Below are 144,179 nucleotides of genomic sequence, written 5' to 3'. Positions count from 1 at the left end.
TTAAAAAATAATCCCGTCCACACATAAAGGCAGAAATGAAGGAAAACGCTGCTATGAACATGCCAAAGCAGCAGGTGGCGCTAGATTCCTAACCGTGCCTAAATGTTGGCCAATCAGAAGTCTAGAAGCCTCGGTGGGAAAAAGTAAACAAAGCTGGGGCATAGAAGCAGAACCGAGTCGTATGTGTGGACGGACAGTAACTGTGTGTATATGTAAGCATTTAAACACTGCAGAGAGTAGAATTAACAGTAACAGTATTGTAGAAATTCATTTCACCGAAACAATAACGTGGCGCACAGTGTGACGCATGCACCAGTTTATTGTATTTCCAGACTTGCTTTCGGCACAATTTACAGTGCACGCTACTCTGTTTTTTGTCAGACTTGAAATAGCCGAAATACCTTCACACTACGGAACTTCTATGGCTCTTCCGTTTGACAATCTCTCCGGCATTGGAACCATCATCTGTTTTCTCTTCGGTCACGCTCGGTTGATTTTTCTAGTCGGCACACTCATTTCCTCCATTACCCGCTGGCTCCATTACCTGCTGGCTGCTTCCCAAACAAACACACGTGCGGCTTGGCACTTGTGCTGTACGTAACAAGTCACGCGACGTGACGCTGCAGCTGTGATTGGTTCGGCTCTGCGCTACTTAATTTGGATTGGCTGACTTTTTTTTTTTTTTTTTTTTTGAGGACAAGAGCGGCGAGGTCTATCGCGATAGCTTAATTTCTCTATCGAGTAAAAGTTATATCGCGATACATATCGTTATCGTTCTATCGCCCAGCTCTAGATTTTAGACAAGCTTTTTATATGATATTCATTATTTAAGGGCTTAAATGTATACGGCAGAATCGGACCCAATAAATCAAAAGCAGACCCCGTAAACTCAACAACGAGCATATTATTAAACTCAGAGCCGGGTGAGTTTATTGGCACGGAGCGTTCAATAGCACCATACTGGAGAAGAAAATCTTCAACCTCCTCAACCACATATGCGGGGACGCCACTGACCAACACCGCGTTTGGTATTTTAACTAGAGATGGACCGATCCGATATTACGTATCGGTATCGGTCCGATACTGACCTAAATTACTGGATCGGATATCGGAGAAAAATAAAAAATGTAATCCGATCCATTAAATATCACGAAAGCACCTCACAAAACTTGCAACACGGCGTAACTCACCTCAGAACGTTAGCAGTCGGAGCAGTATGCATCACGTGATAGAGCAGCTGTGGCATGCCGGACCTGTCGGTGGTCTGGATAGCATGTGGAGCTTCGCTAGCAACCTGGCATTTCATCTCCGACAAAGTTATCCCCGAGAGAAGTAAAGCAAGTGTGTAAGTCCATCTCTGAATGTTTGTAAAGCATTCCCACGTTAAGCTTAACAAGCGACTGCCTCTCGCTCTCCGGCTGCTACTTCAATCGTGAAACTGCTTAAATGATCAGCTGATCGGCTTTTCTGTCGCGAGTCCGTCTCTCTTGTTTGTTTTTGGCCCACTTTGCACCAGAAAGAGGAAACCAGCGGCTGAACAACAGCAGCACGTTTAAGCTTGATAAGCTGTTGTTAGAATTTATTTAATATTACTTTCTACACCAGGATCTTTTTCTACGTAGCTGACGCTGGTAACTGTGCAGGGGCGGATCTAGCAAAGTTTAGCCAGGGGGGCCGATAGGGCATGAACAGGGAAAAGGGGGCACAAAGACATACTTTTCTTTCTTATTCTCATTTAAAATGTCGAGCTTTTAATAAATAATTATCTGACACCCAAAGTTTTAATTTGATGTAAAATGAATAGAAGTCAATTACTGTATATAGTGACTATTAAGTCTAATATATATACCCTAGTAAGCTATAGTACTTTTTACTTTGGGAAGGTACCATCTGTGCAGTCTGCAATTTTGTTGAAGAAAGATGTTGAATCTATTTAATATTTCTTGAAAAATAATTGATTTCTGTGCATTTTTTTTCACACTGCATCAAATTAAGGTTGATTACGTCGATTAAGCATCATGAGGTGGAGTGTGAGGGGTGGTTCCCTATTTTTTATTTATTTCTTTTTGTTGTTGCTGGGAGTTGGAACCCTATTAGTTAGGTTGCTTAATATTTACGCTAAGTACTCTTTAAAATACCAGAATAGGGAGGATGGTGTAGGTCTAAGTTTATTAGATTGATCAGTATTGCTGAACTATGAAATATTTTTTTTGTATACAGGTATAACAGAATAGCTTTAGTGTAGTTGTTGTTTTAAACTTGAGTATGAACTTGCAGACTTGCAAAATGCAGCAAGATATTTTAAAAAACAGTTTTGTTGATTAAAAAACACTATATCGGATTCATATCGGTATCGGCAGATATCCAAATTTATGATATCGGTATCGGTATCGGACATAAAAAAGTGGTATCGTGCCATCTCTAATTTTAACACCTAATGACTCCAACAAGTCCATGTTCATAGTAATATGGTGAGATAGTGAGACTGAATGTACACAACAATATTATACTTGACACAACCTCCTGGCTGGCTCGCCACTAATTTGTCTTATGTAGCAAGTACATAAGCTAAAATAATTTAAGTTGGTTATGAATAGTTGGGCTAATTCAGAAGATATCAGATTCGGCTCTAGGAGGTGAGTAAAGTACAATAAACGTACAACCACAGATATTGTGATTACAAATGTTATTTATAGTGAAAACAAAGTGCAACTACCAAACACCAATATTTACAAAATCTGCAGACAAGGAAAAAATAAAACAATTCAAGCTTGTAAAATATCCGCTGCACGGCAGTGCAGGAACCTCGTCCAACCTCTGGCAACAATGTCCATAAAGTTTATTTCATGAGTGATATAAGTCCAACGCGTATGACAGTCTAGACAGGTTGAAATTTGAAGTAGGATGATCAGCACTAAGATTCCAAAACTGAAATCTCAGAAGTGAGATTTAGGGGACTAAACCAAGAGGGGAGAGTGTAGGCCGCAGCAGCCTCCTACCAGACCGCAGGAAGTTGTAGCTGGGGTTCTGGCTCGTTGGGCCTAGCTCGCCATCCAAAGTAGTGGTGTCGCTGTGGTCTCTCCAGGGCACCACTAGCCTGCACTATAATCACAAAACCACTATTAGCAAAATTCATCTAAACTTCCCAAGCTAGCTTTAGTTCCAGTGTACACATAAAATCCATGAGAAAATACAACAAATACATATCCAACCATTGTAATGAATTAAAACAAATGACAATCTCAAATAACAAAACTACAGCCACATAAAGTGAGAGCAGTAGTAATACAGTAAGCCTCAGCCATCCCATCAGCTAATAGCACTGGCATACTGTTACAGGTTACAAATACAAACAAACATTCAGACTCACTCACCATTCACTACGTGCGATGTCACATACGAGCCCCACGCATCTACCCACGGCGGTATCAAAATACTGTTGAACGCAATCCACAATTAATTCAAAACAAGTCAAGATAGTAAACAGCGAAAAGCGCTCGCCCTACGTACCTGTTGCTTCCATCCGCTAACGCCTCTCCCCCGCGTCTTTTCGAGACGACAACCCGGAAGGCATATATCGGTGCCTCGCGAATGTGATTGGTCACAACAGGCATGTGCAGACACGCGCCATGACGCGTCGCGATGCCTTCACGGGCACGCTCCCAATTGGAATTTAAAATTTCGGCTTAGTTATAGATGCAGCTCTTTTTATGTGGGTTACACCTGTGTGTGTTCACCTGTCCTAGAATGAGGAGTTATTACTGCTTCCACCTCATCACCGATGATGCTGATGGGCCTGGTCGCAGAGAGATGATGTTTCTAATTTTAGAGATGTTGTGCAAATGGAAGAAAGCAGTCCTACATATTTGTTTAATATGTGCATTGAAGGACATGTCCTGGTCAAAAATGACTCCAAGGTTCCTCACAGTGTTACTGGAGGCCGAGGTAATGCCATCCAGGGTAAGAAGCTGGTTAGATACCATATTCTATCTAAGATTTTCAGGGCCGAGTACAATAACCTCAGTTTGATCTGAATTAAGAAGCAGAAAGTTAGCGGCCATTCAGGTCTTTATGTCTGTAAGACATGATACTGTGCCTTCTAATAAAACAGAATTGGTCCCAGCATGGAACCCTGTGGAACTCCATAATTCACCTTATTCTGTGTAGAGGATTTAGACTAGGTAATACAAAACTCAAGACTAACTAATACAGAGCTTTAACTTAAATATTTCTTAAACCCAAATGAATGAATAAAGAGGCCAGTACAAAAACTCAAGACACTAGGGCAAAGACCCACAGTTATGACACAGATTTAGCAAACACAGAAAAATCAGATTGCCAGTCACTTGTATTCTAATTTATTCATTCCAGTTGTTTACACAGGTATATTTTTGTTTGAGTGTCTGAATATTGTGTCACAGTTATCAGGGAAAACCATGTGGAATTATTAAAGGACCCAAGATGCAGGCACTACTGATGTGAGGGAGCTTTATTTATGGAGCGTGAACATACAACAAAGGCGAGGGTGGCAAAAACAGAACTGAGAAAACCTAAACTGGGAAAACGAAGCAAAAACAAACCTGAAACAGAGATCCAGGGAGACACAGAAAAAGATGCAGAACAACGCAGGGACATACACAGATGAATCAGCAATGCACACAAGAAAACACAGGGCTTAAATACAATCAGGGAATGGTAGACAGGAGGGAGACACGGCTGGAATTAATTGGACATAACGAGACAAGCGGAAGCAAAACTAGAAACACTGACAAGAGACACCGACCTTCAAAATAAAACAGGAAAAACACACGTAAACTTAACACAGACTGGGGAGACAGAACATAGGAACATGAAACGTGGAACACGAGAGTACAAAGGACACAAAACGCAAGGGATAACCATAAAAAACAACCCACATAAACAAAACCACAGAATAATAATAAACTTAAACATAAACACTCTAGACCATGACATATTGATGTATTGACCCCTTAAGATTTTGCTCATATTCCACTTTTTCCAACACAATACCATTATTGAATACTTGGCCAACATAATCTCAACATGAAGCCAGGTGGTGTGAGTGATAACAGTAGGTTACGAAGGCTGGAAAACAACAACAACAAATGTCTAAAGCACCATAAAAACCTAATGGATGTAAGCAAAACTCCATTTATTCTTTAAGTATATATGAATAATGATTGTTGCAGCTTTAGTGTCAAAGAACCTGGTTTATAACACTATGACTTAATTTCATGCTACAAGTGGGGATTTCAAAATATTAGTACAGTTGTAAGGCAGCAGGCAGCCACTCGACTATTGTAACAGTTTTCATTTCTTTTTGTTACAGCTAGAGCAGGGCGATATGACCAAAAATATTTATCACGATATACATTTGAAGATTTGCGATAGCGATATATCTGACGATATAATTGATGTGAGACAAAATACTTTACAACTCCACAACTTTATTAGTGCAAAAAAACCAAAAAAACCAACGTATTTTCACTTAAACAAACAGCTGTATTTTATGTGCATTAAAGTTATATAAAATTTAACAGTGCAAATGCAAATTCCTTGCTGACAGTTTACCCAAAAGGCATTTCCAGTGGAAATTGGCCGACATATCCTCAGCATAACCATGTATAATATCCACAAAACTTAAAAAGAGGTTATACACACACAATACAGTAATATTATGTTGAAGCACAGTACGTATCACTCCGCCAGGCTCCAGCCTACAATAGCTGTAATGCTCCGACAATCCATCAAGCGGTGCGGCTTCGTAGCTTAGCAAAGTCGTAGTAAAACATTTGATAGATTTTCGAGCGCCGTGTACGACATAAAATCGTTTCGAGGTCAGTAAACACAACCAGAATTCAAACATAAGGCACACGGGATTATAAGGGGCACTGTCGATTTTCAGAAAAATCAAAGGATTGATTTTAAGTGTGCCGCATTTTCCAAAAAAAAAGGTAATAACGCTAGCATGCTCTACCAAAAATAGTGCTTTGTTGTGTATCTGACGGACGAAAGCCAAACCAGTTCCACACCACTGAAGTTGCAGCAATTTTAAAAACCAATTCTGGTTCATCCGTTTCATTCAACAATCCGCTTTCACCCTTCTCATTCTCCGTCGCCGCCATGCTTTTTCCGCCATGTGCGTATGAAAACACAGGCACTGCGCATGTGCGTTTTAGCCATATTCTATCGCGATATTTCATTTTCCTATCGTTGCCCAATATTATACCGGTATTACCGTGAAAGGTATGATATGGCCCAGCCCTAGTTACAGCAGTTTTCTGACATTCTTCAACTGAGTTACAAGAGCTGATAAAGGCAAATAAACGAGGGCACAGGAGATCTGTATGACATGTCACTGAAGCAATATCTAGAGAAACACAGGCTGCTCTATAACAAGGCGTGTTAGCTGATGCTTGCCTTCATAGCACTGGTTGGGTTTGTGCTGATGTTGCAGACACAGGAGTTATTCCACATGGAGGGCTATTAGATTAAAAAATGGTTGTTTAAGCATGTTGACTCTAGAGGAAGAGGGTTAGAGAAGAAGGCACATTAGGCTGTCCAAGGTTAGATCTAGGGCATGATGGGAGTTCATTCAATACACTGTGTTCAAGATTTAGTAAGTGGAGCATAATAGCATGTGAGCACAATCCCCATATAGAGCTGATACATGTGGTTACCAAGATTGGGCTGTTTTCTAAACACAGGAACAGTCAGTTCATTTCAATGTAATGTCCAATAGACCAAGAGCTGCACAGTTTAGAGCAAGATCACAAACTAAGAGATGATATTCTGCTATAGATAATTTACTAGCAGGACAGACATAGTTAAATGTTAAATGTAGACATAAAGTGCAGTGTGGCAGACAGTCATTATAATGGACCAAGGCTTCCGTAACTGACTATTCATAAGCCTGGTTGCCTAAAACAAAAGCTTAAAGATGTCGTTTGTGTTAGCTTTGTAAAATATTTCCAAATTTCAAGGCAAGAAATGGACTGAACAAAACAAATGAGCCATTTATTGAGGCTGAAGAAAACATGCAAAACAAAAGAGCAAAAGAGAACTAAGACCAAACTAAACAATAACCCAGACTGGGAAAACTAAAACTGACCAAAACTAACTAACACTAAAACTGAACACAGAACATGAAAACCTGGATTCATGGATCCATCATAAGCAGACATCCTGACAATGAACAAAGGGAAATTCACACAATATATACACAGAGGGGTGACGAGGGATATGGAAACACAGAGGGAACACTCTCGGGGAACACTCTCGGAACAGATATAACGATATGGGGGAAGCAAAACTAAACACACCGAACACAGGATGAGAGACTGTCAAAATAAAACAGAAAACAGTGAAATGCAGACTAAGACACACGGCTTGACACAGGTCAGAGGAAAGAAACAGACAGACAGAACAGAGAGAGGGTGAGAGAGCGAGGGACACCGAGAGGGCAAGAGACGTGAGGGGCTGGGGAGAACACACATGGATGCACATGACACACAGGGGACACAAGGAATAAAACACAAGGAGGGGAACATGGGAACGGAAAAAAAGGAGACGAAACACACGGACATGACTAACACCTGGAGAACGAGGAAGCAAGAGACATGGAGGGAAACCAAACTCAGACATGACTGAGGAAACATACACAGAGGACATGACAGACTCTCACAGGGGACACAGGGATGAGACAGACAAGAAAACATGAACCAGATATTACAAATAAACTAAACTGTAGAAAGCTAAACCAGTACAACTCAAAGAATCACAAACATACAATAAACTCAAAATGCTGGGTCCAATGACCCATGACCATGACACACTACTCGGGCACGCAAAATTAAACGTTGCAGTTCTGGGATTCAGGAGTGTGGGTTTAAGGATCAAACTGGAAATGTCATGCAAGAGCAGAGTGTTGTTGTTCGATTCCTCACTAGCAACGCAGTAAAAATATTGCATGGTGCATTCATAAATTCCCTTTGGAATTTAGTAGCTCTCCTGTTATATCTCCGTTTCATTAGGTGTTCATCATGTGTTTGTAAAGTTGCCACAACATGAGTTTACGGTTCAGCCAACACAAATCAATACAGAGTAGTTCCGGAGAAGAGCTGCTGACGGTGTGATCTTTAACAGGAGTGTTTCCCAGTGGAGGGGTAGAGCTCACTTTCAAGGGAATTGAACAAAATCATATTTTTCTGAATTTAATGAAAGAAAATAAAAATAAACATAATCCACAACATTCTGCTATTTATTTAAGCAGATCAGAACTTGAGAATTCAGATAACATCATGAAATGTTAATTTACTGGAAGGCTGCACTTTCTATGAGAATTTGAAGGGTACCTCAGATCTAAATCATGGATGGGAAGTTCATCTTATTGTGTCTTCTTTCTCTTATCTCCCTCCGTATGTCACTTCCTGTCTTTGTGTACTGCTGGGACAAACAGATCCCTGTTTGACTGGTTGCCTCTCTCAGCACCTCCCTGTTGAATAAAACATGTGCACCTCATGCTGCTGCTCTATGCTGCTTGCAAATTTATTCTCCCTTCTTTTTCTTAGCAGATGTATCTCAGTTCATTTGCTGTCTCCTCTCTCCTCCTGCTCCTCCTCCTCAGTGAGTTTCCCTTCCCCTTGTTTCTCTCTCTTTTCTACTCCCTGCTTCTTCCCTCCTCCATCTAATAACGCTTGCTTTCCCAGGTAATCGGCATTGAACCAAGCAATTCCCCCTCTCATGCTCGAACTGTGAGTGGTTGACTGCGCTGAGCACGCTCCCAAAGCGCTCTAGGCAACACCTCCCCCCATCCTTTCAGTCTGTACAGTACAGGCAGAAGAAGCAGAAGAAGTGTGCAAGAGCACGCTGTTGTCTTTGCTGCTACCCACCACATTAGCATATAGAGACAGGAGGGATGAGCTTTCATAAAGAGAAAAAGCGAGGAGAGAGGAAACACTGTACAACAAAGGCAGAATAGAAATTGGGGAGGGTAAGTAAGTTGCCCCCAAAGTGTTTTCTGTCACACCTCAAATGACAGCCCCCATGGGGTGAGGCATGTCCGCAGCAGTAGCAACCCTCCAGATGGCATCAGGATGAAACCAGCCCGTCTGTCCCGGGTTTAGCAACACATGGAGCTTGGCCTCTTTTGGGATTACATCAATGGACGAATCCAGCAATATTCGCAACCTGTGCCCAGAGAAAGGTAAGATACGCAAACAGTCCCAGATTCATACTTTCTTTGCATGCACCAGCTTTGAAGAAGTAATCTTCCAGGATGAAGAGCGCCTCGTGCATGAGGGGTTAAAGAGAAGGAGGCGTGACAGAGAGTTTCTCCTCACATTTAACCCACTGACTCATCCTGCTCACTTCTGGTGAAAACACAACATGTGACTTCAGCATGTGTCTGGTTTTGTCAGACATATCACCTTCTTGACTTTGTCACTCTAAACACCTGGCCTTATAAATACTCGTTTCTTTCTCAGCTTGATTGGATGAGGCTGTGAAATCGAATGCTTTCCCTTTTTGTGAGGTTTAGGAACCTTTGAGATCCTCGCTCGAACCTGAGTGAGGATGAGGGCAGACAGAGAGATGAGGGAGGAGATGCGAGCAGATGAAATCCTTTATCTTTGACAACTCCTCATTACTGCTTCCCGCCTCCTCCTTCCCCTTTTCTCCTTTCTCTCCTCTTCTCCTGCTCTTGCTAGCATTCCCTTAAGCCCCAGTAACCATAGAACAACTCATTAGTGTTGGATCACCTTGGCTCTCAGAAGCAGGGCAACCTAAAGACCAACCAAACACTATAATGAGAATTTCACAAAGCCATGAGGTGCAGCTATAATCCCTACCCCACATCTCCATGCTGGGGTGTGCAGGCATGTAGCAGGGACAGCTCGACCCTGATCTGGCCTGGTCCACTACTTTGTACGACTACAATTAACACCTACAGTTTCTTTTTTTGAAAGAACATCTATGGTTCATCTATGGTTGCTTTTCAAAGGGTTTTTAATAATTCACAACTTTGTGTTCGTATTATTTAATTCTTTATGCTTGTTTCTGATTCAGTCGTCCCTATTTATCCTGGCTTGGCACCGACGTTAGGAGTATACTGACCAGTTTTTGAAAGCCTGAATGTGAATTTCAGGATCAACTTTTACTGGTATTTCTGGAAGGTAAAAGCACATAGGAAGCACAGCAGTTGTTGTGGCTTACCACTTTATGTTAAAGATGGAGTCACTGAGTGCTGAGCAGAAAAGCCACAAATCTCCTGTGGTATCAGCATCAGCACAGAAACACTTTTTGTGCTGATGGCATAGGGTTTCATAGCTCCTATAGGTATAATGTGCGGTTGCCCAGGGCGGCATCGTGGTGGGGGGCGGCATCACGGGCATCGGCAAAAAATTTTTTTTTACTCGTACTCATGCTGCCCCGACATCATGCCAGCGCATATTGGGAATGGCATAGGCACCAATCGGTTTTCTATTGCCCATTTGCTGGCAGTAAGGGCGCCCTTCGTTGGCGAGGTGCGCCTGCTGCTTGCGGCACAGGGAGGAGAGGGCGGGGCGGCGGGGGATTCTCTGGCTGGCTGGACCAGCGTCTAACAACCAACTCGCAAAATAAAACAAAATAAAAATAAACCAACAAACATGAAAACACCAGACATGATGATACAGACTTATAATTTGCACCGATGTTTTTTTGAAATTCTATATGCGAAAAGTGAGCACGAGAGCCTTCGGTGCGCCTGCTCGCTGCTGAAGTAAACTTTATTGTCATCTCCGCTACCGTCCAGTATATAGAGAGACGAGACGACAAGGCTCCAGTTACAGCAGTGCAAGGAAACAATAAATATAAGAAGAGTAAGAAAATAAATATACACTTTAGGACTCGTGGCAAAGGGATCAATAACAATTTAAAATTTATAATTTACAGTTTGATGATTTAAAGTCTCACACACAACCCGTCGAAAGGGGAGGGGGGGGGGGGGCTGCTTCCAAATAGAGCATTTCATTCAAAATGTTGTAAATCCAAGTTATGTATTCATGATCTGAATCCTGGGTTGTGCGAAATCCCAGAAATAAACCCTAGACAAAGTGAATCTGTGAACTAAGGTGTAGGTCTATTAGGTTATGTTGTGGTGATCCTCGAGTTGGTGGATTTGTGTTCATACTGTAGTGCAAAATTAAAACCAATGGAAGATGGACAAGAAAAGTTCAAAGCCATCAGGTGCTGAGTTTAGAAAAAAGAGAAAAGAAGAGGAGGAGAAACGAGCAAAAGATACAGGTAAGCAGATGTGTTATTGGATAATGGCAGCTCATCCTGAAACAATCAGAATCAGAATACTTTATTAATCCCTAAGGAAATTATGTGGGGTACAGTTGCTCCAAGAAGAAATAGTAAAAATAGTAACAGTAACAGACTAAACTCCAAACATACATTATGTTACAGATTTGACACATTTAAGAAATAGCACTAATATATACAGATAACTAAATTATAAATATCAAGGATTAACAGAGGGGATCATAAATAAATATTCAATAAATTGACAAGAAACAGGCATCTCTGAAAACGTTAGAGCACTTGTGCAAATATGTGATGTCTTGATAAATCGAGCAGATATTTGAAGTTTACGCAGCTACATTATTGTCACGGCTGGCGGAGGGAGCCGTGTGGTGTGGAGGAAAAGGAGGACCCAAGATGCAGCAAACTGATGATACGAGTGATGTTTTATTTACAAAGGTGGCGGTGACAAAAACAGGCAACGAGGTATGAGTACTTTACAAACGGAAACCTAAACTGGGAGAAACTAAATAGCAAACCTGAGACCGTACAAAGGGGGTGCGGGGCAGAGGGACGCAGAGACAGGACACCATGGAACGCAGATGAATGCAGAGATACGCAGAAATACACGGATGAGTGCAGACGAGCCGACGAGGAGCACAGGCAGACACCAACTATAAATACACACACCAGGTAATGAGGAAATGGCACACAGGAGGGGACACAGCTGGAACTTAATGGGCATAACGAGACACAGACCTACAAAGTAAAACAGGAAATCTAGAACCCGAACCGGACACAAGGGGGGAGGACACAGAATAACTAGAACAGAGGGAAATAGTCACAAAACACAAAACGCTGGGTCAACGACCCAGGACCATGACAATTATGGCATGAAAATATCTTAAAAGTTTATTTTGTGACCCAGAAAGACCAAATATTTCAAACTCCGCCACTCTGTGTTCCTCCGCCACTGCCTCGTTTGAGTTTTGGACAAATGGATTCTGGGATATTGCATTTCGTCATTACGAGCTGATTGGAGACCAAAACAGCCAATCAGATTTTTTTGCATCCAAGTCTGTGATTGGCTGGTTGTGTGGCACGAATATAATGGTGTACAGAAAGAGTTGAGCGCGCACAGGCAGAAATGTTGAGAGCGCGAGCAACACATTGCGAGCGAGCGCAAATGCAAAAACTGAGCGAGAGGGGCTGCTATTAGATAAGATAAGATAAGATAACCTTTATTAGTCCCACACGTGGGAAATTTGTTTTGTCACAGCAGGAAGTGGACAGTGCAAAAGTTATGAGGCAAAAATTAGAATACAATAAGAATAAATACAGTACACAACTGTACAGAATAGAATAAAATACTATATACAGTAGAATAAAATAAAATAAATATACAATAAGATAAAAATAGAATACAAATACAAATACTATATACAACTGAGTAAAAATACAACGATGACAGAAGGATTATTGCACTTAGTATTATTGCATATGTATGGATGTGTGTGCTTGATCAGTTAAAGTCTTTATTATGGAGTCTGACAGCAGTGGGGAGGAAAGACCTGCGAAATCTCTCCGTCCCACACCGTGGGTGCCGCAGTCTCTACATACACACACTCCCTATTGTGTGTGTATGTATGGATAATAGCAAACACTGAAATACATTTTTTGCACGCAGCAATGAATTTTGTCCACTCAAATTTAGCTTTTCTTCGCTCAAAATAAAATTCTCCTCAAAAAGCAACACTTGCACCTGCAATTTTCTTTTACGTGCGCTCAGAAAAGTGGCATAAAAATAACGCCATATTTAGTGCGTTTTCTCTTTTTAAATAACCAACTGTGTTTTTTACACTTCAGTCACTCATGTCAAAGTTTATCTCAGGACCCGTCCACTCCACTCGTCACTGATATTACTGAATATCTCTGACGCCATAACAGGAAGCTGTAGAGGATGTTTCAAGATCACAGTGCCATTTATACACTGTGTTCTAGAAATAAAGATAATAAAAATAAAGACACGTAATAAACTATTTGTCAGTGGGTGGCTGTTCCCTCAGGCATAAATGCAATTCTATATTCTATGAATGATAATGACTCTTTGGGATTGTGCTGTGTGGATTTAAAATACCTGACACTGTAAATGAAATCGATTTCTGAGCATGTGGAAAAGGAAGTATGCAAACTTCTTATTATTCAGATCTTCCTGCATAATATTCTGAATGATGACTCAGTATTGGTAGTTAGATGTGAACTCTATTCATTATTATTAATATGTGACTCTGGTGATTCAATTCAATTTTATTTATATAGCGCTAAATCACAACAACAGTCGCCTCAAGGAGCTTTATATTGCACAGTAGATCATGCAATAATACAACAGAGAAAAACCCAACAATCATATGACCCCCTATGAGCAAGCACTTTGACGACAGCGGGAAGGAAAAACTCCCTTTTAACAGGAAGAAACCTCTGGCAGAACTAGGCTCAGGGAGGGGCGGGGCCATCTGCTGCCACCGGTTGGGGTGAGAAGTGATCTTATGTTGGTTATTGTCCTGGTTATTACTCAAGACATAGTTGTGATAGCCACTTGCACAAATGATCAGGTTAGGGCTTTTTGTTTGTTTGTTTGTTTGTGTGTGTGTTTAAAAAATGATTAATACCTTGGTTTACTTGCGTAAAACCAAGGCATGTAATGCACAACATTTCTGCTAGGCCATCGCCAATTTGCATAAAAAATGTTTGGAACCAAAAACCGACTGAAGTCCGAAACAACGTTTGAACAAAAATATCTCAAAGATATTTTTAAAGATAAAAGCCTGACGTTTTCACCAATGACTTTCAACAATAAGGGTGTAATCAAATTGAATCATCATCTCAGACAAATACATCAAACAGTGTCTGAGTATTGGTTAGTTTAAACATGAAAAAACTCCAGCACTTCTGCAAGGTCTCTGATTTGAGCACACAATAATGAAAAACTTCAAAATGAAAACCCAATTAGCAACAATTTCTGTAGTTGAATTATTCTTGTGCATCTCAGACACCAAAAACAAGTTTTGAAACCTAAGCTGATAAGAAATCTGTTTGTTTGTTTGATTTTTAATTAATCAATGTAATTTCTGAACAATGACAATTAAATGAAATACAACGAAATACTTGTTGTGTCTCTGACAGTTGCTGCTTCCTAACCCTCATTAGGCTCTTTGACCTAAGGTTGGCTGCTAGCACTGGCATCAATAAGGGTGTAATATGGACGTATTTATTTTCCAGTGGTCATCATAATTTAATGTTTTTGCATTTATTTATATCATGGAATACATGAACAATTTAATGCATGGGAAAATATGATTATATGATAATATCTGAAAGTATAAAGTACCGGTTTTGAACCCAGCTGCTGCTTTTCTTTATACCATGTGACCTTTAGTCTGATTTGGCTGAATAGAATAAACACATTGTGGTTTAGGAGGAAGTTAAGGTCACTTACTAACTGGAATGTTGGACTTTGGATCCCTGTATACTCCAGTCTGCGTGCCAAAGAGCCTCAGGCAAGATGCTAATCCCAAGTTGCTCTCCAATGCATGCACTAGAGTATGGATGACTGTTAGATAGAAAGCACAGAAAATGTGCTCGTATGAATGGGGGTGAATGAGGTTGAAAGCACATTGAGTGCTACATAAGTACCTCTCTGTCATACCCAAATACAGTGCGCTGTAAAATTTGGGGGACAAATATGCAGATCTTGGAGTTTTGCTTCAACACACCACCACAGTGAACTGTAAATCCAACAATATGTGATTGAAACTGAGACTTTAGCTTTATTTCAAGAGATTTTAGAAACATTTTTCAATAGTTTCATTAGAAAAGCACAGTATGAACCCACAGGCATCACCAAATACTGTGTTTCTCCCAGAGGTCGGAAGTAACAAAGTACAAATACTTCATTAGTATACTTAACTTTTTTTTCAGGTATCTGCACGTTACTTGAGTACTTATTTTTAGGACAACTTTTTACTTTTACTCCCTCCATTTTTACACAATTATTTACATAAATGTAGTACTTTCTACTTTCTGGTTACTTTTGGTTTAAGACATTTATTATTTTGCGTCACTTCCGATCTTCAAACCACAATTTGAATCTGAACAGAGGGAACCATACTACGACTGATGGTGTGACGCAGACGATGCAGAGACGAAAGATGCAAAGCACAAGCAGGAGTATGGCATAAGACATGTCTGTCACAGTGAATAGTACAGTACTCCTGGAGAATGCAGTGTGAGTACACAGATAATACAGTAACTGCTGACATTCAAGAAATCCCCATTTGCTGTAAGAGGAGTCATTTTTTTATTGTTATGAGTTATCTTATGTTCTCCTTTCATAGGTTTGCAGTGTTTGTAATACTCAGAGTGTCTTCAAAGCATGTTAGCAAGGTTAAGCTAAGGCTAACCCTGTAATGAAACTGAAAAAAAAAATTACAATGGTAATTATATTATAGCAATTTAAAAGTAAAATACTATTTTTTATGTTAAAACTACCAATAGTTTTAAAGTTGTTACGTTTAATCAAAATGGTTTGTCCAGTAATTTGAATGTTGGCAAACGTCACAAACAGGAGGCATTTATTCTGCAGTGAAACACCAATAACAGTTTTCATAGCACAGAAGACCCCACGGGGCCTTTATGGCCTCCTGACAGTGTTTTTAGCTTTCTCTTAAATATGGGTAAAAACCCCTGTAGGATGAAACACTTTCCACATCAGGCATTATAACTGATATACAGCTAGGAAATATTTGTCATACAATTCATTATTTCATTCAAACATTAATTGCAGGTTTTTGTTACCAAACACAAAAGTGAGTTCTTTTGTCTAAAAATCCCCCACAACCACTGAGAGAAGGGCAGATGAGGCCAAATGAGACAAGGTGGAATTCTTTTTCCTGGCTGTGGAGATGATTATAAGAATCGTGAAAGACCAACGAGGAGGAAGCAGTGAAAATAACCGTATATGTACCTACAGATTTATTTTCAAAGTTACAGCAATAAAAGATGGTCATATATATTAATATATCTTAAGGGCAAATTTTGATCTTTATTATTTATGAGTAATTAATGTCCTGTGTGCCAAAAGTGCATTATAATACAGTTTTAATAATTGTGAATATATTTGTTACTTATAAACAGGAAATGACATCTAGAGTAGTTTTGTCGTGGTGTGTGGATGGAGCGGACTCGAACACAGATCTCCTTTTGCAATGAGACAGTGAATTTATTTAGTGTGAAATAATAACAGTTCAGTGTGAAATCCTGCGGCCGTGGCTCCCCGTAGTCAATTCACCCGGCTCGCGATGGCAAAAAAGGCGACACTCCGTGTGTTAATTCCCCACTCGTGATTCAGCTCCAGTGTTCTCCTCTCCACCTCCTGGTACGAAAGACAAAAAGTGAGAAGCAAAAAAAAGAGTGAGAAGCAATCTGAAAGGGCATTTGAAAGAGCACACGATCTAAACACTAACGAGCTTAGTCTAATGATCCAGAGCTGACTGAAGCCTGGTCACAGCGTTAAATACATCGGGGTCTGACGGCGTATAATTCACGGCAGCTGGTGAGTGTTGATTAATCGCCGGTGTGCAGAAACTCCGAACGGAGCTACTTCCGGGTCGGCAGACCCGCCTCCTGGGAAGCCGCGCTTCCCAGGAGTTCCCAGTTTGTTATTTTGGCTCCATCAAAATAACAAACATAAACGAGCAGGTCGCCCAGCAGGGCTGGTCAGACCATGACAGTATCCCCCCCTTAACGGGAGCCTCCCAGTGACCTACCAAACTTGTCTTGTCTTGTCAAACTTTCACCATGCCATCATCAAGAATCACAAACCGCGGCACCCAAGAGCGCTCTCCCGGACCATACCCTTCCCAATCCACCAAAAATTGAAAGTCCCTACAGGGACGCCTTGTATCCATAATATGTGTTATGGAATAAGCTGGTGCGCCGTCGATAATCCGGGGAGATGGTGGGGCCCTGGAGGGTGGGCATAATGGGCTGGTCTGGACCGGTTTCACCTGAGACACATGAAACACATTGTGAATACGCATATTGCGAGGGAGGGTTAAATGCACAGTCACAGGATTAAGGACTTCTTGCACAGGAAACGGACCGACGAATCTAGGAGCTAGCTTCTTAGACTCAGTCCGCAGCGGGATGTATTTAGAGGAGAGACATACCTGCTGCCCGACATGGTAAACGGGAGCCGGAACGCGACGACGGTCTGTCAGCTTCTTATTCTGCTCCACTGTCCTGAGCAATGCTGCCCTGGTAGTCTGCCATGCCTGCCGGCAACGCCGCATGTGATGTTGCTGATGTCACTGATGGAACTGCCAACTCACCCTCAGTGATGGAAAGGAGCGGGGGTTGGTATTCCAAGGACGCCTCGAAGGGAGACACCCCCGTGGCCGTCGAGGTGCTAGCGTTGTGGGCATACTCCACCCAGGCCAACTGCTTGCTCCAGAACTGGTTGGAGGAGGCAACGCACCGCAACATGGCTTCCAGCTTTTGGTTGGCCCTTTCTGCCAGGCCATTAGTCTGAGGGTGAAAACCAGACGACAAACTGACTCGGGCCCCCAGCTCAGAACAAAATTCCCTCCACACCTGGGAGGTGAACTGGGGACCCCGATCAGAGACAACATCTTGAGGAATGCCATGTAGCCGGAACACATGTTGTGTGAGCAGCTGAGCCGTCTCCAAGGCAGAGGGAAGTTTGGGCAAGGCCACAAAATGCGCTGCCTTGGAGAAGTGGTCAATGATGGTGAGTATGGTAGTATTACCTGCTGACGGCGGCAGTCCAGTGACGAAATCAATGTGCGACCATGGGCGTTTAGAGACGGGGAGCGGTCGCAGGTGGCCCGACGGTGGGGAGCTTGGCACCTTGTTTTGAGCACAAATAGGGCAGGTTGCCACATATTCCCGGACGTTCTTGGCGAGGGAGGGCCACCAAAACAGACGCTGGAGGAAGCTAAGGGTGCGATATACACCTGGATGGCAGGAGAACTTTGCCGTATGTGCCTAATGGATCACCTTGCCCCGAACGGCCGCAGGGACATACTGTCGGCCAGCCGGGCCTGACCCAGGGTCAGGATTCTGCTGCAGGGCGTTTCTGATCAGCCTCTCAATCTCCCAGGTGACTGCCCCGACGGTACAGGAAGCAGGAAGGATGGGTTTGTCCTTGTTCTCTACATCCTTCACCGATGAAAATTGATGTGAGAGGGCATCGGGTTACGTGTTGCGTGAGCCTGGCCTGTAAGTGATCACAAGGTTGAAACGGGTGAAAAACAAGGCCCACCTGGCTTGTCTGGCGTTGAGGCATTTAGCCACTTGAAGGTAGGCCAGGTTCTTGTGATCTGTCCAAACGAGAAGTGGGTGCTCGCTCCCCTCCAGCCAGTGACGCCACTCCTCAAGGGCCAGTTTGATAGCAAACAGCTCTCGATCCCCCACATCATAGTTTCGCTCGGCCTGAGACAGACGACGTGAGAAGAAGGCACACGGATGTAATTTACCTTCCAATCGCTGTGAGAGGACCGCCCCCACACCAGAGTCCGAGGCATCCACCTCCACCACGAATGGTTGAGTAAGGTCCGCCTGGATGAGAACAGGCGCAGAAGAAAACAGGCGTTTCAGCTGGTCGAAGGCCTGCTGCGCCGCCGGTGACCACGGGAACTGCTGTTTGGGAGAGGTGAGGTGAGTTAAAGGGGACACCACTTTACTGAAATTGCGGATAAACCGTCGGTAAAAGTTAGCAAACCCCAGGAACTTCTGGACCGCTTTGCCGTTCCGGCCACTCCACCACCGCCTTAACCTTTGCAGGATCCGCCCTCAGCTGCTCCTGTTCCACAATAAAGCCCAAAAAAGAGACAGGCTGCACATGGAACTCACATTTTTCTCCCTTCAAACAGTCAATTCTCTAGTAGCCGCTACAGCACCAGAGGATGTCGTCTAGATAGACAAAACCAAAGTGGTTAATGAAGTCCCGAAGGACATCATTCACCATGGCCTGGAACACAGCTGGAACGTTGATGAGGCCAAATGGCATAACGAGATACTCAAAATGCCCCAGGTGAGTGTTGAATGCTGTCTTCCACTCATCCACACGACTTTAAACATTGCTCGTGGCATTTAACACTCCATCCTGTCACGCAGCCAGTCAATCTGGGGGTTGTGCTGCTGTAGCCATGGATAACCTAATACCAGAGGAGTTTCAGGGGCTTTGAATAAAAGCAGACCGATCTTCTCAACATGGTTGCCGGAGAGTATCAATTGGATCTCCTGAGTACGGTGTGTCACTTCGGCTAGTAATTTCCCATTCAAGGCTGAAACTCTTGAAGGTTCCCGTAGTGCAATTAATGGGATCTCTAACTCCCTAGCAAGTGCAATCGCCGGTGTGCAGAAACTCCGAACTGAGCTACAACAGGACCGGCGGACCCGCCTCCGGGGAAGCGCGGCTCCATCAAAATAAAAACAAACATAAACAATCAGGTCGCCCAGCAGGGCTGGTCAGACCATGACAGGTTTTCTTTTAGAGTCAGACAGTTTTGGCAGTAGCTGCCCAGTTATGGGTTAGATCATGTCTGACATTTTCTGTTCTTATTCATTTCTTTCATATTTTTTCAAACAGGCTCACACCTGCTGAGCGTTCCATTCTGCAGACTATGTAGAGACCATTGAGCCCATTTATGAAAGCAGCTGTCCTTTAGGGAGAGGCCAGTGTGTAGGACAGGATGGCTAAAACTGTTTAAGACCAGCACCTTTGCATTTCCTCCACAGTAATGTATGTACTTTTGTGACCTCTGGTTTTGTCTCTTGTGTTGCTCCAGCACACCTGTTTGTGGTTCTTTCTGCATTCAGTTTTGTAAAAACAGACTCTTTTGGCTTGAGATCAGTTAACTGACATGTCTGTGGAAGAATATCCTATTTCCTGAGATGCTCTTGAAGTATGCTTTGGGTCATTATCCATTTGCACTGTGAAGCACAGTGTGAGCAGTTTTGGCTGATAGACTGTAGTCCTGAACATGTCAGAATTCATCCAGTTGCTTCTATCAGCTGTCACAACAAACAGTAGTGGGCCCGCTCTACTGTGGGCTCTATGTTAGACAGATTATGTGGCATGCTTTGAATCATGAGCCATTCTTTTTGATACAACATTTCATCTATCTAAAGATGTTATTCAGTTTTATTTCAGGTATTTTATATGTTTTCTCCCTAGTCTGACCTTCCTGGTCCTGAGTGTACTCAGTGATTTGCACCTTGTAAACTATGCATTTTTAATCTATTTCTAGAATGCAGAATCAAAATACAGTGGTCCCTCGCGATAACGCGGATCACCTTTTGTGGCCTTTGCATGCTTTTTCTTTCTTTTCTTTTTTTTTTTTACAGCACATTGTGTTCTGCGTTCTGATTGGCTGTAAACCATTGTCTTTTTTTTTTTTTCTTTCTTTCCCCTGTCCCATTTGGCTCTTTTGCCATCAGAATTATTGTCTTAAGGCGAAGAAAGATGCCCAATGGATTTGCTTTACCAAATGGACCATCCCAGCCTTGCCATAACGGTCTATTTGATTCACCTTTTATTGTTTATTTTATTTTATTTTCACTTGCTAAATACGGAACAGACTTGACTGGAGAAAAGAAAAGGGAGAAAGAAAGAGGGAAAGAAAAACAGTGTGGAAGAGGGATGGGGATAAAGGGCAAAAAACAAAAACCAACAAAATAAGCAGACAAAAAATACATATATCAATCACCTGGATCACCTGTTGAGAAAGAAAAAAGAGAAAACAAGCAGAAGAAGAAAAAAAAGAGCAACATAATAAACAACATCACGATGATCTATGGGAATATAACAGTAAATACTAAATATTAAACATTATTGTGCAGCACATAAGATCGACAGCGCACAGTGTGCTTTGAGGTGTAGTTTGTGTGTGTGAGCACCCGTGTGTACACCTGTGAGCATAAGCGCGCTTCTATTTAAAAGGTTCCTTCATGTAATGATCTGCTAGAGGTGGGGAGCCACAGCCCCGTCCTCCAGGGCATGAAGCAGGTATGGAGGAGATCAAAACTCCAGACATCCAGAGGCCCTCAGAACACAAGAGACCAAGGAAGACCAACAGAGGGGCAGCCACGCCACTATCCCAGAAAGAGCTGAGGAGAGCCCCAGATGAGGGGTCACTCAGCAGCCGCGGAGCAGAAGCCAGGGTGGGTTGCAGTGACGTGCCCGTGAGCTCCGCCGGCAGCCAGCTGTGCCAGAGTGACCAAGCCCCAGGCCAAGAGGCTGAGGGCAGCCCACCCCGAGCGAGCCCCAGGCTCCAGGCCCCGACAAGCAGCCACGAAGGAGTGAGCCGGTGTGTACCTGGACGCCCATCCCCAGACACAAAGAACCACCAACTCACCGATGTCTGAGAGCGTCTGCCACCGGCAGGGGAAGTGGTGGGGGGAGATAGGCCTCCATACCTTGGAGGGCCTGAGATGTCCCAGGAGATGTGGCGTCTGATACCCAACCTGACATATAGACACAGACATACAGGCACACACAGATACAAACATCCATTCCCACCCTCATGCTCTCATATGCAATTACTCAACACTCACCCATTGTGGAGACAGACATAAAGAGACACTGTACACACAATCACACTCCCCAAGCGTACTCTATACCCCAGGTCTAGGTACCCTTGCCCCTGGAGGGGGAAACTGCACCCAGACCCAGGTAGTGTTACCCTTTTCCCTGGGCCAACAGGGAAAAGGGCAACTCAGTCATGAAGTGGCAGGTCTGGAATGATACACTTCTCCTGATGGACAAGTCTGGGTTTAGCAGTTGCCAGTATGTGTCTAACTGCAAGTGTAACTGCAAGTGTACACTCTACCCAAGTGTAAAGGTTGGTGGAGGGGGGTTTATGGTGTGGAGCTGTGCTTCAGGAGTTGGCCCCTCTGTTCCAGTGACAGGAACCCTTCATTCTTCAGCATTCCAAGACATTTTAGACAGTTTCATGCTCCCAGCTTTGTGGGAACAGTTTGTGGATAGCCCTTTTCTGTTCAGACATAACTGTGGACCAGTGCACAAACCAAGGTCCGTAAAGACATGGATGTCAACTTGACTGGCCCCTTGAACCAGATAGAACAGCTTTGGGCTGAATAAGAGCAGAACTGCAACCCAGGCCTTTTCCCCATATACATCTCCTTTTTAATCAGATTTTAGGAAATGTTTGAATTTCAAAGATAAACTGAAATCCGTAAAACAGTCACATGCAATGAAATTGCATTTTATGAAATTAAGAGAGAGACCTTTTCCTGTTTGTTACAGCTGTAAAGTGGGCCTGAATGCATTCATTGAGCAGTGTGTATGTTCACTCAAGCTTCAACAACCTCCTGCTCTGTCCTGTTGATTTGCCATCAACCAGAATGAAGTTGGCTTGCAATCACATCCATTACACAAATGCAGCTTGTGGATTTGGCAACACCACTAGCACATGTAAATTCAAAGTGCACAGAAAAGGTGCAGAGTTTAGTAAGTATCTTAAGTATAAGATACTTATATTTAGTTGCCAGTCCAATTAGAAAGCAAGAGGATCTAAGTATAAACACTATATCCTCACAGGACAGCCAAGGCCAATCTAGATCTAGGGTAACATATAGATGTGTGACAAATTATATAACAAATATCAACTCTAGACCCTTCAGCATGGGAATGTGGTAGTTAGTTTTGCTTTTTTCATTCATTTTCACTGCTTTTCAATATAAAACTCATCTGGCTATGGGACTGGTCTCTTCCAAAATTAACACCCTTTGAATATTGTGGACTGATGTGCACAGCATTGTCATCATCAGAACACCAAATGAGGGAATATCTATGGCAAGTGTGAGGTTCCACTCCTCCAGCAGGATCAGTGTCAGGGAGCACCGAGACTGTCAACACGTCACACAAGACAAACTGGGTTAGGAAGGGCCTGCTGCTGCTGAGATGCAGAAAACGGTGTCTGTGTTAGCAGTTAATGTTTTTTACATGCTGTGTGACTGTAGCTCAGCAGGTAGATCTGTTATCTACTAAGGTCGGTGGTGCAATCGTTAGCTACTCCAGTCTTCATGGGCAAGATACCGACCCTAAGTTACACTCTGATAAAGCCATCAGAGTGTAATTCAACTTTGTGTTATATGAATATAATAATAAAATAATACGGGAATAAGATTAGAATACATAAATGAGAATATACATACATATGTGCATAATACTGCAAGCTAACCTGTTTATCCAGCACAAAGCTACGGAGTGTTTTCATGACTGATTAACAAAGTTAGTCTACGTCAGTTTGCAGGAGACTTCACAATGTGAAAATGTATAATTTATATAGAACATTTAAACATTATAATTTAATACAATACTTGAGATGTAATCAAAACACCTTCAATAGAGATCGACTATGTGAATGAAAATGATAACATTACATGTAATTTTTAAATTTGAAGTTTATTAAGTACTACTACCTTTAATATGAGCTCTGTTCTTCCTCTCCTCTGGTCTTGGGCACATACTCGACAGGCAGACATATATTCACGGTCCCTCAGTCCTATTCACAGACCGGGGGATCATGGCATGTACGCATTTGGAGTCCTGTGCACATTCTGGTGTGTGAATTAGCACGTGATCTGAGAGTGAGAATAATATTTTAAGGGATTAGTGAATCCATACATTTAGAATCAATGTATAACAAGTTTTTAACTTAGTGTTAACTTGGCATCTGACAGTGATTATTGAGTTTATTTAGTTACTGTTCCATCAGCTCTGTATGTAGAAGCCACTGGCTAAACTGAAAGAATGAGCCCTAAAGGCTTTGATAGTGACAGTTGGGCTTTATTTGGTAGCACTTTACAACCATTTCACACTGTTAAGCATTAGTTAAGTATTAGTAAGGTTTTGTAACTCAGTAACCCTCCAACAGATATGCATAGTTATATATGCATACACACACATATACACATACAAACATACACATACATATACACTTACAGTGTGTAAATACGGGTAAGAACATCAGACCAAAGACCCCCAGTAATATTGTATTTTAATAATATATGTCATGTTTTAACATGTAACATAATATTACACAATATCACAGAAGCTCTTCATTTGCATGTCAGAATGTTTTAATCTAATCTAAGTTGTCAGGCAAATACTAGTAAAAACTTAAGGTTATGTATATAACCCCGGTTCTCTGAGTAGCATGAGTGAGTGTCTCACTATGGGGAACGCCTCCTGCGTGACCTCATCAGAAGCTCAAATACCATTACGCCAGCCCTTACAGGCTGGCTAGGTGACGCCCATGTCAGGAGGGGCCAGTGCCTCCCTATATAATAGGCTGACATAGCGTCAGATGTCATTCAAAACAAGCCCACCTCTTCCTCGCTTCCATAGCAAGGAGGGCGGTCTGGTGAGACACTCACTCATGCTACTCAGAGAACCGGGGTTATATACATAACCTTAAGTTCTCTTTCATAGCATTCGTTTCGTGTCTCACTATGGGAGAAATACTGACTCCCGGATTGCCAGACATGCCTGTTAAGAAGACAACTGTCCCCAACAGCACTTCACAGGGGAGAGGCCCCCACCCGGGAAGAACCTGCACGGAGGACTGAACGCGCTAGGTTAGGTGCTGTCACATCTAACCTGTAAAACCTAGCAAATGTATGAGGTGAAGTCTAGCATGCAGCTGCACACACCTCCTGAATAGAAACTCCCCTAAAGAGAGCCCATGAGGTCGCCAGACCTCTAGTGGAATGTGCACGTAAGCCAGCAGGGGGCTGAAGGCCCCTGCTAGTATAGGCCAGGGCAATTGCTCCTACAATCCAATGGGAGAGGCGCTGTTTAGACACAGGCTTTTCCATATGTGGTTTAGCCCAGGACACGAACAGCTGGTCACTTTGTCTGACACTCTGGGTTCGGTCCATGTAAATGCGCAGAGCACGGACTGGACATAAGGTATGCAGCCGCTGTTGCTCCTCTGAGGAGAAAGGCGGTGGGCAAAAGGCCGGCAGTTCTATTGGTGAACATGTGCCGACAACCTTCGGGACAAAGGCAGGGTGAGCCGCATACTGACCCTCGTATTATCCGAGGAGAACTGAATGCATGACTGATGCACTGAGAGAGCGTGGATCTTTCCCACACGTTTAGCAGAAGCTAAAGCAATTAATAGAGCCGTCTTCAAGGACAGAAATTTTAACCCAACCTGTTCCAGGGGTTCAAATTGGCAACAGGAGAGCGCAGCCAACACTGTGGGAAGGTCCCACGATGGAGCCAACAGCCTAGACGTAGGCAATTTACGCCGTGCACCCTTCATGAAACGGCATATTAAGGGATGCTGGCCAACAGTCTTTCCCTCAAAACCAATATGGCAGGCTGAAATTGCTGCCAAATACACCTTGATGGTGGAGAAGGCTTTACCCCTATTAATCAGGGCCTGAAGAAGTGACAGAATCACAGCCACAGAGCACTGAAAAGGGATGGCCTGTGATTCTAAGCACCAGCTTTCAAACACACGCCACTTGTGCTCATATAGCGTCCTAGTAGACGATGCCCCAGAACACTGAATAGTGTCGATAACACTATGAGGGAGCCCCACCGTGTTCAGGTTAAACCACCCACGGGCCAAGCCCATAGAGCTAGCCTCTCTGGGTGGGGGTGGAATATTCCCCCCTGTGTCTGAGACAGGAGGTCTCTGCGTAGTGGTAACGGCCAAGCACAGCTGCTGAAAAATCACCGCCAGCCAGTGCTTCCCTGGCCAGTGCGGGGCTATCAGGATCATATAGTGACTTCTCCCCCTCACTCTGGCCAGAGTTGGAGAAATGAGGGCCACTGGGAAAAGCATAGAGGAGGGTTCTCGGCCACTCGTGAGCTAGGGCATCCACCCCGAGTGGAGCTCTCTGATCGTGCAGCGAGTAAAACAGGGGACACTGAGCATTCTCCCTGGATGCATAAACGTCCACGGTCGCCTGACCGAATCGCAGCCAGATCTGCTTCACCACCTCTGGGTGAAGCTTCCAGTCCCCATACAGTGGGTTGCCCCTGGAGAGAAGATCTGCTCCAAAGTTCAAGACCCCCGGCACGTGAGCTGCTCTCAGTGACAGCAGGTGGACACTGCTCCAGACTATCAGTCTGTGTGCCAGTGTGTGTAACTTGGGGGGACCCCAGACCCTGCTGTCTGTTGATGTAGGCCACAACAGTGGAATTGTCCAACCTCACTAAAACATGATGACCTCACAGCCAAGGGAGAAAGTGTTTTAGCGACAGGTGAACCACCAGCAGTTCCAGACAGTTTATGTGGGTGGAGCGCGTGTGAGGGCCCCATTCCCCATTCACTGTCCTGCCCTCGTGGGTGGCCCCCCCTCACCCGGAGGGAGTCTGGGCTGAGCCCTATGAAAGTAATGCATTGAGTTGGCGTCAATGTGCTCTTTTTCCATGAGCGGGGCCACTGCTGCCTCGGTGCACGTCACACCCTCGGGCTCAGTGAGAGACCAAAAGGCAGGGCTACACACTCTTATGCTATCCCCTGGAAAGCAAATCTTAGATACTTTCGGCGTGGGGGATATATGGGGATGTGGAAATAAGCATCCCTCAGGTCGATCGATGTGAACGAGACGCCTGCTTGTACAAACCGTAGCAGCGAGGCATGCATCAACATCCTGAACTTGTATGTCCTTCAATGCCGGTTCAGGGCACGGAGATCCAGAATGGCTCTCATCCCCCTCCTCCCTTTCTTTGGCACAAGGAAATACCTTGAATAAAATCCGCTGTGCATTTCCTTGGGAGGGACAACTCCTATAGCTCTTTTGTCTCTCAAGGTGGAAATTTCCTCCAAGAGAAAACTGACGCCCAGAGCATGAGAGTAAATGATTTCTTTGAAATGTGGTGGAGCGACATTGAATTGCAGCCTGTAGCCCTATTCCAGTGTCTTCAACACCCATGTTAACTGAGCACAGGTGGCCCAGCTCTTCATGCGAAGAGACAGAGGGCTCACTGGCCACTCCACCGAAGATGGCGTTTTGGCGCCCCCTTGTGGTCGCAGCGCGAACCATACGCCATTTCGGTGTCCCGTCACCTCTGTCACAGGCGAGCGAGGTGACGGGCTCATCTGCGTCATCACAGCCGTGGAAACGCGAGTCTCCACGGGCTGCGTTATGGCAGACGTTGCTCTTGTTTTTCAACTTTTTTTATTTTTTTTTTAATGTGTTTTGCAACACTCGACAGCGCCCTCGGCAAACTGCCTGGATGCGCGTGTCGGGGCTTTTTAATACAGAATGCACGAAATAAGTGCTAGTGAAACAATACTGTGAACTTTGGCTCTCTTTCCCTCTGGCGGGTCCGGTGACAGGAACGCCGGCCCGAGTTAAGCACTCTGTGTTGAACTCGCTCTGGAACGGAGCTGGGAGGCGGCAGGGCGGCCCATGAAGGGGGGAAACTGGGTTCGCTCCCGCCTAGAGGAGAGGCTGTCAGGCCGGCCGCTTCTTCCTCCTCACGATCGCGGCAGCGGGGGGAGGAGGAGGGGCCGCTTGAGGTCTGGCCTGGGGAGATTGCTTCCGAGTCCATGGATTCTTAGGGGCCCCGGCAGCCTCGGGGGCTGCCTGCGTCTTAGGCACTTTGGGAATCCTGAAAGCGGGGACCGGGCGAGACGCTGCCTGCGCGAATGACTGGCGCGGCGCTGCTGGGGTGGCGTGCTGGGCCCTCCTCGGCAGGCAGAGTTTCAGAGCCTCATCATCTCTCTTTTTCTCCTCACATCTCTTCTGCATGGATGTAACAGCCGCACCGAAGAGACCTTGAGGGACGACAGGGGTGTCGAGGAGTTCCTCTTTCTCCTTGGTCGTCAGGTTGGTGAGCCCGAGCCAGCGTGCTCGCTCCTGAAGAACCATGAGGCCCATGGCTCTCCCAGTAGCCTGTATGGCTACCTTGTGGAGGCGGAGGACGTGGTCAGTTATAACGCAGATTTCTTCCCACACTGTGGTATCTGTGTTAGCTGTCATGTCCTCTTCTAGCTCAGCTTGGTAAGCCATTAGCATAGAGGAGGCGTTGTGGGCTCTTACTGACAGAGCCGCTGCCTTGTAGCACTTATCTGTAAGGCTAGACTGGAAGCGGTCTGCTTTGGAGGGGAGAGACGGGGCCGATGAGGACAGAGACGTCTTCGGGTGAAGATGGCTCGCTACCAACGGCTCCACTTGTGGCATCTGGCGGAGGCCGACAGACTCCATCCCCTCACAATCCAACAGGGAGCTCCCCGCGATGGGGTGTTTCTCGCTGTAAGGTTTTGCTTTCCACGTCACCGCTATCTCATCGAGTAGCTCGGGAAAAACAGGCAACACATGCTTCCCCGTATTTTTTGCCTTCGGCAATTTCTTACCGTCAAAACGAGACTTTACAACCTCTATTTGTATGGCGGGCCACGGGATGTTGAGCCTAGCGGCTGCGCGCTTGCACATGTCCTGCATGTCGAGATCCAGGGGAGACGGCGGTGTCGGTTTTTCAACCTCGCCGGTAGCCGAGGGCTTTGCAGCCCAGCTGATGCTAGCCAAGGAGGTGGAATCTTCCTCCTCGCCGTCGTCAGACAGCAGGAGGTCCGAGTCCGCCGACTCATCTCCGTCCTCGTTAGCATCTCCTCCCCAGGTGACTCCAGCATCGGGGAAAAACACACGATCTCCGTGTGCTTCCAGCGACGGGAAAGCGGTCGCGATGGGCCGAGGGTCTGCCTCTGCCCAGCTCGGCCCTGGCGTTGCGGCCAAATCATCGGCCATCTCAATTTCTCCTTGCGCCGCAGCAGCCTCACACAGCAAAGGGTCGCCACCCGACAGGTTAGCCTGGCGAGCTAACCTGCGGCGGAGTAGTTTGCGTGGGAAAGCCGCGCAGTGGATACAGTCTTGTGCGGGTGTCAAGGCAGCCTGAGCATGAGATAAACCCAGGCATGCCGCACACACGGGGTGTGTATCCCAGGCAGAAATCTTCTTGCCGCAAGGACAAAGTTTTGCAACTTCGTTGGCCGTCGTAGCCATGGTTAGCTAGAGGGCCGCGCACGTTAGCGAGACTGACACTGAGTGCGGAGAATATTGCTATTCCTCGCTAACGTGGGGTGAAAAGTGTTGCTACTTTTCTACAGGTATTGCTACCTAATGTGTAAAACTGCTAGCGTCGAAGGGTATCGCTACCTGATGGTGAAGCTAGGGTACCTTTATTAGCAAAGTGTTGCTACTTCGCTTTCGGGAAATATTGCTACTTCCCTGGGTGAAAGTATTGCTACTTGGCACCAGCACTAGCTACAGAACAGTATTGCTACTGCTTGTATGCTAGTGGACAACTGAAAAGCTGGGAACAAAGCGCCTGGCGACCGAGTTGTTCACTCGAATCTGTGGACAGTTTAGCTTTAGCACCCAATAGCACAGTTGTCTACAGGCTTCTGTGAGAAGCGAGAAGAGGTTTTTGAATGACATCTGACGCTATGTCAGCCTATTATATAGGGAGGCACTGGCCCCTCCTGACATGGGCGTCACCTAGGCGTAATGGTATTTGAGCTTCTGATGAGGTCACGCAGGAGGCGTTCCCCATAGTGAGACACGAAACGAATGCTATGAAAGAGAACCACAGCGTAGGTTCTGTCTGCTCACACGCTGGTCGGCTGTGGTTTCTTTTAAAACTGCAGGAGCACATCTGCAGATTTCAGTGTCATCACATTATACATCACTGTGTTTGGGGCTTTAACTGTGAAACACATGCATATTCTGCACACTGAACCCTCCCCTGCAATAAAAAGTAATAATGATGCTAAAGTGCACAAGGGCATTACAAACCATGCAAAGTGACGCTGGTCTTAATATGTCGTGTGCTCCTGCAGCTGTTGATGTAATATCCTGTTCCTGTTATTTATAGCTGCCAAGAGGGAGTTCAGTACTCTGTTTCACACTCTCTCTATCACACACACACACACACACACACACACACACACACTTATTCTCAGAGAACAACAAACTTCAGCTACAAGCTTTCTCTTTTAAAGGTACGTCTAATCTGAACAATGTCACATTTCTCAGGCAGACTTTCATCTTGCATTGACATCTCAGTAAACTGTCATTACCTGCTTCCACCCTTATATCTTGAGCTTTCTAGAGAAATCCTCATACCAGTTGTCAGGATTTCTGTCTGCAGTGTTATCATTATTAAAAAGTGAAAAAACATCTTATCCTTATCAACATCTCTACAAGATCATCAGACAGCAAACGGTTTCAAACCAGGTGATCTGACACTGTGAAAACTGAAGGTTTAGACTGTCAGAAGAATGAGACGACCTCATTAGAAACTTTCATGTTAAATTCAATTCAGTTTGATTTATACAGCGCCAAACACAACAACAGTTGCCTCAAGGTGCAAATGAACTATTGTTAAAAATGACTTTTCCACTGGGATATGAATAATTATAACTCATCCTTCTGGGTCTGAAATTGTATGATTATCCCTATATCTCCTAACACTTACCGAGGTTTCCTCCTGGAAAAAAAGTGGAATTACACATCTTTGTCACGTCATCCAAAGTAAACAGTAGTCATTGTGGTTGTTCATGGTGGGTCAGTGGTCGTGGATATTGCCATTATTGTTGGCATTATTGTGGTTATTGGTGATGATGCTGATGTTGCTTTGACTGTTGTCCTCGTTTTTATAGTTCTCTCATGGATTGCATTGATCATGACTGAATGGAACACCCTCACACTCACACTTGTATTGTTTTTCCTACCGGCTCTGTCTCCTGTGCACATTTCCTAATAAATGTGCAGACATGAAAGTTTCTTTTTTTTAAAGAAACTTTCAAGTAGATATAGAATAAATTTATTAGGGTTTGAGCACTAAAACTCCCAGAGCCATTTTGTATCTACTCTGTTTATTTTTTCGTCACATGAATTTCCTTTTGTGTGTGTGTGTGACTGCGTAATGTGTAATGTTTGTGACAGCGTTTCAGTAATGTGTGTGAGAGCGTTTCTGTATTGTGCGTGAGAGCGTTTAAGCAGTGTGTGTGACAGCGTTTCAGTATTGTGTATGAGAGCGTTTCAATTGTGTGTGTGAGACCGTTTCAGTATTGTGTGTGTGAGAGCGTTTCAGTAATGTGTGTAAAAGCGTTTCAGTAATGTGTGTGAGAGCGTTTCCGTAATGTATGTGTGAGAGTGTTTCAGAAATATGTGTGAGAGCGTTTCAGTAATGTGTGTAACTGCATTTCAGTAATTTGTGTTAGAGCGTTTCAGTAATGTGTGTGACAGTGTTTCAGTAATGTGTGTAACTGCATTTCAGTAATTTGTGTTAGAGCGTTTCAGTAATGTGTGTGAGAGCATTTCAGTAATGTGTGTGAGACCGTTTCAGTAGTGTGTGTGAGAGCGTTTCACGTTTAAAATCACTGTCCATTTTAAAACCCAGGTCGGTAACAACAGGTTTAAAATAGACTTCCAAATCTACAGAGGAGAAGTCAGAGGGACCACTGGGTCCAAACACCAACACCTCTGTTTTATTTTTATTAAAATGTAAAATGTTTAGAGCCAACCAGGCTTTAATGTCATGTAGACATGTCAAGATAGGGTTTATGGAGATATCATCCTTCTGCTTTAGTGGCAAAAAAATTTGGCAGTCATTGGCATAACAATGAAAAGAGATCCCATGTCTTCTAAGGATGGAACCCAGAGGCAATAAATACAGTAAAAACAGCAGTGGCCCTAAAACTGAGCCCTGTGGGACGCCGCATGACAGAGAAACAGAAGATGATTCGGAACCGAGAAGGCTGACAGAGACAGTTCTCTTGGCCAAATAAGACCTAAGCCAATTAAGTGCAGTGCCACCAATACCCACAGGATCATTTAATCGAGAAATTAGAATATTGTGGTCTACTGTGTCAAAGGCAGCAGCTAGGTCAAGCAAGACCAGAACAACATGGTTACCAGAATCACATGCCAGAAGGATGTCATTAAAAACCCTTAATAATCCTGATTCTGTGCTATAAAGGGTTTAAAAACCTGACTGAAAAACCTCAAGGATGCCATTATCATCTAGAAAATCTTTCAGTTGACTAAAAACAATTTTCTCTAAAACCTTGGAAAGTAAAGGCAGCTTATAATTGGCTAAAACTGTGTGATCAAGGCCAGGTTTATTAAGCAATGGCTGCACTACTGCATGTTTGAAATTTGCAGGAACCACACTAGAAGACACACTGCTGTTAATAATGTCAAGGACATACTGTCCTATACTAGGAAAAATTTCTTTAAAGAATTCTGGAGGGAAAGGATCCTGTGGGGAACCTGCGGGCCTTATACGGCAAACCACATCCTCTAAAGTGGAGAGTGTCACAAAATCAAACTGAGTAAAAACGGCAGTGCAAGGGACAGAGACAGAGGGGTCAGAGTCAGGAGCTGACACCTGCAGTTAATCCTTTTCCCACCTCCATTCTGCTCGATGATATTCCCTCTTAACAGCACCAGTGCTCTCATTAAACCAAGGCTCGGGTTTAGCCTTGGGCTGCCTGGTTTTTAAAGGAGCTACATAGACTATGATTGTTTGACAGCAAGTATAAAACCAGGAATTAGGCTCTTCTGTGTCAGAGGAGACGAAGTCAGAAGGGCCACCGAGCTGATTAAAAGCAACAGAAAATTGTGCGGCAGTGGAGGGATTAATAACCCGACAGCGCCGAGCAGAATTGCCAGATTTAACTGCAGTATGTTTAAAAACAACGTTGAATAACACAGGCATATGATCTGAAAGTGCACACTCACAAATCTCCAGGTTAGTGACAGGCAGATCATATGACAGGACAACCCATATGGAAAAGATATATATAAATCTTATAAAGTTTGTATCTGTCTTGTGTGAAACTTGTATGAAAAGCATACAAGAGTGAAAACAGATATAAGAGCCCTTGGAAATGTATATAAATGAAACTTGTATGTTTTGGATACTTACTAAAACAATATATGAAAGTGGCCACTTTCATGAGTAAATCATATAAGCCTTATATGATTCACTAGATGAAGTAAGCCAAATCTTATGCAAGTCTTTTAAGTTTTTCTATTTTTTTTCGATATGGGAAGATCCAGAGTGTGTCCGTGCTCATGTATTGTGTGTGAGAGCGTTTCAATAATAATGTCCCTTACAGTACATCATAGACAGGCACCAAGCAAATGGTGGACACCAGAGGTGAGGGGAACCATTAGAGCAGGGCGATATGACTAAAAATATTTATCACGATATACATTTGAAAATTTGCGATAACGATATAACTGATGATATAATTGACACTAGACAAAATACTTTACAACATCACAATTTTATTAGTGCAAACAAAAAAACATCTATGTATTTTCACTTAAACAAACAGCTGTATTTTATGTGCATTAAAGTTATATAAAATTTAACAGTGCAAATGCAAATTCCTTGCTGACAGTTTACCCAAAAGGCATTTCCAGTGGAAATTGGCCGATATAGCCTCAGCATAACCATGTATAATATCCACAAAACTTAAAAAGAGGTTATACACACACACAATGGTAATATTATGTTGAAGCACAGTACGTATCACTCCGCGAGGCTCCTGCCTACGGTAGCTGTAATGCTCCGACAATCCATCTAGCGGTGCGGGTTCGTAGCTTAGCAAAGTCGTACTAAAACATTTGACAGATTTTCGAGCGCTGTGTACATAAAATCGTTTCGAGGTCAGTAAACACAACCAGAGTTCATACATAAGGCACACGGGATTATAAGGGGCACTGTCGACTTTCAGAAAAATCAAAGGATTGATTTTAAGTGTGCCGCATTTTCCAAAAAACACGGTAATAACGACAGCCCGCTAGCATGCTCTACCAAAAATAGTGCTTTGTTGTGTATCTGACGGACGAAAGCCAAACCAGTTCCACACTGAAGTTGCAGCAATTTTACAAGCCAATTCTGGTTCATCAGAATCAGAATACTTTATTCATCCCGAGGGAAATTAGGGTTACAGCGAGCAGCACGCTAATGGCGCATGCGCACTTACAAAGGAACCTTCTGACCAACTTTACACAAACATCACATTGGGCAGACATGTCAGAAAGGTAGGCTGATAGGAAAAAACAACGAAAATACACTACATGAGGTAAGAGGAGGAGAAAAAAAACTCCACTCAGACTGAGCTCCTAGTGGGAGAACAGTTTGATAACAGAAAAAACACCTCAGCACAAAAGCACATGACTATCAATACACCATAGAAACACAAGACAAGCAACAGGGGCGGGTAAAGGGTGAGAGAGAGCCGGTGTAGACAGCGCATCCGGTCCTGCAGCATCTGTGCTGGTCCAGTTGACTGCTATCTTCCCCGGTAGGGCACAAGCATCGAAGGCGTTGGAAAGGGAGGGGGGATGAGTGAGTGCTTATCAGTGTAAGTGTATGTGTGTGCGTGTCCATAGTTTAGCTGAGACAGTGTCCTTCGGCCTATCAGGCTAAGTAAACAGTCCTCCAGCCAATCCAGGTGTCCTTGCATGGGATGGGAAGAATAGCCGTAACACAGTCATTATCAGGGAGTGATTGTTTGGCTCCAGCCTTGGGCCTGCAGCTGGCGCCGTGATGGGGATCCGCAATGTTTATGTTGGTTTTGTTCATTTCCATGCGAGCAGCCCAGGAGAATTTTTCAGGCTGCTCTTTAACACTCCGACACTGGCCTCTCGATCTCCCGTTGGAGAGCCGCGAGCCTCCCCATGATGGTATCAAACTTCTGTTCCATGGTGTTATCGTTCTTTTGATTCCGAGACCTCACAACTGCAGTGATCCGTTCCGCGATGTTTTCCAACTGTCGCTCAAGGGTCTCATTTTGAGCAGGCCTCTCTCTGATGTTTCCCCTCATACGCTCAATGGTGTTGTTTTGAGCCTTCACAGCAGCTGCAAGCGTCTCCAAGGTGTTGACCATATTACGTTCGTTGTGAGAGGTTGCGCCTCGTTCCATTTCAATTCCAGCGGGCAGCCTTGGGGGGGGTTTGAACAGCCGGTTCCGCTCTCTTATTTCTCCGATAAACCAGGGCTAAGCCAACTCCGATCAGCATGAACCCTGTTATCATGGTTCCGAATAGGTAGATATCTTCAGCGTCCTCGATCAACAGTCCCGCCAGGCACATGATCCTCCAGTTCTGCCACCCGTCCATCGTGTATCCGGCAGGGAAAGTCCCTCCAGGGCACTCAGGCTCTCCCGAGCCCAGATTCTCGTTGAGAAAAGGGTGTCAATAGCATTCAGAGACCAGTTGATCATCCGTTTCATTCAACGATCCACGTTCGCCCTTCACATTCTCCGTTGCCGTCATGCTTTTTCCGCCATGTGCGTATGAAAACAAAGGCACTGCGCATGCGCGTTTTACCCATATTCTATCGCGATATTTCATTTTCCTATCATTGCCCAACATTATACCGATATTACTGTGAACGGTAGGATATTCTGGGAAGATGGCGGAGTGAGCGGTTCAACTTGAGTGGGCTCCGGGGCTTTTCCTGAAAAGAACCTCCTTTATGTCTTGACCGCAATCAAGTAAACCGGAATTAGAAGCAGACTAGTTATACTTCATCTCTAAAACTCAAAAACGTCCTCCCTGTGTTTCTCTCCGTCATTCTCGGCCACCTTCTCCGAAGCGGCGAAATGGCTAACATTAACAAAGATCATGGCTACCACCTAGCGGCTCTTCGACAGGCGTGCGACGAAGAAGATATTGAATGGATGGATCAGCAGCACGACTTATCACAAGACAGACCGCAAGCTGATCGACACCACACACCGGTTAAAAGTCCTGTTAAGATCTCCCAATTCTTTGAATCTTTGGGCTGAAGGAAGGACAATACTCGGTGTATAAATGCTCAATCAACAATCATTTATTTCCATACAATGAGCATAAACCATCCGGATGGGGAGACATGCATGCAGAGGGTCACAGCAAATCTCAAAATGGTGACTGGTTACTCAGCTTCTTATAGCCTCTAGTGGCCCCCACCTAGTCGTAAGAGCCTAAACATTCACATTCTTTCTCTGTTATGGCGCCTAAGTTATGACCTCGGCTCCCTGTCTTTCTGCTCTCTGTAAAGGTGGGGGTATGGAATGTGGTCTGTTTCTTCTATTATCGGCACAAGGTCCTCTACACACAACATTCTCTTCATGATTTAGCAGTCTGAAATGTCAAGAAACAGTGTAACACATTCACAGTAGATCAAGGGTACAGGGTAATGTACACCTGTCTAACAAATCCAAAAATGGTCACATTCTTTTAACCCAAAAATATAATGGAAACTAAGCTACATACACAGCACACAATCTAGACGAAAGGATATTATATGACCTACAGCAGTTACCATAATTCAACTATTTTAACTACAAATATAAGATAACATATGATAACAGAATAATCTCACAGTCCAAATCCTAAGAAAATGAAGGCTAACGAATCACAGACGCAAAACGAAGTTTCAAACACAGTTCTCCTCAACGCTATCCAAAAACTGGTATGTAAATTCGACACCCAAAGTGAACATTTAAAGAATTATGAATTCCAGCTGCAAGAAAACACAGACGCTGTAAGAAAAGTAAAGGAGTCTGTGGATGCTAATACGGAAGCTATTAAATCTGTGGTGGAAGATGTGAAACGTATTAAAACGCAGATGGCGACGCTGAAAAAAGAGAACGAGGCTCTTCGGGAAATGTGTCTGGAGCATGCTAGATACAAACGGAGATGGTCTTTGCTGCTAACTGGCGTTCCTGAAAAGGAGGGGGAAAGCATGAGAGAAGAAATAATCAGAATTCTGACCAAGATCATTTCTGCGAACGCCGAGCAGCTATACAACACAGTGGATACAGTGCACCGGCTGGGTCAGAAGGGACGAGTTGGTGACAAACCCAGGCTGATTGTCATACAGTTTGCCATGAGAACTGTTCGAGACCTAGTGTGGAAGATGTCCAAGGAGGCGCAGTTCTGCAAGGAGAAGAAGATTCGGTTTAGAGAGGACTTTTGTAAGGAAGACAGACAAAGCCCGCAAACGTCTGTGGCCGAGGGTGGAGGAGGCAAGGAGCAGAGGGCTCAAAGCTTTCCTGAAGGACGGATATGCTGTCATCGATGGTCGTCAAATCAAAGAATGAAAGAACTTTATAACGACCTAGATAAGAAGGTATAACTGTTCAACTAAATTTAAGCCGGTAACTTGCTCAATGGTCCTTAACTTTCACTGGGTTTATTAGTTAATAGGAGGTAAAACGTTCCATTGCCCTACTCTAGTTATTACAGCACTTTCAAGCTATATTCAATGGTTCTTTCAATATTTTCTTTAAATGTTCGAGGTTTAAGAAGTAACATAAAGCGTAAAGCGATTTTTCTTTTTTGTAAGGAACAGCCTAACACAAATTGTTTTTTATTTCAAGAGACACACAGTAGTAAAGATGATCATATATTTTGGAGAAAGCAGTGGGGAAGCGGTGATATTTATTTATCTCATGGTACCTCTCATTCAGCAGGAGTGGCTATTTTTCTACATCGTTTTAATGGAAGAGTTATTGATCATAAAGGTGATGAGGAAGGTCATTGGTTAATGGTTAACATAGAGTTGGATGATACTAAGTACATTTTAGTAAATGTTTATGGGTTCAACAATAGAGCTAAAAACCGGAAATTAATTTCTGATTTGAAAAAAATGATAGAAAAATGGAAGATCATTTATTCAATTGAAAAAGTCGTTGTTGCAGGTGACTTTAATATGGTACCAGATGAAAAACTGGATAGATTTCCAACTAAATATAACTCTTCTCATTTTAACCAAATAATAATGGATTTCTCCTGCACCCTCAACCTAATCGATATCTGGCGTAACTTAAACCCAGAAAAACTGCATTACACCTGGAGTAATTCTGAGCGCTCTCAATGCTCAAGACTGGATTATTGCTTAATAACTGGTAGTCTCTTCCCCCTATCATCCAACTGTAAGATTCTTCACTCCCCTGTTACTGACCATTGTGCCATAACACTTTCAATCTCCCCGGATAATAGATTATCAGAACCGAAGAATTCTCACTCGAAGTTTAACAGTAACCTCTTAAGAAGCTCATCTTTTTGTATAAAAATTAAATTCTTAATAGGAGAGGTAAAAGCAATGGAGGATTTTTCTTCTACTAGTAAATGGGAATGGTTGCCAGTGAAGAAGGAAAATTAATGGCTAATAAAAGGAGACAGAAACAGGCTGAAATCACCGCAAAAATAAGTTCATTGTGCAATTTATCACATCTGACAGAGGAAAACTCTATAGAACTAAACCAGTTGCAGTACAAACTAGATGAACTTTATACAGACAAAGCAAAAGGTGCCTTCATTCGTTCAAGGGCTAAATAGATTGAGGAGGGGGAAAATAATTCTTCTTATTTCTTTAACCTGGAGAAAACTAGACAAACAAAAAAAAACTATAATGAAGTTACAAATTAATAATACCCTGACTGAAGACCAACAGACTCTAAACAACTATATTACCGAGTTCTTTTCAGCCCTCTACACTACAAATTATTCCAGTTCGGAGACTTATTCTTTTTTTAGCTCTATCCATGGAAAAATTCCTCAAATTGACACACACTTTAAAAATCTCAATGAGTCTGAAATCACTTTAACTGAATTGGATACTGCTGTTTCCCAAATGGCGAGTGGTAAATCACCAGGTCCCGACGGAATCACGATTGAATTTTACAGATATTTCTGGAGTGACATTAAAGATCTATTACTAGAGGTGTTTAATGAATGTGTAAATAATCAGATGCTATCTCCAACTGAAACGAGGAATAATTTCTTTACTTCCTAAACCAAACAAGGACTCTATTCTTTTAGATAACTGGAGACCTATCACACTTCTTTGCTGTGATTACAAATTGTTAGCTCATGTCTATGCCAACAGATTAAAAACAGGAATAACTCAAATAATAGATGAGACACAGTCAGCCTTTATAAAAGGACGTCATATCCATCATCATACCCGTTTAGTATTAGATATGTTGGATTACAATCATTTAATTCCTCATGATAGCCTTATTTTATTTCTTGATTTCTTTAAAGCTTTTGATTCTTTGGAGCATAATTTTTTATTTAAAGCTCTGGAGGCTGTGGATTTTGGTCCCAGATTTGTTAGTGTAGTGAAAATGTTGTACAGAGATATGACAAGTAGTATTGCACTCAATCAAGGGTTTTCTAATAGTTTTAAAATTAATCGTGGCATTCGGCAGGGATGCCCTATTAGCCCGTTATTGTTTATTGTTGCAGCAGAAATGCTTGCCATTTATATCAAACTCTCTTCAGATCTGGAAGGCATAAACATTCTTGATAAAGAATTTAAAATTAGTCAATTTGCTGATGACACTGCCTTATTTCTGAGGAATGTAAATATGGTCTCTACTGCAATTAATAAAATTCTTTCATTCTCAAAAGCATCCGGCTTAACACTAAACCTTAAAAAATGTGAAATCTTAGCTGTACACAGCTGTAATCACAGTACTATTAACAATATTCCAGTAAAGAGGAGGTAAAATACCTTGGTTTAATAATCAGTAAAAATACTAATGATCGAGAGAATAATAACATAACTCCTAGATTAAATGTAGTTAAAAAAATATTTAATCATTGGTTAACACGTGATTTATCCATATTAGGTCGTATCTTACTGTCTAAAGCAAGACTCATATACCCCTGTTATTCAATTTTTACATCTCCTAAAATGGTTAAGCTGTCCAATTCTATTATATTCAGCTTTATCAGGAAGAATAAAACACATTATATATGCAAATCACAATTAGTTAAAGACTATGAAAATGGGGGCTTGAAAGCTTTAGACTTTGAATCCATTATTGCTGCATTCAGGCTCAGATGGATAAAAGACTGCATTTCCTATCCTCAATCTATGTGGTACCATATTCCAAACAAACTCTTTAATAAGGTCGGGGGGTTAGATTTTCTGCTCAGATGTGATTATGAAATATCTAAGATTCCTCTTAAGTTGTCTAGTTTCTATAAGCAAGCTTTGAATTTTGGGAAACTAATTTTCACCCACAATTTTTCACCTCACAATTCTGTGTTGTGGAATAATAGGGTTATAGTCATCAATAAGAAGTCCTTATTTAAATCAGACTGGTATGATAGCGGTGTATGTTTTGTTGTTGATCTGCTTGATAAAAATGGAAACTTGCTATCTTATGAAGAATTTATTGATAAGTATAAAATAGACATTTCATTTAATAATTATAATAAGATTTGTAAAGCACTACCCACACCGTTGTTAAATCTTATCGTAAATACTTTAAAGTATTCACTAATAAGAACATGCTTACCTTCACTGACGATAGGTAATACCTCAATAAAGGACAAACAATTTAATAATAAGTTAATCTCTAATACCTTTAAGCAAATGGTATTCTGCAACTACAATGTCAATGTCAGACATGACCTTGATAGCATGCTGAAAGAAAAGTCATTTTCTTTTTACCTAAAATACCCACTTGCGCCTAAAATGAAAGAAACACACTTCAGAATCATATCCGGCATTTATCCAGTTGGAGAACTCCTGTATAAAAGGTTTAATTTTGAGGCCGACTCTTGTGCTTTCTGTTCTTCCGATCCAGAAACACTAGAGCATCTATTTTTTACTTGTCAGTATGTTAATGCTTTTTGGTTTGAAATACACTGTTGGGTTTCACTCAGAATTTCCAATATACCTTCCTTCACATCTAAGGATATTCTTTACTTTATGGACAATCTGGATTCTGAAATCTCAGATGTTGTCAATTTTGTAATAGTACTATGTAAGTTTTTTATTCATTTATGTAAGTGGAAGAATGCCTCTCCTATGTTTACTGTCTCCTTGAATTACTTTTGTCAATATTTTAAGTGACTTAAGCTTATTTCAAATATGAACAAAAAAAACTGCTGTACTATACTGTAAAATCACAAAATACTTGCTATTCTAATTTTCCTTCCTATGTCAAAAGGTCTATGTTCCTTATTACTCGACCCTAGAAACTTTTATTTTCTCCCTGTAAAGTTATGATGACTTGCTGCACCATCTTTATAATGTAAATTGTTACAATTCTGGTCTGTTTCCTTGACTTGTTTTGTATATGAAAATTTCTTTCAATTAAAAAAAAAAAAAAAAAAAGTGAACGGTAGGGTATGGCCCAGCCCTTGGAGCCATCAAGCTGAAGAAGGTTTCCTCTACAGCTTGGTTATCCTATGGATGGGCACCAGCAGGCCAAGCAACAAGTACATGAAACAGCAGCTGATGCAAAATCTTGGATGGTATTTTTTTCAGTTTTTCTGTCCCATAGTACAGGTTTAGTGCTGCTGGAGGTTTTTAGCACCACAGTCAGTGAACTCCACACCTAGTGCACAGGCTCACACACAGCAAACATATTTCTGTGAGGTGATAGTATTTAAATGACAAACTACTGATTTTCCACTCCCCCACTCTGCCCACAGGGAGCTTTCCCACTGCTTGTCATCAATCATCAGACTCAGAGGGCCACTAATGTGTCCGCTGCAATAGACAAGAGTCTGCACCCTCTCAGAGTCTCTAAAATCAGATTCTAGCACGATTAAACAACACAGTCGAAGGAGACGTTTCACCTGGTAAAATTAGTCACCTGGGTTTTGTCCTACTTTTCTCTGGACTACCTATAAAACATCAACATTACATCTAGTTGACTTATTTTTTAAGGTCTAATACCAGCACAAAGTGGTGTTTTTAGAGAGAAACACTTTAGAAAACTAAACTGAAAGCTGGAAATGTACTTTTCACTATTCATCAGAGACTTTCTGCATCTGACAGATTAGAAAATATATCCACAACTCAGAATTCCAAAGAGGAATACCATCCTTTACACTAATAATTCCATTAAAGTGATGTCAGTGTGTCAAGGTGTGATATATGAAATCAAACATCCCTTTAGTAAAATGAAAGGATTAGACTAATAAACGTTTGTAAAACTGGGACAAGAGTGTGTATTTTGTATTTTTTTTAAATAGGAAATACTCTAAACACATGCTTTAACATTTAATATTCACATTGTACACAAATGTTGTGTTATAGAGTTTATATTTCCGATATTCTAAAGTGTGCCTCAATGCGACATGCGCATACACGTGCAGGACCCGGCTGCAAAATGACATCCGGCATAATGTTGTTCTGCGATTTGACCATCTGTGGATATGAATACGACAAATTATTAAGCCGCTTTCGTCGCATCTTCTTTCTGTTTTTAAGGCTTTCATAATATTGAAAGTGAAAAAGACCGGCAAGCCCGGAAGTGGACGGTCTCTTTTTAGTCTTATTTAATAATATCCAAAAGCTGTTATGCCACAAATTGCGTCCTTCCACCATTCGGCATGTCTTTGGTATCTCAGGGATGAGTTCCCTAAGTTTCATGTTTATGCCACTCGGGCCAACGTGCGCAAACGAGTATATTATAAACCCAATTTGCTGTCTGAAAACAGTGTTTCAAAATGTCTGCCTGGCAGAATCGTCAAGGCCAAACGCCGAGGTCATGGTGAGTGATCGACCGTTATTTGTACTCCAGTTTTCTTAATCTGCTCAGACTACATACCACACTCCATCACTAATTATGTAAATTTTTATGTCTGTTGTTATTAGTAAATTACTCACTTGGCAGGATTGTATTATATGTTAATAATAATAAGACATCAGGGCAGGTTTTGAGTTCTTGGGTAACATTTTGCCATGTAGTAGTAATAATAATATTAATATGTGTATGGAATGAAGTTAACGGTGTTCAAAGAAGGGTTGGTTGTAGAAGCTCCGCCTGTATTTGTTCGTTAGGTCAGCTAACTAGGTCAGCGATCAGGCTAGGCTGTTGCCAAAGAGTGTTTTCTAACTTCAAGTCGACCCAGAGTTTTCCAATCTGGTTTTGAACTTGTTCACTTGAAAGAGGCGATGTTGAAAACATCAGACCAATTTCAAACATGGACAAATATACTGGCATATTGGAAAGATGGGACAAGATTAAACCCCCAGTACAGACTAAAAGCGCTGACAGATTTCTGTCATTTATTCCAGCAGCTTTTCTTTATCGTGTAGAAAAACTGAGACATGTATTGAGCTGAAGATATCGCACGGATTAAATATGCAGTTTACATCTTTACACTTACAGGGGAATTTTCCTGGTCCATATGTAGGACACCGTGTAAAATGAGTTTGACATCTGTTGTACTAGTTTCTTGTACTCAAATGGCTTCCAGCAAGTCTCAATCTACTAGAGGACATTTGGGATGAGAATAAGAGATTTGCATGGTTGATGTGCAGCTGACAAATTTGAAGCAATGACATGATGACAAATCTTAGATGTTTCCTGCACCTTGGTAAAACTATGCTGCAAAAAATTTAGAGTTCTGAAAGTTCTGAAGGCAATAGGGGGGTCCATCCTGGTACCAAGTTGTACCTAATAAAGTGGCTGGTCAGTGCATATCTTGTGTCATAATGACGAGGCTTGTTATCAACGTGGGCTCAGTGCAGAGAGATATTGAGCTAAGACTGTGCAAACAGTGACAATCCCATGTCTCAACAGTCTGAGACCAAACAGTGGGGTTTATCAGAGATGGAGTGGCCACCTGTTTGTTTAGCTAAATAGAACATAGGATTTCATGCTGGAAATTTTCAATTCAATTCAACTCAATTTTATTTACACAGCACCAAATCACAACAACAGTCGCCTCAAGGCGCTTTATATTGTAAGGTAGACCCTACAATAATACATACAGAGAAAACCCAACAATCATATGACCCCCTATGAGCAAGCACTTTGGCGACAGTGGGAAGGAAAAACTCCCTTTTAACAGGAAGAAACCTCTGGCAGAATCAGGCTCAGGGAGGCGGGGCCATCTGCTGTGGCCTCAGCTCATTCTGCCTTTAAATTCCTAAAATACACAAACACATTTGTACAGTCATTTCGCATGTAAATCAACTGGGTCCAGTTCTCTTGAATGGTGAATGGGAACACGTGATATCTGCATGTTACCTGATACCTGGTGCCTTTTAGAGAGCAGAGCTGTTATGGCATCACCATGTGTAGCATTTCCTGTGCTTGTGGGCATCCTTATTTTTTCATGTGGTATAAGGCGTGTGCTGCCACCATCACCTCCATAAGAGTTGCAGCTGTGGTACATGTGCTGCCTACATTACCTGTGGTACCAGAAAAAGAGGAAAAGTCAAACTGCATCATACGTTTAGTTTTTATGCAATCTGAACATAGAAATAAAAATTCCAAATATTATCAATGTAATCTTGGTTGTAGTTTCATATGGTTTTGTCATTTTTCTACATTAAGCTGTTCTGTCTTCAGTATCTGGTATCTGTTTGTCAAGCTCAGGGATTTCAATCCAAGCCTCTGACATTATTTTGACTCAGTATGCTCACACTGCTGCATCACACAGTCACGAGCCTGGAATTTGACCTGTTTTATGATGAATTTATTAATCTGGTGCAAGATAATGGTAAACTCCTCATATGTACCGATATCTGAGCCCCAGTAAGACGGCAGCTAGGTGCTTTGATTTAGCTGGGACTATGCGATATCTGCAGATGGGTGGGGGTACCTGACACCTCTCTTTCAGAAGAAATGTCCATTGACACGACTCATATTAAACAGACTTTTTAATTGGTTTTGGAACATTTTTATTATGACCTTGTTAAGCCTTGCTGACTTTTCTCACTCTCTTCCTGTTGGTTGTTGCATTTCAGTTCACACATTTAGCAAATCTCCTGGACTGGGATTACAGCTTGCTAGGGATTTAGGATTTCTGCCTGCCCAACACATGTTGCACAGTTACCTTTGTGAGTTGTGCTTTCATGTCTGTTCTGCTGTCCATTGCTGCATTCTCTCTGTCTTTCATGAGAAGCCAGCCGTTTTGGCTGAGTGTATCCTGGGGACTAAGGAAACAACGACACGGCACCAAAGCTGCATCTTTTTGCTCTGAAATGGAACAATATTGAGATGGTTTTGAGATGAGCAGGTTTGCTGATGCAATAACATTTGAAGATTATTGATAAACTGTTTTAAGTGTTCAGAGAGTGATTTTTTTTTTTTTTTTTTTTTTACGTGTGCTTTTTTCTTTGCATCTGTTTTGAAGCTAAACATGAAAGCAGCCCCTGATATTACTGATAATAATCCTTTTGTTCTTGTGGTTAGTGGAGTTGGATGGTTTACCCGTAAAGAACGTTCACTTTAAAGAAGTTGTGACTTCTTTTTTTTGCAAACTTAATTGACCCAAAGATTATCCACATTGATTCAGATTAACTGTCTGTGGGAACATTTCTGCAACTTCGAGGCAGCATCAAAACCAATCTCTGTTATAAGTGAGCAAATCCGAGATGAACAGCATCTTCAGCGTCAGCCCGCTGTCTTCAGCCCTCGTGTGTACCACCGCTGCTGCAGCGACTGGGGACAAGCCTGGACTTTTGGCTAAAGGGGCTTTTATCACAGAAGAGGACAAAAACAAAGATGTTGTTCCCAATAACAGCCAGCAGCAGGTCTTTCTGACACATGTGGTGGAGGAATTCTTCTGGATAGGCAGCAGCATTGTGGCCTTTTCCAAGTGGAGACTGGGCTACATGGGTAAGCTTAATCACATGTATGTTGCACAGAGGTAGTGTTTCCACAGCTGAGTGGGTTGGGTCTGTTTTAATGAACCCAGGCTGATTCTTTTATTGTGGGAAAGTTCAGAGTCAAACTTTGGTGTGGACCAATGACCAGGCTGAAGAAGAGCTTCATCTACAGAATATGTTGTGGAAGCAAACAAGACCAATCACAGAACTGTAGGATTTGGTTAGTGGGTTTGGCAATTCAAAAGCTAAATTAACCACTCTCTCCTACAGTCGTCCTTCATATTCTCATAACCAGTGACCAGTAATGTGCTGTTTATTAACTGCTATAAAATGCATCTTAAACTTTGTACCAACAGGAAGTTTAAACTGTAGAGTGGAAATAACCCCAACTCTAACAACAGATGATGCTGCAGCAACATTCTTTATAAGAAAACTGGTTCCCAATATTTAACATGTAGGTGCTGTTCAAACGAGATCCCTTTGCTAATTATAGGTTTACTGTAGTCTCTAATTCACTGACACAGTGACTTTGTCAGTCTTCATTATGTCTGTTGCCTCAGTTGGCCCATCTACAGATGGTTCGCTCTGGGCTTAACCCAGTGACCTGACTGAGGAGAATAGCCAAGTCCATCTCCTCGGCCCACATTGTGACTGTTGCAGCAGGTCAGTGGCCACATTCAGGTCATCCTGCCACGTCACTGAGATCCAGGCCTCAACTTTACTTCCATTGCCACCTGTTGTCTGGTTACTGATTTAACTCACAAGGACCACTAATGCCTGTTCAGTTCAGTTTTATTTATATAGCAGCAAACTGCAACAACAGTGGCCTCAAGCTGCTTTATATTATAAGATAAAGACAAAACCCCCAACAAGCATATGACCCCCTATGAGCAACCACTTGGTGACAATTGGAAGGAAAAACTCCCTTTTAACAGGAAGAAACCTCCGGCAGAACCAGGCTCAGGGAGGGGCGGGGCCATCTGCTGCGACTGGTTGGGGATGAGGCAAGGATGGCAGGACAGCAAACACGCTGTGGAAGAGAGACAGAGATTAACAGCACCTCCATGGCTGTTGTGTGGTTTTACTGATGCACATATTGGAATGCCACCCGAGTTTCTTCTGTATCCCACTGTTCAGGCTGCAGGACAGCAGGGACAAGCAGGTCCCCTCTCCAGATTAAGTCCATGTTGGTCAAACTCCCGACTGGACAGCCATTTGTTTTTGCTTCTCATAAGCTAAAATATAATTAAAGTAAAATGCCTGCAAAAAGATGCAGTTTTTAACAATTGTATGTTTAATTAACAATATATGTGAACATTACATAAAGATAAAAACTTAATAAAGATAATAAAATTAAACCAAAAATAATGGCTGATCTACACGATCTCACCGGGTGTCACCATAACGTAAAACAATATAAAATGTGGACCAAGGAAGGAAGGAAAAAAAGCTGCTGTGTTTGCTTTTTCTATTTATTCTTCATAATGGTAACATTTGTGCATTTAACGTTTTAATAATCTTCAGCTGAGATTGCTGTTTTTTTTTTTTTGTTTTTTTTTTAAGGTAATCAGGTAAAACGATTATTGTGCTGCATCTCAGTGATGCTCTTTTTCTTTTCACCATTATAGCTGGATAAAGAAAAGTTCTCTTCTTAGGACTTCTGTAGTGTCATTAATCATACATTCAGAGTCTGAGCCTGTTTCTTTTTTTTTTCTTTTTTTTTTTTTTTTATCCATTTGAAATTCCAGCACTTTAAGTGTGAGGTTGTAACCATGGCAACAAGCCCAGACACCCAGTGGTGTCGACTGTACAGCTTTTCTGTGTGACTCATGCTCTAGTTTTGTGTCTAAAAGCTGTTGTTCATGTTTAGGATGCGATTGTCGTGGTTCTGAGCAGGATCAGGCAGCTCTGTAAACATGTCGTTACTGTTAGAGCAGTTACATGTTGAGCTGTAGTTGAGGGCAGATCAGTAACACCACCTGGTTGGAGTGAGAAAACAACAGAGCGGAGCATAAAGGGCATTTTTAATAATGATGGTGTTTTTGATCAGCTGATAATGGGATTGATAACGTGCCAGGATCAGTGGCAGGATCATTTTCTCAAATTCTAATGGACCATTGTCCATCTGCATACAGAATGATAGACGAGTGGGGTTGAGTTTTTCAACTGCACGAAGAAAACCTCGATTTCTACTGGTGTGAAAGCACTGAGCTCTTTGTGGTATTTTGAGTTTTAATGCATAAAAACAACCAACAAGAACAGCTGTGTACCTTCATGTAGGCACAGTTTCCCTGTCATCTGATCTGTGGACTTACTGGAGCTTAGACTCCAATTGTGAACTGTTCAAACTAAGCCAACAGACTGATGCTGTGTTGATTACAGCAGCTTGTGTTACCCGGGCTCAGTCAGCCTCCCACAGGCTGTGTTACCAACAGACAGATGTATTCCTTCATCTCTGTCCTGTGAGGTCTCTGTTATTATTTTCTTACATGATTTGAGGATTTATTGGTGTCATGCTACATTTGTACATTATTTAAATGCATGATTCAAACTGGTTGATTCATGATTTTACTAGCAGGCTGTAGCCACAGGCTACAGTGTTGAAAAGTAACATTTAATTTGGAAACCTGTAACTTTCCAAGCTATGCTACTTGTCTGTGAGCACTCTTTAGCTAACTACACCAGGAAGAAATTTCAAATACTAAACTTCCCAAGGGATTTTCCAACATTGGCCAGCTACAGGATGTCAGCAAACATATTGTTCTTTTAGCTGACCTGCAGGGGAGGGTGAGCAGAGCATGCTTTCCTTTGCTGCGCCCTCATATGTGATTTAATTGTGTTTAAGCCAACCATAAAGCTGAGTGTGTTCCATCTTGAAATGGGTCTCTTTGAAAACAGTTTGATTAGATGTGTTGAAATGAAACATGCTCACAAAATGGACAGTCTGCTTGCTCTTCACCTTATAGACATCCTGACAGTTTCCCTCTAAAATCAGTGAAGAGCTGACTGTAGAACTCTCGATGTATGCAGCGATGACTGCTAGAGTGGATTTATTTCAGACTTGACAAAGGGTTGAAGATGAGGCTTTCGATGGGTTTCAAGGCATTGTTTTCAGCAGTGTGACAGTCTGCCGTGAGAGTCTGGATGCTGTGACAACAGATCATTTCATGGATAACTGCCCTCTGTTTGGCTAGAAGAGTGAAGATCCCCAGCTCTGTTACAACTACTAGGCACTAAGAAATTTGTACTGGAGTTTGGCTGCCTTTAGTCACTTATACCCAATTTATGCTTGGTCGATGCAGCCCACAACTGCTGTGATTGGCAGGTTCAGCACCTGGATTTTATATTTCTCTACCAGCTGCCATTGCATATGAAACTTCATGACACGGCCACACGACAATTAACATGTAATGCATGTTATGTCCTAAGCTCTCCAAAGGTTCTCTACAGAAGTCTAAGATGGGCATTATAAGAATGGACTAAAATATGACCTACCTTATATGATTTTATCCTGCTGTGATGCCTCAAGCTCATGAAAGCACAGTGCACACATTCAGGCCAACTCAGAGCCATAAAACATTATTTTAAAATTTCAACAACATGCAAAATGTGTACACTTTCTTTGAGTAGTTAACGTTGTCCTGAAACACTATATGCACATGCTTTGATTTGCTGTAACATTTCTTTAATTCATGCATTCATCCCAAATCTGTGACGTCTGCTCAATATGTTGCAATATGTCATAGGGGGAAAGAAAAAACACATCACAGCATACTGCTGCAGCATACCAGCGGGCTTACACACAGCACACATAGCACACAACTGTGCTAGTGTTACTGTAAGTACTACTGTAAGGGTTTTATGTAGCTCTGCCATGTGGAGTACAGTAAAAATCTCACAGCTTGATTATGTTACGGGAGCAATTTGCTAGCTTGATATGGCTCGAGTCAGGTGGGGGTTTTTTGGGTTTTTTTTTTTTGTTTTTTTTGAACAATTGAAAATGTTTTACACTTGACACTTAGACTTATTGACAACACAGAGCATTAGAATGACTTGACTGTTACTGTAAAACAGACATTCAAAATTTGTATCTAAATTGTAACAAAAATCTTTCATCAGAAAAACAGAAATCAATGCTGTTTCTGGTGTACGGTGTGAAAAATGTGTGAGTGGTGCAGCTCAATAGGCATGCTGTGATGAAGCATTGGTCTGTGGACATTGTTGTGGCTTCACTATTGATTCTTCAAAAAAATAAAACTTGTGTTCGCTTAAAGCCAAGAGGCCGCTCACTTCTTCTCTGCCACACAAGATTATCCAGTGCATTAGTTTCCATGATCACAGCGGGTCGTCTGTATGTCCACAGCTCCGTTTCTGCTGTACAAACACTATCTGCATATTTTTGGTGAGAATTTATAGCACGAACACTTTTAAGGACAGATTCCCACTTTCTTAATAAAAACAGTTTGCCTGCCTCACATTACCTTCAATCAGCATTACTAATGCAACAGGCATGTTAGGTGTCCTAACATGGTGTGGATGTGTGAATGCGGATGTGGCCTAGTTTCCTGCATGCTGCTGTGAAAACAGTGGATGCTACAGAAAAATGAAACTGATGTGGTCAGGCGGGGTGTAACCACGGCACAGGGACATGTGGTTCCCACACCATCTAGTGTGGCTCTACTGTGATTACCACACCATTCACTTGCTTTGGAGGGAGCAATTGCTTTGCTTTACAATTCTGATGGATTTTGATGAACTACACATATATATATTCATGTGCACATACATACTTCTTGAATGAAAACATGCACTGTATGTACATTTCTGTTTCATGCTTTCCTGTGAATTTCAGTGCACATTCCAGCAGTTTCCCTTTTGACAATATTCCGTGTTTTCGTCTGTCTGTTTTGTTTTGTGTTTTCTTGCCTGCAGTGGAGAAATGCATGAGCTCCATGCAGATGGGGACCCAGATGTTGAAGCTCCGCGGCAGCTCCAAGGGACTCGTGCGGTTCTTCTATTTGGACGAACACAAGTCCTGCATCCGCTGGAGGCCGTCACGCAAGAATGAAAAGGCCAAGAGTGAGTGTTGTCTTCTTAAAGGCACAGTAAGAAAGCTGTGTGTCGCTACTCTGGGACTTTAAATATACACTGATCAAGCGTAACATTATGATCACTGACAGGTAAGGTGAATAACACTGATCATCTTTTCATCACGGCACCAGCAAGAAACTGAATAAATTATCAAAGTTCATGTTAGAAGCAGGAAAAATGGGGAGGCATAAGGATTTGGATGAGTTTGGCACAAGCTAAATAGTGATGGCTAGATGACAGGGTGTGAACATCTCTGAAGCTGTTGTGGGGTATTCACATTCTGCCATTGTCAGTATCAAAAATGGTCCAATAGAGCAACCATAGTTGACAGAGTCATGGGTGGCCAAGGCTCACTGCTGGTTCTGATAGAAAGCTGTCAGAATACACAGTCCATCGTGGTTTGCACGTGGGGTTGCATAGCTGCGGACAGGAAACGCCTGCAATGGGCATGTGATTATCAGGACTTGACTTAACGTCATGTGTGTATTACCTGGGAACACATGGGACCAGGAAGTATTACAGTAAAGAGGGCGTACATCGTGATGCTTTGGGCAATGTTCTGCTGGGGAACCTTGGGTTGTGCCGTCCACGTTCTCAGAATGGTTTGAGGAGAACAACGAGAAGTTCAAGGTGCTGACTTGGCCTTCAAATCAAATTCCATCATCTCAGTCCAGCTGAGCATCTGTAGGATGTCCTGAACAATCTGTGGAGGGCCCACAAAGGTATGTTTGAGCACACCTTTAGGGGTGTAGTGACAGCAAACTATGGACCAACATAATATTGGCAGGTGGCCTTAATGTTGTGCCTGAAGCTACCGGAACCATATTTTTAGTGAGAGGTGAGGCTTTATTGAAATTTCAGAGCTATTTCTACATGTTGTCCTTGCAAAGATATCTCAGCTCGATCGTCCTGAGTGTGAGCTACATCTTCAGTGAAGGATACAACATAAGGCCGGGCAATACGGACAAAGAATTATATTCTGAAAGATCATATATTTATAGTCTGAGTGGCAGCGTACAGTCTTTTATACAATACCAGCACTTTGACCAAATGTAACTTTAAGCAAATATGTTAAAAGAATATATGAGAAGATTTATTCCTGCATGTCATTCTGAAAGCTGAACACAGACCGGCTTAGTAGTAGCAACAATACTGCTAGCACAATAGACACAAACTAAGTTGAAAGAAGAAATAAGAACTGATTTCAGGTGGATAACAAAAGAGACCTAAGGATAAGCAGATCAATGTAACTGGAGGAGGCCCAAATTAGCAGCAATACCAGAGTTTATAGAAAATACAGAAAAGTGGATGTCAACAGCACAATCAATGAGTATTAAGTATAAAAAAGTGAATAAGATTCATAATATTATTTCTTAGCTAAGTCTGAAGTAAACAAGGAGGAAGATATTACATGCTAAACAGCTGAAAGCTAAAACAGAGTAGCTTGTCATTGCAGAATCCAGTGCAAGGATAAAGTGTTTGAAGAGTATAAAGCATTCAAATGGCCTCAGATTGAGTCAGCAGCTTGTAAAGCATTGACTACTTATGCTTGAGAAGTGCACAGTCCCCTCAGTAAAGCTTCTATATAAGTTACATGAAAAGTGGAGAATGACAGCCTTTGAGACTGAAGACTAAGGAGGAGGATGGGCAAGCTTTGCAAAGCTGGTCGAACAGCATAATGGATCGGCCCATTAAAAAAGCTTTGCCTGTTAATAAGAAGCCAGTTATGGACTATTGTTCCATATGTTTCTTTTAATTTTTGGCACAATAGTATTATCATGTGCTTCTGAGACCTTTTGGTAATTGTTTTGCTTCCTCCATGACCAGTTGGGGTCAGAAAGGTACGAGTCACAATAGTAATATATGAGGTTACCTTTTATACATGCTCAGCATCTCAGATCTGCTTCAGTTTAACTGCTCAGCTAGAAACAGCAGATCATCTCCAAAGATCTTTGACAGATTCATGGTTAAGTGCACATTGTTCCCCTGTTTACCTTTCACTGTTTCAGGCTTTAAAGGTCTTATAGGTTTAACTCTTGCTCCAATAAATTTCCCCAATGGCCTGAAACACTTCCAATCCAAAAGAAAACAACAACGACAAAAAAGATTTGAGTGTTTTAGAAAAGAATCAAAGGGGATTTTCAGCAGTAGCTCTCAGTAGAAATGAGGTCTCATAGCAGCTTAGGGACTCGGTTCCCTGTTGCTCTGCCTGCTCCATCCCTGGATTTAATGAGCTTCTTAAGTCAACTTAATTATTCATCAGCTTTAATCTGCCCGCAGTGTCCTACACACAAAATAACACACATGCTCCCTTGAAAGTTAAAAACAATTAGAGCTTTATTTATTTATTAGGTTTTTTTTTGGAGGGGGTTGTGGTGGTGGGAGAACATCCTTTCTAAAAAAAAAAAAAAAAAAAAAAAAAACGTTTTCAAATTAAATTAGGCAGTTTTTCATTGATTCAGCTCGGGTGCAGAGCTCTGCTCTGTGCAGGGCTCGCAAAATCGCTAGCCCGACGTCCCGGGGCTAGCGATTTTTCCAGTGGGCTACCAAAATCTAACTCAGCCCTGCCCGTCAGGCTATCATAGGAAGGAAAATATGTCTATGCTTTTGCATTCTTTCGCCAATGTAGCTGAGTAATTATGTCATTGGCATCGATGAGCCACTGTCAATATGTGACATATTGAAATTGCGTTTGAATTTGCGCTTGTTTTTTTGCTTTCACTTTCATTTTGCAATCGCGTGAATGGTTTGTAGAGAGCAGCAGCACTGATTGGTGAGTGACGAATAATTGCGCACCATTTCCTCTGACTTCGTCTTATCACTCATTAGCTTACTGTTCAAACGCGACAAGTGAAATCTCTCGCAGCAAGCTTAAACATGTGAGAGGTTGAGTGCGCAAAGAATCGCTGACCGTTATGTGTGTGCGTGTGTAAAAGCAGCAGGATTTACGCTGGTATTTTAGTTCTGCTCAGCCAAATAAGACAGGTCAGGGTGAAGAAGTGACAGCCAAAGAAAAGCTTACCACAAAACGGAAAAGTTATGACAAATCAGACTATGAGGCAAAAAGAAAGTGCAGCTTTTTTGGTTTCATGGACAAAAGAATTTCTGTGGCTGGAATATGACAAGCTAAATAACATGATGTTCTGCCAGGTGTGTTGTGAGTTTCATTTGATTTCTGAGTCGACAAGCGCCTTTGTTACTGGGACTAGTAGTTTTAAGAAAGACCGCATCAGAACCCATGAGAAATGCAAGAAATGCATTATTGCCCAGTCTGCAGTATCTTTCCAGGAACAAACAGCAATTGCAAAAAACATACTAAAAATAAACCAAGCACAACAAGAACTCCTGAAAAAGCTGTTTAGAACAGTGTGCTATATTGCAAAAAGTGAACTACCATTGGCAAAATTTAGCAGTCTTTGCAAACTTCAAAAAGCAAATTTTTTTTACACAGTTCTTACAAGTTCATAGAAATTTCTGTTCAATTTGAACCAAGTATTTGAGTTGATGATTGTAATTTGTATACAGTTGTTGTGATTTTTATTTGAACAATTTTTTTGATGAATTTTTGTTTCCATTACAATATTATACTTTGATGTATAATATTGTAATGGAAACAAAACATTAAAAAATTGCTTTGTTTTTTATTCGGGCTCCTTAAATTTATTGTGGGCTACCAAAAACTGAAGAATGCCTGCCCGACGGGCTACCAGAGATTTTGAAATTTTGCGAGCCTTGCTGTGGTCTACAGCAGTGACTTGCCCACAGACACACCCACTGGTTCAGTGTCACATGCTGAAGCCAATCAGCAGACTGTTAGGCTAACAGGAGTAGCAGCAACATGTAAAGTACCACTAACTTTAAGCATCTTCTGTAACTGATTATGGGGATGTGTCATGCTGTATCATACCGTCCTTGTATTCATTTTTACTGAAAAATCAGTCGATTACATGGTGTCAGCGTGTCATTAGCCCAAACATGGCTCAGAGCAAGAGCCACCTGTCAGCCTGTGATGACCAGAGCTACAAGAGATCGGGCCTCCACCAAAGCACAATACTGCTTAAAATATGCCAGGAAGCTGTTCCTGCTGAGAGTAAAAACACCAGACTTGTTTCAACACTAGTGGCATAAACAATTACAAGTGCAGCCACTCAACACTCAGCTGAGGATTGCTGCACTCCATATTACAGGAAGTGCAAATGCTTCATAGAAGTTACTGATGTGGCTGCATGGCAGAAGAGATGGGTTGAAGTAAGTGGTAAAAAAAAGCCCCACCCCACGTAGAAAAGTTTTATTTATGTGAGGATACTGTGCAGGCTCCTAACAACGTACGAGGTTAACTTGCTGTTATTTATAAACTAAACATTTAAGCAGTCGTGTTGTACTTCACATTTCCAAGGTAAACACTACTAAGGCTACATTTCTGCTTACATTTCCTATACTTACTTTATACTGTGTCACTAAAGTTGCACAATAGTGGACAAAGAAGATGTCATTAGCCCCAATGGATGTTCCCAGCAAAGACGTTTCTCTTGCAAAAAGTGAACAAGCCACACAAATTCAGTGTCTGAGTGGCAAAAACATGAGAATATGCTTACAATTAAGTTAGCAGTTAACCTCAGAACAAACCAGAATTAAGAAAACAAAGAAATGCAGCAGACAAAATTACAGGAGAAGAGAAAATAAGTGGTTCCTTCCATCAGGAAACTGAAGTCATGTGATGCTCTGATGCTCCTATTTCTGCATCAGAGCATCTACTACAGATTGTTGTTGTTTTACGAAGCAGCAGTGTGACGACCTGAGGACAGAGATTCTGTCTGTGATGTGGTCAGAACTAAGCATCATTTGTTTAAAACTTGAATGTTATCAGTAATTAAGTGCCTGTTCTATCAGAGAGCGCAGGCACTTAACTGAACTTTATTTGTTTTGGAGTTTAAACCAATCCTGAGCTGTTAAAATGCTGAACTGTAGGTGAAATACAGCCTGCTGTACAAGCGTATAAATGGAAAAGTTGTGACTTGTCCGGTCCTTGGAGGAGGAGGACAACTGACGTTATCATCGCCATCATCAGCAACAGACAGTGATTCCAGACGTTCTCCTAATGCTCAACACTCTGAACACAGTTTACGCTTGTGCATAATTTATAAAATTATAGCAATAAGAAGAACTTGAATTTATTATAGTAACTCCCCCTGCGAGGTATGCAAAGAACACTAACAACCAGATGGCAGCATACACAACCCAGCAAGAGTAAGGCTCAAAATAAAGTTAGAAAAACGATACACAAGAACAAATGACTCAACAGCCAGAGTACATCAAATTATTATTATTATTATGAATATTATTATTATACCTCATGGTCTGTTTACTCCCATACTGTGTTAAAGTTACCTTATACCGCTAACTCACCGACTTGTTGTGTCCTCCAACAGTTTCCATCGACTCCATCCGGGAGGTGTGTGAGGGTAAGCAGTCTGAGATCTTCCAGCGCTATGCAGAGGGCAGCTTTGACCCAAACTGTTGCTTCAGCCTCTACTATGGAGAACACATGGAGTCCCTGGACCTGGTGTCCACGACTGGTGAGGAGGCACGCACTTGGATCACAGGCCTCAAGTACCTGGTGGCTGGGATCAGTGATGAGGACAGCCTTGCTAAGAGGCAGCGCACCCGTGACCAATATCCTTTTCATTGTACTGTTTACTTTCAGCCTCTTCACCTGTATCGTGTAACTGCATATGTTACATACTATAGAATTTCAAAACATTAATAGAGGGCAATTTAAAGCATTGACAGGCTGAACTGACCCATTGCACTGACGTTACACTGCTCTGGTTATAAACGATAAATGTGCTGAACTGTTGTGGTGACTTTCCTTAACCAGAGTGTCACCACATGGCTAAAGCAGACCTTCACAGAGGCTGATAAGAATGGCGATGGCAGCTTAAGCATCAGCGAAGTTCTCCAGCTCCTGCACAAACTCAATGTCAACCTGCCCCGACAGAAGGTCAAACAGATGTTCAAGGTACAGAGCAAATTAACCTGAGTGACCTCCAGACTCAGGAGGACCGTACGGGACACAAAGGCATGTGTGGGCACATGGTTTAGTGAGGTGTTTAAAGACCAATAGCACTTTGATTTATCGTAGCACTGTGAATGGAAAACGTGTCTTCTGTCAGCAGCTGCTGAAATCAATCTTTCTCACAGTCAGAGCTACAGTCGTCATGTGCTAACCCTGTGGCTGGGCCTCACCTCCCTCAGTCACTGAACTGGACTCATGGAAAGAAATCTTTACACAAATCTTTACGCAAAATTGCAAAAGCAATTTTAAAAATGTGTACAGCCAAACAATAAATACTGATCGTGTACGTACGATTTATTAGTTCAGCTCATAAATCTGATCATTTTACCTTCTGAAAACTGTACAAATGTGTAAAACTACATGCAGCTCTCTCTCGGTCACTTACAAAACCTTAAATATGTGTGGACGAATCGCCTGATACGCACAGTGTCCACCATCTGTTTTGAGACAAATTTAATGCTGCCATCTTCTCACCGATCCACAAATGTAAGATACATTCAATTTCCAGTGTAAAACTGGGACATCTGAGCTTCCACTGCATCTTAGTTTGGAGTTCTACATCTTGGTTTACGCCTGTGGATCATATATAACTCTTTTGAGGCACTTCTCCAAATCTCTTTGTGCTGCTGGTTCCTGTTGGAGCATTTTAATGCAAGTAACTGACAAATAATATGGCTTCCTATGTGGCCCAAGATATCTGTGCTCCATTACTGCTGAGTATTAAGTAATAATGAGCAGGTATGTATGGCAGGGAGTGACATCATATTGACATCTATGGACACTAATTGCGGTGACTATGACTGTTATAAACCATCTGATACTGCAATGTGTTCTTTCTTTGCATTTGCACAGTCATCAGACAGATAGTGTTTTTTGGTCAAAGATGTTGTTAACACTGCTAAGAAAGTTTGGAAACTCTACATTTCATTGTTTTAAATGGTCACCTGTTTACAATTACCCTGAACCTATCAAGCCCAGCACTGGTGTAGTGGAGCTACTACTACACCAGATCTGTCCTGTGAGTGACGGTCTGTAAAACCCATCTGAGCTTTGGCCTGTGTTTTGTCACAATTTAAAATACAGAGACTCATAGTTCTGCCTGTGGGGAAAATTCAAGTAAAAAATTCTAAATGGACTGTTTATTCCCCACCTATGCTTTCTGGCATTCACATGTCTAATGCATCGGGGAACAACCTGCATATATTTGGATATTTGGCATGCAGACTGGAGAGGCCAGGGGTCGAACCACCAACCTTGCGATTAGCAGTTGACCTGCTCTACCTCCTGAGCTACAGCCACCCCGAGGGCAGGGTCAAGGTGCAGCTCACAGCTTGAAATTGCTAACAAGCACCACCATCATCTTCTGCTGCACTCATGCCTGCTTTCGCGTCTTCTGATGCAAAAATATTCCACTTGTATCCATATCCAACCTCGATCTCCCTGCACTGGCCAGCTTTATAGGATTAGGTAAATTATTCAATGCATTGGATATGAGGCTGAGAGCTAGGGGGGAGATTATGCTTTTAAATTAAAATGTCCACATTTGATATTATTTGGTACAAATTAATTCCCATGTATAAAGTGAACGGTTGTAGTATTCCTTTAAAGAAACCTCACTCCAGAGGCTGTTGGTTAATTTACTTACAGCAATGCAACAGCATCTACAAGTGGATGTGATCCATGACTTACTAAGCTTGCTAGTGCAAAGGCTAATGCAGCTTGTAAAATGTGTAAAATATGATCCACTGTCAATCCAGGTCAAGAAAGGTGTTACTAGGTCACATGAGACAGCAGTGTGTGAGTGAGCAGGGAACAGACTGTGACTAATATAGATGTTGGCTAAAGGATTAGTGTGCTGAAGGTTGATTTGGCCCTTTTAGCCGGATTCCTGTCACTAAGTCAAACGATCTATTGACAGTCAGCCATATGGTGCTGCTGGGACACAGATGGCCTCTGGCGTATTGCAGGTGTGTTCTGACACTGATGAGGATTTGTGTGTTAATGATCTCTAAACTCATTCTTTGGTTTAATCTACTTACAATGAAGATAAATAATAGTGTCCTTACCTCTTTCTCAGTGTGTAGCGATACTACATATGATCACATTCCACACGTTAGTGAATATACTTTACCACACCAAGAATGAACAGTAAAAGGCACACAGAGAGAACAGATAAAGCAGTGCAGTCATGTAAATGAGGGTAGACCAGTGCACCACAGACTTCATCATCAAATCTAACCATAAATAACTAAACATTTCCATGGATGTATTAGTAGTATTGTATCAGACAACATTACTTTTCTCTACTTGGGAAACTAGCAAGTGAATTTTCAGTAAAACTTGTTAGAGGGAAAAAGTTGCAGTGAACCACTGTGGAACAGGGCAGGTGGGTGTGCATCCAATTAACTTTTTCCATACGAACACCATGGATGCCCGGGTTACAAATGAATAAGCTCTTGTCCTTAAAGACAGCGTTTATTTACCCAGTGGGGCAATTTTTTCACTACTTTTGATTTTACCTTTAAAAACTATTTAGCTTGCCTTATTTGATATCATTCTTTTCACCACATCCTCACATGTCTAAATTTATAGTTACATATACATACTGTAGAGAACTGATCTAAACCACATAAAAAACAAAAAACCTGAGTAGGAAATGGTTAGATTTTTCTTTTACTGTAAAAACCACAAAGATGTTTATTGAATCATCTTCATAACTTGAAATGCAACTGTAATTTGTAAATTAAAAAACTTCTGCATAAAGTAAGCCAATACCGCAAGTCTTTTTTTTTTTTTCTTTTTTTTTTTTTTTGGACAACCATTTAAAAATATTCCTACCGCTAAAATTACAGAACAATTAAGATGCGACGCAATTTATTTGTGCCACTCTAAAAATAGTTTCTGTCCACCACAAGACAGAGGAACACATCGCAGGGCTGAAACCTGCCGGCCTCACATCTCAAAACTCGTTATCACTTGCTCTCTCACCATTGTCACTCCTAAAACGTTCTTCTCTTCAAGCATTCAGCTTGGTCTGCTGATCTGCTGTGTCCAAAGTCCCACTAGGTAACCAAGCCCAGTAGGACTCCTCCTTCAGTTTGATGGCTCCCTTCTCCCTTCACCTTTTTGGGCTCCTTGTAGCAGCCTCAACAATAGAGGTGCAGAATGTGGTCCATTTGGACTTAATGTCCCCAGCCATTTCAGAATGCTGTTGATGTTTTGCTGGAGGTGGGAGTCGAAGATCTCACGGACCTGGTAAGACAATACCAGCACATTCTCTGTGCTGGTAATAAATGCATGAACTAGTTTTTCAGCATCACTCTGAGACAGGATATTTCTAATTTTAGAGATGTTGCACAAATGGAAGAAAGCAGTCTTACATATTTGTTTAATATGTGAAGGACATGTCCTGGTCAAAATGACTCCAAGGTTCCTCACAGTGTTACTGGAGGCCAAGGTAATGCCATCCAGAGTAAGTTGTTTTTGTTTTTTCTGGATAGCATTACCTACGATTTTTCGGGCTGGGTTTTATCTGAATTTCAAAGCAGAAAATTAGAGGTCATCCAGGCCTTTGTCTTTAAAAACATTCCCACAGTTTAACTAATTGGTTTGTTTTATCCGGTTTCATGGATCAATAACATGAAAACTAACTGTACAGCCAGATATGAGGTTGTGCTGAAAAAAATGATGCCAAAGAAGGTAAACTGTTTTTAAAACCGAAAAATAAATGTGAAGTTAAATTAGTGAAAAACTGCCAAATTCATCCTGGACCCCAAAGGATTAATGGCACCGGAAAAATCCAAAAACATCATTCTCATAAAGCCCTGATGTGTCTTTTGTCCTGTCTTCTTCTTTTCACCCCAACCAGTTGTGGCAGATAGCTGCTCCTCCCCGAGCCTGGTTCTGCTGGACGTTTCTCGCTGTTTAAAGGGGGAATCTTCTCGTTCCTGCTGTCACCAAGTGATTGCCAGAGGGTTTTCTCTGTATTGCTGTAGGGTCTTAACCTTACAATATAACGGGCAGTGAGCAGTTGTGATTTGACGCTATATAAATAAAATTGAACACACATGGTTTATGTAGCTGAGCCACAGTCAGCAAGCCTGAAAAATACAAGATTCATTGACAACCATACAAAAAGCTGCTGCAACAGGCGTCCCTCGTATGGTACCATCTGATCTAGCCTTGTTGTGTATTTGTTCCAGGAAATGGAGACCTGTATACATTTGTAGTGACAAAGCAGAGCTACATCGTTATTGACACAGGTTGGATGTAACAGCTGGAGGTGTTATTGTACTAAATAAAATGTAAAGAAGCACGGCTCTTCAGCAGGGGATTTGCTCACTGATTAATCACAGTGGAGTCTTGCACATGTGCATGTGGGGTGCAAGCTTTGTAGGAACAAGAAGCGGCTGGACTGATTGGTGAATTAGTGGATATTAGCTGTCGAGTATATTGGTTCATAAATAAGAAATGGGAGTCAGTAAGGCTAGAATGATGATGATGCCTTTAAGCTGCATTTCCCTTACGTGCTGTTTTCACTGTTTACAAAGAACAACACAAATATTATTTAATTTACTGCATCACACGTGACAGACTTACTTTAAATGCTGGACCTAAATTCATTTATTAGACAGATTTTATATAATCCCATAAATTAACTTGTTACAGCAGTACAACAGACTGAAGGAAAGGTGAATTAGAATAAAACCCTACGTGGCCCTGTGTGGGAAAAGTGATTGCCCTTAGTTATAACATAAATGAACTGTGTTGTGTCACATCTTTGGAAAGCCACACCCAGGCCTGGTTACTGTCACACTTGCTCTCAGTTACCCAAATAGGGCTTGCCTGATCAAGTGGAATATTCAGGAACAAGTGAGAAACTAATTGAGGTTATAAAGCTGTGGGACTCCAGCAAACCACAGTCGTAATATTTCTTTTTAATATTTAAATGTGTGTCATGATCTGAAACATTCAAGTGTGACAAACATATAAAAAAATAGGAAATCAGGAAACATGCAAAGACTTTTTCACACCACTGTATCCTAAAAAAATTCAATTTCAACATAATTCAGTTTTGTTTTATATCATCTACAGCAGCGGTCCCCAACCTTTTTTTCGCCACGGACCGGTTTAAGCCCGACAATATTTTCATGGACCGGCCTTTAAGGTGTCGCGGATAAATACAACAAAATAAAACTAGTACCGGTACCGAAAAAAAGAAAATTTATTCATAAAACACGTGAAAAGACCCAGGAAAACCGAGTAAACGACAACAAAATAACGCTGGAAACCGATAAAAACCCTGAAAACCATACATTTCACACCTGAGCCTCAACTCTCGCGGCCCGGTACCAAACGACTCACGAACCGGTACCGGTCCGAGGCCCGGGGGTTGGGGACCGCTGATCTATAGCGCCTTTGGGTCAGGGAAGGTGTTATTTTTAAAATAATAATAATAATAATAATGATAGTAATATTATTATCATTATTACAGGTTTTAATAATTGTATCATCGGTGGTGAGTTGGATCATTTGGAGATTAAAGATGCAGAGCTGGCTTGGCAGAGGCCCCAGTCCATAAGATGTTTAGCTCCCACTGCCAGCACAACTTGGATGGGACTCTAACGGAGGCTCGGTACATTGAGTCTGAACATATTATTTGGATAAAAGTCTTGAATTTACATCACTTAAGATATTTGGTACAAACTGATTTGAAAAATGTGGCAGCAACAACCCAGGCCTTGAGGCCCGGTGTCCTGCAGGTTTTAGATCTCACCCTTGGTCTACACACCTGAATCAAAGTATTAGTTCATTACCAGGCCTCTGGAGAACTTCAAGACACGTTGAAGAGGTCATTTAGCCATTTAAATCAGCTGTGTTGGCTCAAGGACACATCTAAAACCTGCAGGACACTGGTCCTCGAGGCCTGGAGTTGCCCACCCCTGCCATAGAAGCATGTGTATAAGTCTCTAATGTTGTGAGCCCAGTGTGCATGAAGCTGCTCTGCAGACAAAAGACAAAATCAGCTGTAAATATCACAATAATCAATTCTGATCTTTTATTATTATCTAGTAGGCAAACAAGGAAACTCTGTAGTCCTGCTTGAAGCACTATAAAGAGTATTAAGTATTGCAGTATTACAGTATTAAGACAGTTTTCTAACACTGGAAATTTGTCTCGTACCTGATGTGTAGGAGGCAGACACAGATGACACCCAGGGAACTCTGGGCTTTGAGGAGTTTTGTTCCTTCTACAAGATGATGTCGACCCGCAGGGATCTGTACCTCCTCATGCTTAGCTACAGCAACCACAAGGACCATCTCAACACTGATGACCTGGCCCGCTTCCTGGAGACTGAGCAAAAGGTACAAACTGGTTCTAATGGGACTCAAAGTTACTTTGCTTATTGAAGCGGCTCTTTTTTTTAATTTGTTTTGTTTTGTTTTAAATTATTTCTCGTGGTGTTCTTTACTGTGAAAACCCACAATGCTACTGATCTGCAGACTTAGAAAATAGAGTTGCACCAGTCAGTTTACTGCTGATCAGAGCCAAACTAAGATGTTGCTGATTGTGCTTTAAATCCCATATCCTGCACTACAGCAGGTGGGCACATCTCTGTGAGTCTAGCTACAAATTATCACCTCAAACGTCTACACACAATACACATTAATGACAAAGTGAGAAAAGTTTGCTTGAAATTATTGAAGATGTATTAAAATAAAAAGCAACAGTAAAGTGTGTACATAAGTATTCACAGCCTTTGCCATAACAGTCAAGACTGAGCTCAGGTTCATCCTGTTTCCACTGATCATCAGTCGGATGTTTCTAGAACGTGATTGGAGTCCAGCTGTAGTAATTTCAGTTAATCGAACACGATTTGGAAAAGGCCCACACCTCAAACCTGATGGAGCTGTTTTTCTTAGCTTTGACGTTATGGGTTGTTGTGCATAGAATTTCCGTCGATGCAGACTCCAAACGTAAAGGTCCCGGCCAGATGGTGGAGTCGAATTCAAGACTTCCTTGCTGTGAGGCAACATTGCTTACCACTGTTACACCATGTACAACAGGAGTCTTGTACTTCAGTCCTCGAGAGCCGCTGTCCTGAAACTTTTCCATGTGTCCCTGTTGCAACACACCTACAATTAGTATGTCATTAGCAAGACTCTAGAACTTGACTGCATGCTGAGGAGGCAATTCAGCCATTTGATTCATGTTACAGCAGCTCATGAGGGAATGAATGTTAGGGGTTGAACCAAGTTCTATAGTTCCAGTTCTATACTCTTGCTAATGAGCTACTAATTGTATTCAGGTGTGTGCAACAGGGACACATGGAAAGGTTTCAGGACAGCAGCCCTCGAGGACTGGAGTTTGAGACCCCTGATCTAACAACATGGAGTCAGTTATCTTTCAGTGCAGCTGCCTGATAGTCTGAGAGAGTTATTTTTTATTTTTTTTATTTTATTACACATCAACTTGAGCCAGCTGTGACCTGATTTGGGGCTATATAGATAACATTTGATTGGAGTGGAATAAACTGAAATGAAAGTAAGTACATTCTGCATTTGTTCTAACTCTTTTTCTGTTGACATTTTTATTTTTATATGAAATGACATAAAAAAGCTGAACACAGCAATACCACAGCTTGTGTTTCTGAGCTGTGATTACAGGACAACATACAGAGGAAAACAGAATTATTAGTCCCTCTATGAACATATATACACACAAAAATGCTTGATGTCCTGTTTAATGTAAGATTTTTCTTTACTTGTTGTTGTTTCCAATTTCCAATTTTTCAGTTCAACTTTGTCTTATTTTTGGACTTTTGTTTAAAGACACCTTTAACAAGCTAACAGTGTCAAGACATTGTAAAAATGTCAGGTCGAAATCTGATTGACCAATGAGGACAGGTGCCAAACAGCTGATTCCTGAAGCCAAGATGAAAATAAAAACGTGCAGCCAGATCACCAATTGGATCAAAGAGGTATTTGTGACATGAATTTTTTACATTTTATAGATGGCCAAGGTGAGTAAAGACCACTGCCTGGACATCATCCGCAAATTTGAGCCGTGCTCTGAGAACCAAAAGCACGATGTTTTGGGAATTGATGGTAAGTTCCTCTTGAATTTTTGAATACTCTTAGTTTTCTTCTAGTAAATGGCTTCCCTGTTGCATTATACTGCTTTTTGAAGTGCAATCTTATAGTGAAGAACCAGGCTGTGGTTGATGTGTTAAAGACTTTCATCTTCAGATTCTAGCAGCTTCTTTTCATTCAGTGCTTACATCGCTTCTGGTTTTAGGCAGTGATGGGAATAATGGCGTTACAAGTAACGGCATTACTTTTTTCAGTAACGAGTAATCTAACTAATTACTATTTCTATCGTTACAATGCCTGTTACGTCCCCACGAAGGGGTCTAGGGGTGTGAGTGTGGGGACCAGTAACAAATGGGTCTAGAAATAGAATGAAAAGGAAAACAGACAGAGGTGTTCTATAATAATATCGTTTTATTACAAACAATATGGCTTTATTACAAATAACCTTAACTTAAAGAGCCGGCAACACCGGCTTTAACAAATAAGGGAGGCACTTCCCACACTTCTTCCTTAACTCCTCACCAAGGGGAGACACTTCTGGGGCCCACAAGCCCGCCTACTCACTACTCGCAAGGAGGCTGTCTGTCCAAAACCTAGCGGAAAAACGTGTAGAGCCACAGAGGGAAAAAACCACCTCACTCACAGTTCATCCCCAGCTTATATAACCTCAGAGGCAGTGATGGAAATAACGCCGTTACTTGTAACGCCCCTTGTAACGCCGTTCCTTTTTTCAGTAACGAGTAATCTAACTATTACTATTTCTATCGTTACAATGCCGTTACCATTACTAACAAGAAAATGCGGTGCGGTCGCGTTACTATTTTTTAACAAGCAGACATCGAAGCTGTCTTCAGCTTACCGCATCTTATATCAGTTGCACGGAAGTAGCTGTCTATGTAAGTAATCTGGGCACTACAGCTTTAAGTAGCTGCGCGCGCTCCCGCGGGCGGTAATCACTTTCTGGCCGACGATCACTTTTTGACACAACACCTGGAGCTAAGGGGGCAAAACAATCGCATGGGTGCTGCTGTTTGACTGAGGAACAATAAAGTAGTCGTGGTAAGCCAATCACACGACCATTTCAAGATGACAAAGCAACAAGGTGATATATACCAGTTTTTAAGTTGTGTTGATAGGCTACGTAAAACCAGAGTCATGATAAACAATATACGTGTGTTTTTCCTCAATAGTTTCATCACGTTTACTGTCTAAGGACAGCGCTAGCAAGCACTCTCTGCTTATGACCAAAAAATTAAAAAAACAAACCAAAAAACAGCCCTTTCGTGTTGGTGGAAAAATGCCCCATGTTGACCAATCAAAAATGATATGGTAACATGACATTTGGTTGTTGGTAGAGAGAGAGAGAGAGAGAGAGACACCCTACAGTACTGCATTCAATATTTCAACGAAGGTCACTCATATAGTCCAGCGAGCACTGTCAGGGTAATACATGTAACGAAGCGCTGTGAGGAGTTAGTTTCTAGACGTTTGTTGACATCCCGTGTTTAGGTGCTGCTTCTTCTTCTGCCGCTAATTTAAAGGCCACCTGCTGGGCTGGAGTGGTAAATGGTAAATGGACTGATTCTTATATAGCGCTTTTCTACTCATCTGAGCACTCAAAGCGCTTTACACAACTTGTGCATTCACATTCACATTCACCCATTCGCACAAGCACATCTTTCTAAGACCCACACATTCATACTCCGATGGATGCATCGGAGAGCAATTTGGGGTTAGTACTAGGGGAAGCCAGGAATCGAAACACCAACCTTCCGATCAGTAGATGACCTGCTCTACCACCTGAGCTACAGTCCCCCATGTGGACGATGACGGTTTTAAGGCCTGGATATTTTCTTAAGAAAATCCCCGTGACATTTAAAAATCTGAACATCATTGTCTCACCCATACTCTTTTGTAAAATCTCTTCAAACATTAACTGAACACTACCTCTCTGAAAACTTTGTTTGCAAAACTTGTGCATAAGATTTAAAAAATTGACAATTTATATTTGCATTTAAAGTTATGAAATATGATTCATTAAACATGTTTGGTTGTTACAGTAAAAAATAACTTTCTACTCGGATTTTATGTTTTTTATTATTATTAATAATAATAATAATGGATTGCATTTATATAGCGCTTTTTCAGGACCCCTCAAAGGAACCCCCTTTTTTTTTTTCTTAGATCAATTGTGTTAATACAGTATGTCAAAATGAAAACATAACTGTAAATTCAGACACGTGAGGTTGTGCTGAAAAGAATGATACCAAACAAGCCAAAATAAATAGTTTTTAAGGTGAAATGTAGAGAGAAAATCAAAAGTAGTTAAAAATGGCCAATTATACCCTGGACCCCAGAGGGTTAAACTATTTTTTTTTTTTTAAAGTAACGCAATAGTTACTTTTCAAGTAATTAATTACTTTTAGAATCTTGTAACTTAGTTACTAACTCGGTTACTAACTCAGTTACTTTTTTGAAGAAGTAACTAGTAACTATTAGAGATGGACCGATCCGATATTACGTATCGGTATCGGTCCGATACTGACCTAAATTACTGGATCGGATATCGGAGAAAAATAAAAAAATGTAATCCGATCCATTAAATATCACGAAAGCACCTCACAAAACTTGCAACACGCCGTAACTCACCTCAGAACGTTAGCACGTCGGAGCAGTATGCATCACGTGATAGAGCGGCTGTGGCATGTAGGACCTGTCGGTGGTCTGGATAGCATTTGGAGCTTCGCTAGCAACCCGGCATTTCATCTCCAACAAAGTTATCCCGAGAGAAGTAAAGCAAGTGTGTAAGTCCATCTCTGAATGTTTGTAAAGCATTCCTGCGTTAAGCTTAACAAGCGACTGCCTCTCCTGCTGCTACTTCAATCATGAAACTGCTTAACGATCAGCTGATCGGCTTTTCTGTCGCGAGTCCATCTCTCTTGTTTGCTTTTGGCCCACTTTGCACCAGAAAGAGGAAACCAGCGGCTGAACAACAGCAGCACGTTTAAGCTTGATCAGCTGTTGTTAGAATTTATTTAATATTACTTTCTACACCAGGATCTTTTTCTACGTAGCTGACGCTGGTAACTGTGCAGGGGCGGATCTAGCAAAGTTTAGCCAGGGGGGCCGATAGGGCATTAACAGGGAAAAGGGGGCACAAAGACATACTTTTCTTTCTTATTCTCATTTAAAATGTCTAGCTTTTAATAAATAATTATCTGACACCCAAAGTTTTAATTTGATGTAAAATGAATAGAAGTCAATTACTGTATATAGTAACTATTAAGTCTAATATATATACCCTAGTAAGCTATAGTACTTTTTCCTTTGGGAAGGTACCATCTGTACAGTCTGCAATTTTGTTGAAGAAAGATGTTGAATCTATTTAATATTTCTTGAAAAATAATTGATTTCTGTGCATTTTTTTTCACACTTCATCAAATTAAGGTTGATTACGTCGATTAAGCATCATGAGGTGGAGCGTGAGGGGTGGTTCCCTATTTTTTATTTATTTATTTTTGTTGTTGCTGGGAGTTGGAACCCTATTAGTTATGTTGCTTAATATTTATGCTAAGTACTCTTTAAAATACCAGAATAGGGAGGATGGTGTAGGTTTAAGTTTATTAGATTGATCAGTATTGCTGAACTATGAAATATTTTTTTTTGCATAGGGGTATAACAGAATAGCTTTAGTGTAGTTGTTGTTTTAAACTTGAGTATGAACTTATACAAAATGCAGCAAGATATTTAAAAAACAGTTTTGTTGATTAAAAAACACTATATCGGATTCATATCGGTATCGGCAGATATCCAAATTTATGATATCGGTATCGGACATAAAAAAGTGGTATCGTGCCATCTCTAGTAACTATAATTACTTTTTCAAAGTAACTTGCCCAACACTGCTCAGAGGTGATTGTTAACTGGGCCCTGGTGGCAAACGAGGCTAATCAAAAACAGCTGTGTCCTGAGGAGAGAGAAGCGTGAGAGAGACAGAGGGGGTAGGAGTGGCAAGAGAGGAGGAGGTGGAGAGAGCGGGCAAACACCCTACCCACACACTCCCAAAGCCTCACAGGATGTAACATTCCCCCCTTATATTCAAGCTCTACCAAAACAACAAAAACACTTCATTGTGAGCTGCATGAGAGTGCATCAGCTACGATATTGTCAGTGGTGTGTGGTTGCACATCCGGTTCAGAAAAACGAGGGGATTGTGATCTGTGAACACGGTCACCGGCGAAGAGCTAAAGCTTCCTTCCTAGGGGCTACAACTAGGTTGTGCCAAGCCGTTTTCTACTAGGTACTCAACTTCCTTTTTCATCACCTCATGTTTGGCGACGGGGCAGCGGTATGCATGCTGCTTGATTGGGGCTGCGTCGCCAACGTCAATGTCATGCTCACAAACATTGGTGCGGGAGGGCACATCACTAAAGAGAGACTGATAGGAGTGCAACAAGTCAAGTACATCCCTACACTGAGACGGAGGAAGATGAGACAGGTGGGTCTCGTCCTTGGCTAAAAAAAAAAAAGAATTTGACAACCGCCCACATTGCTGTCCCTCGGAAAGGGTACCCAGATCATCAACGCCCTTGACTTCTACACTTAGCAGGGAAGCAGGGACTGAACCAGGGACAGCGATCCCAGCGGTGTCTGCCTGTTCTGTCATGCTGGTTTCTGTGGTGCGGTATGGTTTCAGCATGTTAACATGGCATAGGCGAGTCTTCCTCCTGCGTTCTGAGGTGTTGAGAAAAATAGTTGGTGTCAGACACTTTCTTCACTATTACATAGGGGCCTGATAAATGAGCCATGAGGGCAGAATTAGGCGCGCGCAGCAACACAAGCAACAGGCTGAAATTGTCTTTCCACTGCCTTCTGATCAAACCGTCTCTTCATATTGGCCTGGGATACACAGAGAGCCTCTTTTGCTAACAAAGCAGCCCATTGCCACCTGTCCTTGCATGTTTTCACAAACTCCACCACATTAGTTTTAGGCATGCAACCGCTGAGAAAACTCTCCTTCAGCACTTTTAGTGGACCCCACACATCATGGCCAAACAACAGGGTAGCTGGGCTGAACCCTAAAGACTCCTGCTTCACATCACGTATAGCGAACAATACAAAAGTGACACCTTCATCACAGCTTTTTGGTTACACATTATGGTTAAATGGTAAATAAATGATAAATGGCCTGTATTTGTATAGTGCTTTACTAGTCCCTAAGGACCCCAAAATGCTTTACACATTCAGTCATCCACCCATTCACACACTGGTGATGGCAAGCTACATTGTAGCCACAGCCGCCCTGGGGCACACTGACAGAGGCGAGGCTGCCGGACACTGGTGCCACTGGGCCCTCTGACCACCACCAGTAAGCAACGGGTGAAGTGTCTTGCCCAAGGACACAACGTCCGAGACTGTCAGAGCCAGGCTCGAACCGACAACCTTCCGATTACAAGACAAACTGCCAACTCTTGAGCCATGATTGCCCAACAAGAACTGATTCCCTGCCCGCGTCTTTGGTAAGGGGCCAACACAGTCTACCTGGACATGCTCAAATGGTTCACCGACAGCAGGGATAAGACGTTGAGGGGCGGGGGGCACCACCTTCTTCGGTTTACCCACAAGCTGGCAAATGTGACAGGTGTTACAAAACTGCACTACATTTGCTTTCATTGCCGGCCAAAAGAAATGCTGCAGTATACGGTCATATGTTTTAGTGACACCCAAATGACCTGACCATGGTCTAACTGTAGCACATGCTGCCGCAGACTTGTCGGAACCGCTATCTGCCACACTGTACTCCAGTCTTCTCCAGGCCTTTGGGTCCATTTGCGCATCAATAAACCTTCCCAAATGAAAAATGTCTGCTTCTTGATCCCCTCACCCCCATCATCCTGAGCTGCACTTGACTAATGAAGGGTCCTCTTTACTAGCCTCCACAAGTGCTTCCCAAGTGAGCAGAAAAGGAGCTTCAGACTCAGGAGCTGGCTCAACCACACTTTGAGCCGACTCTAAGGCTCCATTATCTCTTTCATCAGTACAGGGCATCACATCCTTCTCTAGAATAGAGGCAATCACTGATCCTGACAAATCAACCCCCCCACCTTGTTGCTGGGCACGAGAACAAGTAAGAACATTCACAGGGAACACATCTGGGTGCTGCTGGCTCAGGGCATCTAAAACAGGCTCTACAACAGGATTGTTGGTCACCTCAGGGGTAGGATAAACTTTCCCACCCGCTATGTCATTTACCATTATAAAATCCAGCCCATTAATTGGAAAACCAGGCTGCACAGCCACTGAAAAAAACCCGCCAGCTCACTTTGTACCCAAATACAATGAAGGGGAGCAGGCACAAAACTCATCCCAACACCTCTTACGATGATGCTAGCATCACAGTCAGACTTCTCATCAAATTCAAGCACACTAGCTAGTATGAGGGACTGTGAGCCACCAGTATCACGCAGAATGAGCACTTCACGCTCGTCCCCGGGCTTACCAGACAGCGAAACTGTCCCCTTAAAAATGAAAGGCTTAAAACATTTATCTGGGGTGTCAGGGGAGGGGGGCCTACTGACAGGAGGCATGGTTTTAATCAGCCCCACGTGAAGTTGAGACTGATTGTTTCCGTTTATAAGCTTCACAATCTGCGATCAAGTGGCCAGACTTAAAACAGAAAAAACACTTTCGGTCTGCCTTGGGACGAGACACAAGTACCTCACTCTTCGGGTACTGCACAGCTGGCACCTCGCTAGCCTTCACTGGGGCATCGCATCGGTCATACCTACTGACACTAGTTTTATGGACAAGCACGAACTCATCAGCCAGCGTTGCATCCTCCTTTGGCGAGGAAACCTTATGTTCATTAATATATATTGCAATGCGCTCAGCAATGCAGTTCTTAAATTCCTCTATGAGCATTAGTTCACATATCGAAGCCAGGTCAGTAGCTTTGCAGGCCACACACCACCGATCGAAAAGGACACTTTTTTCCCTGGCAAAATCCAGATAGGACTGACCCTGTCCCCTTTTCAACCTCCAGAAACACTGCCTATAAGCTTCTGGGACCAGCTCATAAGCCAGCAGGATAGCCCTTTTCAGCTTGTCATAGTCCAGGCTGTCCTCAGCTGACAACGAGGAACAAACTTCATGAGCCTTACCTGCCAGCCTACATTGTAGCAAAATGGCCCACGAATCCCTTGGCCAGTGCAAGGCTGTGGCTATTCGCTGAAATGACTCGAAGTAACTGTCAACCTCAGTGTCGCGGAACACCGGAACCAGACGACTGTTTTTCCCCACGTCAAACGGTGCGTCTGCCTGCCGAATGGAGGCAGTCGCAGGAAGGGAAGCCTGCTGGAGTACCAAATGTCGCAACTTGACAGTTGTCTCCGCCTCCACCTTTTTCAATTCAACCTCCCTGGCTCTGGCAAGCCCTGCCTCTAAACGCTTAAGTTCCAACTCCTTCTTCAGCTGGACCTCCCTCTCCTGATCCTTCCTTTCCAACTGGACAAATCCCCACCCAGGATTACTCCAAAAACAAAAAAGGCAAAATAAAAAATGAGTGCCTGAAGAAGGAGCTTATGCTCAGCTACACACACTCCCCTATGCTAACTGGAGAGAGCGTAGCAGATACAATACAACTAATCAAACGACTGGCAAACAACACACCAAAACTTATTAAACTTACTAATCGCTGTACCTTCCATTCATATCCTGGACGAGCCCCCACATTGTTACGTCCCCACGAAGAGGTCTAGCTGTTACCATTACTAACAAGAAAATGCGATGCGGTCGCGTTACTATTTTTCAACAAATAGACGGTTGAAGCTGTGTTTAGTTTACCGCACCTTATATCAGTTGGACGGAAGTAGCTGTAAGTAATCTGGGCGCTACAGCTTTAAGCAGCTGCGCGCGCGCTCCCGCGGACAGCAATCACTTTCTGAGCAGAGTGAAGCTGACCCCTCACCCACTTGAAACGTAAAGGCAAATAGGCGGAGCGGTTAGTGCTACGTTTGTGCAAATTTGTGCAGGTAAAATTATCGTTTGTGCTGCTATGGTTTTTCAGATATTAAACTTTATTTTATAGGTCATTCAAAGGTCACCATCCCCCCAGACTGCTCCAAAGCAGACCAAAGTGGTCTACTTTTTTAGTGCTACGTTTGTGCAGATTTGTGCAAGTAAAATTATTGTTTGTGCTGCCACGGTTTCTGAAATATTAAGTTATATTTTTGGCTGATGACGTCACCATCCCCCCAGACTCTTCCAAATCGGACCAAAATGGTCTCCTTTTGTAGTGCTACGTTTGTGCAGATTTGTGCAAGTAAAATTAGCGTTTGTGCTGCTACGGTTCCTTGAGATATTAAACTTTATTTTATAGGTCACTCTCAAAGGTCATCATCCCTCAAGACTGCCTCGAAAAGGACCAAAATGGTCTACTTTTTTAGTGCTACGTTTGTGCTGATTTGTGCAGGTAAAATTATCATTTGTGCTGCCACGGTTTCTGAGATGTGCTGTTATGGTATGAAAATGTTTTTTTCAAATGACTTTTCGCTTTGTATGTTCACTTGTTCAATAAATTTCTGTTAAAATAAACTTTTCTTAATGTATTTAATCAGCTAAATTTGTAGAATGTAGTTTTTTTTTATTTTTTTTTTTACTTCAATTTCTTTACTTCAATCACTTTTCATTCCTAAAACTATGATGCAAATGCTTGAGGATTTATTGTTTTTAGAGTGGATTAAAAAAAACCTATATTTGGCAGAAAAAAGTATTATTTGGCATGACTATTTCTGAAGGATTCTTACAACAGCGTGTTAAATCTGATTTCTGAACAAGGTAAGCTTACATTTAAAGGTTTTAGTTACGGAGTTAATACATGATATGGCTGGATCAAAGTGATTTTTTTTCAATGTTAAACATTTTCAAAAATACAGCAATTACAAATGTGCAAATCCAAGAAAACTTTTAAAAAAGAAATTATGTTTCTAAAGCACTTTAAAAACATCTGGTACACTGGACCTAAGTGCTGTACAGTACATGTTAATGGGTTAAACACTCAGACTCAAGTCAATAAAACTCACAAATTAAATAGCTCCATCTTAAAAACAAGAATTCGACAAAATATGAAAGTGTAGATTCGTGGAGAACTTGGGGGAGGGGTTTCTCCTTGCTTAATATATAGGTCAGAAGTCATCTTTTGCTCCATCCTAAACATAGTGTGGGGTTTTTTTTGTGGTTTTTTTAAAATTTATTTAGATGGTTCGAAAGCCATCTGTAGACAAGGTTTCCATTTTTCCAATTCTTTGCAATTCAAAAGAGGCCATAGTCCAAAATGGCAAAATAGCCACTCCAGCTGCCCCAGTCTGGAAAGAGCTGAGTCAGCAGCTAGAAAACAAGATGTCAGCAAAGGCCCTGTACACTTTTGTGAAGCTAAATAGACACATCTGGTCAGCTTTGGAAATCACTGATCAGGAAAGTAATCTGGAAAGTAATAGTGAAGGAGAGTTAGATTCACGTTGCATTTCTCCTGGACAAGAAAACTGTCAAGCTTTTGAACTTGAAGTACCTTTTGAGGACTGGGTTAAATTTATTCCTGAAAAGGTTAAATACAATGACAAGTTTTCTCCTTCTCAAAAAAGGGAATACACAATTTTGAAGCCTGGCACTTGGACTCATATCATCAATGACCTTGTATGGAAGAAAATCTAAAATACATGTACACTTGTGTTCCGAAGAGCAAAGGTCCATCCAGCTGTCACCAATAATTATCTGGACATTAGAGGCAACTGTAAGGAGTGTCATGGCCAGTTAGAAATGTCATGTGACAGACAGCCAGCAATTAATAGTCCAATGGTTTCATGAGAAATACAGATCTCTCCCTGCACACTGGCCACTCCAAGCGGTTCATGTCTGGAAACCTGCGTGAACAGATCGCTAAAGAGCTGTGTGAGGGCAGAATGGAACCAGCTGTATGGAGTTCAGCGAAGGCAGCAGATTTGATGGCTGTTGGAGATCCTGAGCCAAGCCACCTTCCAAATTTGGCCACTCTGCGAAAGGTCAAACAAGAGAGAAAAGACTTGGAATTAGGAGATAAGGACCCCATTGCATCTCTGCAATTATTAAAATATAGTGTTCCTCACAGTGGTAGCATCCGAGATATTGGACTGGACAGGTTTTTCTGTAACTACTAGAGTCAAACTCAGATCCATGTGTACAAGACATTGTCAAAAAAATCTCCCCCAACTGTGTGTTTTGATGCAACCGGTTTAGTTGTGAAAAAACTGCTGAGACCAAATGGCAAATCTGGCCTTATCTTCCTTTATCAAGGTATCCTGACAGAAAACAATTGCCCCGGTGTCCCAGTGGTGCAAATGCTATCAGAGAAACATGATGTTTTTTTTGGGGTTTTTTTGGTTTTTTTTGCCTGTCCCGTTTGGCTCTTTTGCCATCAGAATTGTTGTCTAAAGGCAAAGAAAGATGCCCAACGGATTTACTTTACCAAATTGACCATCCCAGCCTTGCCGTAATGGTCCATTTGATTCACCTTTTATTGTTTGTTTTATTTTCACTTACTGAATACGGGACAGACTTGACTGGGGGAAAGAAGGGGAGAAAGAAAGAGGGAAAGAGAAACAGCTGAGAAGAGGGACGGGGGAGAAGGGCAAAAAACAAAAACCAACAGAATGAGCAGAAAAAAAAAAGAAATAAAAAATGCATATATCAATCACCTGGATCACCTGCTGAGAAAGAAAAAAGGAAACATGAAGAGAAACATGATGTTAATGCCATCGCAAACTGGTTGACAGAATGGATTCATGTAGGTGTACCTGTACCAAAGGAAGCTGTGAGTGACTTTCGTCTGGCAATTCTGGGAGCTCTGGTCAAGGTTTTCACTCCTCATCCTGATCTGAAGTCCTACCTTAATGAATGCTTTCATGTCCTTCTTGGAACCCAGTCTGCCAAACTCCTCCCTTGTTTTATCAGGGTTGATGTTGCGCCCTGAAAGCCCAAATTGCTCAAGACTCCATCATCATTCCAGATGAACAGACCGAGGAAAGTGAGAGAGTGGATTCGGTGGATGAGATCCAGACTGACCTACGACAATGGGTAACAGAAATATGTGAGGAGAGCAGGTCACTTGCTGCAGCAAACGGAGATAGAGATAATATTCACTTTCTCCTTGAGATTATTCCTCATATAATAAGAGTGGCAAGTTACTTGCCACTCTGGACAGGAATAATGGTCCCTCTCTTCCAAAGCACCAGCATCACAGCAAGGTCAGCCACTGTTGAAGCTGAGTTCAAAAAGATAAAACATGGCCTTTTCAGACATGAAAACTTGCCTGTTCGAGTCGATCGCTTTATTGCTCGTCATCTTTCCTTCATCAAGGGAAATATGCGGATTTGTTCTGCAAAAGAAAAGACCAAAGATGAGGCAACAGTGGGATCACTGGAAGTCACAGATGCCAATTCTGGATCCATGACAACTCACAGTGCAGAAGACAAAATAAAAAATGGATGCTCACCTGTTTGTGGGATCTGATGCTGCCACAAACATTCCTCCAGCTGATGAAGATGCAGCTGAGAACTGGAGGGGCCTAGCTGTTCCACCCAAAAAAAGGAAGAGGACTTCCTACCTCTCTCCATGTACCGAATGGCTCCATGCAGATGAATCTTTTTGGGCCAAAAGAGTGAAGGTGGGATTATTAAAAAATGGAAACCTTCATCAGCCTATTAGATTAGAGGAATCAACAATCTCTGTGCTCAGTACCTGTGCATTTGATGCATTTTTTTCAGTGCTTATGTTGTGCCTTCTGTGACAGCTCCACATTTTAAAATGCTGTTCTGAAAGACAGTGAAAACCCAGTCTTGCAGCTGGTGAAAGCCATTGCCACAGATGGTGTGACCCATCAAACATACAGGAGGGCAGAGCTGCTTAGTGCAATGTTCGAAGCTGACCAGTTGAGGTCTGGTGCGATCCAAATCGATGCTCAGTGCAATATCTCCGCTGTAATTACTAAGACAGTGAGGAACATATTAAGTGTTTATTTTACAAAACGCTGCTCTTCACAGCACTGCTACCTCAGCAAAGGAATGACAAGGGAAGTGCCATTTGTTTCTCCTGCCATCTCTGTCCTCAAAGAGTCTGCTATAGTTCATCTTGGCACTGCTGTGGAAGCAGGAGCGTGGCCTACCTGAGTCTACCTGCCTCAGGCCACTCTCCAATCCATCTCTGTGTCCATCAGAATTCAAAACAGAAGACAGCACCACAGCAAATGAGCTCTGTGCAGGGACAGTTACTCACAGTTATACTGTTATACACAGTATAATGAGTGTTGCCTGCATTTTTCTGTTTTATTTGGTTCATTACAGTTGCATGTGTTCAATATGGCTAGTGTGTGTGTTATCTGTAAGTTCAGTTTTGCATATAAAGTTAAAGTTCAAAAGTAAAAATCTTTTAACGCTCTTTTCTTTGTCAGTCTGATGTATATTTGCTTTTACACACCCATTCATCTTCACCTGTAGCCTCTTGAAAGTAACCGTTCCATTTTTCTGTCAATAATTTTTCTGTATTTGTTTTGTGTTGACCTCATGGCTTAGGTCAGGGGTCAGCATTCTTTTCAGTTCAGTTTTTTCCCTGCTGCTACAAAACATGTCTAGAGCCTAAAAAAAAGAAAGCGCTTATAAATATCTAGAAAATTAGTTGTTGTATCGTGAAAGCTAGGGCTGTGCGATATGACCAAAATCTCATCGTTCCGATAACGTTTTAACCGATGCATGAAACGATAAATTTTTAGACATAAGTTGTTTTCTTTGTGAGTATTTATTACACGGCGTGCTGCAGGGAAAAGCCTGTTCTAACGTTTGAGTCTAAGGTTTATTTTTTAGCATCTGGCGGCTCTTTTTTACTTCTCATCCGTAAATAATCTGCTCTTTCACGTGATTCAGTTTATTTTGAAAAGTCTCAACAGGATCTTGAGCTTTATTGTGAAAGGTTTATGTGGAATATAAACAAGCGGACATGCGATGGTTTTACCGTCGTTGTTGCTAACAACAACGCATAAAAACAGGCGCTTGTCCGTCCGTAGTGTGGTTATATTAAATATAAGAGAAAGAGAGAACTTTAAGAAATTAATACAGTGACCATCAAAACGATGAAAAAATATTGCCGTAAAGAGTTTATTTTGCGACACCACGAAACAAACGATAGCGTAAAATGAAACGATAGACGTTTTTATATCGTCATCCGATATATATGGTTATATCGAACAGCCCTAGTGAAAGCTATGTAAATGAAAATGTTTATCTTTAGATTTTAGAAGAAAATGAGTCATCTAACCTTTACAACGGGAAAAGTATTTGTTAAAATGAAGCCAGCTAAGTGAGTCCTTTCCATAAAAATTGAAAATTAGGAAAGATGGGAAACCAACCTGAGATTTACAGTAAATAGTTTTGAAGCTAAGAAACATTAAATCACTTTTAAAAGCCTTGTACATTCTGTGAATAGTCAATGCAGATATTTCATAAAAAACAAACTGCTAACAGAACCCTTTCTTGTTGTCTTTATAATAAAACAGAACTTACTTGGTCTTAGTGGAGGGGCCAGAGAGCCACATGTGGCTTTAGAGCCGCAGGTTGAAGATCCCTGGCCGAGGTGCTGTGGAATATTCAATTTTCTACATGTAGGTGACAACCTATGAAACCAAGCACTTAATTTTTTCTGAGACAGCTACAATAATAATAATGAACATATATAATTCAAAATAGAATCATAGAGACAAACTGGGTACGTGAAAAAATAATAATTTAGGTATACATGAATCACTTCACATGTAACTCACAGTTTTCCACAGAAAAAAATAAAAACTTTAGCCTACCATGTGTACGTTTCTGCACTGGTAACAAAAGAAATATCAACCTTTCCACTGACTAAATTGGTTTACTAAAAAAAATAATAATAAAACTTAATATGCAGCAAGCCTAAAAGAAGTGGACAGTCTTCTATAAAAGTGGTCCACTCCACAGCTGCTGAAACTCACTGCCACAGACACTGTTGTTAAACAGCATAGGCTGTAAGAATTAAAATCGTTATATCTCAGAAACCGTAGCAGCACAAACACTAATTTTACCTGCACAAATCTACACAAACGTAGCACTAACCACTCCGCCTATTTGCCTTTATGTTTCAAGTGGGTGGGGGGGGTCAGCTTCACTCTGCTCACTTTCTGGCTGATGATCACTTTTTGACACAACACCTGGAGCTAAGGGGGCAAAACAATCGCATGAGTGCTGCTGTTTGACTGAGGAACAATAAAGTAGTCGTGGTAAGCCAAGATGACACTTCATGATAAACAATATATACGCTGTGTTTTTTCCTGAATAGTTTCGTCACGTTTACTGTCTAAGGACAGCGCTAGCAAGCACTCTCTGCTTATGACCAAAAAATAAAAAAAAAAACTAAACAGAAACAGCCCATTGGTGTTGGTGGAAAAATGCACCATGTCGACCAATCAAAAATGATATGGTAATATTACATTTGGTTGTTTAGGAAGAGGGGGAAGTTTAGGAGTGACCGCGAGAGAGAGAGAGAGAGTTTTGAAATGTGAGAGATTTGTGACGTTTAGCGTGTTTGGAGTGTGTAGTTAATGTGTTGTCTTGTGTAGTTAGTGTGTAGTGTTGTGGATAGTTTTGTGTTGTGTGTCAGAACAATGAGGTGACTGCTGAATGAAAACAGGATGAGTGATACACCTGCTGCTGTCAGACCTGCAGGTATCAGGCTGTGATGTTCTCCTTTATAGTGGACAGGAATATTTGGAGTGGCACAAATAATTTGTGTGGCATCTTATTGAATGCAGAACAGCTGATTGTTATGTAAATAGTTTGAAATGGTTATTTAAAAAAATCAAGGTAAAAGGTAAATGGCTGCAAATAACTTTGTTTGCAAAACCTGTGCATAGGATTTTAAAATTGACAATTTATATTTACATTTAAAGTTATGAAATATGATTCATTAAACATGTTTGTGGTTGTTACAGTAAAAAATATAACTTTTTCTTCTCGGATGTTATGTTTTTTGTCTGATTTTAGATCAATTGTGTTAATACAGTATGTCAAAATGAAAACATAACTGCAAATTCAGACACGTGAGGTTGTGCTGAAAAGAATGTTACCAAACAAGGCAAAGTAAATAGTTTTTAATGTGAAATGTAGAGGAAACATCAAAAGTAGTTAAAAATGGCCAATTAAACTAAAGTAACAAAATAGTTTCTTTTCAAGTAATTAATTACTTTTAGAATCTTGTAACTCAGTTACTTTTTTTGAAGAAGTAACTAGTAACTATAATGAATTACTTTTTAAACGTAACTTGCCCAACACTGGTTTTAGGAAATGCTTCTGAAATTAGATTTTGGTCATTTTGCCATTTTGCCCAATCATGTGTCAGCTAAAGGTCTACATCAGCAAAACACCAGCTGATCTCCAAGAAGCATAAAGTTAAAGATGAAACACTAAGAAGCAGCAAGCATGGGCGAACAATAGAAGTGATTTTTTGCAATAGAAATATTTAGTTTAAAACTTTAGTGTAAAACCATATTTTTTTTATCATCATAGTAATATGAAGGAAATGCCCCAATGTTTTTGCTAATATATTGTAAAACTACACGCAGTATAATCCAGCTATGTCAGCATCTTTTGTCTAATACTGAAAAGTATTTTTGTTCTCTTAATGTTGTGATTTTTTTCACTTTTGTTCTCATTTTCTTTTAAATAAAGGAACGAAAGTTTTATAATATTTATCTGTATTATATGTCTTGATAAAATATTGCATTTACTAATTTCTATATTTTATGTTTTAATTAAGCATTGTGAATGACATATAGAATCTGAGTCTTTAAAGTTAACATATTTCCATGTTTCCAAACTCAGAGCTATACCTGTTCAGAACATACTACTACATTAAAGTACTAAGATTTAACAACTTCCAATATAGTTGAACCTACACTTCAGACTAGACCTGAGACCAAATGATTGGATAAATGGTTAGACGAACCCTGTAGGAAAATTCTTTGTCCAACTTCGTTCCAGGTTTTACAAATTATATGCGCAGCCCAGCAGGGGACATCTTCAACCCAGATCACTACAGCGTGAACCAGGACATGACCCAGCCCCTGTGCAACTACTTCATCGCCTCATCACACAACACTTACCTGATGGGTGATCAGTTAATGTCACAGTCCAGGGTGGATATGTATGCCTGGGTGCTGCAGTCTGGCTGTCGCTGTGTGGAAGGTTAGCATGGACTCATACATACACTCACAGTACACAGGTACAACTTAAATAGTGTCATACTCTTAAAGGCAGGCAGTGGTCCCAATTTTTGCATTGCCTTGTTTGTTTAATTCAACAGTTTACAGAATCTGACTCAGACAACACTGTAACACCAATAATGTAACAAGCTGTGTTCTTAATTTAGCCTGAGTATTGCACTGTCTTGACCTTTACGGCTGGGGCATTGTGTTGACACACCCCTCAAAGCTCCAGACCAGCAAACTACCAAAACTAATGCTTTTATTGGAGTGGTTACACTTGCCGTGTATTACGTGTCAGAGACTTTGGGTTTTTGTAGTATTTTTTTATTTTTTATTTTTTAGTTAGTCATTAGTCATCTGGGTCAGCTCTGTTAATAAAAGGTTACTGATACAGTCTTCTTAGTTATATAAGATTATATTAGTGTGTAGTGTAAACTCACATTCAGGGTGCTGTGTGTGAACTTGCCTGCAGGCTTCACTTATCTTAGTTTTGTCATATAAACGAATAAATGGTAATTAGGGAACACGTTGTCTTTTAAACTCTATCCCATCATTGTCTTGCTTTTGTAAGTTTTGCACATTTCAGTGCCAGCTTTGTCTCTTCTTTGCTGTCCACAGTTGATTGTTGGGACGGTCAGGACGGTGAGCCCATTGTCCATCATGGCTACACCCTAACCTCCAAGATCCTCTTCAGAGATGTCATTGAGACAATCAACAAGTACGCCTTTGTCAAGAATGAGTATGTTTGCTCTCATTCATGCTTCCATAGTTATCCTTTTTAACTGACTTGCACTGACGACCGGGTTGTGCCAGTGAAAAAATTGCCAAATCTTCTCTGCTAATGCCAAACACCTTCTGCTGCTATTGACTCTTGTTTTGAGAGTCTGGTACCTCAGGTTCTGATTATCTGGAGACTGTTTGGTACCTTATTAGCAGCACCTGTTAGCATGGACCCTGCTAAAGCAGTCAGATGGTGCATGTCATGTTCAATTGATCTGGATAGGGCCTGTGCTATACAGCAACTTCAAACTGGTGTTCTGCAAAACCAACTTGCAACATGATGTGGAGCGACCCCTATTACCATCTCCACATTGAAGGCTAAGTTCCATACAATGATGGATTTCAAAGACAGACCATGAAGTTGGCAACGCAAGAGGACGACAGCACAAAAAGAGTTTCCTCATCAGTACTCGTGCTCTCTACCCTGACAATCTGGAACAGACTGCACAAAGCCTTTTCAGTCCGATAGAGAGGCCTGCCATGACTGCCCTTCTCCATCGGGGCCTGATTGCACTGGTGCTGGCAATGTGTACATTTGAACCTGGAGATGTGGAGGAACCTTATGCTCAGCAATGAGTCCAGATTCTGGCTATGGCAGTTGGACTGTAGAGTTAAGTAGAAGACGTGGAGACTGCTATGCTGATTGCTGCACTGATAGTGTAACAGCTTTTGCAACATAAAAACAAAGCCACACCTCTTGGCATGTAACACCCCCACCCATTAAGAACCAAACTTGGGGTTTGGTGACATATGTAAATAGCACGGCAGAGTGTGCTTCAAAGTTTTCCGAACCTTTTTTGTGACGAGAACATAGTTCTGAATAATCAGTGACCAACGCATAGGACGCTGGTTGTGATTATATATCCTAGAGAGGAAAACCAAAGGGTGGTGATCTGTGAACTCTGACTTGACTCTATATAAACTTCAAAATGTTGCAACGCCCACAACAAAGCAAGTGTCTCCTTTTAAATGGTAGAATACCTGAGCTGATGTTCATCAAACTTGCGAGAGAAGTAACTCGCAGGATGGTCAATGCCCTGGGTATCCTCCTGGAGAAGCACTTCTCCTGCCCCAACTGCGCTGGCATCTATTTCCAGTTTGAATGGTAAAGAGAAGTTAGGAGTAGACAAGACAGGAGTGCAACAAAGTAGGCCTTTAAGGCTTTCAAAAGCTTGTTGGCAACCCTCAGATCAAACAAAAGGCTCTGAGGGACTGATTAAGTCAGTGAGAGGGGCAACAACAGAGGAAAGATTTTTACAAAATCGCCAGTAATATCCTGTTATCCCAACGAAACAGCGCAGTTCCCTCCTAGTGGTTGGTTGGGGAACTCCTTAATTGCAGAGACTTTGGCATCTGCAGGGCACACATTTTGTAGACCAACCTGCTGGCCAAGGTAGAGGACACTGCCTCTAGCTAAGTTGCACTTGGCAAGGTTCAAAGCGAGGGATGCATTTTCTAGGCTAGTGAAGACTTCTTTCAACGTAGCCGTGGGGGTTGCCCAGTCACTACTATACACAACTATATCATCTAGGTATGCTCTACAATTGGGGATGTTTCCCAAAACTTTGTTGACCAGTCTCTGAAAGGTTGCAGGAGCATTACAAAAGGCATAACTGTGTACTGCAGGAAGTGGTCAGGAGTTACAAAAGCTGGAGGAGTTTACCTTTCGAAAGTCAGTGCAGAATCTTGGAGTTCCATCTGACTTTGTGTCTAAGAGACATGGTGAACTCCAAGAGCTGGAGCTTGGCACTGCAAAGCCATTCTGAAGAATATACTCAACTTCCTGTTTTATGATTTCCCTCTTTGCTGGGCTAACCCAATAAGCGCGCTGTTTGATTGGTGTAGGTTTAGTCAGCAACGCGTTTTATAACAGTGGTTTGAGATGGGACGTCATTGAACAGAGATGGGAATCCGAACATGAGTGTTATGATATCATTGCTCTGTTCATCAGGAAGGTGGGACAGGTATTGTGATAGTGTTGACAATATCAGGGAATTGCCTAGTCGAGCACTTTGTGGCTCAGCACCCCGTAACACCAACCCTTCTTCATCTTGCGTAGCGTCCACCTTGGAAACAGAAGCCATTGGGAATGTAGCCACTTGTTCTTGGGCCACCTTTTTGTGAAGGTTCACAAGAGCTGTACAGCTTCATCATGTTGACGTGACACATTCTAGTAGGACGTCTAGGTTTGGGGTCTGAATAATGTCGTTGGTCTTGCTGAGGTTTTTCTCTACAACATAAGGACCAGACAATTTAACAGAACGAGCTGAGCCAGGATAAGGCAGGAGAAGGAGCACTTTGTCACTTGGCTGGAATAAACTGTCGACTGCCCTCTGCTCAAAGTGTCTCTTCATCTTTGCTTGTGAAGCGGCTAGTGCATTCCTTGTTAGGTTAAAGAGGGCTTATTCCCTGTCATTTAGTGTTCTGACATACTCCAGAAGGCTCTTGGTGTTGTCAACCGGATTAGCCAGCCTCTCTTTAAAAACCTTTAAAGGACCCCTCATCTTACGCCCAAACCCCAGTTCACCAGGACTTTGGTGCCTAGAAAAGCGCTATGTTAATGCAATCCATTATTATTATCATTATTCAAAGTCTAATGAAACCTCTCTGGTGCCCCCTGACTCTCAGGATGGTAAGGACTAGAGGTTATGTGTTCGATGCCTAATGTTTCAAGGGCTTGGTCGAATACTCTCGACTTAAAGTTGGTGCCTTGGTCTGTTTGCACAACCATTGGTGAGATTCTTTTCAACATTTGGTCTGCCAGAGGTTTGGCAACAATCTGAGCTGTAATCCTCTGTAGTGGGATTGCCTCAGAAACCTAGTTGAAACACACATAACCGTCAACAGAAACTGGTTTCCAGTTTTAGATTTAGGTAAAGGCCCCACACAGTCAACAATCACTTTTTGAAATGGCTCCTCTACTACTGGGATAGGACAAAGGGGAGCTGGAGGAATTATTTCAGTTGGCTTGGCAGTTATTTGGCATACATGGCAGTATTGAACAACATCCGATTTCAGTCCTGGCCGGAAAAAATGTTTCAAATGGAGATGAGACTCTGCAAACAGTGGCCCATATTTCCACAGTCCGGGACCAAATGTTACTCTCCAAGATGACAATGTTTGGCTCCGCAGAGTGGGGTTTATTAGACACTACCTTCAGAGTTTGGAAGTGGAGAGGATGGAATGGCCTGCCTCCAGTTCTGCTAATACATAACAGAACCATACTGGCTAACTCACAACAAATGCTGGTTGAATAAAGTGATGCCATCCCATGGCAGTGGGTGACCCAGCTGGTGACCAGTATGAGGAGAAACTGCCAGGCTCTTATGGTTGTCTATGGTTCTTCCACATGCTACCAATATGTTTTGTTTCTTCAGACTTCAGTCATCCAATCCAGGAAACGACACCAAACAAGTCAATAGCAGAAGAAGCTGTCTGGCACTGATGGAGAAGATTTGGCAAGTTTTTCATGGGCGCAACCCACATACTCAACTTTGCTGCTCAACCCACCCACTGCTAAATCCACTTTCCTTGCAAATGTAGCACCAATGAAGGGGAAATAAACAGGCTTTCCAGTGGTGTAAGGTTTATTGCCAACAAGAACTGTTATAACTAAGAAACACAAATTGTGAAATCAAGAAACAATGTGAAATCACATTGTTGTCCAGAATATTTTTTGCTTTACTCTCAGTATTGAACTATAATGTATTAGACTTCCAGTTTATCTCCTATCAATTAGCATACAGACTTCTGCTGTTAAAATTGATGAATAATTTGTTGTACATTTTTGTGGTGTGATTACTGTTCATCACTGTAGTAGCACCAGTTGTTGCTGATGTTGAAGAAATTCTTCTCTGGGCCTGTATCCTCCCATAAAGAATGTTATGGTCCATGTATAAAAATGTTCTCAGTTCCTCCACCAGGCCCAGAGTGGCTTTCTGCTGCAGTGTGACCGTAGTGATCTCCTCTGTCAACTCTGTGGCTTTTTAATACCATCACCTTACTGCGCTCTTGTAGTGTTACCCTGGAAACCTGCCAGCTAGTTTGCCAACTAGTATCCTGCTTACAAAATATTGCAAGGACTAATAATTTAAACTAAGTAGTGTTAAAATGGGGTTGGTATTAGTCCACCAGCTGTAATCCAAAATTAAACCTCAGTAACACAACAAATACTCCAAACCGGATACAGAGAGTAGTGTAAACAAAAACAAACAGGCATCGTCAAACAGTGAACAACACTGTTACACAGCCATGTATGTGCCAATGCTTTGCCATTACTGTAATTTACAGTATTCTTCCACCTGTACTGATGGTAAAATCAAGAAAACTCAAAGTGTGAAAAGTGTGAAATAATTAAGCTGTGCTGTAACAACCAGCTGACACAGCCCTCTTTCTCCAACCTGTGTGATTGTCTGCTAGCTACCCAGTGATCCTGTCTATAGAGAACCACTGCAGTGTTCCCCAGCAAAAGAAGATGGCTCAGTACCTGATTGAGATCCTGGGGGACAAGCTGGATGTCTCCAACATCAAAGCTGATGAATCTGGGCAGCTGCCATCCCCAGAAGCACTCAGGGGCAAGATCCTTGTGAAGGTAAAATCCCAATATGGATGTTTGAAAGTGACAGATTTTCTTTGGTGTGAGGAAGCAGTCCTCCGGCAATTATCTCATCTTACTGCTTTTATTATCCAGAGTCTGAAACTCACAGAGTAACTTCAAAGGTATATGATATAATGGGGTGATCAAAGTAGTGAGACAGAAGCAGAGAGTGACATATGAAGCCAATAGAAAGAAAACAAAAATCACTTTGGACTATGTGTGTGTGTGTGTGTGTGTGTGTGTGTGTGTGTGTGTGTGTGAACACTAGATGGTAGCTGGATTATTATCTGGGTGTTTTTGTTATTGTACAAAAATATCTTAAGTGCAGACTCTGCAGATAACTGGTTGCAGGTGCACTTCTGGGTCATGAGCTACATTCAGATCTCTGAAAGCTCTGAGGGATGAAATGTTGATAGAGATGTGTTTCCCTCATTTATTATCAGATTAAATGTAATTTATGACAGCTGAGATGGATTGCGGCGCCCTTACAACCCTTAATAGAGTAGATACACAGAAACTGCAGTAGCCTTCAGAGCCAGCTTTTTCTTCAGCAGTGGAGTCTTGTGTGATGCATACAGGCCATACTTATTGTTTTCTTTGAGACAAATGTACCTGCTGATTCCAGGTCTTTCTGTAGCTGTCCACAAGTGCTCCTCTGATTATTCACTCCTCTGTCTGAATCTTGCAGGGGGCATGTGGTCGTGGCGGGTTTATAGTGAAATTATGTTTTTTCCTCTTCTTCTGGATTATTGCCCCAACAGTTTTCACTGGAACCTGGAACAGTTTAGAAATTATTATCAGTATGTTTTGCAAAAATAAGGTTGTAAAGATCTTGAGAGAACTCACTGGTTTTACCCATCATGAGATGTTTCTTGTTAGACACCTGGTTAATGAGCCCCTTTAGAAATAGTTCAATACTTATTTCATATATACACCAAAACAAAACAGTATACAGTATATACTGCATGCTTTGATCTGGAGCATGTATCAGAGGGAGCGGCAGGAACAGGTTGTGACCATGGTGTGATGGTTTGCAGAGCTGATGTCTGTTCGTTTCTCGACTCTTGATTTGTACTGAATGAATTTGGCAGCAGTGATTTTTTTTTTCTGCTGTCCTCACTGTCCTCTATAGTCTGTCCTTGTCCTGTTTGGCGGCTGATCCAAACCATACAGTGATGGATGAGCAAAGAACTGACTGTGTTATTGCAGAGCACAAATGTTTCAACAGCTTCTAAGACTGGTTGAACTTCCTGAGCTGGCAGAGGAAGTGGATGCTCTGCCAGGCCTTTTCTGATGATTGTGTCTCTATTGGGGGACCACTTCAGATCCTGGGAGACCGTGGATCCCAGACACCTGGAGGTTTCCATAGCAGACACTGTGCTGCTGTGCATGGAGAGGGGTTCCTCCTGAAGGCCACGGTCATTCCTACAGTTCTGAGCGTATTCACCTCGAGGTTACTCTGACTGCACCACAGAGCCACACTCACTGCCGTCCTAGATGAGTCTAAATGCTGTCATGTGATCTGCAAACTGTACTGTGTACAGGGAGAAGAGCAGAGGAGAGAGGACACACCCCTGGGGCGGATTGGTAAACCTGCAGTGAAACTCACTGAGGTCGTCCCACTGTGGTGGGATGGTCATGTCCCGGAGAGCGCTCTACACTGACGCAGCTGAAAACCAATTTTTCTGCTTTTCAGACAAAAACCAAATTTTGGGGCAGTCCTTTTCAGAACACGTACTCCACCTGTCTGAAGTTCCATCCATCCATCCGCTTCCGCTTATCCTTTTCAGGGTTGCGGGGGGCGCTGGAGCCTATCCCAGCTGTTATAGGGCGAAAGGCGGGGTACACCCTGGACAGGTCGCCAGTCTGTCGCAGGGCCAACACACAGGGACAGACAACCATTCACACTCACATTCACTCGCACATTCACACCTAGTGGCAATTTGGATTATCCAATTAACCTATCCCCACAAGCTGCATGTCTTTGGACGGTGGGAGGAAGCCGGAGTACCCGGAGAGAACCCACGCAAACATGGGGAGAACATGCAAACTCCACACAGAAAGACCCCGGCCTGATGGTGGAATTGAACTCAGGACCTTCTTGCTGTGCGGCAACAGTGCTAACCACCATGCCACCGTGCTGCTCTGTCTGGTAACATGAGGCAGTACTGAAGTTATTTAGGTTAATTAATTAATTAACTAGGTTAATTTAATGTTACTTTAACTTACTTTGAATTAGGCACGTTTTAGCCGCAATATCCAATTAACCTCCAACCCAGTGCTCTACATTAAAACCACCATCGATATGTATACTACATTGACATGCACATTGTGATCATACTATATGGTGAATATGTCTTCTGTGTTAGAATATAAGAATCTCGTGTGATTTATTTTGTCCACTCTGACAGGGAAAGAAACTTCCTCCCAACATAGACGAGAATGCAGAGGAGGGAGATGTGTCTGACGAGGACAGTGCTGATGAAATGGAGGATGACTGTAAGCTGATCAATGGGGATGTATGTACCTATCTGGTATCTATTTGTTCAGTCTAGCAAAACAATTTGCGTCCTTTTGTCCAGCTGATGAAATGTGAGGTATGCTTGTATTTCTTGTTGCTAATGCTTCATGTCCCTCTCCCATTTTGCACTGGTTCCTTAATGATATCCAGATTCTGATCTGACTATATGTATAATTCATATTATTATGCAGAGTCTTACTCCCACATCTGAAATGTGTTACATCACTAACATGAATTATGTAATGTTATGTGTCGCTGCATCTTTGCTCCTTGTTTGAAATATGGGTTTCTGCATGATGGGTTTTTTCCCCCCGTCTGCTCAGACCTGGTTATCGTTATCAAAGTATTCTTACAAATGACATAATGCCTGTCAACCTCAATGAACACTCATAATATAATCCTGTCGTTACCTCCTAAGACCTGAACTCTTTCATGGCATGCATTTTTAATTTATCTTTGATATTTGAGCTGATTGGGACCTGATGAATGGAAAAACAAAGAATTACCAGATTTTTCTTTTTTTTTTTTTTTACCTGATTTTTGTTTCTAAGAACAATGAGAGCCACATATGAGGATATTTGTTTAAAATTTCGATTGAACAGTAGCAGTATAATGTCCTCGAAAGTGGCTATCAGGCCCTTGTAGAGCAAAATTTTGTATTTTGGTCTAAATAACCCAAAATGTGATGTCCACATATGTGGACGCCAGGTCCTAGGAGGTTAAAGACAGTATATAAGAATGACATTTTACACCACATCTGGAATGGGTTATATCACTGACACAGTTGTGCTCTGTGTTATGTAACATGATGAAACCTGACCTTTGGACGGCCTCTGGAGGAATGCTGCTGTGCTTTCGCTTCCTGTTCTTTCTAATCAGACAAATAAGGCCATGATTCTCTGAAAACAGTATTTCTTATAAATCAGCAGTATAATGCATCATAAAACAGTGTAATGATTTCACAATCTTTAATCCAAGGCATAATGTGGTCTATATGATTAGAAGTATAAGGTGGCATAAGATAGTATAATAATCTCACAACTCTAGGATGTTGATTTAATCAGTTAAGTAGCAGCCTGGGTTGTTAACAAGTTTCAGCATGTGCTGATGGAATTAACAGCAGGTTAGTTTCATTAGAGGAGCAACAATGAGACCACCCTCTAAACAGGAATGGATGCACAGGTGGAGGCCACTCACATTCATTCTCTTCGTCTGTTCTGAACGTTTTTCACTACCTTTGCATTTGGCTAGGGTCAGTATCAATACTGGTAACATGAGGCAGTACCTGGACCGTACAGAGGTAGCACAGGTAGTCCGACTCCTCCAAGATAGAACTTCAGCATGTGCCATTCCCAGAAGTTTTCCTTTATCTGCCAGCACAGTCTCAAGACCATGGAGGAGATTCCAGGAGACAGGCAGCTACTCGAGGCACTTGGACAGGGTCCTTAACCCTCAGCAGGAACAGAATCTGCTCCTTTATGCAAGGAGTCACAGGATCAGCACTCCAAGAGCTACAAACTGACTCCAGCAAGCTGCTGGTGGGAATGTCTCTGACAACACACCGTCCTCTAGTGCGCCCTGCGCTCACTGCTCGGCACTGTGGAAAATGATTGGCATTGTCTTGTGGTGGCAGGTCCACTGCTGGTGTCCTGTGCTTTGTACATGTGACAGATATGAAAGGGTCTGGAGAAGCTGTGGAGAACATTATGCTGCCTGTGACATCATTCAGCATGATCAGTTTGATAGTGGGTCAGTGGTGGTCTGGGGAGGCATATCCAATGGAGGGGCCCACAGACCTGTATAGGCTGGGCAACGACACCCTGCTTGTCACTAAGATGAAATCCTGGGACCTGTTAGACCCTACATTGGTGCAGTGGCCCCGGGTGCATGAACATCCTCGTGTGTTGAGAGTATGCAGACAGTTCCTGGTGGACGAAGGAATTGAATGGGCGTTTAACAGCCAGCATGTTCGGCTGACCTAAATTCAGTAGAACACCAGAACTGTTTTCAAAGTGAGCAGTGTTAATGATACTGATGTGTTACTGTGTTACCAATATTACTGATACCATGATGCTTAAAGGTTGTGACAGGGAAGAAAATGATACATAAAAACAAGAGCGCAAACAGCAACAAAAAGAGTGACCTTAAAAATATCATCCCAGACCTGTGTACTTTGAGGTCCTCTGGGAAAGTGTCACAAAATAAATTAATGTCCACATTACATATCCTGTAATTCATTACAGATGATATAAATCTATCTCAATAAGACAGTTTTAGAGTTGCTGACTTTTTCACCTGTTGTGTCACAGCTGAAATGAATCTGTTTAACTCCTCCTCCAGATGTCAGCTGACAGAAACCAAATAGAGAACATGGCCAAGAAGAAGCTTGACAACTTGATGAAGGAATCCAAGATCCGAGACAGAGAGGATCCAGACAGCTTTACCATCACAGCCCTCCCTCCTGCTGGGAAGACCATGGATAAAACTGGCAGTAAGGTAAACACAGAGAGCAAATATTTTGTCTCAGTATCCATTTCAACCACCCACAGAGGGCGCCATAGGGGTCGGGTGAAGTTTGTGCTTGGTGGCGGCCAAAGGCAGAGGCCCCGGCAGACTGATTACTAGCTTCCAAGTCTAGTGACTGGGACATGGAACGTCACCTCTCTGGTGGGGAAAGAGACTGAGCCTGAACCGAGCTGTTTGTGAGGTTGAGACGTAACGCCTAGATATTGGCTTGGGTTCTGGAACCAGCATTGTGGAGAGGGGCTGGACTCTGTCCCAGTCTGGGTTTGCCCTCGATGAGAGGCAGCGACTGGGGTGGGATACCAAGATTGGAGTTTTTGCCAGTGTCCAATAAGGTTCGCTCACTGCGCTTTTGGGTCAGGGAACGGGTACTGACTGTTCTCTGTACTTATGTGCAGAATAACCGGCTTTCTTGGAGTCCCTGGGTGGGGGTGCTCGAGGGTGCTCCACATGAAGACTCTGTTGTCCTACTCAAATATTTTAGCTCTCACATGAGTGGGGCACAATTGGGGGAACGCCCTTCTTGGCAATCCAAACTGTTCATAACGAACACCATGCTCGAACATAAGAGTGTACATAAGTCCTCGTGGCACCAGGACACCTTAGGTCACAGGACCACAGGACCTCCTTAATCCCATTGACATGTCTTCTTTAGAGAAACAGACTCATCCATCACTGGGGGCGAAGTCACTGAGGCAGTTGAACAACTTCATCAGGTGGCCTCCAGTTTTCACTGGTGTGGTTCACAGCTGAGTGTGAAGCGATGGGAAGAGAATCATCACCTCCAAGTCGCAGGCCATGGTCCTAAACCAGAAAAGGGTGGTTTAAGTATCTTGGGGTCTTGTGAGTGAGGGTGAGTGGGACATTGACAGACAGATTGGGGCTGCAGTGGCAGTGATGTAGTCGTTGCACTCGTCTGTTCTGGTGAAAAGAGAGCTGAGTGTAAAAGCAAAGCTCTCGATTTACTGGTCAATCCAAAGGGTGACTGGCCCCTCCCTTAGAGAGAGGGTGAGGAGGTATGCTGTCCGGGAGGGGCTCAGACTAGAGCCGCTCCACAACGAAAGGAGCCAGTTGAGGTGGTTTGGGCATCTGACAAGGATGCGTGCTGGGCACCATCCCACCAGGAGAAGCCCGGGGCAGACCCAGGACACACTGGAAAGATTATATTCAATGCAATTTTATTTATACAGCGCCAAATTACAACAGGAGTCACCTCAAGACTCTTTATACTGTAAGGTAAACCCCTTACAATAATACAGAGAAAACACCAACGATCATGTGACTCATATGCACTAAAAACAAGTTATTTAGTGCATATGGGACAATAATCTGTGTATGAATTGCACTCAAATTTTAAAAATCTATTGAATTTATGGACCCACAGACCAGTGAGTACAACAAAAAAGTGGATACACCAAACAACTAATAATTTCACTGTCTCTCATGTTTTCTGCTGATCTGGAAGTCCAAATGAGACGAGTAGGAAGAGTACAACGTCGAACCGTGTAACACCTTCCAATAGGGTTGAAACTTTGTGGGAAACAAATTCCGAGGCAAGAGAACAATAATTTCATGTTTGTTAAAATAAGAAGGCTAAATCAAAATGATCTCCAAGTATAAAGTCATGATTGACATTAAGTTTGATTACACATAGCTTTTATTTTTCTGTGTTTCCTGTAGTTTGCGTGTGAGGTTGGGCACCACTGTGGGAGAAATCAGTGCTCTCCGACTTCACTGGCATATATGTAATAATTCATGTTTTCTTCCTTTAGAATCTTTGAGATGCACCTAAATTATCTCTCCATATCTATCGTGAGCCACAGTTTTGATGGATTTTTTTCATCTCTTTAAAGTTGAGATTGTGTTCCACATTTAAGTATTTGCCTTCCAGTATGAGATGGAAATGTAGCTAGTGATACCTTTATTTTCTTTATTTCTTTAAAACATACATTACTCCTCTCTTGTCAGGGTAAACGTAAGGATGCGATGGACACAGCAGATGAGGCTTTTCCAAGCAGCAACAAGCGCTCAGGCCGCTCCTTCATAGAGAGCTTCTCTAAACGCAAGGTAAACTCTCCTGTTGTCTCATTCAGTTTTCTGCTTCTGTGAGGACGACAAACACTGACACTGTAGAACTGACCTGTTGACACAGAGTTTGCATTATTATGAGTTATTGCTTGGTTCAGGTGAAGACAGCATATTTAAGCATATTTAAATATAAGCACACTAATTAAGAGAGTTGCTTTTTGTTAATTAAAGTAGGATTCAATTAATCTATTAATGTCATCTTTATGTATTTGATATTGACTAGACTGCCACTCTTACAAAAGATGGTTAACCTGCATTCATTTATTTGCATCCTTTGTTGTGATGACTAAAAGACTTCTTTAAAATTAAGTTTATGTCTGTTATTATACATTTAATCAAAAGCGTCCATGATGGTTTAAAATGTCATCTTCTTGTCTTTTCAAAATGAAAGAAAAACTTTGAACAGTCTCGTGTGCTTCCTCACTCCTCACAGAAAAAGGCATCCAAGCTGAAGAAGGTCTCAAGCTTTGAAGACACAGACACAGACCAAGAAAGCACAAGTAGTGCTTCACGTGCCCCGCTGCATCACAACAAGTATGACACACCAACGCACCAGTGTTTCATTCAGACACACAGTCTCCATGCAGAAAGGTTAACAAAGAAGTGCTGTCAGTAAAAAGTTCAGACGGAACTTTTGAGTCTGTTATATATTCAGATCATATTTATTTTGTAACTGTGGGTATTGTGGAAAAATCTGATTATCAGACAAATCTGAAACTTACCAAATGTGGCAGCTTTCAAAGGGTCTGAACATTTTCAGAATGCTTCACTGTGCTGATCACATACAGGCATACCCACTGCAACACAGCAGTGCCGCCAGTCTCTAGTCTCATCAGGTTATTTTGACGAATGCTAAATCACCAGAAATATAAGCTTCATGTGAAACCATTGTGAGACTTTGCCTCACCCTGTCATGTGACCTATTGAGATCACCTGACGCAAGGTGTGAGTGGGCGTTAAGGCGTCTGGGAAGGATTTCAAAACTGGATTATAGATGGCAGACAGTTGGTGTCATAAGCTGTTCAAGGATGGTCATCCACAGTGGACATAGATGCTTCTTTCACTCCTCTTTCAGTCTTCTCTGTCCAAAATGTGAACATTGGATTCCTTTGACCTTTAGATGCAGATGGACAGCTGAGTTTTGTCCTGTTGAGGTGGCTCTTCTGTGTTGTGCTATGTGTTTATAGAGTAGCTGTTTGGTTTCTCCAGTGTAGAGGTCTGAGCACTCCTCGCTGCACAGCACACACTGTGTTGTTTACTTTGTGTTTGGGAGTTTTGTCTTTGGGATGAACCAGTTTGTGTCTGAGTGTGTGGCTGTTTGTCATTGTTCTGTGTGTCGTACTGTTTCTCCCTAGTTGCTTCTTTCCCACCACTGTACTAATTTGATGAAAACCCAATTAAGCCCAATGTTTTAAGAGCTTTCTTTACATATGTGTGTTCCTTTTATTTCCCTTCTAGCTCTTTCTGACTGAGGGAACAGTTTTTCCCCTATGTTCAGGGTTCTGATGATTTTGTGTTCCAGAGGTTGGTGGGAGTCAAAGAGTTAGGTACTGGTCTCTGCGTGTTTGCTTCCAGTTAAAAAAAATAATTGAATCGTCTGATTATGTAGACGAGAGGTTATTTTGTTGAGAAGATCAAACACTTTATAAGGAAAAGTCCTGAAAATCTGTAATGCTGTACCACCATTTTCCTGCTCCTGCATATGAGCTGAAATCAGCTGATTGTAGTGTAAGTGTGCAGAAGCAAAAGCCACTCAGTCTGTGTGAGGTGTGTCTAACTGGTTCCCTTTGTCTTTCTTTTTAGTGGTCCAATATCCACAATTTTCTAGATAGAATTTTCACATTTTGTGTGATGTTAGATCAAAAACAGCTTGAGCTGATGTAATTTTGTTGAAAATCAGGTCAAGGTCATACCCAATGTAAAAAGAACTTTACGTTACTGACAATTTTTTATGGATTGTTCAAAACATATACCAGGCCTCGAGGGACACGAACACCTTGGTTGGCTAAGCGTTTGACTCTGACTGTCATGGCTGGTGCCCGTGTTCAAAGTTTAACTCAAAAAAAGAAACTATATCGAGTAAAATATCATAAGAAAGGGTGTAGAGAGGGGTGTACACCACACTTTCTACTTTTTCAATACAATGCCTAATACTAGCCTTTTGGGATATTACATCTTTGTGTGGATCTAAACAGACCGTAAGCAAGAACAGTCATTATTTACACACATGGACAGAGGTCCAAAAAATAAATGAATGAAACTACAGAAACACACTTTAGGTTTGAACCCTGTTCAGCTCTATCCTATGATGAAACATTTCTATCCTGATGGGAGTGGTCAGGGTGGCAGTGCATCGCCTGGAGGACCTGAGCGCCCACTAAAAGGTTTCAGCTCAAATGAACAACTGTGTTTTGCTGACACGTTCACCAACACTTGAATCAGCCACATCCCCTGAGACTTGGAGACTCAAAATCAACTCTGTGTGATGTTTTTTCCTTATCTTGCCAGCTGTTTCCACACATGTGTCACCTTTTGTCTTTTGTCTATTCTACAGAAAGAAGAAAACCATGAAGCTGTCCAGAGCTCTGTCAGATCTAGTCAAATACACGCGGTCTGTGGGTCTCTATGACATCGAAGCACAAGGTTAGCAAATGTATTTTCACTGCACAAAGCTTAGTTTATGGTGACAGTGCCCTATAAGTAGGGATGGGGAATTGATCATTATCAGCTATCGATTTGATTATTTATCAGTTCTCTTATCGATTCTTGTTGGCTCTGCTTTGAGAGTCAACCATTGCTAAGCAGCATGTCAAAGGGATTACATTTGTATAAATTCATTGCTTGCTGTGAGGTCAAATATCTGTGCATGTTGGAGGTAGTTCCACTCTGTTGTTGGTCCTTACTCAAAAAATGAATGCATTACACAGAACACCTTTCTTAAAAGTAATGCAGCATGTTACTTAATTGCTCCCAGAGAAAAGTAACTTATTACACTACTCAATACATTACTTTCCTGTGAAACTCTTCATTACTATTTAACAGTATAAAGCTATACGCTACAGTCCCACACACCGACACAAATCTCTATCCTAATGCTATTTTGTTGATAGCATGATGCAGAAATGAAAACCAGGGCAAAGTGATTCTACAGTAGAAACATGAACAGGTAGCAACTGAGGCTGCAGCCTAACTGCTCATCACTGCGTGTTTTACCAGTTGAAGTTGAAGGTCTGGCTGCTGGGCTGTGATCGGCAGCTTTAACATCACTCTTGGTTCTTGGCTAGCTTAGCCAAAGTTATATTAGCAGCATAATGCAGTTTCTTCTGTGCTCTATGCACTCGCATCCTTTGCGCAGTAAAAATAAAATAAATGTCCGTATGCACTCGGTGCACCATGTTGTGATTTTCCTCTTCCTGCACATGAACTGAAGTGTAAGTGGAACTGAGATCAAAAGGCAAGCAGTCTAACAATTCCAAGGAACTGAACCACTGGTTCTCTACAAAAACCAGTTCTCAGTTTCCCATCCCTAACTATAAGTGCAATGTACCTACTACTGCATTTTCTTTACTTGGAAAGTTTATGAGCCTCAGGAAGAAAACTGTGCTATCCTTGGCAGCTAACTGTGGCTGGCAGGTGTCATCTCTGAGTGAGACTAAAGCCCACCAGGTGATGCAGCAAAAAGCATCGTCCTTCATTCAGTTCAACCAGCGGCAGCTGTCCCGCATCTATCCTTCCTCGTACCGTGTGGACTCCTCCAACTTCAACCCTCAGCCCTTCTGGAATGCTGGGTGCCAGCTTGGTATGAATGTTGAAACTATATTCAGTATGGCCAAACATTTAGTGTAATAGCAGATTATGAGGGATGCTTTCAGTTTGTCATGACTAAACTAATGTAGGTGGTGCTCATGCCAATTGGTTTTCCCTCAGTGGTTGTTACCTAGCATATTAAAGGTTTCCAATCTATGAACAATGAAGTGAAATGCTTTGATTTCAGTTGCACTCAACTACCAGTCTGAAGGCCGGGTCCTCCAACTCAACAGAGCCAAATTCTATAGCAATGGCAACTGTGGCTACATCCTCAAACCGGCCTTCATGAGCGAAGGTATTTCACTAGTTTGTCATTTTTCAGTGTGTTATCAGTTTCATTGCCTTTCATTAGTTTTGATGCTTATTTTTGGTTAATGTGAGAGTGGAGGAAGATGGAGAAAGAGATATCATCCATAACTGTACAGGACATGTAGCAAGAAGAAGAATTAAAGAGGCTGTGCATCTTTCCATGTTTGTTTGTTTGTTTGTTTGTTTTTAACTGAGCAGGTCCCTAACTGCTTCTAATTTTTCAGTATTTAGTTTATTTAATGCTCTCCCTCTCCTCTACTGTTCTTTAGTTCACTTGAGTTTTCCAGTGTTTTGTGTAGAGAACCAGGTAGGCTCAGACTGGATGTGTGTGTCCTGCTTTTTATAATATCACAAAATAAAGTTTAAAAAATTCATAGTTGAAGTGGTTGACATTTGTCATTTTATTACAATAAGTGAAAAATCACAAGTAGAGTGTAATCATTTTACCCACTGCAGATGCCTTTAACCCCAACGTGGAAGACCCCATTCCTGGTCAGATGAAGAAACAGCTGGTGTTAAAGGTCATTAGTGGACAACAGCTGCCCAAACCCAAAGACTCAATGCTGGGAGACCGAGGAGAGGTAGGACCACAGACTAGATTTATAGGATTGAAGTTCCACGTTGAACTGAATGAATATGGGATAAATCTGTAATCATCCTTACAAGCAGCACCTCCTCAAAATGTCTTTTTGCAGAGAAGGCGCCTTACTTTTAGTCTGAATGATTTATGGGCAGGCCAATGTAAGCTATTTGCTGTTCTATGGGTATTTGTAGGGCTGGGTATCACCACTGATTTCTACAACTGATTCAAATTCACAAGGTTTCGATTCGATTTATAATCCTGATCATTTATCTTTTATATGTACTTCTAAATTAATGTTACGTCCCTCTGCAGCCCCTAATCTCTTCAGTGGGTTGAGCTGTTGCTAATTGACCACACCTGACCAGGTGTGGACAAAAGGATACCTGAGGCAGGCTTTCAGGAAGCCTCACTAGCCTTGCCTTGGTGGTACCAGCCATGTTAGCCAACCTGCTATGCATTTTAGGATTAAAACCTCTTCTCACCTACAATCTGGTGTTTGTCTCCTTATTTATGTTGCGGCTTTTGAGACGGGTCGTAACAATTAAAAATGTTAAATTTTAAACAATTTGACTGTTTTTTCTGCAATTACAAACTCAGTGTAAACTATCAATGTATAAAAACAAAGCTGACACTGTGAGACTTCATCAGAGGTGTGAGGATCACAGCAGATGCCTTTGTGTCAAAGTAACTGTGGATAAAAACAGAAAAGCATGAAGGAGATTTTCCTGGCCTGACATTTTATAGCAGATAACCTAAATTATTCTGCAGTAGATCAAAACTGAAGAAAACCATGAATCAGCATCTGAACATTACCTGAAGCTGCTGAAGTGAAGCAGAGCAAAGTTAGAGATGTTTGATTACAGACACAGCTGAGCAATCATTTGTAAAAGTTAAAGTTTCTTAGGTATTGAACAGCAGAAATGAGATTTCATGGTCCCAACTTTGTGGTAGCAATTTGGGGATGGCTCCCTCCTGTTCCAACATGACTGCACAAAGATATGTATGAGAGAGTTTGGGGTCGAAGAACTTCGTGGACCTGCACAGTCTTGACCTCAACCTGATAAAAACCTTTAATTAAAGCAGAGACTGCAAGTTAGGCCTGACCTCTGACTGCTGAAAGAATGGTCAAAATTGTAGATGTCTTAAAACTGTGCAATGTCTTTCTGACAGATCATTGATCCCTTTGTGGAAGTGGAGATCATTGGCCTCCCAGTGGATTGCTGCAAGGAACAGACTAGAGTGGTGGATGATAATGGTGGGTCTCCATTTAGTCATGAAATGTCAATTGTATTTAAATGGTGCATTTCAATTTCTCAAACTCAATGTGCTTGACACACAGAAGAAAACGACATAAAAACCGATGTAGGTTTACAATGAAAACAGATAAAATAAACTTTACAAAGAGATAAAATACATATAAATATATACAGCTAGAGTGATGCCGTCCATTGATTTCTGAAGTCTTGACTTCAGCACTTCTGCCAAGGGGCGGATCTGACTGAGAAACAGACTGCAAGCTTATTAGCTGATGACTGATGATTGACAAGTCGTTAGCCAATGAGTGTGTGGTTTCATACTACAGGTAATCATCCATCTTAAACATGGTAAAAAAAACAGTGTTTTCTCATTTAGTATGAGTCAGAACGAGTGGCTCAGCCTATAAACTCAGCCAAGAAGAAGTGTTTAAAGAGGTTAGGTCATGACTGGAAGTCTTTTTGCAACCACAGCTGTTTCCATCTGTTGGATTTTAGATAAAAACAAGTTTCCACATGACATCCCAACATGAAGCTGTTTATGGACTCCAACTGTTTTTACCTTTTAAACTCTGCAGAATTTTTTTTTTTTTGTTTGCCTGTCCCGTTTGGCTCTTTTGCCATCAGAATTGTTGTCTAAAGGCAAAGAAAGATGAATCCAACGGATTTACTTTACCAAATTGACCATCCCAGCCTTGCCATAATGGTCCATTTGATTCACCTTTTATTGTTTATTTTATTTTCACTCTGCAGAATTTTCTGCTTCCTGAGCCTTTGATGCCATAAATGCAGTACATAGTTAAGTGTTTGGTTTAAATCTGATAAAGGTCAGACCTGTGTCCCAGCATTGCTAAACAGAAATGTTAACATTTGGGGCCCAGCTCTTTAACAGTTACCTGTGTTTTAAAGATGGGATTGAATTCATTTTGAAAGAGTGACCTTAGCCTCAGTATTGAAAGGTTTATGTGCTTTGAAAGACATCACCGTGGGTGTAAAGGTAACTGCAGTTCAGACATATTAAACTGAATGAACTCATTCATACAGCAGTTTGAAAATACAATATCACCACCTGAAATAATTACAGGAACACGTTCAGAAAGCTGAATGGGGATCTCATTAGACAGTTAATGGTGCTCAAGATTGCTTTTGTGACGCTCACAGGCAAAAATTATATATATAAAAAACAACAGAGGAGCTTTGCTATCAGTGATGTAGTTTCTTGCTAATAGATGCTGGGTTTTTTTTGTTTGTTCTTTTGGAACAGCTAACTAGTTTTTGCTGACCTCTAGTGGTGTGCAAAGCCATGTCAGGGTGAACTTGTAGGAGTAATGTCAGGAAATTCAACTAAACATGTCAGCTGAAAGCACCGTGCAAATGAAGCTTACTGCAAGTTCAACCTTGCAATTCCTGTGAAGCAGACGCTTCTTGCAGCTTCTAAAAGTAGTCGAGAGTTTTCTGTGGACACTCGCAGTCACGTCAATGTCCAGGTGTTTGCATGTAGACATCTGTGGTTTGTTGTTGTGCTTTGTACATATATAATATAATATAATATAATATAATATAATATAATATGGTGAATCTGTGTATATAGTTTGACAGCTTTCTGATATATACTTGAGGAGCCCAGCAAGACGAGACATGCACAGGCAGCACCAAAAACTCTCTCTCTCAAACACACCCTGAATAATTGATGAGTGCAAAGATAATTTGCTGCCCTGTCTCTATTACTCTTTTATATGCCCGTTTGCCAAAATGCTGTCCTCTTATCTGCCTTACTCTTATTGTGCTATCTATCATATTATTTCTCCTATCTGCTCTTCCTTTGCACTCACCTCCCACACATATCTCCCCTATCCCATCCCTTCTGCATCCCTATTTGGGATGGTTCTGTAGGTTTCAACCCGATGTGGGAGGAGACTTTGGTGTTCATGGTTCACATGCCCGAGCTGGCCCTGATTCGTTTCCTTGTGTGGGATCATGACCCAATTGGCCAGGACTTCATTGGCCAGCGTACCATTGCCTTTAACAGCATGATGCCAGGTAAGACATGGTGCTGCTTTTGGATGGCACTAACACTCGTTCAAGGTTTTCTACTGTGTTTTAGTGATTATATACTTAAACAAGGAACTCAAACCGGAAACTCACTGTACAAACTCACTATACATCTACTATATATAACTAATTTGGTGCTCTTGATTCCGAGTCTCTGCTAACATCATGTCAATTGATAGTTTTGCTGCTGGTTGAGCTGGTATTTATTGGGTATTTGGCTACAGCTATTCCTTTGTGGCTGTTATATTTGAGTCCCTGATAAGGCAGCTGTCTCTGACATTTTTGTATGCAGGCTATCGCCATGTGTACTTGGAAGGAATGGAGGAAGCTTCCATCTTTGTTCATGTAGCTGTTAATGACGTCACTGGTAAGGTGGGTATTACTGCAGAAACCAGCTTAAAGTCTTGCTCACTTTGCTCTCAAACAGAAATGTTCATGAAAGCGTTGTGCACTGACAGCTTTTACAGATGTTCTTGTAATAAGATAAGATAACCTTTATTAGTCCCACACGTGGGAAATTTGTTTTGTCACAGCAGGAAGTGGACAGTGCAAAAGTTATGAAGCAAAAATTAGAATACAATAAGAATAAATACAGTACACAACTGTACAGAATAGAATAAAATGAATGAATATATATGAATAATGAATGAATAAAATGAATATACAGTAATGAATATACAATAAACTTTACCTTAGGTTATTTCACCAAAAACCAAATAATAATACCAAAATCTGTGTTTTGGTATTATTATTATTATTATTATTATTACTACTACTACTACTACTACTACTACTACTACTACTACTACTACTACTAATAATAATAATAATAATTTAAATTGTTATTAAACTGTTTTTCTACAAAAACTTCTTTTCATTTTCTTTTTGAAATATTGTTTGAAAATACAAAAATCCTAGAAACAAAACAAAACTTGTCAGTACTTATGATTAGGAGACTTTCTAATAGCAGAATATCCACTCCAATCTTAGCCACTCGTCCTTGCCTCCTTTTGTTTATTGCTTTGTGGTTATTTCAGCAAAAACTGAACTATGAACTATGTAACCTAGACCATATTCAGACATGTAAAATATATACATTATTATTGTTATTATTATTATTGTTATGCTTTTAAACTTCAGTGTAAATTTCAGTTTTCTGTTCATAAGAATATACTGACTGCACCTGTTTTTGCAGATCACACTAGCTTCAGTGTTATTCCTCATTCAGCCCATATTTTCGATGCCCTCAGCTATCAGTAGCTATTTAGTAAATGACCACTTTGTTGTCCACATTGTCCTTGTTTTGAAGTTGCCTTTCTTCGAGTTGCTGTGTGACTCCTGTTTGAAGCCACAGCCCACCTATTTTTTTCTCCTTTTATCATTCTCCTTTCTCATTTCCACTCTCTCCCCATGTCTGTTTGTGATTGCAGTGGACCTCTCTTTTATGAAATGCTCAACATAGAAGCAGACAATGTTTAGGAGTCCTGAAGCTGCCACTCAAAACTTGGGTGTAGTAAGATCCAGTCAGAATCTTGCATGAGCCACATACCCTGCATCATTCTCCTCAGTGCACACCCCCTCAAATTGTTCAACTGTCCATTAAATTAAAGTACTGAAAATTGTAAGGTGGTAGAATGCGATTGTTCTGGTCCCACTTTTTTTTCCCCAGCCTCTGCAGTTTTTGGTCTAGGCAGTGAAATTCTTTCAGTATAGGTGTCTATGTACTAGACGTTCCAGAAACTTAAAGAAGCCCAGTTGCTTTCTTTCCAAGTTCTCTAAGAATGAATTGCTTTGCCAAGAACTCTTTCTACAATAGTCAAGATCCCGAAAAGATGAGGTGAGTTAGCCTGCTGACATGGTCTTTGTTCCTTTGGTTATACAGTACTGTCCTAGTAATTTGACTAGTCAGCAAATCCGTGGTCTACAAATGATCTTCACAAATTATGATCTCTAGGCTGGGACTGTTTTTGAATTTACAGCCATCTTGATGGAAGTTAATTTTAGTTAGTTTAGTCAGTTAAGACCCCAAGACACTGAGTTTCACAATCATCACGGCCACAGTGTCCTTCTTTTGTTCCAGTCATTGTAACCTTTGACCTTCTGTTTTAGTGAAAACATCCATGCAGTGTTGAGAAGGTTTTTGTTCAACTTTGCCAGTTACCTTCAAGCATGTGTACATGTAACTGATATTTTGCTACAGGATCTTCAGCTGGTTGCTTAAAATGTCTAACACTTTGAATCCAAGTGGATTTCAAAGCTAGTCAGCATGGTTGCAGCTGGATGATCATGTCAGTGTGATCTATGAGAGATCAGTCACACATGTGCGTTTCTGTAGGAAATGTGGATTTAATTTACTTTCCTTATTTTAAGCATGCTCATTATACTAATCCTATGTATGTACTACTGCAGTAAATTCATTGGGTGCAATGAATTTAGTGTAATATGGCAGATTGTTTTCAATATCTTCAACTTATTTGGGAATTGTGTTTGGCAATGATGTCCTGTTGTGTTTTTGTCAGGCAAGAGCAGCCAGCGGCATAAAAGGGTTGTTTCACAGAAACCCAAAGCAGGCTTCCCTGGACAGTCACACTGCTGTACAGCACAGCCGTAAGAACCCGTTTGGGGCCCACCTCCTGCGCCGCACGGCCAGTGCACCTACCAAAGGTCAACCCAAAATCAAGAAAGGTTTACCAGACATTGCAATTGACACCAAAGACTACAGCTCAGAGGGAGCTAGTGAGGAACGAGAGTCCGGGGAGGGAGAAAAGGCTTCTGCTGCTACCTCTCAGCACCACAATGGGGATTCACTGGCACCCCAACAAACCAAGGGACCGTGGAACCATTCCGACACAAATTTTCATCCCGAGGAAGGTAAAGGTAAGCGCTCGTTCTACACTCAGCGACGACCAATGAGTGAACCTCTCAAGCGCGCCATTCGGCTCCGCATTCATGATCCGCTGGACACGAAGCCAAATGTGTTTGCACGTTTCGCTGTTAGCAGCTCGGGCAGTGTGGGGATGTCCTCCAACTGCATCACATGTGTGACTGGCTCAAGGGGGAGCCCAGAGGCTGAAAGAGAGGGTCAGGTTGAGCAAAAGTCCAAGGTGACAGATGGGGAGAGACCAAAGAAAAGTAACCACTCTTCCTCATCAAAGAGACAAGTCCAGTCAGAACCTGATGCCATGCCCCGGTCCCTAGGTGCCCAGCCCAACGTACAGCAGGTTCCTCCCACACCCAAGACTTGTATGGAGGCCCAATTTCAGTACTCGCCCATGCCATTCCCCAGATCTAAGTTCAGACAAACACTTGGTGCCCAGTATATCCACAATCGACCTGGTACGTCACAGAGGTACACCCGTTCCTGCAGCATTCCCCGCAGACGATCCTCCAATGCTGTTACACCAGCACCAAGCCTCGCACCAGACTGCAGGAGCACTCACTGTTGGCAGCAGGCGACACCACCCAACTATGGTGCTGTTTATGGCTCTGTACTCACTAAACTGACATACAGTGACATGAATTCAGGTCTCTTGCTCAGTGACAGTAGTAGCTGCCAGAGCTTTGGCAGTCTGAGCAGTTTGGAGTCTCTTCCTACGCTGCCCCCTTGTTCTATTCTTGACACCCGGAAGAGGGCTGTGGGTACCCTTCAAAGAGAGATGAATGCCCTGTTTGCTCAGAAAATGGAAGAGTTGCGCCATAAGTCTCCAATGTTCTTTGCTGGTAAGATGTATCTGAGGCAGATGTAGAACTCACCAGGTAGATGGTGTGCTGTAGCAGTATTAGTAGCACGTGCTGTCAGCTTTCCCTTTTGCCGTTAGTTAGATCTGTGTTGTGCAACATGCCTCTGATAAAATGAAGTCAAATCCAACCCTATCAATCGTTTCTTAGAGTTCAGTAGCTTTCATCAAAGCCTCATGATTGAAATTGTTTCAAATTTGCTTATGTCGTTAAAATCCTCTTACTTTACCCACATGCTTGACAGATGAGAAAAATGGTAAGTTTTTGTCTAGAAACAATAGTAATCATTCAATTTGAACAAAGTACAAAAAAACTCAAACTAGACTCTTTTAATTTGTCAAGCAGGTGCTTGTCCTAAACTGTTTTTAGAGAATAATTCAGGGGTATTAAAGCATTTAGTTCAGTTCAAAACATTTCTAAAGATAAGGCAAAATGTGGTAGTAGATCTATTAATTACATAAAATTGCTCTGTAGGATGCTTTGGTTAATGTTTGAAAGGTTAGCTTTAGCAAAGTCTTCATAAAAGTTTAAAAAGATCACTTTTCATGATTTTCAACTACTGTATTTTTTGCACTAAAAGGCGCACTTTAAAGCCTTTAATTTTCACAAAAATTGACAGTGCTCCTTATAATCCGGTGCACCTTATGTATGAATTCTGGTTGTGCTTACTGACCTAGAACCGATTTTATGTGCTACACTGTGCTCAAAACTCGACTTTGGTAAGCTACGAAGCCGCACCGCTTAACCCTCCGGTTACGTTCACCCCCACCCCTTACTTTAGTGTTCCCGGTCAGTTTTAACAGCTCTTGGGTTAACATAAGAAACATTTTTCACCACCAAATTCTGTTCAATGGGTGGGTCAATGGGTCGTTCAGCCTCGCGGAGTAATCTGGGTCCTAAACGCCGTCAGCCTCAGGTCCCAAAGTCAATCACTGATAGTTAAAAACTGTCTAAAATCTTTCATCTTTAATAAAATGATCAGCGTTGCTGCTTTACCAGGTGTAACAATTAAGTTTAACATCCAGGCATCCATGAAAACAGAATTTATTACATTTATGAAATTTAACAGAGTTAGAAGTTAGCAGGAAGTTAGCTCGCTAGCCTCCACCTAAACATGATATAGCATGTTCTGACTGAGAGATTTCTGAAACAAATTAAAACGTACAGCTCTGTTATCACTTCCAACATAAATGAAGACAGAAAACTAAACAGCAGTGACGTTTGTAGAGTTACTGAAGTTGGGCTAGGTGGTATATAATGATGTGCTACGTGATCGCTAGCGACACAGCTATGTTAGCATAACATAAAGACAGTGAAGCTGGAGGATGAACGTGAACTTTTTTCCAATCGATGAAAGTTAACGTGAGGGTTCCTGATGGTTAGGGACAAATGCAATCGCATGGCAGGATGCTGTAAATAAACCAAATAAACCAAACTTCAGTCAGGAGAACAACTGAGATAATCCATCCACAATACGAGGTTGGTGATTAATATACTGCAACAACATGGGAATAGAGCAGCTGTGATAGAATTCAACATTAATGAATCAATGATACGGAAGTGAAGGAAGCAAGAAGAATGAGATGAGTAAAGTTTGACTGTTTTGTTTCATTTAATGCACCTTATAATCCAGTGCACGTTATGGTCTGAAAAATATGGTTTGTGTGGATGCGAAAGAAATTATTTTTTGATCGGGCAAGGATTGCCCACATCCATCTTAGAAAATGTTGTTCAAGGACATCTGGTGCTTCAGAGATGTGTTCTTCTATTTAAAATATAGAAATACAAAGAATTTGCCACCAGAACAACTATCCATGGAATGTTTCATGGGTATTTGTTTCGGATTCTGGATTTTGCATTGAATCTTATAAAACCCTTTACTTTACTTCACCATTGCATTTAATAGCAATCAACATATATTCAGCTTGAGTCCTGAAACCGAGAATATTTTAGGTACTTAATTGACAACCGCTGAGTCCTGCGAGTCACGAGGTACTGGTGTCTGAGTTATGTCCACACAATCCCCCTTTGAGCCACACATTACATTTTTTAGAGGAGTTGACTTCCTTATAAACACCAGCTGTTCTACCTAAACTGACTCCCCTTGAGCCCTTTGCAGTTCATCATGTGATTGCCATTGCTGTTTGATGAACCTTATGGGGGAAGCAAGTTTGTGTAGGGAGCTGAATTACAAGTTTTCTGGCCTGATTACAAGCTGACATCTGTTAAGTCATATGATGCTGGCAGATAAATCCTTTCTAGCAGCGTTATCTATTATCTTTCTTTTCAGTCTAACATGGAGAGAGATTTGTTCTGATATGGAGACCAGTTTTTGTGAGGATGTTTTTTCTTCTGTCCAAAAAGCTGTTTCCTTGCTTACAGTCTTTCTCTTCTCAGTTTGTCTAAATTACCCTTTTCCCTCTGTGTCCCTTTTTGCATGCTCTCTTTCCATCCTAGTGCAGAATTGAGAGGATGACCAAAGTCAGGTAAACTTTGTTAAATGCATGCAGCCTCTTAAATTCATCCATCACCAACTTTTCTCTTTCCCACCATAGTTGTTTGTTCTCATCCTGTTCTCAAAAATACTGTACCTCACCAATGCACCAATTCAGCTTCATCTGTGTTTAGGGGTTTAAATAGAGACTTGGTGTGGACAAGTGGAAAAGACAATTCATTAAACTAATCTCACAGGACCTGCATGATGTAGTACAAAAAACCCTTAAAAAATTTAAAATTTAAGTTGGTCTGTAATTATCATTTTAAAAAAAAAGTGGCTAAAATATTTGAAAGTCCTTATATATTTCCTGGAGCTTTTAAGGTTATAGTGAAGTTGATGAGCATTAACATCAAGCTATGGGAAAGTGCTATTGAAGCTAGGTTAAGAGGAGAGGTGATCATCATATCTCTCCTATGGATCACGTTGAACTTATATGGCTGTAAGACCTAGATACCAATGGTGGTCTGGGATTGGAATATTTAATGCAATAGAGTCACTGCATTGGGGCGTGATTTGAGCAAAGGGTCCATGAGCACCCCAGGACGTAGGAATAAAGAGAGACCACCACCCCAGAGCCAAGCGCTCTTTTTCAGGTGTGCTACAGTAAGTCTAACACTCACAGTTTTCAGCTGAAATACACCACAGGGTGATCAGCCCTTTTTCCTGCTGCGACAAAACTACCCCCAGCCCTGTGTGCAAAGTGTCAGTCCTCAGAATAAACGGGAGGGAAGAAGTTAGGTCTGGAGCAGGGTTTCACATGAAACACCACCTGGCATTGCTGCATCCACAGGACCAAATCGGGGGCAACTTTCTGGGTGAGGTCTGTTAAGGGACTGGTCTGCTCCCCAAAGTTCGGGACGAACCAGCCAGCCCCAAAACTGCCTCACCTCCGTTTTGGTTTTGTTACAGACAGGATGCAATGACTGCTGGCCTCGCCATCTGAGGGCGCACCTGTCTGGCTCTCAGGTGGTAACCCTCATACAACTGCAAACATTTTCAGGTTGGCCATGAACCCCGAACCCCCACCTCAGCAGAGACTACATGACTGCAGCCACCTGCTGCACATGCTCTGCACAGATGTTACTGTGAATGATAACATCATCCAGGTAGGCGGCAGCTTATGCAGTGTGTTGCTGCATCACCTGGGCCAAGAAGAACTGGAATGTGGCCATGGCTCCATATACAACCATATGGAGTAGAGAAGGCTGTTTTTTCCTTAGACTCTGGAGACAAGGGAATCTGCCAGTGGTGCTTGGTCAAATCAAGTATTGTGGAAAATTGAGCAGTTTGTCAACCTGGAGTATGGGATACGCATCAAACTGTGACACCACATTTACCTTGTGCTAGTCTACACAGAACTCTACAGAATCCTCTTTTCACCACAAGAACCAAGAGGTCATACCATCCACTGTATGGCTCTTATATTACTCCCATCTCCAGCATATCAGCCAATTCCTTCTGAAGTATTTGCCTTTGTTTGTAGGTAATTTGTAGGGCAGTGAACACATCGTCATGCCAGGGTGAGTTTCAGAATGAGAAACTCACCCTTTCTTAATTAGGTCCAACACTCCCCCTGGCTCCCTGCCAAATAGTTTAAAGGAATAACATCTTGTGGAGTCCTGGGATGATAGATGCTTGTCTGAATAGACTTAATGCCCAATAATTCAGCGCACCAGTGTTTGCCGCACTGGCCAATCAGTCTCCAGACACCTACATGATTCTGCTGTGGCATTGAAGATGTCCAGGAATGCAGATAATCTGTCTCCCATCTTGTCCAGCATGATAGCTTGTGCTGTGGGGAGCTGTGAGGGTGGACCCATATCAAGCCACCAGGTTGTCCAGAACCTGAGTTTCACACTTGGCCTGGACCTGCAGGTTCTCCAGCTGCTTAAGCTGCACTGCCTCCTACTGTCGGTGTATTGAAGCCAGTTCTACCACCACCTGAACCAATGTGTGCACCAGCTGCACGGGCTGTCGGTCCAACATCTTCACGTTGGGGAAAGTTGTGTGCCAATTTAGCAAATTGCTGCTACAGGAGCTGCACCATCACACACTTTGTCCTTTGTTCAGTGTTTTCTCTTTTATTTTCACACAATTTATTTTGTACTGTTTGCTTTACATCACTGCCCGCCAGCTGTGGTCACTCTCCTCTTCTGCCAGTTCCATTTCTTCTACTGCATAGTAGTCCCACACATCGTCCCTACTATTGTATAAATATGAGAGACATGGTTTGGCAACTACTGACAGAAGCGTCTCCCAGCCTTCCCTGGCAATGCCCCTGAACCCACCTCACTGCCCCTCCCCTGCAGTTAAGCCATACACCAATCCTGCCACCACAGCAATAGCACTAACAACAAGACAGGAGGCAGAGCTAGAGGAAGCAGAATGATCAGGAATAAGAATGAGTACATCAAAGGGATAGCTTAGGTTGACCAAGTTGGAGAGGACAGGTTGAGATGGTTTGGACATGTGCAGCAGAAGGATAGCAGATACTTTGGCCAAATTATGTTGTATATCAGGCTGCCAGGGGGGAGGAAAAGAAGAAGACCTCAGACAAGGTTCATGGGTGTAGTGGCAAATGTCATGCAGAGAGTTTGTTTGACAGAAGATGATGCTAGTGACATAATGAGATGGAGCCACTGTGGTGAACCGTAAAGGGAGCAGGCAAAAGAACAGTGCAAAAATTCAGGTCTTACACTGGGACGCCATTATTCTTGCTAGTGTTAGCTAATACTGAGATTGTAACTTTAGCTTTCTGTCATTTTACTGGCAACATTGAGAATAAGCCATTGTGCCAGAAATGCTACTCATTTCTGAGCAGAAATGAGTAGCATGCCAGATTATTTCATCAGCTTCATGGTACTGACTTATGTATGATTTCAAAAGCATTTATTTTAGCCAATATTAAATTATGCAATATACAAATCATTAGCATGTCAATATCCAAGCTGATACCAAATACATCAGATCAAAAGATCTCCAGTTTTCAAATTGATTAGGTTTTATCGCCACTAGGTCAGTATTGTGATCAAGCTTATAGAGTTCCTTCTTTTTTTCGACAGATTGTTCTACAGTACACAGACCAGATGCCCCTCTTCCATTTCTTGCACTAAACCCCAGAAGACACCGAGAGCATTCGTTCTGTTCATCCTGCCTCCACTCAGGAAGAATATTCACATCGCTCCTCATTTACATCAGTACATTCAACACAGCACACCATTCCTTCAAATGGGATGGTACACAGTCCTATTGTGGTGAATGGAGATGCTATGAAACCTTCTACAGTTTCCAAAACCACATCCCTCTTCCTGGCAAACCCTGTTGAGAAAATGTTACTATCAGGATACAGTAAAGACCCCAAAACCAACAAAAACACTTATTTTTACATGGAGCACAAATCAAACCAAACCAGGACACTACAGCAGAAACAAAAAGTGATTCAAGAGTTAAAGTCTGATGACCAAGCAGAGCTACCTCCTCATGCAACCGTGTCGGCTAGAACTCCTGCAGTCCCTCCAGCTCAGATTAGGAGAGCTTCTTTTAGCCAAGTGCCATCTCACATTCCAATAAGAAGAACAAAAAGTGAGGGCCATGCTCGAGGAGATGTAACCTCAGCTAGGTTGGCTCAGTCAGCAGTACCAGAGATCTGTGCAGATGCTACCGTGAATGATTGTTTTTGGAGGAAACTGGAGGCAGGCAACCACCACGGCAGCATATCATCCTCCTCTAGTATCTGTTCAAGTGACACTGCCATTGAAATCTCTCTAACCTGGCCAGAAAGAGTCTCAACAGTCTATCTACAGCCAGCAATACCTGTGACGCTTCCTGGGCCAGCTGCTGTCACCCAGCGTTTGTCTGCGACGATGCAAGAGCAAGTCAAACCTCAATCTTTAGCAAAATGAGTGCCCCAAAGATCAGCTTAATCTCTGTCTTCTGCAGAACCACTGGTAGAGTGAGCCAGCAGAGTGAGTCAAAGGAGCCACACCTGGAGCCAGATCTTCATAGAGGAACTGAAGCAATCTTCATCACCTCCAGCTACATCCACAACAGCTACAGCTTCTTTGTCCAAAAAGCCTTGGAGATCTGACCTCTGATGACATATGGTGCAACTTTGATAGTAAGTACCACAGCATCATCTGCAGTTTCACTGTTAGGCAAACCAAAGACCAATTCCCAAATGGCAGCCCACAGAACTCAGCCAGTCACTTTACAGAACACTTACGGAAGCTGACTGATGTGGAGCCCCTGACTGCTGGAGATTTCGCTTCACGGGTCTAAAGAATTCCCAGAAGAGCAAGGTGATAAGACCCTGGTTCGAGGGACTGCCTCCAGGAGCCAAAGCAGAGTGTGGTACATTACAAACCGGGCCAGGGAGGCCCAGGAAAGACTGAAGCTTCAAAGTGTTCCAGTACAGAGGTGCAAGCTTTAGGCTTACTCTTAGCACTGGTAGTAGCCCCATTGAGGAGCTTGGAATCCCCGAAGGTGCTTGTTTCATGTCCCAGAGTCCTTGCAGATGCCCTGCACATGCCTCCCCTATACAATCCCAAACCTCCACCGACCCTGAAAACATTACAGTTTCTTTTTTGCTCAATCTCTAAGAACTGGCTGACTTTAAACTGATTGTAAGAGAGAAAGCCTGAAACTAGTATGGAATAAATTTGCTCCAGCAGAAAACTTTTTATTTCATTTATATTATTAATATTTTCTTTCTTGTAGAAAAAGCTGCAAATCTTGCAAAATACTGGTCTAAAGAAAGGTGTTTTACCACTTATTAGTAATCCATGAACAATCTGTTTGACATTTAAATGTTGTATATTTTGAACCAATGATGTACATTTTTTGTGCAATCAGGAAACGTCTTGAAAATGTTCAACAAATACTGAAATCTGTTTGCACAAAATGTTAGATATTTTCCAGAATGTGTTTAGTGACAAATACCAGGAATTTTTTTTTTATGTTGGTTTCGTTGGCTATCATTTGCTCTCATGTTCAAGGGTTTTATTCGTTGTTTCTTTTTTTCTCTTTTCTTTTTTTTTTACAAATACAGTAGCAATACACGTTTACATGTTTTTCAAAGACGTGTTGTTTTTATTTACTTGAAGTGGAATAACTTACTTTGGCTGTGGTAAAAGTTAGATACTATATGCATTTTTATAAGACCGTTAATCCACTAGCAATATTTTTTAAATTGATGGCATGGTATCATTGTGGAAGATGTGTAGTTCAATGCTAAAAGCCAAGGTTCATCTCATGTTTTTGCTGAAGAAAGGAACGATTCTTAAAGTTCTTCATTTCTCTTTGTGTAGTAGTTACAGTGTAATTTGACCAGGTTTTGCTAACATTCTCATCTGTGGCATGCTGCAGCATTTAGATGCTGTGTTTTGAAGCAGTGCTGTACTACCAAGTTTTAGCCCTTTTATGCTGACTGCATGTCTTTTATGTACTGTAACCTTTATCCGAATCTTGTGCTTTTTTTTGCAAATATATTTTATATGAAAATTAATATTCTAAACACTGTTTTTATCGTCTAATGATGATCAAAATGGCATCATGTTTGAAACCCTGCGTTTCCAGTAGTTTGTGATACTAAAATAAGATGAAAATTATGCATTTCAAAGCACGTTTATTCATCAGCATCCTGTATTGTTTGTTTGATTTAGACATTGTGAATTAATGATCTGAATAAATCTTAAGTTAATAATACTGAACATTTCACAGCTCATTTATTTAATTTGTACTTAATCTTGTCTGCAGCCGTCTTAGTTTTTTGACAAAGTCATTAGCTGGGTTAATTCAGCCTTGCACAAGGTGACATGTAAAAGCCCTTGGCCTTGGTTTTGGCAGTGTGCTGGCTTCTCTAATTATGGACTCTGCTTGGGTCTGTGTTTACCAGCCATCACCCCTTTCAACCTTTGGAGGGGAAAAAAAGAACTAGACCCCCTGCAGGAAGACAAAATGTTCCTTGAAGCTTCACAAGAGAGACAAACTTGTTAAGAGATCAGATATTAAAAAGAGACAATACTGTGCTTTTGGACTGGTTTTGGAATAGAGTTGTTGTTTAACTCGGGTTATTTTACTTGTAGCTAAAATATACATTTGCACACAATCATAAAGTTTCTGTTTGGAACACTTCCTAAATTTGGATTTGTGCCTGTTTCCTTGAGACTAGCATTTTCACACTCAAACAACTTTTTTCGTCACAAGTTCCTAGCCAGTGAGTTAGGAAAAGGTCGTGCTTTCTGTAGTAAGGTTAAGACCCTACAATATTAGAGTTAAGACCCTACAAAACACCAACTCTGCTTACCATTTTCCAGAGCTGAGAATCCATGCACTGTTTTCATGGTTTCTCAGGACACTGGCATGTCAGTCAAAGGTTTGTCCATTGTCAGGACTGTGATTTCCAAAGCTGACAGCCACCTCTGGCGAGCTGTCAGACACTGCTAGGCCTCTTTCTCAGCTCTGTAAGACTTTGTGTAGCTCGACATGCTCATTTTAGCGCTGCAGACTCTGCTCCAGCCAGCACACAAATACAAAAGACAGCTTCATTAGGATTCCAAGAGATCTACTGAGTCCCTCTTAAAGCTGTATTTATCTCGACAATTTGGCAAGTTTTGGCCTCTCAACTGAAACCTCCAGGCCCTGTCTAGCACTTAAGGCCTGAGAGAATGTTTTTTGTCTCACAGAATGAATGAAGTCTTTCCTTTCAAGATGAAATCACTGCCTGTTTTGTACAAATAAATCAGTTTGGTTTGCAGCTTATATGTAGAAATTTTTGAGACAAAGAAACGTGGTAGGGAGTGGGTGTTTGGATAGTTTTAACAAACTGCTGAAGATTAATAAAACATTTGTCCTAGCAAATTAAACAAGGGACATAGCTTCACAGTCACCTCTGTTGCTGTTTTGCAGGAGAGATTGAATTTATGATGACGAATCCCTCATGGTTGGTCAGGAGTGAGAGAAAATGTGATGTGCTCCAAAACAAAATCCCCCTTCCTCTGAGCCACTGGGACATTCCAGTCCATCCATATGTAAAGCTTACTGCACCACCACACTGTTAAGCTCCCAAAACCCTTGACCCATACCCCGCCCTCCTTTGTTGTTAAAGATCCTGTTGTGTAACCGTGCAAAAACACATGGTAACTGTTTAAAAGTCTGAAAATCTAAGACATAAAGTGATTCTGCCTCAGAAAAACACACTCAGCTCTAGGAAATTGCATACCTCTCAAGACTTTGTAGTTTTTTTGGCCCAGCAGTTGTGGGTTTATCTCCCTGTGAGCCCTTATCTCCTCCCTCTCTGTTTCCCATATAAACCCTCCACTACTTTCAGCCGCACTAAGTCTTTTCAGTGGCCTGCTCACAAGATATTTTTAATTTCTTACTCATTTTCTTGGACTCGCCCTGTGTCCACAATCTGTTTCTGCATACTGTGCCTGACAGAGCAGAGGTAAGGAAAGAGGTAAGGTTTTTTTTTCCTTCATGTGCCAAGTAAAAACAACTGCAAAAAAACCTGTTTAAAAGTGTTGTGTCTGCAGATAATTTCAATGTTAAATCAAAGACATCGCTCGTCATAAACATGGTCATGTTTTCACAGAAGTTTAAAGTAGTCTGTGTCATTTACAGGACGGAAACATGAAACTCTGCATGGCTTTATTCGTTTGTGTGGCAGTCCTGACTGCATGGTTCTTTACTGCAGGTAAGAATAATGCTACATCTGAGAGATGTGCAATCAAGGAAATTGCCATTAGTTCATGAGTTGCATTAGATTTCTAAGCAGGTTTTTAATAATGTTACCTATGATCATGAAACCATGATCTCTTCCTCACTCTTACAAAGAAGTTTTGTTACCTGAACCACACCAAACAAAGTCTCAAAAATAAAGCAAAGTCTGAAAATGACAGTTTAACATGGGACACAAACCCAGGTCTCCTGGTTAAAGGTCTAGTAACTGACTAATGTGATCTTTTACAAACCCTTGTTTGATGTGTAGGGATGTTTTCTGATGAGGCAAAATGTTCTAAGTAAGAACAAACAACACTTCAGCTATCAGGGAATTATACATGGGCACTTGTTATTGCTCAATCTCTGCTCTCTTCCTCAAGTTGTGTTTGCTAATCTTACAAAGTTATTTTCATGTGCATGGGGTTTTTTCAAGTGCTTGACCACATTCTTGTCAGATTTATACATTTTTCTTCCCAGCTTTGTAAAAAGTAGCTGGTACACAAGATGAGGTCTATTACTTACAGATATTTCCCTTAGAGTCGCGTGAAAAGAAGTTTCTTCCAGAGCTAATAATCAGTGTCAGTACATTGTCTTTGTTGTGCCAAGCTTGAAATAATGGTGAGGTACTGATGGGCTGATTAATCGGCACGAGTTTGTGTCTTAGGTCTCCAATTGTTTTTCATTCGTTTAATGTACCTGGAGGCAACTATATAAATAAAACTGAATTTAATAAAAGTTTTAAATCCATCCAACTGTCCCTTAATTATTGCAGCCCCACCCCACAAATGAATACTGGGTATAAACATTTACAATTTCAAAAAAAAAAAAATCAAGATCTGGGCCAACTTTTGATACTTTGTTAACCATGATGTTCCCCATTATCCATTTCTCCATTAGGTTTTATTTTAAACAAGCATTGAAAACACCTCCACGCCTTCAAGTAAAACATTTTCTGATTGGACTCTTAGCATTTTACTCTAACTAGCATTAAATTACAACTTTAATGTATGCTATAACTAAAATTCTGTGGCAAGATTTAGACTGCTGGAGGCCTATCAAACTTCACACAGGGGTCCAGTCCACACTGACAGACTCCTATTTCTCACCAGTGGAGGGGCTACTGCCCTACTGTGCTCCAGAAAGCACTGTGATGGATCAATTTACTGTGTGAGAGGAGGACTCAGCAGGCAGGCAGTGAAGTGACAAGCATCTCCGCAGATTGTAGGTCCTGCCATCATCACTAGAGGAGACTGGCATCGTGTCATCAGCTTTATATTACCCAAACAGAGCTGCTTTTGTTGTGGTACGCAATTATGAAAAACTTGCACCCCTAGCACCTCTGCATGCCCCACATCCCCGACCCCTACCCTCCCATCATTTTCTCTTCTCTGACAGACCTTGGCAGGGCATGTTAAGTCCTGGCATGCCACTGCTCACAGTTAGAGCAAGAAGAAAACAACTGTGAGTGTCATGAGTAATGATGGGATTGGCTGGGGGGTTTTATCCCCTGATTACATGGTGAAAAGGAGTTGGTCAGTGGTGGTGGGAGGGGATGGTTAGATTAGAACAGGAAAACACATCCTTTAAGACCTCACTTTGATCCCATCAAATGAGCCTTGTCCCCCCCACCTATTGTATCTCGCAACCTCCCCTCACCATGGAGCCAATTTCTCAGCTCTACTAAAAAACAACCGAAAACAAGACTGTCATTGTCCTTCACTGGCTGTTTGGCTGATTTATTTGCTATGGTTCAGAGAAAAAACACATGAAGGGAACTCAGCAGAACAATATGCTTCATTAGGCTTTTTGAAGCCATACTTTCCATAAGCCTGTAGACTTGAAACCAAACCACAAATCAGACTGAATCCTATTATTTTGATCTGATGCTTAATTACTTTTTTCCCAAAAGTTCAATTCTGTTTTTCTTTTTCTTTTTTCTGTTCTAGATGCCAAGGAGTTATTCATCACAACCATAAAGGTATTCTTTCTTTGTCTCTTGTTCCTGACTAGAATGCCAAAGTCCAGCTGTGATACAAAGTCAAGTCAACAATATAAGAATTTATGCCTCTTATATACAACTTCATTGTATGTTCAGAATAGCTCTTAACTCATTCACTGCCATTGACGTCTATAGCCGTCAATTGCAGTGAATGAGTCAATGGGTTTAACTCATTCACTGCCAATGGCTGGCAGTGAATGAGTTAAATCATGTAATACATTATTTTGGAAGACTGGGAATTGATCTTACCCTTGTTGAACTTGAACAAGCAAGCTAATTATTACTAGTTGCACAGTGTCTCTTTAATAGTTTAAAACATTGTGTTCTGGTTTCAAAAACAGACATAAACACTTGTCCTTTATATCGGCAAAGTTGGGTCTTCTGTCCTAGTCGCCATAATTCTTACTGACCCACTTTACACTTCACTGTCAAGTATAAAATAAACCAAATAAACACAGTCCATATGCCATCTTCACCATTTTCATATCGAAGGAAGCTTTAAAGTCTATCTTTACATTTTCAAAGTTAGCTTATATATATATATATATATAATATATATATATATATATATATATATATATATATATATATACACTCTTAACATAAGGTATTGTACAGTCTATCTGATTAAAATATGAGTAAACAGATTTTTTTTTATTAAGCAAACACAAACAAACAAAAAACAACATAGCACAGTGTCTGCCACCTTTCAAAAAATTAAAACAAAATAAAAAATTCAACAATTCCTTGCAGGCAGTCTTTATCCATCAAACAAGGGTCCTGCGCAGTAGCTTTGCTGTTCCTGGGACTGCGCTTTTCTGGACAGAGATCTTGGATGTTGTTTCTGGGATGTTCTTTAGCCAGGGCTGGACTGGTAATCTGGCATACCTGGCATTTGCCCAGTGGGCTGATGCACTTTTGGGCCGATGGCCGTGCACCAGTGCTGCATGCACTGACATAAGCCCATTCATTAATTTTCACTACTGATACTGTATTGCCCAATCAAATCTCTCTACACAACCAGGCGCTCCACTTGCCTTTGCTGTACTTCACACAACATGTAGAACAGAGTTTAGTGAGAAAGAAGTGGAGAAAAGCTGTGGAGCTGCTAAGACAGATAAAAATAAACTAAAAATAAATGCAGCAAAATGTGTCAAATTAACCGACATGTTAGCTGTTGGGGCTGCTGCTGCACCATCAGCAGTATTGCCAACAACAACTTTTACAAGCTCTCACAGCCACAGGAGGCTGCTGTTAATAGCACCAACAAGAAGTGCAGGAAGAGGGACAACGGTCCCAACAAGAGAGTGATATAATAGATGGAGGATATAATTCCCCGCTCGCCCCTGCCATCTATCCTTCAAGCTCCTCTACCAGAGGCCTGGGAGCTTGGGGGTCCTGCGCAGTATCTTAGCCATTCCTAGCGCTGTGCTCTTCTGGACAGAGTTCAAGTTCAAATTTATTTATATAGCACTTCTAAAACAACAGGTGTTGACCAAAGTACTGTACAATAAAATGGACAAGGCAATAAACATAACAAAAAAACAGAATAGTGTTTTAGAAGAGAATAAAATCATAAAAAAGAGAATAAAATCATAAAAAATAGAATAAAATCATAAAAAAGAATAATAGTAACAAACTCATGATGAATCAAAAGCCAGAGAATAAAAACGGGTCTTTAGATGACTTTTAAAAGTATCCAGTGTTGGGGAGGGTCTGATATGCAAAAGCAATATATTCCAAGGTTTGGGGGCAGTCACAGCAAATGCCCGGTTTCCTCTGTGTTTTAATCTGGACCTAGGGACAACCAAAAGCATTTGGTCTGCAGACCTCAAGGATCTTGGGGGAGAATACCAGGTTAGGAGAGCAGCAAGATATGTAGGGGCTAGTCCATGCAATGACTTAAAAACAAGTGTTAAGATCTTAAAGTCAATTGGAAAGCTGACTGGCAGCCAGTGTAGTGATGCAAGCATGGGAGATGTATGATCTCGCTTGCGTGTGCTAGTTAGAAACCGTGCTGCAGCGTTTTGAACTAGCTGCAGTTGGCCAATTGATGAAGAGGTGACGCCAGAGTAGAGACTATTACAGAAGTCGAGGCGAGATGAGATATAGGCATGGATCGCTTTCTCAAAATCTCTGAAACGGAGAAAGGGCTTAACTTTTGTAATTAGGCGAAGATGAAAGAAACTGGTTTTGACTACATTATTTATCTGTCAAGTGCTGCCAAAAATCACTCGTAAATTTCTTGCAAAAGGTTTTTTTTTATATAATTTTCTAAGGGGCCAAGGTCGTAATGGTCAGAAGGACCAAAGACAATGACCTCAGTTTTCTGTTCATTTAGATTTAGAAAATTTAGAGCCATCCATGCCTTGACATCTTCTAGACCACAGGTGTCGAACTCCAGGCCTCAAGGGCCGGTGTCCTGCAGGTTTTAGATGTGTCCTTGATCCAACACAGCTGATTTAAATTGCTAAATTACCTCCTCAACATGTTTTGAAGTTCTCCTGAGGCCTGGTAATGAAATAATCATTTGTTTCTGGTGTGTTGACCCAGGGTAATATCTAAAACCTGCAGGACACTGGCCCTCGAGGCCTGGAGTTTGACACCCCTGTTCTAGACAATCAAATGGTCCCTTCAGAGGATTCACAGATTTTCATTTTAGTGGAAGGTAAATCTTAGAATCATCTGCATAACAGTGAAACAAAATTCCATATTTTTTAAAAATAGATCCCAACGGGAGCATATAAATTGAAAAAAGGCCTGGACCAAGGATAGAGCCCTGGGGGACCCCGCAAAAAAGGGTCATCTTTGGAGGCTATGTGTCTCTGAATCTAACAGAGAAAATACGATTAGATAAGTAGGATTTAAACCATTCCAAAGCAAGCCCTGTAATTCCAGCACATTGTTTCAGTCAAGAGATAAGAATCCTGTGATCTACTGTGTCAAAACGGTGGTGGTTCACCAATGTCGTGTTGGTCTAAAAAGGTCTGGAGCTGCGGAGGGACAATTTTCTCCAGAACTTTTGACAAAAAGGACAATTTAGAGATTGGGCGGAAATTTGATAGTACTGTTAAGTCCAGATCAGAGATGGGCAGTAACGCGTTACTTGTAACGCGTTACTGTAATCCGATTACTTTTTCCAAGTAACGAGTAAAGTAAGGGATTACTATTGCAAAAACGGTAATTAGATTACCGTTACTTTCCCGTAGGAACGCTGCGGAGAATGTCTCATGACAGTGACGTAAGCAAGTGCGACGTTCTTGACAACAGCTGTCTGCAGATCAACAGTGGATAATATATCAAGTGCGGGAGAGAGTATGAGCGTGCAGCGTTTAAAGCATGGAAGTACTGACCTTACTTTAAGTTTGATTCCATAAAAAGTGACAAAAACATTAGTGTCCGTTGTGCGTGGGAAGAAAACTTCTTTTTACAGCGAAAAAAAACCCCTAAACTTCCAAGCAAGCACCGAGTGCGCTATGATGTAATGGGAATGTAATGAGTATTTCCAGACAAGCTGAGTTGAACAGGGAAAGCAGTCGAATGAGTGGTACTGTTAGTAGGTAATGCCTGATTACCTGGTAATGCCAGAGATCTCAGATGTTGTTCCTGAGATCTGTTGAAGCCACTCGCCTAGCTTGGGAGTCATTGCACCTAGCATCTACCACTGTTACCTTCACCCTTCACATCTTCTCCAACTCTTCTCTGAGCCCTTTCTCATGTTCCTTCTTCCTGATGTCATTGGGAACCGCTACATCTATCTAGTGATGTGACGTTCTGTATCGAGGCTTCGAAGCGTGTGTCGAGTAATGGAGGGGGCGTTTCCGCGAAGCGCGTATCGAGGCTTGCTTCATTTATGGGAGGAGCTGAAAATGATGACGTCCGAAGCCTCGCTGCCCGGCTGTACCACGTGACTGGTTCAGGAAGCGGTTCGAACTTTGCTGCAAATAATCATTTTCCATACTGCCAGCATAAATATACACAGTATACTGCCATCACTACAATATAGATGTTTTACACACTCCTTTTGTTGTTGACATTTACAGGCTGTGTGCAAAATGCCACACTCTTCAAATTCATGCCAACTAATATTTTTACGTCCAGTAGGTGTCCTGCTAGAGCAAATGAAGCTTCAAGAAGCTTCGCGTTGGGGTGAACCAATTGGATGAAAAGCTTCAGTGCTTCATGAGGCTTCATCTGCCCATCACTACATCTATCACTACAGCTGTATTCTTCTGTTTGTCTACCTTCTGTTTGTGTTTGTCTACCACAAACAAGCCATAATCGGCACAGATGTTCCTGTATCCTATGCCTGCCTGCTAGCATCTTGCACCCTGTTGTTATGTGCTGGATTGTCTCGGGGACATTTTTACATAGCCTTCACCTTGAGTCTTGCCTAGTGTGATAGACCCCAACCTCTATGGATCTTGTGCTCAAAGCTTGTTCCTGTGCTGCCATGATTAGTGCCTCTTTGCTGTCTTCAGTCTAGCTTTGTCCAGCCACTGGTAGGATTTCTGGATATCAGCCACCTCCGCTATCTTCCGGTGGTACGTACCGTGCAGGGGCCTGTCCTTCCATGATGGTTCCTCGTCTCCCTCCTCTATCTTGGGTTTCTGCTGTCTGAGGTATTCACTGAGCATGCGGTCGCATCCAGATGTATTCATGGATGTTCATTGTCTCATCCTGGACTGTGGTGCTGACACTCACCAGTCCCCGGCATCCTTCATTCCGCTTGGCGTACAGCCTCAGGGTGCTGGACTTGGAGTGAAACTCTCCATGCATGGTAAGGAGCTTCCTGGACTTTATGTCAGTGGCTTCTATCTCCTCCTTTGGCCAGGTTATTATCCCAGCAGGGTACCTGATCAAGGGCAAGGTGCAGGTGTTGATAGCCCGGATCTTGTTCTTACTGTTCAGCAGGCTCCTCATGACTTGCCCAACCTCATCATGGTTCCCATTAGCCTGTGTAATCCCCAGGTACTTGTAGCTGTCTTCTATGTCTACAATGTTACCTTCTGGTAGTTCGATCACCTCAGTTCTGACTACCTTCCCTCTCTTTGATATCATCCAGCTACATTTCTCCAGTCTAAACAGCATTCCTATGTCATTGCTGTATATCCTGGTGACATGGATCAATGTCTCGTTCACTCTTGGCATACAGCTTGATGTCATCCATGTACAGGAGGTGGCTGACAATTGCTTCGTTCCATAGTCAGTATCCGTAGCCAGTATCCGTAGCCAGTCTTGTCAATGATCTGACTGAGGGGGTTAAGGCCTATGCAGAACAGCAGTGGGGACAGGGCATCTCCTTGGTAGATCCCGCACTTGATGGTGACTTGTGCTATGGTCTTGAAGTTGGCCTCTAGAGTGGTTTGCCACATCCATATTTAGTTCCTGATAAAGGCTCTTAGGGTCCTGTTGATCTTGTCTGGGCATTCCACGATCCAGGTGTGGGGCATCAAGTCATATGCCTTCTTGTAATCAATCCAGGTACAGACCAGGTTGGTCAGTCTGGTCTTGCAGTCTCGGCTGACTGCTCGGTCTACCAGTAGCTGGTCTTTTGCTCCTCTGGTATTCTTGCCAATTCCTTTCTGTGCCCCGCTCATGTATTGAGCCATGTGCCTGTTCATCTTAGCCACCAGATGCCTGACGGGAGCTTCCAGCAGGTTATTGGCCAGTAGTTGGATGGGACTGGTCCCTTCTGGGGGTCCTTGGGGATCAGAACTTTCCGGCTTTGTGTTAGCTATTCCGGGTGTCTCCCATCGACTAGCAGCTGGTTCATTTGTGCTCCCAGACGCTTGGATGGTTGTATGGAGAACAGTTGCTTTATTCTCCTGCCTTCAATCTCCCTGGTGTACCTCTTCAAGCGGCTGGCCAAAGCTCTGAGTCATTGCTTGTCAGCTTGTCAGGATGTATCTATTGTTTGGATGGATGCTTTTTTAGTTCTGGTTCCTAAATCTAGTTATTTAAAAACTTTAAATGCACAAAGACCGGTAGGCATCACGTCAATTGTGATAAAATACTTAAAGTCAAAGAAAAGGTTAAGGGTGAAGTTAAGGGAAACTGAGGATGTGCTTGACTCCACAAAGTTCATAAAGGAGTGGAACATGTCAGATTGACCTTCTTGAACCTGACTGTTAAAAACTCAGAGTGAAAAGTTCCTCAAGTATTTCGGTGCAAAAAGTGAGACTGCCTTACACATAGCACTTTTTCCTTTAAACAGTCATTTACATACTACAATTTTAGGATTCAGAACTTAAAACTATGCGACAGACTGGCGACCTGTCCAGGGTGTACCCCGCCTCTCGCCCTATGACAGCTGGGATAGGCTCCAGCACCCCCCGCGACCCTGAAAAAGGATGAGCGGAAGTGAATGGATAGATGGAACTTTACACAAACTTCAAGTTGTAAGAGCATGTTGATTTCCTTTAAATTTAAAGTATGCCTTGCTTGCTGCCTTGTGTTTTGTCAGGATGAACCATATGCCATGAGCAAGGGCTCTGAGCTAGAAGGCTACTGCATTGATCTGATCTCAGAGCTCTCCAAGAAGCTAGGCTTCAAGTACAACTTGCATCTGGTCAAAGACAACCGCTATGGCGCCATGGACTCCAGCGGCAACTGGAATGGCATGATTGGTGAAGTCATCAGAGGGGTGAGTCATAGAGTTATAGAGCACTGAAACAACTCTACCTCAGTGTGTTACAGTATGTGAACACTGTAGTATGTGTCTTTAGTGTAATGTGTTTCGTTGCTCTTGTTAAATTAAGTTTGATACCCTCCTGTTCAACCTCAGACCTTGCTTTGATGAATGTACACTTTAAATTTAATGCCACCAATGTCTGAGCCCTCCTAATATTATGCATTATAGATTATCCGAGCCACAATGCTCTTTGCAATTTTACATTAATTACATTAATTGGCAAGATTACTCTTAAATTGTCAAATTAATTTAATTTATCCCTCATAATGTCCTCCCGATTTCCATACACCTGTGGTCCTCAGGGGTCATAAATGTCCCCACTTCATTTGAGTGTTTTTTAAAATATAAAATATAAGTTGTCAATCAATTCAGTGTTACACCTTAGTTTTACTTAAGACCAATACATCAACACAAAATTTACCGTACATTATACATTTCAGGGCCACCAGACCTTGTTTACATAAAGTACACTCTGTTTTTGAGCGAAAATAAAACGAGACAATAAAATATTTAATTGTTTAGATAATTTTGACTATTTGTCTAACTACAGAGTCCTGTATGTTGAACTTCAGTAAGAAAGTTTTTGAAGCATTTGAAGCATTTAAAATTTTTAAATGGCAGCACATGTGACCTCCATTTTTGACCTCCTGTGGTCCACAGAGGTCAAAAATGTCCCCATCTGGTTTGAATGATACTTAATTAATATGAAGTGGATTTTCCCCCACTTTTAATTAAAACTTAATTCAAATATTTTGACACAATTTTTTTTATTCCAATTCAAATTTAAGTCTGATAAAAACCTCATAAAAATGAATTTTTTCTTTGTTTTTGGGTAAAAAAAATTAATTAAATCATCAGTTATTGTGATTGGTATATGATGTATACGTATATATTGGTATATGACGGGTATATGTCAAAGTTAATTTAGAAAGCGGTTCTTAAACTAATTCAAGTTTTTTAATGGCAGCAAATCATCACATCTGTTGTCCTCTGGGCTCAAAGATGACCCCGCTTGCTTTGACTGTTTATAAAGCAATAAGTATACAATATCATCCATCTCTGTGTTTAAAGGTTTTATTCATCTTTATTCCAACTCATTACCTGACATTTTTCTATATTTTGGCATGGTAGGACACCAGGGCATGGATCTGAGTGAAGGTAAACTTTCATGAGGACAAAGGCGTCTCCATATTTGACACAAGTGCAGGAGGAAGCTCAGGTTTATTCCTCTGCACTGGTCCCATCATGGACAGCTTTCTTTTCTGCAGTTGCAGGCCAAGGGTCATATACAGTAAACAAGTTGTTACTGGTGATTGTTTTCTTTTGGAAACCTTCTGCAATGTTAGGGACAACTCGCGTGTCCTGACTGCAGGATAGACTGTTTGCCATCGTACACTAGCATGTTCCATGTACAGCTGGACCTGGCATCACATACTTCCCATGTTTTTATCTCATAGTTCCCCGGTTTACTTGGGATGTTCTGTTGGAATGGACAGAGTCCTCTGAAGGGGACTTGCTGCTCATACACAGTCACATCAGTACCAGGATCTTACATCAACAGCAGGAGAAACATCCACTTGTTCCATACACCTCAAATGGGAGCACGTTTGTGTCATGAACAACGATCATCTATTGTGTCTTTATCAAGAAATTATAACCTTTTTGCGCTTCTATGATTAATCTTGTGTCACCTTTAAAACTTCTCTACCAGACTCAGGATGTCATAAACTGGCTGTAGCGACTTTACTAGATGCACGGCAGTAAGAATCAATATGCCCACATATGTCTACAGCTGCATTCGATCCATTTTTCTTCCTCTCTCGTTGTCCCTCCTCTTTTGTCATTGAGTTGGCTGTAGAGCAGGTCATCTGCTAATTGGATGGTTGTTGGTTCAATCTCTGTGTGCTCTAATCTGGAATTCTTACCAAGGTGTCCTTTGGCAAGTTACTGAACCCCAACTTGGTCTCTGATGCATCCAGAGACCAAGCTACTTTTAGTACCATTGAAGTTAAGTTAGACTCTTTTTCTCCAATTGATCTTTCTGAGTTAACTTCAATAATTACTTCCTCCAAACCATCAACGTGTCTTTTAAACCCCATTCCGACAAAACTGCTCAAAGAAGTCCTGCCATTAATTAATTCTTCGATCTTAAATATGATCTACCTATCTCTAATAATCGGCCTGGTAGACCTTAGTGCAGCATTCGATACTGTTGACCATAATATCCTATTAGAGCAATTAGAACATGCTTCTAACAGACCAAAATTTTTGAACATTGATGATCATTGCCGGCCGTAACTCACATAGTGTGTCATATATTGCTGTAGGTATTACAGGTACTGCACTGCAGTGGTTTGTATCATATCTATCTAATAGACTCCAATTTGTACATGTAAATGGAGAGTCCTCTTCACACACTGAGGTTAATTATGGAGTTCCACAGGGTTCAGTGCTAGGACCAATTCTGTTTACATTATACATTGGTCATTTTTGTCCACGAGAACCACAGGTGTTATAAAATCCAATAAAAACCCCATAAATAAATCAAATTACTTAAAACTTATTCCAATCATGCATAGCATAGTAATGAATAACGTCTGTTATTTTCAGACCATTTGATGAACAAAAAACACATTTTTGATAGCATAAGCTCTTACCCTATCTGTGTAGCAGTGAGCATAGGGTTATATATATTTCAACATTTGTTATGATGTTTTGTGCTACTTACAAAACAAATGCTGACCATAAATTATTTAAAATTGTTACTCCTTTCTATCTGTACTCCTTTCTATCTGTACTCACATTGTACAGAGTTTTAACTTTTCTTTTCTTTTTTTCATTGATTGTGTCCCTGGTTTTTCATATGTGTTGCTATACCTTGCTTCAGGAGGCTGACCTGGCTGTGGCCCCGCTGACTGTCACTGCCGTCAGAGAGAGGTTTGTGGACATGACCACCCCCTTCATTCAAACTGGCCTCAGCTTCATTTTGCGCGAAGCAACAGACCCTGAAGACAGCACGTTCAGCCTGCTGGCACCCTTCTCCACTGACATGTGGATTGGCATTATCATTGCCTTCCTGCTAACAGGTTTCTGCATATTCCTGGTGGGCAGGTCAGTGCAACAAAACATCCCTAAAACACTAGGGATGTATACATATATGTGTATAAATAAAAATAGAATTAAATAAAATTAAATTAAAAATATATATATATATGTATATGTATATATGTATAACAAAAACACCCAGCACGCCCCTGCGGGCGGTTTATCCTTCAAGCTCGGGTCCTCTACCAGAGGCCTGGGAGCTTGAGGGTCCTGCGCAGTATCTTAGCTGTTCCCAGGACTGCGCTCTTCTGGACAGAGATCTCCGATGTTGTTCCCAGGATCTGCTGGAGCCACTCGCCTAGCTTGGGAGTCACCGCACCTAGTGCTCCGATTACCACGGGGACCACCGTTACCTTCACCCTCCAAATCCTCTCGAGCTCTTCTCTAAGCCCTTGGTATTTCTCCAGCTTCTCGTGTTCCTTCTTCCTGATATTGCTGTCATTCGGAACCGCTACATCGATCACTACGGCCGTCTTCTTCTGTTTGTCTACCACCACTATGTCCGGTTGGTTAGCCACCACCATTTTGTCCGTCTGTATCTGGAAGTCCCACAGGATCTTAGCTCGGTCATTCTCCACCACCCTTGGGGCATCTCCCATTTTGACCTCGGGACTTCCAGGTTATACTCGGCACAGATGTTCCTGTACACTATGCCGGCCACTTGGTTATGGCGTTCCATGTATGCCCTGCCTGCTAGCATCTTGCACCCTGCTGTTATGTGCTGGATTGTCTCTGGGGCATCTTTACACAGCCTGCACCTTGGGTCTTGCCTGGTGTGATAGACCCCAGCCTCTATGGATCTTGTGCTCAGAGCTTGTTCTTGTGCTGCCACGATTAGTGCCTCTGTGCTGTCTTTCAGTCCAGCTTTGTCCAGCCACTGGTAGGATTTCTGGATATCAGCCACCTCCTCTATCTGCCGGTGGTACATACCGTGCAGGGGCCTGTCCTTCCATGATGGTTCCTCGTCTCCCTCCTCTTTCTTGGGTTTCTGCTGCCTGAGGTATTCACTGAGCACTCGGTCAGTTGGGGCCATCTTCCCAATGTATTCTTGGATGTTCGTTGTCTCATCCTGGACTGTGGTGCTGACACTCACCAGTCCCCGGCCCTCTTCCTTCCTCTTAGCGTACAGCCTCAGGGTGCTGGACTTGGGGTGAAACCCTCCATGCATGCATGGTAAGGAGCTTTCTTGTCTTTATGTCAGTGGCGTTTATCTCCTCCTTTGGCCAGCCTATTACCCCAGCAGGGTACCTGATCACGGGCAGGGCGTACGTGTTGATGGCCCGGATCTTGTTCTTACCATTCAGCTGACTCCTCAGGACTTGCCTGACCCTCTGCAGGTACTTGGTGGTTGCAGCTTTTCTAGCGGCCTCTTCATGCTTCCCATTCGCCTGCGGGATCCCCAGGTACTTGTAACTGTCCTCTATGTCTGCAATGTTGCCTTCTGGTAGTTCAATCCCCTCAGTTCTGACTACCTTCCCTCTCTTTGTTACCATCCGACTACACTTCTCCAGTGTAGACTCACAGCCTTGGCCAGCCGCTTGAGGAGGTACACCAGAGAGATAGAAGGCAGGAGAATAAACCAGCTGTTCTCCACAGAACCAGCAAAGGTGTACTCTCAGTGGCAAGGGAACAATAAGAGAACAGCACCACCAAGGCTGGAGACGGAGCAATACTGGAAGAGCATATGGGAGAAGGACGCAACCCATAACGGCAATGCTCAGTGGCTAGAGGATCTGAGGGCAGACCACAGCGACCTCCCTGAACAGGGTCCAGTAACCATCACAGTGGCAGATATCCAAGAAAGGGTCTCCAGTATGAAGAGTTGGACAGCACCAGGGCCCGACATGGTTCACGCCTACTGGCTGAAGAAGCTGACTGCACTCCACGAGCGTCTGGCAGCACAAATGAACCAGCTGCTAGTTAACGAGAGACACCCGGAATGGCTAACTGAAGGCCGGACGGTCCTGATCCCCAAGGACCCCAAGAAGGGACCAGTCCCCTCCAACTACCGACCAATAACCTGCCTCAGTACTACATGGAAGCTCCTGTCAGGCATCATATCAGCTAAGATGAACAGGCACATGGGTCAATACATGAGCGGGACACAGAAAGGAATTGGCAAGAATACCAGAGGCGCAAAACACCAGCTACTGGTAGACAGAACAATCAGCCGAGACTGCAAGACCAGACTGACCAACCTGTGCACTGCCTGGATTGATTACAAGAAGGCCTATGACTCAATGCCCCACAGCTGGATACTGGAATGCCTAGAATTGTACAAGATCAATGGGACCCTAAGAGCCTTCATCAGGAACTCAATGGGGATGTGGCATACAACACTAGAGGCCAACTCCAAACCCATAGCACAAGTCACCATCAAGTGTGTGATCTACCAAGGAGATGCTCTGTCCCCACTGCTGTTCTGCATAGGCCTTAACCCCCTCAGTGTGATCATTGACAAGACTGGCTACGGATACCGACTACGGAATGGAGCAGTTGTCAGCCACCTCCTGTACATGGATGACATCAAGCTGTATGCCAAGAGTGAACGAGACATCGATTCACTGATCCACACCACCAGGATATACAGCAATGACATCGGAATGTTGTTCGGACTGGAGAAATGTAGTCGGATGGTAACAAAGAGAGGGAAGGTCGTCAGAACTGAGGGGATCGAACTATCAGGAGGCAACATTGCAGACATAGAGGACAGTTACAAGTACCTGGGGTTCCCGCAGGCGAATGGGAACCACTGAAGAGGCCGCTAGGAAAGCTGCAACCACCAAGTATCTGCAGAGGGTCAGGCAAGTCCTGAGGAGTCAGCTGAATGGTAAGAACAAGATCCGGGCTATCAACACCTACGCCCTGCCCTTGATCAGGTACCCTGCTGGGGTAATAGGCTGGCCAAAGGAGGAGATAAACGCCACTGACATAAAGACAAGAAAACTCCTTACCATGCATGGAGGGTTTCACCCCAAGTCCAGCATCCTGAGGCTGTACGCTAAGTGGAAGGAAGGAGGTCGGGGACTGGTGAGTGTCAGCACCACAGTCCAGGATGAGACAACAAACATCCACGAATACATCACGAAGATGGCCCCAACTGACCGAGTGCTGAGTGAATACCTCAGGCAGCAGAAACCCAAGAAAGAGGAGGGAGGCGAGGAACCATCATGGAAGGACAAGCCCCTGCACGGTATGTACCACCGGCAGATAGAGGAGGTGGCTGATATCCAGAAATCCTACCAGTGGCTGGACAAAGCTGGACTGAAAGACAGCACAGAGGCACTAATCAAGGCAGCACAAGAACAAGCTCTGAGCACAAGATCCATAGAGGATGGGGTCTATCACACCAGGCAAGACGCCCCTGAGACAATCCAGCACATAACAGCAGGGTGCAAGATGCTAGCAGGCAAGGCATACATGGAACGCCATAATCAAGTGGCGGGCATAGTGTACAGGAACATCTGTGCCGAGTATAACCTGGAAGTCCCGATGTCAAAATGGGAGATGCCCCCAAGGGTGATGGAGAATGACCGAGCTAAGATCCTGTGGGACTTCCAGATACAGACGGACAAAATGGTGGTGGCTAACCAACCGGGCATAGTGGTGGTAGACAAACAGAAGAAGACGGCCGTAGTGATCGATGTAGCGGTTCTGAATGACAGCAACATCAGTAAGAAGGAACACGAGAAGCTGGAGAAATACCAAGGGCTCAGAGAAGAGCTCGAGAAGATGTGGAGGGTGAAGGTGATGGTGGTCCCAGTGGTAATCGGAGCACTAGGTGCAGTGACTCCCAAGCTAGGCGAGTGGCTCCAGCAGATCCCGGGAACAACAGCTGAGATCTTTGTCCAGAAGAGCGCAGTCCTAGGAACAGCTAAGATACTGCGCAGGACCCTTAAGCTCCCAGGCCTCTGGTAGAGGAGCTTGAAGGAGTGGGGACTTTTTTATTTTTTTTATATATATATTTTTTTTTATCTATATAAAAAAAAAATTCAAGCTCGGGTCCTCTATCAGAGGCCTGGGAGTTTGAGCGTCCTCTTCACCACAACAGACCGGTACAACAGAACCACATCATCCACGAAAAGCAGAGATTCTGAGACCACCCAAGTGAAAGCTTTTCTCCACTTGGCCATAAAGATTATGAACAGAATCTGTGACAGAGGCAGCCCTGGCGGAGCCCATCACCCACTAGGAACGAGTCTAACTTATTGTCGGCTGTGCGGACCAGGCTCTTGTAACGGTTGTATAAGAATCGAATGGCCCGTAGCAATGGGCCAAACACCCCATAATCTCGGAGCACCTCTCACAGGACACTCTGAGGGACACGGTTGAATGCCTTCTCCAAGTCCACAAAACACATGTAGACTGACTTATAATTAAAGGCAACATGGATCAGCCACAACATTACCTTCCTGATAATGTGTAGGTCTTGCTCATGTTGCTCTTTGGGCATAGATACCTTCTGACTCTGCATTGGCACATTAGCTTTAGATCCTGTGGTGGGTTAAAAGGGCATCCTTTGTGGATCAGGCTTCTCTTGATACATCCCACTATGATTGCGAACTCAAATTTAGAAGCTTGACAATGCCCTGGACTCTTTATCATGTTTCTTAGGCCAGCGGTCCCCAACCCCCGGACCTCAGACAAGTACCGGTCCGTGAGTCGTTTGGTACCGGGCCGCAATAGTTGAGGCTCAGGTGTGAAATGTATGATTTTCAGGGTTTTTATCGGTTTTCAGCGTTATTTTGTTATCGTTTTTATCGTTAACTCGGTTTTCCTGGGTCTTTTCACTTGTGTTATGAATAAATCTTCTTTTTTTCGGTACCGGTACTAGTTTTAATTTGTTGTATTTATCCGCGACACCTTAACCCTTTAGAGCCGATCGGAGCGGGAACGCTCTGTTATGCGTAACTATTTTTAAATCCCAGTAGCACTGCAACCACGTAAGCTAGCGCAAAAATTTTTTTTGCATATGAAACCGGAGGAGTTGTACTTACATCTGATGCCATCAGCTTGTCCTAGGTCACGGTTTCCTTCCACATAAAGCTTTGCAAAAACTGCATAAAAAGCGCTTGCAGGAACAAAAACATAATATTCCAGAAACACGCTTTACCGATCTGATCAGCTGTTCAAAACACTTCCTACGTTGGAATAGACGTCAGCGCGAACTTTTGCATTTCCGCCATTACCTGCCCGAAACCGGAAGTGACGTCATTTTCGCAGAAATGTAGTCTTTTTTGCGATCAGGGCCTCAGGGCCTATACTGCTCTTTTTAAAAGTTATCTTTGACTTTATGACTTTCTGTGTCGTTTCTGGGATGCTTAGGACTCATATTGCACTGCTGGAAATAGTTTATTTTGATGCATATGCTGCTTTTTTGCAAATTTGCAGTATAATATTTATTTTCGTTTTTCCTGCAGTGTATAAAAATTGGTGTATTTCAAAAATAAAACTATGAAGACACTCAAAATAAATTTCCTGTGGTAGGAAACTATTTTGTGCAACTTTTTTGTATTTACAGTTTTGAGGGATAAGACTCTTAAATTTCTCTAACTACAAATATATGTTAAAAAATCAAAAACGATTTTCAATTTTTTTGTAGTTTATTGCACTTTTTTGCAATTTATGTAATTACTATGCACTTAATGAATACATATTATTAAAATCTGGGCTATAATGGTTGTATTGATGTATAGCAACTTGAAATGCTCCCAAAAATGGCTCCACAGCATGTAAAAATATAATATAAGCTCTGGCGGACTTGGTTCTATGGTAGGTCTTAAAGGGTTAAAGGCCGGTCCGTGAAAATATTGTCGGGCATAAACCGGTCCATGGCGCAAAAAGGTTGGGGACTGCTGTCTTAGGCCATTCCTGGGCAGTTTTTAATATGGCAGAGTGCTTGGGGGTGCTGGGGAAGGCCACCATTGTCAGGTGTTGCTGTTATCATGATGATGGTTGGTTAAGCAAAAATATGCATGGATGACTACCACATAGCCAACTCACAAGTACCTGTTTTACAAACCTGAATTTGACAACTATTGTCCCTATGAGGAATTGAACAAAACCAAAAACATCCAGTTACCAGCAAAGCAAACTGTAAAATATGTAAAAAAAAAAAAAAAAGTGATCTACATGAATACCAGCAGAACATCCTAGCAGAACATTGCAATGTTGCATTGTAACAGGATCATCCATGTTATTTTGTTCATCTCAATGATTTTGTTGTTGAGGTTGAATGTTGTATATACAATTGAATCTTGAATTATGTTATGAAAGCTTTCATTTGTTTTATCCTGCAGGATCAGTCCCAGTGAATGGGCTGAGCCAGACACAGAAGAACACAGTTTCACTTTGCTGCACAGCTTCTGGTACATTACAGGAGCTCTCACCCTGCAAGGTATTGCAGCAGTCCACTAAATTAAAGCACAGAAATGCACTCTTCTGCTGCTTGCCACTTTCTACATGCCTTAAGACAAATATGTAGTAACATGTTTTACGGTACACGGATCATTTTGTAATACCTATAGAAAGAGATCAAATAAGGAAAATGAAAATGACAAGTTCCACATGCATAACAATTCAATGTAGTATATTGAGACTTGTATCAATGTCTGCATATAGTCAACAACTGAATGTCAAGTAAAATAAAGAAGTTACAATTCGCTAGTATTATGTGTAAACGTGTGATGGCTGTAGTGCAGGAGGTAGACCACTTCATCAGCTAATCAGAAGGTTGGTGGTTTAATTCCTGGCTACTCCAGTCAGAATGCCAAAGTGTCCTTGGGCAGGTTAGATAGAAAAATGTGCTTGTATGAATGAGTGAATGACGCAAGTTGTTTGAAGTGCTTTGGATGCATAAGTTGAGTATAAAAGTGCTCTCTAAAAATCAGTCAATTCAGCATCTACTTTTCATTTTCACAATGAGCTGGGGGTATTTTATTAATAAGAAACTGCAAATAAAGTTTGCATTGAAAAATAAAGCTGTTTTTAAATAAACTGCTTACTAATAACTAACAGGAGTAGTTAGGATTCCCTCTTTTTTTTCCCTCAAGTTTATTTGACATGTAAAAACTTCACAGTAGCTTTAACACTTCTTTTCTCACTCTTCATGTTGCTCTCAGTAATGATTTGATTGGCTATGTAATGAATAGTGAAGAGTGCAAATGACTAATCTGTGTATATACACTGACTACTGTAAAGACAAAAGGAAAAATCTATGCTTTTTAAAATAACCCTGCTGTAAATATGAGAGAATTGTGCAGAGTGAAACAGCATAAAAATATTAGTAGAAAATATATATTTCAAGTAGCTGAACATCAAGAGTAGGCTCTGTTTGAATAATATAAATACATTATTTTCCGTTGAAACTGCAACTCTGTTTCTTGGTTGATTGTTTGTCACCTGCTGACTGCTTGACCACTTTCTTTGTCCTCTCAGGAGCCGGTCCTCACCCCAAGGCATTGTCTGGACGTGTAGTCAGTGCCATCTGGTGGCTGTTTTCTGTATTGCTGCTTGCCTGCTACCTCTGCAACTTAAAGTCTGCGTTGAACTCCAACAGCAAACACATCTCCATTAAGAGCTTTGCAGACCTGGCTAACCAGGATGTAATCAATTACGGCACAATTGAATCTGGATCTACTATGCTCTTCTTTAAGGCATGATCAGTTACTCCTAGTTAGCATTCATAGTCATTACTGCTGCTACATAACATATGGGAAAGGTTCAATAAACATGATAAATATTTTACTTTACTTTCCTAGAATTCCAACAATCCTGTGTACCGGCGTATCTACCAGCACATGGAGCGTAAAAAAAGCTATGTGTCCAACGCAGAAGAAGGTATACGCCGCACACAGGAAGGAAACTTTGCATTTATTGGTGAAGCAGTGTCCTTGGACTTGGCAGTGGCTCGGTACTGTAAACTGACCCGTTCACCAGAGGTCATCTCTATGCGGTCCTACGCCATAGCAGCACCTCTAGGTGAGTTGCTTGGATCTGTCAGGATGCTGCTTTCTAGCTTTCTTCTTTGGTGGCCCACACATGGGCCAGCACAAGGCCAGTTGCAGACACACTGCTGGCCCTGTGCTGGCCCAGAACAGTTTCAGCTCTGGCCCCAGATGTCAGCTTAATGTGTACCTTAATCAAGCCATGTAATAACAACATGTGCCGGAACATAATAGTGCAAAACTAACATGATGAAACTCTGTTCAGACACTGAATCAACTGATTCTTATATAGCCCTTTTCTAGTCTCCCAGATTACTCAGAGTGCTCTATACAACATGCCACATTGACACACTGGCTGTATCCCAATTCAGGTTCTGCAAGCCTTAAAGTACACAGCCTTAACGGTCCACAAGGGCCGCACACTCAAAGACTGCTAAGGCCGGAAGTGTGAGTTTTGTGAAATGGGACGGTCTAGCTCCTGTCTCGCTGCCCAGGTTGCCTAGCAACTATGATACTAACAGCTGGAAACGTTTCATACAGCATCGTTTGACAGAAATGAAGGAGAAAAGTTTTTCTGTTAGTTCATTTTGTTTATCACATCACTTTGATTTGATAAGTATCTGAGGCTGAGACCACAGGACTGTAAAAACATGATTGTTGGGCTTCATTTCTGTACTGAACAGTCATTTTAAGATTAGCTAGTTAATAACAATTAGCTAATGTTGTTCATGAGACTAAAGTCATCTTACTTTGGTAATGTAAATGTAATATGGCCAATATCAAAGTTATTATTATATTAACCATTATTAGTTATTACAGCAGTGAACTTGAACTCTGTGTCAAATACTGAGCTTCAGTAAAGATTCAAGTTGCAGTTATTTATATTTCCTATCACCTTAAATCTTCACTCAAAGACAAGCATCTTTGACAGTGTGTATATAGATATATTAAATATAATAGGCAAATGCTGTTATTTTATTAAGATGGCATTACTAAATTTGGCTCAATGCTTACATATATGTGTAAAAAGAAAATGTACGAGCTGTGATAACTGTTTCTGATAGAATGAAGAGTAGACTGATATATTGAATATTCCTTTATTGGGTGAGAAAATCATACCATGTCATAGCTTCTTTAAGTCATACAGAATAGATATCAGAGCCGTAAAAAGGCTGACTTCTGCTAAATGGGTCAAACTGGGCAGAAAGTATACCGAAAGTATATATCATATCATCTTTATAGAATATGATGTAACACTATAGACCAACTTACCTCAGAGAATATATAAAGCATATAAACGATTATGATGCAACAAACACAGCAGTACTAATCCAAAATACTCAAAGCTTCATAGAACTGAAACAAACATTTATTTTAGGTCCATTCTGCTGCTGATACATACTTTAGGTTTCTGAATATTACACTTGTTGCTGCCTTTCATAGTGTGTAACTTGAAGGCCCTGAGTACTTTCTCCCACACTGAAAACACTGGAATGATAAAATGATTTGAACATTACCTAATAAGACTGATTCAGGACAGACAATTAGTTATTTTCAACTTTTCTAGCAGTCCTTCACAAACAGGGAACAGTCTGTCTATTCTCTCCATCTGTCAGCTGCTGCTGGCTCTTCCTCCTCCTCTTCCTCACACACTGCTGAGTTTGTCCTGGTGGATCATCAGGGGTGCAAAGCCTCACAGATGATGTGCAGCAGTGGGTCCCTCAGTCTGTCCTCACTCTGGACACTTGCAGTTGTCACACATGGAAATCAAATGTGTGATAAGCTGCAGGATTCAAACACAAGTGTAACTTATAAACACATGTTCATACTTTTATTACACAATCAGAGAGAAAGACAAAGAGAGAGAGTGCAGGACAGATAGACAGGTGACAGTCTCAGGTGTATACACTGCTACAAAACAGCACAAGAGAAGGAGGATTTAGTGTTTGTGTTATTACGAAACAAGAAGAGTTCCCAGATGGTACAGTGGACACATGTGTGATTCCTGTGATTAAGGCATCTTTCTTTCAGCTTAACGAGTGAACCGTCAGCTCGTTCAAACAAACATTAAAGTCCATTTGGCTCGACACCACCAAACAGAGGCAGCAATATAACATAGCTAAAATTAACAGTGCAGTGAATCCTGCTTGTGCCGTGATATTCAGGATTGCAAACCGAGCAGCATCACTGACTTTCAGCTTGTGTTTGTGGATATATGACTGACTTTAATTATCCATAAAATCATCACAATCTCTGTAAGATTGCATAGTGCAATATTTGGCTTGGTGATATTGTATCAATACAGGGACACCAAAAGTTCATATTTTATGAAATACATTAAAATACTCTGGGAATACTACAAACAAGAGAGTTCATATCACTACTTCCCTCCTTAGACAATCTTAGCAGAGCAGATTCACATTAAATTGACTGAACTGACAAAACATTGGACACACTTAGCGTTACAAAGCTACCTCCTAGTTCAGACGGAGCTACTGGTTCAGTCACACAAGTAAAAATAGGACAGCAACCTACTTGCATCTGTCTTATGGCAACATTTATGGCAGGTTTTATTGTCAGTGTGTATGCTTGAAAGTTTCACTTTGTTTTCACTTTGAAACAAAACCCCCAAAAAACAAAATGAGACAATTTTATCTGATTGAATAAAATCAGTATTGACAAAGAGGTGGCTGAGGTAGATCAGGTCATCTGCTAATCGGAAGGTTGGTGGTTTGATTCCTGGCTGCTCAGGTCTGCAGGCCAAATATCCTCAGGTAAGATCAATGTGAATGTGTGGATTCTTAGAAAGCACTTATACAAGCACTTTTTCTATGCTTGAGTCCATTAGCATTTACAGAGTTTAACCCTCTCGGTCATAGATATACCTTTAAAATTAATTCACCTTAAAAAACTGACTGACTTTATAGGTATTTTTTAATTTTGACATGGTGTATTACCCTAAAATCACACAAAAATGAAAGAAAAAGATAGATTTCTTACTATGAAAACCACAAACATGTTTAACAAATCAGTTTTCCCTTCAGCCATTAAATGGACAGGATTTTGTAATTCATACCATAATTGCATTGTTACCTGACACAGTGCTCTGGTAACTGTTGAGACACGTTTACTTACATACATATATATCCACATGTACAATGCAGCTCGATTTGGCACCAGTGTTTCTGCCGTGATCAGCTTTCCAGCTGCCTCCACGCTCCTCTCCCGTCCCTGGCGTCACTAAAAAAGGGAAAAAAGTTCATCCGCCTGATTACCTCGAGTCCGCTGTACCACCTATCCCCTGCAGCAGAGACAAAGACTGGGCAATGGCATTTTTTAAATAACTATTTACAAAACAATCAGGTGTCACAATAAGATTCCACCCAAATTATTTGTGCCACTCCAAAAAGTAGTTCCTGTCATAAGTAGAAAAACGAAACTGTAAAGGTGGTGAGTTGTGCCACTGTGGAAAATGGTAAACACTTATGGTAATGGGGTGAGACATTCAGAAACCTCTTTCTTCACTCAAATCGCATGTTTATTTCCTGCTAGGATCCCCGCTGGTGAAGAATCTAACTGTTGCCATCCTCCAGCTCAGTGAGTCTGGTGAGCTAACATACCTGCGTGAGAAGTGGTGGGCCAGCAGCTGTGTTGGCACTGGTGGAGCCCACATCTCCGAGGCCCTGCAACCCTATGACTTACGGGGCCTGTTCCTCCTCCTGGGACTGGGTCTGGGCATCGGGCTCCTGCTAGCCCTGCTGGAGCTCTTATCAAGGGCCCACAACCAAGCTAAGGATGGCAAGGTAGGAAAGAATATCACAATGTAATCATGGCATGGAATGTTTTTATCCTGTAACATTTCTTCTGTTCTTTGGCAGAAATCCTGCTGCTTGGTGTTGACATCAGAGCTGAACCGGAGGTTTGGCAGTGGAGGGGAGAGCACAGAGCACGACACCTCAGACAAAAGCAAAGCCTAAAGAAGAAGCACCACGTTGTCATTCGATAAGATAGTGTTAGAGAAGTGAACAAGCTGAGAGCTTTCTGTATTTCCGTAGTAACAGTCGCATATTGTGTTGTATTTCAGTGGGTTTTATACTTTGGTGCCCAGTTTGAACAACTACCAGCAGCAGTATATTAAGCACCAAACCCACAGGTATATTTCAGACTTAATATTATAATCAGTCTGTCTTGTTAGCTGTTTAGCGTTGTTTTATTATCACATATTTACATCTCACTTCTAACACCTGAAGTTCTTCTGTCACAGTTGTAACCTGGTCTTACTATTTGCTTGTATATTCCAAATAAATACTCCAATATCCTGCCTGCTCTGTTTTTCAGTGTATACAACTTTATTGTTCATTGTAGAGAGGAGTTTCATTTATTAGAGCAAACATTAACACCACCTAGGGCCTGTACTAACAACCAAGTTCAACATACCCAGGACATCCAGCCTTTCCTCATCTTCATCCAGCACATGAGAGGCAATACTGAAAGAAAATGATACAAACAGATCACCATGATAAGGCTTGGGAAGCTAGAAGGGGAAAAAGTCTGAGCATTTTATTTTTTCTGTTGGCTGGCACCACAAATAAAACCCTGGGACACCATCACACCACTAGTACAAACACAAAAACATCAAGTTGCAAAAACAGAGAGAGAGGAGGAGAGAAACCCCCACAGACCCCGACACCTGACCCAGAGGCAGAAGTCACTGGCAGAGGCCTTAGAGTACAGCAGATGACATCCAAGACAATAAGAGTGGTGAAAGTGATATTTTGTCTTTCACTTTAGTTCATATAAGTACAATGGCTCATTTGTTACTGTAGCTAACTCAAAAAGTAAAATTTTAGACTTCTTTGTAACCTTGACTGCCAGAGGATGATATGTGGTCATAGTTGCTCCAAGACTGTAAGATCAGCAACTACTAAAGTAAATTAAATAATAAAATACTAATAGATTGTAGTGTGAAATAATCATCACCTGAAATGGTTTCCAACAGTCTTGAAGGAGTTCCCAGAGATGATGAGCACTTGTTGGTCCTTTTGCCTTCACTCTGCGCGCTCCATCTCATCCCAAACCATCTCCACTGGGTTTACGTCAGGTGACTGTGGAGGCCAGGCCATCTGGTGCAGCACTCCATCCCTCTCCTTCTTGGTCAGAAAGCCCTGACACAACCTGGAGGTGTGTTTGGGGTCATTGTTGGAAAATCAATCATGGGATGGCATGTCACTGAAGGATGCTGCGGTAGCCATGCTGGTTTCATTGTGCCTTCAGTTTGGAATAAATCCCCAACAGTCTCACCAGCAACCCCCCCCCCCCCACACACACACACACCATCTCCTCCGTGCTTCACAGTGGGAACCATGCATGTAGAGACCATCAGTTCACCTTTGTGGAACCAAACATCTGAGATTTGGACTCATCAGACCAAAGCACAGATTTCCACTGGTCTAATCTCCATTTCTTGTGTTTCTTGGCCGAAACAAATCTCTTCTGCTTGTTGCTTTTCCTTAGTCGTGGTTTCTTAGCAGCTATTTGACCATAAAGGCCTGATTCACACAGTCTTGTCTGAACAGCTGATGTAGAGATGTGTCTGCTACTGGAACTGTGTGGCCAAAGGTTTGCATCGCTGTCAACAAAGCAAAGGGTGGCAGTGTTAGAAATCTAACCCTAATGATGTTGTGAGCCTTGGTAAGGTAGTGCTTTATTGCAATGTCCTTAATCGGAGAGAGTGAAGTACCGATAATTTATGCTGTTGTCCTCACCCCTGCCTGCAGTGATTTCCAGTCAGAGGCACTGCGGGCTCCCGACCAGAATGAGAAGTGACACGTCAGAATAAATTCTATTTCCTAACTGAATCGTACAGCTTCTGAGAAGAGAAACTAATTCCTCAGGATCACGATGCACTACTTTGGTGAAAAAACAACGCAGCAACACTTCCCTCTCTGAGCAACACTGACTGACTGACTGAGACATTTTTTTTCTCAGAAGCAGGACAGTTACTAAGTCATAGCTGACGTGCAATAAAAAGGAAAAATGTGAACATGATACTGTTCCTGAACAAAATCCTCTAAACAAAACCTCTGTTCTTCACTATTTGGTGTTTTGTTTGAAGTATTTTTTTTAAAGCCAAAACAAATAGCTTAGTGAAAGGGAGAACATTTTTTTTTATATTTGTATTGCATTATCTGAACAGTTATTCTACCTACTGCTCTGCTTTTGTTGTTATAGTTAAACAAAAAACCTAAAGTAAGATAACAAAGTATTTTCTATTTATTTAAAACTTTGCCCAAATTCTGTCCTGGCTTTTATCTAATTAATAATCCAAGGGGGAAGCTCCCCCTTTAATATATTCTAAATACACTGGATACTACCTGCTCAGTACCAATCATTAGAAAAGTCATAGTGAGCATTAAACGGCTACAGAACCTGCTTAAAGTTAAAAAAAGAAGTAAATAATAAACTTATTAAACAAAATTAACAAAAATTAACAAAAATTAACTGACAAAAAAAAGATTTCTTCAAAAAACATTCTCCCTTAATTAAGAAATGACTATACATTGACTTTAATGTACATTTTTTTAATCTTTATTTTAATTTTTTTTACTGAGTAGGGAAGTCTGTGAACCCAAATTACACTTTAATTGAACATTAAGATCCTGTTTGTTTACTGATGGAGCCGGAAAAGCAAAGAAAAAAGAAGTAAAATCTATCAACATCACATTAAACATAAATCTGTAAAAGAAAAGTCTGGACTGAGTTTGCCTGACTGTACATACGTGTGTGAAAGACTGCTGTAGAAAAAAGTTACAAAACTAACTTTCAGCACTGAAAGTTAAGTATTAATAGTATAATTAAGTACCTTTTTACTTTTTCAGATTTGCCAGTTATGTTAAATGTGAATTACTGAATTTGCAGAAGCAGACAAAAATAAAGGTTTTGTTACTTGGACACTGACAGGTTGAAACTTCGAAATGTTAAACAGAAGTGCTGTAAACATAGAGCAGCCTGTGGATCCCTGACCTTTTATGAAATGTCTGCACATACTGAGCATAGGTAAAACAATTTAAATTGGTTTCCCCACACCTCACTCTTTTGTACACAAACTGATATGGGCTGATATGACCACTTGGAGGTGCTACAAGATTGTTTTTGCTGTGAAGCTCAGCAGGATTCGACTCATGCAATCCAATGCTTTTGTGAGGTGGAGTAAAGAACTGCAACTCAGTATGTAAAGACAGTATCAAAGACAGGAAAATGGATTGGATCTTTTGCTCTAGTTGATCAGATTGAATCCTTGCATGTAACATTTTTTTCCTTCTTGTTATCCTCTTGTTAGATCAGTGGTAAAACAAGTGAACAAACAAGCTCAATAAAAAGACTGCAATGGAGTGAAAATGCCAAATAGTTGTCAGGTATTGTAGACAGGTACAAATGTCTTGAGTGACCCCTAATTTCTTTACATTTTGCAAGGTAAATAAACAAAAAAAGTGTAATATAACTCAAAATATGTTTTATATTTCAGATTCTGCCGAATACCCCTTTCCTTTGATTCCTGCTTTGCACACTCTTGGCATTCTCTCCATGAGCTTCATGAGGTCGTCTCCTGAAATGGTTTCCAACAGTCTTGAGGGAGTTCCCAGAGATGCTGAGCACTTGTTGGTCCTTTTGCCTTCACTCTGCGCTCCATCTCATCCAAAACCATATCCATTGAGTTTAGGTCAGGTGATTGTGGAGGCCAGGCTATCTGGTGCAGCGCTCCATCCCTCTCCTTCTTGGTCAGATAGCCCTGACACAACCTGGAGGTGTGTTTGGGGTCATTGTGCTGTTGGAAAATAAGTGATGGTCCAAATAAACACAAACCAGATGAAGAAGAATCAAGCTTTAGTCCTCACATGCACAATCATACAGAGTACAACATGCACTGAAATGTTTTGTGTCTGAGCTGCAGACAGGATGCAGATCTGGCCACACCATTCTAGGGCTAGGTTTTTAGCATGGGTGGGTCTAGCCAGGACCCTTACTGGATAGGAATCGAACTTATGATTCCCAATCCAAAGATGTGTAGTTTTACCACTACATTATCCAGCTGCTTCAAAATTAGTGATCGATGGGGTGGCGTGAGCTGCAGGATACTGTGGTAGCCATGCTGGTTTAGTTTGCCTACAATTTTGAATAAATCCCCAACAGTGTCATCAGCAAAGCACCCCCACACCATCACACCTCCTCTCACAATCTTCACTGTGGGAACCATGCATGTAGAGACCATCAGTTCACTTTTTCTGCAACGGACAAATGCACGGCGGGTGGAACCGAAGGTCTCAAATTAGGATTCTCAGATTAGACTCATCTAATGCCCATTTTCTGTATTTCGTGGCTCAAACAAATCTATTCTGTGTCTTGCTGTCACTGTACTGGGT

At 41.9% G+C, this 144,179-nt stretch overlaps 2 protein-coding genes and 1 long non-coding RNA gene across 4 annotated transcripts; 2 read left to right on the top strand and 1 right to left on the bottom strand.

The window, feature by feature from the left end:
• Positions 1-2,441: 2,441 nt before the first annotated feature.
• Positions 2,442-3,707, bottom strand: LOC309697381. Its single transcript, XR_014273813.1, has 3 exons — positions 3,511-3,707; positions 3,375-3,436; positions 2,442-3,102 (listed from the first exon to the last, which is right to left on the bottom strand). It is a non-coding gene; the product is annotated as an uncharacterized lncRNA (long non-coding RNA).
• A 41,503-nt stretch (positions 3,708-45,210) lies between these two features.
• plch2a (phospholipase C, eta 2a) lies at positions 45,211-112,659 on the top strand. The gene is given in 24 exon segments (XM_082518480.1): positions 45,211-45,992; positions 50,915-51,061; positions 56,503-56,746; positions 56,960-57,092; positions 63,344-63,514; positions 65,164-65,257; positions 81,325-81,528; positions 82,167-82,287; positions 86,748-86,919; positions 89,337-89,444; positions 91,787-91,942; positions 93,938-94,036; positions 94,491-94,591; positions 96,612-96,700; positions 97,674-97,856; positions 98,052-98,159; positions 98,630-98,754; positions 99,927-100,011; positions 101,903-102,049; positions 102,354-102,433; positions 104,581-104,938; positions 111,359-111,411; positions 111,413-112,054; positions 112,057-112,659. Coding segments are annotated over 24 exon segments (4,191 nt in total). The 5' UTR covers positions 45,211-45,748; the 3' UTR covers positions 112,384-112,659.
• A 2,892-nt stretch (positions 112,660-115,551) lies between these two features.
• Positions 115,552-140,080, top strand: LOC309696953 (glutamate receptor U1). 2 transcript variants are annotated; one of them, XM_082518506.1, is made up of 10 exons: positions 115,552-115,740; positions 115,917-115,989; positions 117,962-117,993; positions 124,481-124,660; positions 127,596-127,819; positions 134,113-134,210; positions 135,251-135,468; positions 135,574-135,793; positions 139,312-139,562; positions 139,638-140,080. In XM_082518506.1, the coding sequence occupies exons 2-10, from the start codon at positions 115,926-115,928 to the stop codon at positions 139,734-139,736; spliced, it is 1,386 nt and encodes a 461-aa protein (XP_082374632.1). In that variant the 5' UTR covers positions 115,552-115,740; positions 115,917-115,925; the 3' UTR covers positions 139,737-140,080. The 2 variants fall into 2 exon arrangements, with proteins under 2 accessions (XP_082374632.1, XP_082374631.1); XM_082518505.1 differs by having other exon boundaries at positions 115,554-115,752.
• The last annotated feature ends 4,099 nt before the right edge of the window (positions 140,081-144,179 follow it).

This window comes from Aulonocara stuartgranti, assembly GCF_965226115.1.
Source record: "Aulonocara stuartgranti genome assembly, chromosome: 20".
In the NCBI taxonomy this organism is placed as follows: domain Eukaryota; kingdom Metazoa; phylum Chordata; class Actinopteri; order Cichliformes; family Cichlidae; genus Aulonocara; species Aulonocara stuartgranti.
The sequence above is the reverse complement of the archived record's forward strand: the minus strand, read 5'-3'. Positions and strand labels throughout refer to the sequence as shown.

Bases quoted from the DNA above. Each gene is read 5' to 3' on its own strand.
- LOC309696953 (XM_082518506.1), top strand. From the start codon at position 115,926: ATGAAACTCTGCATGGCTTTATTCGTTTGTGTGGCAGTCCTGACTGCA. The intron at 135,469-135,573 runs GCATGATCAGTT...TTACTTTCCTAG, and splicing joins CTACTATGCTCTTCTTTAAG to AATTCCAACAATCCTGTGTA. The intron at 135,794-139,311 runs GTGAGTTGCTTG...ATTTCCTGCTAG, and splicing joins CGCCATAGCAGCACCTCTAG to GATCCCCGCTGGTGAAGAAT.